This window comes from Miniopterus schreibersii (assembly GCF_964146895.1).
Source record: "Miniopterus schreibersii genome assembly, chromosome: 12".
Lineage (NCBI taxonomy): Eukaryota > Metazoa > Chordata > Mammalia > Chiroptera > Miniopteridae > Miniopterus > Miniopterus schreibersii.
The window spans coordinates 57,510,323-57,654,501 of NC_138112.1; the positions used below are offsets into that span (position 1 = coordinate 57,510,323).

The 144,179-nt window shown below is 42.1% G+C and overlaps 2 protein-coding genes across 4 annotated transcripts; both read left to right on the top strand.

Moving 5' to 3' along the window:
- Window positions 1-2,002: 2,002 nt before the first annotated feature.
- FJX1 (four-jointed box kinase 1) lies at window positions 2,003-4,665 on the top strand. Its single transcript, XM_081152993.1, has one exon. The coding sequence runs from the start codon at window positions 2,243-2,245 to the stop codon at window positions 3,554-3,556; it is 1,314 nt and encodes a 437-aa protein (XP_081009119.1). The 5' UTR covers window positions 2,003-2,242; the 3' UTR covers window positions 3,557-4,665.
- Window positions 4,666-34,575: 29,910 nt separating this feature from the next.
- On the top strand, window positions 34,576-118,231 carry TRIM44 (tripartite motif containing 44). 3 transcript variants are annotated; one of them, XM_081154564.1, is made up of 5 exons: window positions 34,576-35,850; window positions 50,618-50,695; window positions 69,570-69,809; window positions 73,247-73,266; window positions 84,445-90,559. In XM_081154564.1, the coding sequence occupies exons 1-5, from the start codon at window positions 35,191-35,193 to the stop codon at window positions 84,542-84,544; spliced, it is 1,098 nt and encodes a 365-aa protein (XP_081010690.1). In that variant the 5' UTR covers window positions 34,576-35,190; the 3' UTR covers window positions 84,545-90,559. The 3 variants fall into 3 exon arrangements, with proteins under 3 accessions (XP_081010690.1, XP_081010692.1, XP_081010691.1); XM_081154566.1 differs by lacking the exon at window positions 84,445-90,559 and adding an exon at window positions 81,513-82,535 and having other exon boundaries at window positions 34,584-35,850; XM_081154565.1 differs by lacking the exon at window positions 84,445-90,559 and adding an exon at window positions 113,660-118,231 and having other exon boundaries at window positions 34,591-35,850.
- Window positions 118,232-144,179: the final 25,948 nt, after the last annotated feature.

Sequence of the window (144,179 nt, forward strand, 5' to 3'; positions counted from 1 at the left end):
AGCCACCCAATATTCTCAAAATTTAACTTAAACGATTTATTGTTCATTAAAAATGTGCACCCTTTTCTCTAATTAGATGCTATTCTACTTCTACCCACAAGGTGGAGATCTTGCTTACAGTTTACCCAAGCTGAAAGCAATGCATTCAAAAAAAAAAAAAAAAAAAAGAAAAACAGTAAGAAAAACATTCTCAACGGAAGTTAAACACAGAGACAAAAAACTAAATTGATTTTATTGACCCCCCCCTTTAGTGTAATATACCCTGTTAGGTGTTAAGAGAAATAGAACGCTGATAAGACACAGTCCCTGCCCTCTAGGGAAAGTTAGGGGTAAGGAGCTTGCACAGAGCAGGAAGACAGTGCCCTTCAATGAATTAATATGCTTTGATGTGTCCATATGGGAGCAATAGTAATCTCATCATCAGATAAGATCTATAAGAGGCAATGATATAGCCACTGTGTGGTGCAGAACAGATGCAGCAAAGATCAATATGGAAACACTTGAGGGTGTCCTGGGTCAGTGCTGGAAGGCCCGCGGTGTGCTCTGATGCTTCTGCTCAGCCACAAAAATTAGGGTGTCTGCCCTCTAACTTCAGAGCACTCGTTCTTTGGCGAATAAAATATGCTCAGTGTCAGCTGATGACCTAATACAGTTGAAACCCCCATGTGCTGCTGATGGGGGATAAAAAAGAGAGGAAAAACCACATGTGAGGAGACGGATTTAAAACTCCTGCCTTCAGGAGGTGGATTCCATCCCCACCAGCAATGACGCGTCTTACCTGGGAACTGTGGATTGGATATGGGACACTGGTACAGAGAGGGAAGGAAGAGCGCCCAGTTTTACCCAAGAGCTTTCCTGGCGGATTGAAGAACCCAAAGGTGGCTGGAAGACAGTGTGGTTTGTTGTGTTACTTGTTTGTTTACTTTGTTTCTACTCTTCCACTCCCTCCCCCACCCATTTATTTTTTCCCCTTAAGCCATTATGCAATCAAGTAAAATGCAAGGGGAATAAAGTGACTGGCTACATCACAGTTAGAGAGAGAGGAGAGAGAATACTAGCAACTTGATATAATTATGGAACCTTCTGGATGGAGGGAAAATCAAGTGGCATGCTGCCAGGAGATGCGAGTTTGAATTTTAGTTTCTCCACTTGCTAACTGTGAGATCTTGAGCCAAATGCCATCCCTGCTCTGTGCCTGTTTCCTCATAGAATAGTATAATTTCTTTAGAGAAATCGTCCCTGACACCCCTCTTCCCCGCACTGGGTCGGATCCTGGGCTATAATGCTCTCATGATAACCTGAATATCCCCTAAGAATGGAAGCTCCATGAGCCCAGGGCCCCGGATCTGTGGATTTGACTCAGACCAGAGCCCAGGGCGGACGCTTTGTTGAATGAATGAGCGAATGAATGGGAGCTGACCCGGGTGCCCCGCTCGCACAGCGAAATTTAATTCCCCTTGAGTCCCTCGGGAAAGGCGGGGCGACCAACCTCAAAGCACAGCGGAGGTGAGCGCACTCGGGAAAGTGGGAGTCGGTTCGACGCTACCAATGGTTCCTCTACCCTCCAGAGCCACGGCCTCCGAGGCCCGGAGAAACTCCCGGAGATTTCCAAAAGGCTGAGCGAATCCCGCCGTCGGAAACGGAGAGGGCTCGGGGGCCGCCCTAACGCTCGTCCGGCGGCGCCGGCGGCGAGCTGGGGGTTAGCCCGAAGTTTGGAAGAGGGTAGGCGCTGCCCAGGCCACGGGACCCCGCGACCACTCCAGCTCCCGCAAAGGCCAGGGGCGCGTCCCTCCCGGCACCGCCCCCTCCGCGTCCCCGCGCGGGCGCCGCCAGCCGGCCCCTCCCCGCACCTAAGTCCGGGACCGGGTGTGGGGCCGCCTTTAGGGCTTGGAAGAAGCCATCGCCGCTTTAAGCGGAAGAGGAGGAGAAGGGGGAGGAGGAGTGGGGGGCGGGAGCTGTGGCGGAGGAGGGGGAGGGGGATCCCCCCTCGCTCCCACGTGGTCCGGACGCCTGTGAATCGCGCCCGCCGGAGGGTCTCACAGCGAAATACAAAAGCAGCTGGGAAGCAGCGGCGAAGCGAGTTCCCAGCGCCGAGGAGAGCTCCGCACCGCCTCGCGGCCGCGATGGGGCCGAGGCGCCCGGAGCCCCGGAGCCCGCAAGCTGCCGGGCCCGCCTCGCCGCCGGGACCCGGGCGCCCGGGCTCGGCTTGAAGCGGCGGCAGCACCGGCGCGGCGGGAGAAGCATGGGCAGGAGGATGCGGGGCGCCACCGCCGCCGCCGGGCTCTGGCTGCTGGTGCTGGGCTCGCTGCTGGCGCTGTGGGGCAGGCTCCTGCCACCGCGGACGGAGCTGCCCGCCTCCCGGCCACCCGAAGACCTAACCCCGCGGCGCCCGGCCGGGAGCGGTGGCCCAGAGTCCGCGCCTCACTTCCCCCAGCCCCCGTTCCGGGCGCGGGATCCCCGCGGCGCCTCCCTGAAAACTTTCAGGGCGCTGCTCACCTTGGCGGCCGGCGCAGATGGTCCGCCCCGGCAGCCCCCCGGTGAGCGCCCTCGGCACGTGCCAGATGGGCGGCCCTGGCCGGAGGAGCTCGCTGTGGTGCACGGGGGCGTCTTCTGGAGCCGCGGCCTGGAAGAGCAGGTGCCCCGGGGCTTCTCGGAGGCCCAGGCGGCGGCGTGGCTGGAGGCGGCGCGCAGTGCCCGGGTAGTGGCGCTGGAGCGCGGGGGCTGCGGACGCAGTTCCAACCGGTTGGCGCGCTTCGCCGACGGCACCCGTGCCTGCGTGCGCTATGGCATCAACCCCGAGCAGATACAGGGCGAGGCCCTGTCCTACTACCTGGCGTGTCTGCTGGGCCTCCAGCGCCACGTGCCGCCGCTGGCACTAGCCCGGGTGGAGGCTCGGGGTGCACAGTGGGCGCAGGTGCAGGAGGAGCTTCGCGCGGCGCACTGGACGGAGGGCAGCGTGGTTAGCCTGACGAGCTGGCTGCCCAACCTCACGGACGTGGTGGTACCCGCGCCCTGGCGCTCCGAGGACGGCCATCTGCGGCCCCTGCGCGCTGCCGGGGGCGAGCTGGCCAACCGCAGCCAGGCGGAGCTTGTGGACCTGGTGCAATGGACCGACTTGATCCTCTTTGACTACCTGACGGCCAACTTCGACCGGCTTGTCAGCAACCTCTTCAGCCTGCAGTGGGATCCGCGCGTCATGCAGCGCGCCACGAGCAACCTGCACCGCGGCCCCGGCGGGGCGCTCGTCTTTCTGGACAACGAGGCGGGCTTGGTGCACGGCTACCGGGTGGCGGGCATGTGGGACAAATACAATGAGCCGTTGCTGCAGTCAGTGTGCGTGTTCCGAGAGCGGACAGCGCGGCGCGTCCTGGAGCTGCACCGCGGCCAGGACGCAGCCGCCCGGCTGCTGCGCCTCTACCAGCGCCGGGAGCCGCGGTTCCCCGAGCTGGCCGAGCTCGCCGACCCCCACGCTCAGCTGCTACAGCGCCGCCTTGACTTCCTTGCCAAGCACATTTTGCACTGTAAGGCCAAGTACGGCCGCCGACCTGGGACTTAGCGTCACCCTGAGGACGGGAGAGAGACAGGGAGACCCCTGGCTGGGGGATGGGTGATGGGGGAAGGGCTGTCGCCTCTGCCACCTCCTGGGACCAGCCGGCCAACGCCCTGCCAGTGGTTTGAGCAGGAACTGGGCTAAGAACTTCAGTTTCACCTGCCTGCCCCTTTCTCCAATTTCGTGCTGTTTCCTTTCAAAGTTCTGGGAGAACTCACCGAGGTGAGAAGTGTACCATCCCCTCCACCCGGCCTATAAAAGGATTCTTCCCTGTGCCAGCAGGGAGTTTGGATGGGAAGGAACTGGCTGCCGGAGTTTGGCCTCCCGGTGGCTGTCTCTGTGGGAGATGCTTCCTACTGACCTCCTCCCCTTTCCCAAAAAGGAAAACTTCTATCAGAGCCTTGGAGCTAATTCTGCAGCTTCCTACCAAACGCTGTGCTGGCGGCTGGAAAGGGCTGTGACATTGGCTGGTGGAGCCCCCTTCCTGTGTTCTCCCTTTGTTCCAGCTGGTGATGGTGAGATCACTGTTAAGAGCTGGGGAACGGATCCGGATAGGACAAAGAGATCAGGACCTCCAGAACCTGGGGAGTCCTGCAGACCCTGACGATGTATCTGACTTGCTCTTTACCGCTTGTCATTTTGGCCTGAAGGCTACAGATGCCGATGGGCTGTGTGCACTGAATCACATAATGGATTTCTCCCCCTTCCCCCAATCGACCAAAATTTTGACAATGATGATGTTCACCAGAAGAAGAAAAAATCAGTTTCATGCACTTTACTTTGTTTTTATTTTAATTTTGTATTAAGAAAAAACTTTTTTATTTGACAAAATTTGCCTACTATGTATATATGTGCATAAAGTTTGGTGTAAATATACTAAACAAACTTATATTTCAATAAAAGGGAGTCTAAAATTTAGAATTTAATTCCTGTGGTTTTAACTGTTTGAAGTATCTGATGTCCTGCCTGGTTTGAGAATGACTTTTAGGGTTTCTCCCTTGTGGATGTGCTTTTAAAACAAAGGACCCATATAGACCCCAGTTGTGACTATGGAATTTGTAGAACTGAACAAAGACAAGAACAGATTCCCTGTTCTGCTAACTCAAATGAGCCCTAGTGCTGGAAATGTCAGAGTTTAGCATAGACTGTGGGGGAAGGTGGAGAGAGAGGGGGAAGGAAAGTATTCTATTTCCTGGCAAATAAAACTTTGATATAAAGGGATTTCACTGTAATATATTCCTATATTAATCATGTGGCAACTATGATAGAACCAGATGTGCAGACTAAAATGACAAATGCCCCCTTTTTAAACTTAACTACTGTGGTCACGTGTTGCACGTTATTTTCAGCATTGTAATTACCATGCATCCCAATGTGTGCAAGTAATAAGCTGAACACATTGCAAACAGGTAGAGAAAGTCATAAATTAACTCTTCTCTTTAATCCCCTGGCATAAATTCCATTGCATCCAGAAGATCATAATCTTCCAACATCTGGACTCATCACCCAGCTCTGTTAAGAGATTGTACTGTGTTTATTTTTCCAGGTAATAATTGCAGGGTCCCCTCAGAGCAGCCATTGTGAGACTGAAAGTGTGCAGTACTTTGTATTTGACATTTGGACTCTACTTCTTGGGGATTTCAAATTTTAAAAAGAAATTTGGGTTGTCTTAAACTTCTTCTGACCCATGGAGGAGGGCAAAGGTGGTTTTTGTTTTACAACCCATTGCTGTTTTATCTTGCCATTTTATTTGCTATCTGGGTCCAAGTGATCTCGCCTACTATCTTCTTTTTATTTAATGACCTTTAACTCAAAGCAACTTTTGTTTACTTTAAATTTTTTTATTTGACTAGCATTTATAAACCTAGAGTTTTATAGACTCCTGGAGATATTAAATCTCTGTGGGTTCCTGTCTCATTCTGCATTACAATGCAGCATGTAATTTAACTACTATTTAATGCCATCCTTATGTTTAGAGTCCATAAACTTTGTAATGATAGCGAAATTTTTTCCTAATACAGCCACAATGGACTGATAATGACAAATATACCCCTTTTCAAGACATTGCTAGTGTGAGACCTCTGATAATTACCTTTGAAAAAGAAACATTTCCAGTTCTGATAATCAGTTAATAACTATGAGATTTGCTGCCTAAGCCAATGGAGGCTGCTCCAAGAAAAAAGATAACTATTCAGTAACCTGCATTTTTCCGTGACATGTTCATCAAGGAGAATGATGAACAGAGGTAAGTTAGGAGTTTCACAGATTGTGCAGGAAATACACCCTGACTCCCATATCATATCTGCACTAGAGAGTTCTGGGCCAACAGCATTCTCTGCATTCCTCCTAAACTTCAGTTCCAAGCCCAGACTTGACCATGGTTAACCCAGAGCAAGAAACTGAGCATAATTAAAAAGACTTCTTAGATTCTTCAGTGAACCATATCTGCCTGTTGGAGAAATAAGTTTAATTACATGGTAGAGTTGTTAAGGGAACCAAGGCTTAATTATAGAGAACAGGTTTAAACTGTTGCTTGTTCGTCGTGGATAGCCAGTAGGCTGTGGCACGGAGAGATCAATTAAAGTTTTGCCATGGTCAGTGAATGCCACTGAGGCCAAATCATTCTTCAGGTGAAGAACAAAAGCCTTCCAGGCTGCAGCATGATGTGGAAAGAGTAATGGGTTCTGCAGATACTGTGTTCTGAATTCTGTCCCTCACCTATTTCAGCAAGTCATTTAACTTAGTTCCCTCATCTATGAAATGGAGATTCGATCAGGGTATTGTGGGAGTTAAATGTTAACATATAAAACATACGGGCACCTTGTAAGTATTTTTTTAAAAAAACACACACACTCATTTCCTATTCAACTTGAACAAAACAAACCCTTGCCCTTACACTTCAGTAAACTTCTACTAATTCTCATTATCAAAACCAAATCTAGCAGTTTTTCAAAGTCAGGTTCAGTTTTTGAAGTGTGGTAATAAATAAATTCAACATATTATTGAGGACCCTCCTCTAGTGCTATGCAAAGCCCTGGATCATAAGGCCAAGGGCACAGGTTTGACCTCTACATGGGCTTGAGTGGGTTGTTCCAGCCTCTAAGCAGACTCCCTGCACCAAGGGAGTTATACTACAAATATAAGAGGAGATTTAAATAAAATTTTAAAAGTAGATAGCTCCTTGCAAACTCATCACCACTTCTGGAAAGCATCAAAAAGCGATGAATCTTTGCAAGAAGAACAATCCTCTCCATTCCTTCTGCCAAGAGAAAGTAGGCAGTTGACCTTTTCTCCCTGGATTTGACTGTTGGTTAATTCACACTGTCAATGACATAGTTCTAAACTCTATTAAGAGTACTTGCCCTCCTGAATCAGGAGGAAAAACAAATGATTCTAACACATCTCGACACTTCTCACCCTTCTGCCTGGGACTGCAGCTAGCAGAGCTCTGTGAGGGCGAGAGGTTGATTATGTGGATTAAACGAGTAAATACTTGTGATAGTCTCAGAACAGCGCCTGGCACATCGTAAATGCAATATAAGTGTTCATTTATTAGTGGGGTACAGTAGATAATTTTCTCCTCTAAGTCAAAACCAGAGGCTCTTAGAGCCCCAGGCAGGATTCTCTTTCATAATCTTGCCATGTCTTTGCAGTCACAGACTTTCTACATGCTTCGATTTGGCCCAGGAAGACCAGCCAGAGTGCCTGAGTCTGGAAGGAATTACCCAAAGCCCACAGTTGTCAGCTGGTTGTCTCCTTCCTGAGAATGCCTTCGCTATGAGTCTTCACATGCACCCCCTCTTTTTCACAGGGAGGCTGTGATTCTATTTCTCGTGTATCTCATCAGCTCCAGAGAGCAATGAGCTGTGGAATTTTGCATCTTCTGAGCTACCCAATAGTCATGGATGATCCATGCCTGGGCACTCACTGTCTCCCCACACATCTGCCCCATCCCACAGAACTGCTGACCTCATATGATATAAGGTCTTCAGGAGTACTAGAGAAGGAGACAGGGGAGTCCAGTTGATCCAGAAACACAGGAATTGTTCCAGAAGGGAATAGAATGTAAGCTGCCAAGGTGGTATGGAAACCACAGGGCAGAGTTGACATCCAACTGGAAGCCTTTGATCATTAGGGGATATTGGGAGTCAAGAGACCTGGGCTACTTCTGGCTCATGTGTGACTTAGGAAAGTCATTTCCCCTCTCTGGCTCCAGGTGCCCAACCTGGAACAGGAGGTGTTTGATTTGATTGGTAACTTTCCAGTTTTGTTTTGTTTTTACCAGAACTCACAGTAAGTCACAGACTTTACATTGTGACCTAGCATGCATACACACGCGCATGTGCACACACACACACACACACTCGTACAACTGAAACCAAAGTTTCACAAAGCATATATGCAATGCACTTTTAATATTCAATTCAATTCCACTTCATTCTATTCCCCCTCTTCCTCTACTTCCCAATGCCAGTTGTGACTCTAAGCTGGTTTCAATTCATCAGTGTGGCACAGTGTGCACTGTGCAAAACACTAGGTTAGATGATTGGTGAGCTCCTTTCCAGATCTAAGATTCTAGAGAATTCCACTCATAACCAATTTACCACCTACTACAATTTTTCCCCCAAATGGGATACAGATTTCAATTTTGTATACTCTTCGAAAACAAAAGACCTAAGTGGTTTTTCAAAATGTAATTGGGACAACTGCTCAAAATCTTACAGGGTGTCTTCTTATGAACCCCTTTAAAATCGCCTTAAACATGAGACATAGCTTTCAGTCTGTCCTGACCATAAGGGAGCAAATAGTGCTATTGTGGGGCTTTGGAGGGGAAAAAATGTCTTTCCATCTCTCTCTCAACATGGCCCAAGGACGACTCAAGAGGGCAGTTCCTTATCTGTGCAGTCCTGAAGATCAGATGTAAGAGTCATGATTTTTTCATGCGATTGTTTTACCCATTTCTCTCTCTGTGTCCTGCTGTGGGAGAAACTACATTAATAAACTATGTCTCAGTGCTGCCTCGCTGGAATTTTTTTCTCCGCAGGACTCCACCAAATATAGTTAAAGGAATGCTCGTTTTATTTATCTTTTCAACTTGCTTTCCATTTTAAATATGTCTCCTTGACACTTTTGACATTTTCCTCTTAATGGCACCTTTATTTTATTTTATTTATTTATTTTTTTGGAAGATAGAGAACTAACTATTCATCAAGTAACAACAACAACAGAAAAAAACTCCTTGTTCCCCCTTTCTTTGGCGCCATATGGTATCTTTTATAGTTTTAGCAGTTGTTTTACACCCTGTCCAGAAAAATTAAATAGCTTATGTATAGAACTGGCCTTTTGCCAGTATCAGCTCACAGATTTTACTTTGCTGAGAAATCGCGGGTTAATAATAGAGAAGTGTCGCTTTCAATGTGACGGTCCTGCATCCTGCGTTTGTCTCCGCTTGTTTATACCTTCCCCTCGGTGTTTTGGGGTTTTTTTCTCATGCTCTTTAAAGTCTTTGTCCTCACTCTACATATGGCCTGGAGAAGCAAGGTGAGTGGGATTGACCACAGACATGATCTTATTCTCTTTTTTTTAATTGTGATTAAAATATACATGCCATAAATTTTGCCATTTGAGACAATTTTGTGTACAATTCAGAGATATTATACTATGAACCTTGTGCAACCACGCCATTATTTCCAAAACTTTTTCGTTGCCCCAAAGAAAAATTGTCATCATGAAGCAATGATGACAATTCCTCCCTCCCCCCAGGCCCTGGTAACTTCTAATTTACTTTCTGTCTGTATGAACTTGCCTATTCTACACATGTCACATAACTGGACTCATGCATTATTTGTCCTTCTGTGCCTGGGTTTTTTCACTTACACAGCCGTGACCTTGGTCCTGAAGGCAACACGACAGAATGTGAGCAGTGTCACTTGGGAACTGGCAAAACTGGGTTTGAGCCTGATTTCCACCGTTTAATAAATAGCCCTGGATTTTCAGACCAGTTGATGAGCTGCTCGTTTTCCTCATCTGGAAAAGCAATGGGAAGACTAGATGGTCTCTAGAATCCCTTCCAGCTCTAGAAAAGTGCCGTGTTTTTATTACAGTAACCCTGCAGCTGAGTCTCATCCCTAACTTGCAGTTTCTTTTCTCTACCTGAAATTCAACACTTTTTAGGTGCCTCCTAAGAAGTCCCAGGTCACGTGCTAGGTGGGCTCTGGGGATCCAACGGCGAGCAAGGTATGTAAGGACCTGCCTTCGTGGAGCTTAGTCTAATGAGGAAGATGGAAATTTTTAGGTTCATGGCAAAATTGAGCAAAACATACAGAGATTTCCCATATACTCTTTCCCCCAACACAAGCGTAGTCTCCCCATTATCAACATTCCCACCAGAGTGGTTCATTTCTTACAATCTCTAACAGGTCATCATCACCCAAAGTCCATACTTACCTTAAGGTTCATTCTTGGCGTTGTATGTTCTATGGATTTTGGAAAATGTATAAAGAAATGTATCTAGCAGTACAGTGTCATACAGGAAAGTTTCACTGCCTTGAAAATCATCTGTGTTCCACCTATTCATCCCTCCTTCGACCCTTACTCCTGGCAACCACTGATCATTTTATTGTGTCTATAGTTTTGCCTTTTCCAGAATGTTCTATAGTTGGAATCGTATATATGTAGCCTTTAAGATTGGCTTCTTTCGCTTAGCATTATGCATTTAAGATAGGTTATTCCATGTCTTTTCATGGCTTGATAGCTCATTTCTTTTTATTGCTGAATAATATTTCATTGTCTGAGTGTATTACAGCTGATTCATTCACCTACGAAAGAACATCTTGATGGGTTCCAGTTTGGGCAATTATAAATAAAGCTGCCATAAACATTTGTGTGCAGGCTTTTGTGTGGACGTAAGTTTTCATCTCCCTTGGATAAATACCAAGGAGTGCAATTTCTGCGTTGTATAGTAAGGGTATGCTTAATTTTGCAAGAAAGCTGTCAAACTGTCTTGTAAAGTCATATTTGGTTTTTCTTCAAACCTTCCAGTTATTTTTAAATATTTTCTTCTGTTCTTATGTTTTCAAGATGTATTCAATTATTTAATAGTGTACATCTGATTACTCTAGTATCTGAAGTTCTGGGTGGTCTAATTCTGCTGGTGTGTGTCTCATGACTTTTATATTTATGGGAGTTGCCCAGTAAAATACAGGACACCCACTTAACTTTAAATTTTAGATAAACGATGAATAATTTTTTAGTCTAAGTTACATGCAATATTTGGAATATGCTTATATTAAAAATTATTTGTTGCTTATCTGAAATTCAGTCACGTTGGTGTCTTGTTTTGTATGGTTTTCCTAAATCTGTCATCCTGACTTACCAGAGCTTTGTATTTTGTAATTTTGGATTATAAGCTCATTCACCCAGGTATCTGTGAGGCTCCTGTTTTGTTTATATTGAAGGTTTATCCTTCCCAAGAGGTTTTCATTTCCTTGTTTCAGGCCCTCCCTCTAGGGCTAAAGCCAAAACTGGCTCATTTTATATTAATTATTTTTCCAGGAAGTTGAGGTCCTAGCAGGTAGTATAAATTTAAATTATAAACATATATGGTGATAAGAATTTTCCCAGAGACTTCTTTTTCCCAACCAGAGTTCAGGCTAAGACAATCTCCTCTCACATCTCCCTTTGCTGGAAGGATTGAGTTTTCCTTTGAAGGTCCTACCTTTATTTCCAGGGACAGAACATTTGGCATGAAAAGATCTAATTTCCCCCAAATCATCTGAATACAAAGATATATCTCTCTCTCTCCCTCTCTCTCTCTCTCTCTCACACACACACACACACACACACATATAATCAGGGCAGCCCTAGTTTCAATTCACACCTATCAGTCTGATTTTTATTCTCTTTTTGTTTGGGACCCATGGGGATGTTCCTTACATTTTTATGAGCTTGGCTATGCATTTAAAAATATGTTTGTTATATTGTATAAATCTTTTATAGGTATTTTATGGAAGGAAGGTTTTTAGGTCATTTGCCTTATTGCTAGAAGCAGAGACCACCTGAGCTCTTTCTACACCTGCTATCAAATCCTGTTTGCAAGAAGGTGGCCCTTACTTAAGGGCTAGATGCCCTATTCAGAGAGAATTCTCCACAGTGGAGACATTTACTTTGATAGGATTTGACCTGAAATAATTCATGAAACAAGCGAGCCAGGAGTCAAGAACAAATTCTGTTCTGTTTGTCACTAGCAAGTTTCAGATATAAACCAGGAAAATGATTAAAAGGAAAGAAGAAAGGAAAATATTGGAAAAAAAGAGAAAAGGGAAATGAGGAGGGGTTGTTAAAAAGAATCCCATGTGGGAGAGCAGCCAGGGGGCAGACTTTGCCTCTGGAACATCTGGCCTTCAGCTTGACCTTCCTTCCTCATCAGAGCCAGCAAAAGCGATGCCACATTGCAGACAAAAGAGCTGGTGCTTCTGAGGGTTACCGTTAGGATTAAAGAAAGGTCAAGTCACTTCAGGGAAAATTACTTTCCATCTACAATCCGCTTCCTGCCTCCACAATAACTCCCAAATAGGCCAAGTTCAACCATCATCCCTTGACCGTTGGCCCCTTGACACTGATGACCAAACTCTGCCAACCTCATGAAGAAATCAAAGCCTTTGCCATCACATGTGAAGCTCAACCTTGCACTTCCAGGGGAAGCACATTTGGCTTCATCGTTCAGTGAATCCGTCTCTAGCGACCTATTAGCAACATCAAAAATGCTAATGACGGAAGAGGTTAAGCATCTCTGACTTCTCAAGACGTCAAGCTAATAAAAGGTGTCCAAAAAACATTGCTGCGTGGCTCCCTTCTCCTCCATCTGTTTGTAGTTGAGACCCATCCAAAGTCTCCCTCTAATATAGCATTTCTGACCCGATTCCACATAAAGTATGTATCTTTGATGCTATGATCCTGGGTGCATGATTCATACCACACAAATTACTGTAATGCTTCTACATTTAGCAACACAGAAGTTGGTGCTCCATGTGAAATCCCTGTTGGGTTATTTTCAAGTAATTACTCATGGCCCAGGTTATGTGGAGTTATATTGGTACAGTTATGCTGGTTATTAGACTATTGGAATACTTCCAGCTGAGTTGATAAATACCTACTGCCCTGAGTCCTCAGAGGGCCTCTCCCACTTCCCCAAGCATACCCCAGCCCTTCTCCTGAGCAAACCCCTACACCTTTCCCTGATCCAGCTACTAACAGGTTAACACCTGGACCATCAGGAAGCCTCTTGAACCAGTGCCCTAGCACTAAGGCCAGCAGTAAGTTCTGATTGCTCCTTGTAGAATTTGAATAGCATCCCCTGGGTATAAGGTGTAATGGTACAAACTCCTGAAAATAATGGATTTGTCATCCCAAGCCCTGTCTTTGGTTCCCCTGTTTCATTCGAAGCCTTCAAGTGTCTGGCAAGTAGACACTGAGCATCTTTTCATTCCATGAATATTTTCTGGCTGCTTGCTTTGGGTCAGGCACTGTGTTCAGTGGTGGGGACAGGTCAGTGACTAGGTCTCTGATTTTCTGGAGTATAGAGTCTGGTAGAGGAGATAGTCAACAAAGCATTACTGTAATAAATGTGATGATTGAAAAATACATGGACTTATGAACCTGTTAATAGGGGAGAGATGTGGTATTTAAACAGAGACCAGAGTATTAACTAGAAGTCAGCCAGCATAGAGGGGAAAAGTGGAGAGCATTTCAATCAGAAGGGATTGCATGTTTGAGGCCCTGAGAAAAGGAGCTTACTGTTCAAAAAATGGGAGAAGGCCAATGTTATTGGAGAGTGTGGTACCAGAAGGGGAATTGCAGGATTTGAGTCTTCAAAGGTAAGCAGACACCTGCAAGAGCCATTCATAGAGGGTGAGAGAGGGAAAACACAGCCCCTGCCCCTTGGGGAGACACTAGAGCGAGACTCTCTGGGTTCCCACCCTGGCTCCTCCAGTTTTTGCCTCTGTGACCTAGGGCAGTACTTAAGCTCTCTGACCCTCAGTTTCCTCATCAGAAGATAAGGATAATAATAAGACCTACCTTTCAAGAGTTAACACATGTAAAGCACTTAGAAAAATGCCTAGCACATATTAAGGAAACAGGAAATGTTTGGACAAAATAAAGACGCGAAGGCACAGATAGATAAGTGGCTTCTTTCCTACCCACCCCCAAAACAAAGGTGGCTGTAAAATAAAATATTCTGAGTTTAATAATTCCACTTGAAGACACCCAATGTTCTCTGAGTTAATAAAATAGTTCACGAGAAGCTTACTTTTTGACCCCCTTCCCATGACCCAGTCTATCAAAAGCAGGTTCCCTGTGTCTTTGGTGGTTCATTATTGATCTTTTCGGAACCAGTCTCTTAGCATATTTCTCAAAAGAAAAGCCACAGTGGTCTGCTGATAAAGGTAGATCATCCAGACAGTGTCAGAGAAATGAGGCCATCATCTACAGAGCTGTTAAAAAAAATGAGCTAAAGAAGATAAAACCACTTTTCTAAATCCATCACAATGAGGAATAGAAGGAAAAAGAAATTCAAACTAGAAAAGGCCCAGCAAGACCTAGCAGTACTTCTGACAGGTTTACAAAAGACTCTCCCCAATGCTTAGTTGGTGCCTGTAGAAATGTACGGAGGCCTGGAAGGAAACAAATGGACCTAGGATGCCATCCCAAGATTATAGACCCCTGGGGATTCTGTGAAGCTGTCGTCAAAGCCATCGTCGTCACATTAATCACCCTGGGCAGGAACAGGAGAAACTGGAAGTGAAAAGGTCCGATTAAGTTCTTAAGACCTTCCCCGGAGGATGCCACACAGACACCACTCTGTGAAGTGCACTCTCATGAACTCCATAAACTTTGGGATTATTCAGGCCAAAGGCAGGGCTCTCTTCCGTTGGGGGTATTCTTTTCTGTAGTCTGGTGGGCCTTGGGTTTGTTTTTTCCACTGATCTATGCTGCCACTACATCCTGTGAAAGGCCATGCATGTGAATGAAGTCCAGTTGGCATGACCATCCCCTTTGCAGAAAGGGACCACAAAATGTTTCCCATCAGGAAGACTAAGAAGTTAGACTGAGCATTTGTCATGGTTGTGGCCACCCATCACCATTTCTTTAAGAGCATGTGATTTACTTTGGGAAATTACACAGTTATGGGTAATTTTGTTGAGTCTTAAATCTGTATGCCCCAATACAGCCAAAAAGTGGGCATGTGATCTAAACTTGGTCAATTGATTTCTCCCTCCTAAGACTTGACATCTTCAGCAAGATATAAAAAAAGACTGAGGCTGATTTGTTCCAGCTGGTGAGACAGTCAAGTGGTTCCTGCTACCAGAACTTTCTGCAGCTGCCTGGGACCTGTCTGTTCCAAACCACCTACTTCAAACTTCCTTGCATGCCTTTAAGTGTACCATTTTCTACCATTTAATTCCCCTTTTGATTATGTTTGCCAGTTTGTTTCTGTTGCTTACAATTAAATATATCATCTAAAGAAAATATTCAAAAAGTAGGAGGGGTAGAAATTATGTCTGGAAAGTTGTCTCTGACTACAGATATTTCACCTAATGCATTGTCACAGAGATATAGGGTTGAAGACTACAGAGTCAGGGGAGGAAGAGTTTCTGCCTCTTCCCATCAGCTGGGCTGGGTAGTGGCCTTCAACCTGGCTGGCACCCCTGTTTTGACCTGACCCTGGGACTGTGGAAAGGCAGGCCTAGTGGTACCATGGGTTCCCTCGCACCAGCAGTGTGTTGGTGTTTGTTAATTGGGTTTGGGTAGGAAGAGAGGAGAAGAGGCGATTTGTAATGTTTGCCTATTTCCATGGTGTAAATATTCCCAATTGCAAGCTACCAATGTATGGTCACTGAATTCAGAGTCTGGAAGAGATATGCACCATCAGCTATCCTAAGCCAATGTGAGCCAGCTCCACTTCTATCCTTCTAACTATAGCAGCTGCACTGGAGACCTTCTGGGTAATAATAATGGCTAACATTTATTAAACACTGTACCTTGTGTGGGGTACCATTCTAGGTACTTCACATGTATCATCTTATTTAATTTAATTGTGACATCTGAGGCAGGTGCAGTTCTTATTCCTATTTTACAGATCAGGAAACTCAAATACAAAGAGAATAAAAAATTATCCAAAATCATAAGGCTTGGAAGCTGAGGTGCCATGATTTCATCCCTGGTCATTGACTCCAGAGGCAGCTTACTGTGCTGACAGAGAATCAGATCATAACAAGCTTCTGCCCTCTAGAGTGTGGGAGGTGGCATCAGACTCAAACATCCCCACAGAAATGGCAGTGACAACGTCCCCAGATAAATTCAACACAGATTAACTTTTTGAGTCCAAATTTTATTTTTTGTATGTACATTCTGATTACTTATGCCTCATCTACCATCAAAAGGATAAAAAGTAGCTTGAAATAATATCTAACAACTATTGAACCTTTTACTTGACCTACATTTTATCTCATCTCCACAACAATCTTTTAGAGATAGGAGTTATTCTACCCATTTTGCAGATCAGGAAACTAAGACATTAAAAGTTGGTCTACGAAAGCCCATATAACTAGTAAGTTGTCAAAGCAAGATAGATTTTTAAAAATTCTCTTTATTTTATTGCTGAGGAAACAGGCACATAGAGGCTAAGTACCTACTCATGTGACATGATTAGTCTGATGCAAACCCCAGTCATCTGCTGCCAAATCCCATGACAGTCACACCACCTCTGTGACTCCTCCCTCTAAGCAGACCCCTGATAATGCAGATACAAGTGATTTTCCTAGAAAACTCTGGCTGGGTGACTTAGGAAGGAGACTCTGCCAAGTACCCATTGAAGGAACAACTGTAATTCCACTGCTCAGAGGGCTCCCTCCTAACCATTTACTCATAATCCACTGACCTCTTGCCATTTGCACATGATCCACTAAGTCAACACTCTTTTCTCTGAAAAGCTCACCTGTCTGCTAAGATCAGCAACAGGTTAAAAAGTTAACATCCAAAGAATGAGTTTGGTTTCTGAATACTGGTGACTTCTGATCTTCTGCCACTTCCCGCTGGGGACTAGGTTGGATGAGGTACATCACCAGAGAGCAGGATTCTCCTTGTGTGTGATGCTGGAGATGGCTTTTTTGGGTATGCACACAGCCCAATTTGATGCCTTGACAGGTGTTATATGGATGAGGTACTCCCCTGATTGGTGATAATGAGACTTTTCAGTGTCTGTCAGTTAACGAAACAATTGAAGTCATCAAGTGAATTGACAGCTTCTCTTCGAAGGTACTGCTCAGAGGCAGGGCTGCTGAAATATCAAATGCCTTGAGGAAGTCATTGATGCTGGTTCAGGAAGGGTTAACACACCCCAGTGTGCCTGCCTTGCTTTTCCAGCCAAGAGAGGAGGAGGTAGGGTGGGGGTGGGATATGTGTCACATTCAGACACATATCCATAGCAAAATAGTGGAGAAACAGTTTTAAACCATATTGCTCCCTGCTCTGGTTTGCATACTAATATCTTTGGGATTACTTTCCCCTGCTCTGGCAATCTGTCACCTGTAACTGGGGAGGAAAAGGCAGGTAACAGAGAGCTTAAATAACTGAGTAGCATGCTTTTGATTTTACAGAGCGACCTTGTGGGTCCTTGAAGTAATTTGGGGACCGGTGGTGGGGAAGTCCTGCAGAACATCTGAGAATCTTCCAGGGTACCTCTCAACACCTCTTTAATTTCAAATTTTATATATATTTATATATATGACATTCAGCCTCAAAAAATTAAACATACAATTACCTTATGATCTAGCAATCCCACTTCTGGATATATACCTAAAGGAATTGAAAGCAGGGATTTGTACACCCATGTTCACAATAGCCAAAAGGTGGAAACAACCCAAATGTCTATTGACAGATGCATGGGAAGCCAAATGCGGTGTATACATCCAATGGAATATTATTTGGCCTTTAGAAGGAAGGAGAACCTGTCACATGCTATAACTTGATGAACCTTAAAGACATTATGCCCAGTGAAAGCATCAGACATAAAAAGACAAGAATTGTATGATTTCACTTACATGAGGTAGCTAGAATAGTCAAATTCATAGAGAAAGAAAGTAAAACAGTAATTGCCAGGGGCTGGAGGGAGGGGGAAGTGGGAAGTTCCATTTAATGGGTGCAGAGTTTCAGTTTGGGAAGATGAAAAAGTTCTGGAAATGGATGGTGGTGATGGTTACACAGCAACGTGAGTGAACTCAGTGCCCCTGAACTGTACACCTACGAGTGGGTAATAAAATGGTAAGTTTTATGTTATGTATATTTCACCACTAATTTTTTAAGAAGACAATCGGTACAGTGTACACAGAGTGCCTACGAAGCCTGAGCCGAATGAAAGAGCTTGGTATGCGTTGCCTAATCTGTCACGTGTGCTACAAATGTTAGCTGAATGTGCACACCTGCCTTCCCTTAGTTAATCTGCGGAGGGGTACCAGCAGCTTCTTTTCACAGAGGAGGAAATCAAAGTTCAGAGGGGTAAACGAAGTTGCCCAGGCACTGCAGCGATAGAGGGAGGATTTGAACCTTGGTCTGCCTTTCACCAAATGCAGCATGAATTCCATACTCCACAATGCCTGAAAAAGTACCCTGTTTCAGGATGTTCGCATGCCACACAGTCAGATGAAGCTGAATTTCCCTGCTCTCGGAAACACGTGAGACCCACACTCAGAGATACTTCAGAATTCATCAGTAGGAAGAGTCAGTTTATTATTCATAGAACTAAAATATATAGATGCTCTGATAATAGCTATGTGGAGAGGACCTGGAGAATTTCCCTACTGAAGATGCAACTATCTGTTATGTATGGGCTTGGTTGGCTTATAGAAATAGAATCACTGGATTCCAAGCATTTCACTGTAATCAAGAGAGCCACCCCTGAACTGCACTGGTAATAACCACAAACCACTGGTTATTTTTCTAAACCCAGTTGGAATAACTTATCCCTGGCCTGGTCTCTCTCGTGGTTTAAAATGGTAATGGTGTGTCATTCTCACGGTGTTTTTCTTATAGGTTTGAAGATCTTGGGGATGCATGCTTTTCCCAGGTATTGATCCCCTTCCCGTATTTATATTAGGTGGTACATTATAGTCTGTCTAAGCTAGCAGGATGTAGCACCGTGGTTAAGATCATGGGCTCTAGGTCTACTGCCGGGGCACAAATCCTGGCTCTTCCACTTACTGGTTATATGACCTTGAACAAGTTACTTCACTTCTTTGTGCCTCAGTTTCTTCATCTGTGATATGAGATAATAAATAGCACATACTTCCTTGGATCCCTGGAGCTTATATTTCTTTGAATAAATTGATGCATCTTATTTCCCAAAGACCAGAGAAAAGGTCTAAGATCATTTCTCTTTGGAAGTGCACCCATTACTATTTCTGGAGAGGGAGAGGCAGGCACTGGGAGGTGAAGAGAGGTGGCTTTGAACCAAGTATCGGCATCATACATTCTCTTCTGGTACCAATTACTGTGATAAATTGAAGGTGACAAGTTACTTTATGACATAAATGCAAATCAGCGTTCCCTTCACTGTTATTTTCCAATACCCTGGCACTTTAATGGTCCCCATAAGTTTGCTTCACTTGCAGCAAGTATCGGTATGTTCACAGTCAGCCAGAGAATTTATTTTTAGGTGGGGAGTGCAATGAACTGAGCCCACTGGCTGACTTAGAAAAATGATCACATTGCCATCCACAAATTATTCCCCAAGTTAGCATTTGAGCCTTTGTTGGTGAAATAACACAATAAATAGAGATTTGTCAAAAGGGCTCATTTCCACCTGTCAGACTTGACTCTCTAAATATTAAACATTCACACATTTGTGGGTAGGTGTTTGTTTATGTGTGTTCATTAGAAAAACAAAAACCTGCCCCAAAATGTAATATTCTCCGCAAGTGACAAGGAGTCGAGACCTGCTACTCCCGAGCCACATGGAGACAAGAGGATGGCTTCCCGTGGGCTGAGCCAGGAAAGTTCCCACACACCTGCAACGCGAATGCCAGTGGTGACTTCAACAGGAAAGGACACAAGCAGGACAGAACCCGATATTTGCTTGTTTTTCACCATTGGCATTGATTTCTTGTCCTGCCAGCTCCTCCAGCTGTTGTTGCTTCTCTAAAAAGGAGAAGAAAAAAGAGACAGGCAAGCAGCAGCGTCACTAGGCACAGGGCTGCACCTCCCCACCTGCCGCTCTCAGGCACGTGGGCATTAATAGGCAGTGGAAGCTGTTAAATACATTGCCTAATTAACTTAAAATACAACTTCTGAGAGACACCCTAAATTGTTAAAAGTGCTTTGATTAGGGCATAAAGCTAATCACAGAATTGAGTCATTAAGAGTCATAATAAGGAAACTGGTGCACGAAATGGAATGGGATCCCCAATGTCACCCTTTCCCCACTGAGGAGCTGCATTTATTCATTTATTGCTTAACCAAATATTTAATGAGCACCTACTACCCTACTCCTGCTTGTAAGGTCGAACATTCTGAATATAGGTGGCTTTATTTATTTATTTATTTTCATTTTTCTGCTTCATCCCAAAAATAACTGGTTATGTGCGTGTTTGTGTGTGTGTGTGTGTGTGTGTGTGTGTGTGTGTCTCTACACAAGTTGCATTCTGAGATGTAATCAGCATGCGAAGGCAGGGAAGACTGAAGGAAACAGGCAGGGAGAGACATTTTTTATGCATGACACAGAGCAAGGAGCCTTTCTATCAACACCTTTCCTTAAGTGCATTGCATTAGGCATTCCTTCTGACAAGTTGCCACTTGGAGACACGGCCTTACCCCCTCCCCCACCCCCAACCGGAAACCTGACCTTGCTTTGCATCCAGTGTTTAGTTTCCCATTGTTTGAAATAAAACGGTATGTAAAGCATGCGTTGCCATGGATGCAAAACCCAACCCTGCAGATGGAGGCTCCAGAAGCCCGCAACTTTGGATCTGCCCAGGTGGCAAGGTGCTGAATAAGGCGGAGGAAGAGCTGACCCTCCCAAAAGACACTTCCAGTGGCAAGGTCTCCACTTGCAGGCGCGCCAGCACATTCGCCAGCACCAGACTCTTTCTTCTGCCTGGAGAGAATGTATCTGCTCCATTTTTGACTTATCTGCTGTCGAGAAAGTCATTTTTTCCTCCATGGAATGTTTCTGGAGGTTCAAGTCCTTACCTGGCAGCTTCTCTGAAAAGGTTCTGGAGCTGTGATTCCTGAGGGATGAAACCCAAGAAGTGTAATTTGCACACAACACTTGAGGTTGGGCCATCTCTGCTGTCATATGCATTCAGGTCCCCTCCGAGGTCCCTACACAACAGAAATGCATACCCGTCTTTACAAAAGGTACACACCAGGATGTTGATGGCAGCACTGCTCATAGTAGCCCCGCACTGGAAACTGCCCCCATGCCCGACACTTCAGTGGAATGCCAGCTCAGTGGAATACTAAGCAGCAGTGAGGAAGCCCGAACCTGGCTGCACACAGCGCGACGACTCTCAGAAGCGAGGGTAGGGAGAGAAGCCGGACCCGCGAGAGGGCCTAGTGTACGATTCTACTTACACACAACTTCAAAGTCTGCGAAACAAACCTGTGGGGAGAGCAGTCAGGTGGTGGCTGCCTTTAGGAAAAAAAGAAGTGAACTTGATCGGCAGCGGATACAAGGAGTTCTGGGGGTGCTAGCAACATTCTGTTTTTTGACTAGGTGGTGGTTTTGTCCATTTTCTTTGTTTGTGTCATGTATTTCACAAAAAATAAAACATTAAAAACAACACCTGAAGGGTGGTTTGAGGCAAGCAAGGGCAATTACTCTCTTGGCTCTGTTTGAATCTGCAGTCTCCTCAGGATCACATCAGGGAAGCCTGAGAGATAAATCAAAGTGATCAGTGCAGGGCAGGAGCAAGGCAAGCCTTTCCGCTCCCACCCCAAGAGGCGCCTCAGTCCTGACATGAGTTAGGCCACAGCACTGCCCCGGTTTCCCTAAGATGCATGATCTTTTGGAAGATAAGCCTCCACAACAGCCAGTGGCTAACTTTTTTCTTAAATCATTTAAAAAATCAATTATAAGAGGCCCTTCACCCCAAATACATGCACACACACACACACACACACACACACATTTTGACATCTTTCAAATGGGGATGTGCCTAACTGTTGATGACAAGGAAGCAATGTGCCAGTGAAATTGGCAGCACTTTCCTGTTTTAGTGCTACATAAAATCATAGTGTGCCTTAGATTTGATAAAGCACAGTCCATCTCTTCTACAGGGAGGTGTTTGCCGATGCTCTCTGCCTCACAGAGGAGAAGCCAGGCACTAGATTTTGCAGACGCCCTTCCATGCATGGTTTCGGGCTCACTTGGAAGGCAGGAAAGGAGAAAACATTTTTCTTCTGAGTGAGTTGCAAGTCTGCTGTGGCTCCTGGGTGGACCTTCGAGAATCCCCTGCTTGGAGGCAACCAGACCAGACAGTCAGAGGCTGTGTAGGGGAGGAAACAGTTTTCCTCGACCTGCTTAGGATCCCTGGCTGGGTCTACACATTAAACTGGCAAAGATAGATTCACAGGAGGAGAGCATACAAATATCATTGAGTTTGTGCATGTCATGGGAGATTTCATAAGAGAGTGAAGACTTGGAGAAGTGAGCAGAGCAGGGAGCTTTTATGCTTTCAGACAAAGAAACAACACAGCCGTGAAGAACTGACCGATAGAGGGGTTTGGGCTAGGGGGAGCACAGGGAGGTAGTAATGGGAGGACAAGGGTGAGTTTAACGAGGTTGTTTGTACAGGTTTCTCGGCCCCCAGCTCCCCGGCTCTGGTAGTAGGAATGTCTTCCTTCCTCCTGGTTCAGGGAGGGCACCTGTCACATGGGAGATTTATGGCCGTTTCCCCCGAAGAAGGGGGTGGGGGTGGGAGGTCAGGCGATCTTTCTGCTTTGCTGTTTCCTCCAATTCCTTCAGCATAGATATTCACTAGGCCAAGGTGACATATGTTGAGGGTGGTGAGTCCTGAACCCCATCGGCTGCTTCTCTGACTTTTGCTCCACTGTCCCTTCTCCCTTCACCTCAGTTTTGTAAAACTACAATTTCCTGTGTTAGAACCCTCCGATCTTGGGATATATTGAGTGGCCTTTGTTTTCCTGACCGAACCCTAACTGGGTAGAAATATATAAAGTCACACACACAGGATTCTGCCATTCTGGGGCCCGATGTCACCTCTGGGCCTTGCCCGAGGAGCTAGCCTCAACAACAGGGCTGTAAGACCTCCACAGGCTCACCTCTGGTTCTTCCTATGACTTCACCTAACACACACCACCCCTCGCTCTCTGAGCCCCAGCCAAGCTGGACCATTTTGCCTTCTGGTTCTTTCACATGGCTCTCTCCACGCCAGCGCCGATTCTGAGACTTCATTCTCGCTCTTCCCCTTACCTGAAGCCTCTTACTCCTGGGTCCTCCCCACCCCGGTCACTTAACATGTATCCCTAAGGCATTAATTAGTCACTTCTTGGAGGAGGCTTACAGTCTGGTGGGAGTCATTGCAAGTAAGAAAGGGGCAGCACAGGGTAAATGTAGTATGGGGGGGCCCCACAATGTATTCTGGGAGTCAGAAAATGTGTTTTTGCAAAACCCAGGCCCACAGGAGCACTGTTGTATCTCCAGCACCCAGTGTCCTCCACTGTCCACCCAGAGGACAACTCAACAAATATCGGTTGGTATTCATAGTCAAACCCCCGTCTTCATGGGTAAATCATGTATTTCCTTCAAGACTGATGGGGCTCCGTTTTACAGCAGGGAGAACTGACGGGAGCGGAAGGGAGAACTCCCACAGTTTGGGCACTTTCTGCGCACTGTGCATGATGCCAGCACTGGGTCTACACTATCATCATTTAATCCTTGCAAGAACACTACGAGGTAGATGATTTTATATCTCCATTTTACAAATGAGGGAACTGAGAGGTTAACCTCAGAGAGGTTAACTAACTTGTCAAGGTCATATCATTGTCCCAAATCTCAATCCCTCTGCCCCTATTGCATCAGGAATTGTTCATGATGTCATATGTCCCTTACACAGCTGGCAAATATGTCTCAGAAATAGCAACAGTTAATTTCCATGATAATTATGTGAGGTTGTTTTGAATGTGTCCCGATATCCTATTTTGTCATTTTCGCAATGACAGGCTTGCATGACTGCATCGCTTAGCTACGGTGGCTTAGCTTTGACCTCTCACCTCCCCCTACTCTTTGAAATTGCTTCATTTCTCTCCCTTCAAAGGAAGGCAGCACTGCTTCAGTTGGGAGGCCCCACAACAATTTCCTTCCAAATCCCTCTTTTCCCTGACTGCATTGAGTTATTGGTTCTCTAAGAGGCTCCCCCACCCCCATTCCTAACTAGCTTCCAGGGTGTCTGGCCTGCTGGCAAAAGCAGGTGGGTGTTCAGCAGTGTTGTATCATGGCCAGTGCATGTATGGCCTCTAGAGTGAAAATATTGGTTCAAACCCTGGCTTCACCACTTACTGTGTGAACTTAGGTAAGTTACTCTTTGCTTCAGTTTCCACCATTGCAAAATGCAAATAATGCTAGTATCCACCTTATGGCATTGTTGAAGGAATTAAACAATATAACAAACGGATGGTGCTTAGGGCAAATAATACTAGTATCCACCTTATGGCATTGTTGAAGGAATTAAACACTATAACAAATAGATGGTGCTTAGGGCAGTGCCTGGCCCGTAGGAAATGTTTGAAATAAGTGAGTGTTTATCTTTATTGATGCTGCACACATAAGAATTTGAAACAGAACATAAGCAGCTTTATCTCCAGTCCAAACTGCAACCCCAGACCTCCTTTCTGTTTTGTTTATTTTCCCTCTCTCAGTGGACTAGAAGCTAAGTCCCCCTGGGATGTTTAGCATTGAATTCAGGAGAGCTGGCTCCTAGGGGAATGAAGAATAAACCCTGGTGGAGTGAGCCACTGGAGGCCATCCTTTCTTTGTTCAGGAGGTTTCTTCCCCCAATAGCACTACTGTCTTCCCTCATCTCTCACCAGGGCTCTCGTGGCAGAAAAATTTATTCCCCTTTCTAACTGAATCACATCTTTAATAAAGCTATTGTATTTGACCACAGGCTTAGGAAACGGTAATATAACATAATAAGAGGGGATCATTAAAGTTCTATAAAGCGAGCTTTCAGGGCCCTCATTTCCAGTGTCCCCGAGCCTTAGATAAGGGATAAACATTTTTAAATCAAAACCTAAATAACAGCAAACCTCACTTTTCATTTCAAGTATTTTTCCACTGAGGTATGTGGTGTTTTCTAATTTCCTGTGTAGATCAGATGGACTATAAAAGTGTGGGTTTTTTTGGTGTGTGTTTTTTTTTTGTTTTCAGGGCACTTTTCTGACTGCAATTCCAGCATATGTCTTTGGTAAGGTTGTTAGAGAAGTGAGCCAAGAATGATTAAGATTCTGGGGACTGATTTATAAGGGAACAGGAACAAATGAGTACTGGGAGGTAAAAGCACTTATTGGAGGGGTAACTGGGTAAGTAGCTCAGAAAGTCTGAGAAAAAACAGACATTAAATTATATGATGCAAAGAGTATGCGAGGAGAAATTTTTATAAAGGAAAATAGAGTCATTCTCTCCCCTTGTTTTGCTTATATGAGAAACAGCAGTTAAGGACATAAACACTGAAGTTGGAGGCAGAGACTCAAACCTTATCTCTGCCGTTTGCCAGCTGGGTGGCCTTGAACAAGGAACTGAATGTCTATGAGCCTCGATTATCTCATCTGCAAATGGCAATATTAAAAACCTAGGTATTTATAAGATGATCACAAGAAATCAAGAGTGATAATGTATTTAATGCACTTAGCACAGAATCCAGCACATTAAAAGTCGTATATATCACTATTAATGTTTGTGGAGCTACTTCTTAATAGTACTTCATCTTGAACAATGAAAAACGTTCAAAGCAACTGTTCAAAGGGAACTTACTGAGACATTTAAAAATAGTATGGGTTTAGATATGAGAAACCTAAATCATGGGTGAGTTTGGGAGTGAATCACAAATTGAGACTTGACAGTTCATCAAGGTCAGTATTTAAAACTATATATTTGGACTCCAAGATGCATATTTTTCCACATTTTGATATCTCTCAAATTGGGAAGTCTTACATCCTTAGCATTTTTTTCTTTCTTGGCGCTACATGGAATGAGGGTGCATATTCCAATTGGTGGCATCTAAGATTGGATGAAATATTGTCTTAAGCATTAAGCATCCTGGTGCTCTGTTCTGAATAAATAACCCCAGGCAGTTCTGGTCCTCAAATAATTTATAATGTGAAGGTGGACTGAACAAAGAACACTGAAACAACAGGGAGGATGGCAGCTGGGTTGTAACCAGGTCCCTGGAGAGAAGTTGAAAGTTTAGTTACCAAAAAGAGTCTGAGAAGATAATACTGGGTCAAAAAAAAAGATTTCTACTGGGGCTAAACTGATAGCAGAGAAGGTTTCGAGGCCTGGAGCACACTAAGCGTTCACTGGGGAATTCATAGAGTCCATAAGCCAAACTGAGAAGAAGTGGATTGCCTCTGAAATTTAGGTTAAATAAATATGAACTGTCAGAGCCAGCAAGTACCCTAGAGATTGTTGTGATTGATTTGAAAACTAGTCACAAAAACCTTTCCCATCATGTGTGCTCTTTCATAACATGACTTTGAAAGTCTTCAGGATATGGAGTCTTTTCCCCCCCAACCCTTGAGTCTTGGCTGGACTACTTGCCTTGACAAATATACTACAGTGGAAGTAATACTATGTTCCATCTGGCCTAGGACTTAAAAAACTCTGAAGCTTGCATTTTTGCCCCCTTAGAAGCTATCTGCCATGTAAAGCAGTCTCGGTTATCATGCTGTAAAGGCCAGGTAGAGAGAGAATGGTCCTCTGACAAATGCAGCTGCCAAACATGTGAGTGACACTCTTCTGGATGGTGCAGCTCCAGCTAAGCACCCAGCTGAAAGCAGCTGCATGAGTGACCCCAGCCAACACCACATGGAGCAGAAGAACCGTCCAGCTGAGCCCAGACAATTCATAAGACCCTGAAAAATGATGAATCATTATTGTTTTAAGCCACTGAGTTTTGGAGGGGTGTGTGGCATAGCAATAATTAAAACAGGAATCATCTCATTTCACAGCTTACTCATTTCACAGAGGAGACTAAAAAAACCAAAGGAGTTAAGTGACTCGCTCTGAGACAACATAGCCCAAAAGTGGCCAAGGCATGGCAAAAACTCAGATTTCTGCATTCTCAGTACACTGCTCTGATCATTAAACCTGGCAGAACTATTTTTATACAGGTAAAATGAGTGCATTTTTCAACTTTTGCTGACGTGCATTTATGTAATAGCTTGCACTGAGTGTTTATTATGTGCTTGGCTCAGTGATAAAAGCACTCTCACTTAATCCTCACAGTGAAACTACAAAATAGATGTGATACAACCCCCCCATTTTACAAATAACGTAACTGAGGTTAAAGAGGTTAAGTAACTTGCTCAGAGTCACCTAGCCAAGTAGGTGGTAGAGTCAGGATTCAAATCCAGATCAGTCAGATTCTGAACTGCTTGCTCTTTTAACTATCATGATACACAGTTTCCACTAACAAAAAAGACCTTTTCCCCCAAAATCAAGTTTTTCTTTCTTGCATGATTCTATTCAGCCCACCTCTGTATCTTCTGTCTTAAATGTGCCTCGTGGTCATTATGGATTTCGGGATAAAGCCAGAGTAGATATGTTTGGATTCATCTAAGAGTGTTTCCTCATTGGGCATTTGCTCAAAGTCACTAAGACTCTTTCTAAGGAGGGAAATTGAAAAGTTTTGAGTTTTTATCCCACATAAGAGCTATAAATAAGGCACTTCCCACCCTACCCCCACACACTGTACACACCGTCAGGATTCATGGTCTCTTCTCACCCTTACCCTGTGAAATGAAGGATGAGAATTGTAGCAGTTGTGATTTAGCAAGTTTATATGAGTCTTGCTGAGCAAGGAGAGAGGAAATAAGGAAGGGAGGCGTAATGAAAAAGAAGGGATAAATAGGAAAGAAGTTGAACAAATGAAGGGTAAAATATTGATACACTATTTTTGGACTAGGAACCTAACATTGCCTCCTTAGTCACTTTGTCAGGATGACTACATTCCAGCTTACCCAGGACAGTTATGGTCCATGCCTAGTGTCCTGGCATAATTGTCAATAGTGCTTCATTTCACTCTCAAGAGGTCCCAGTTTAGATGATAAATCATATGGTGACCTCCTTAATCATGGTTCACTCTCAGCCCACCACTTCAGATTTCATGGAGAAGAAATGGGTACTAGATGCTATGAAGTGTTCTGAGGACACTGGTATTAGCAGACACAGCTCCTACCTCAATGAGGCCACTGCACAGTACAGGAGATACAAAACAGCTTTCTGATGTATGAAACACAGTAGCAGAGGCACAGCTGGGAACACTGGTAGGCAGCAGCTGGGGGAAGAAATGAGGCCATGCATTACAGATAGAGGGAACAGCAAGTGCAAAGGCATGGAAGTGTTATTGTCATAATTAGCTAGTTATTAATATTAATAATAGGAAGAGAGCAAAGGGGAGGCCAGACATTATAAGCATGGTCATCTGGGCAGCTTCACCAGGAAGCTACAGCTTCTCGATTCCCAGGGAACCACTGGTCCATTCATTCCCTATAGATCACTGGGGGAAGGGATCAAACAAAAGGGGAGATGGACACATGCGCAGTGAAGTCCGGTGAAATAGGGAGGGTGCTTGCCTGTCAGTCTAGCCTGGGGAAAAGATCACTGACTAGGAGGGTGAAGTCACTGCAAGGGCATGAAATCTTGAAAGGGTCAAATCCCCAAAGAGTTTCCTATCTCTTGCTCTCTCTTTTTCTCTCTCTCTCACACTTTTTCCCTTCCTCTTTCTCTAAAATCAATAAAAACATATCCTCGGGTGAAGATAAAAGGAAAAAACCTCACTCTTGCCCAAAAGCCCTTGGGAATGCTGCACCACTGCTTGTGAGGTACTGACTCCCCCAATCCATGGATGGTTTCCCTTGAATAAAGGACATCAAACACATGACTTAAATTGTTTTAGTTTTGGCATTTGAGATCATGAAACTAGAATATAAAAAACCATTCATCTTCAAAAGTAACCTAAGAAATGCAAATAAGACCACAATAAGTTATCAAATTACAGCAATTTACCATTAGATTGACAAAAAAAGTAGAATTTCAAGTAATACCAAATGTCAAGAAATGAATATCCAAGATTTTAACAATCACAGCATTGGATTAAAAAAAAGAGAAAAAGAAACAGAAAGCAGTTTTGAGTGTCATATTTATGCAGACTTCAACACATACATAAACAAAACAATTGAGTACTTTTTAAAGATGCATATATATTCAAGGACGTTTATCAATCACATAGAGAGAATTTCTGTGGGAAGAAGTTGCAAGAATGGGAATGGAGTTTGGCAATAAAGGAAAATAAAACAAAGCTAAATCAAAATGAAATAAGAAAGCTGCCTTGCATGAACTGAAGTCAGGTTATGATCTGAGTAGTATGATTAACTAGCCTATCTGCACCCGAGTTCCAAAATAAATAAATAAATGGAGGGAACAAACCTCAGGGGAATTTTCCTTCATAATCCCTGGTTTACAAGGGCAGAGCACTAAGTGCTGAAATACAAAGTCTTTAATTAGTTCCTGTCCATCGGTGACTGCTTTTCCAACTGGAGTAATGGAAGGCAAATTTAGGGATTTTTCTCACTCCCCAAAATTATTGATTTTACAAATGATTAAGTGTCCTCCTTATTCCTTACAGCCCACTCAGATGAAAGCTAAGACCACCCCTAAGAAAGCATTTACAAGGAGAGAAGTTTGAAAAACATCATCTTGCCAAAAAGAATTAGCATCACCCAGGGATTAGGGAGCTAGCTGTAAAACCAGAGAGGAAGTCAGAGATTCACTCAAATTGACTGGATGTTCTTTTAAATAACTCTCTTGGCATTTAGTTTCCACCCTGTTAACATGGAGGCATGCACAGGCAGAGACTTTGTAAAAAGTAGCTGAAGAAAACAGAAACAAATATCAATGGAATTCTTGAGGTGAATGAAATGGTGTTTATGAAAATGAGGTATTTTTATTATTTGTTGTGGTTGTGGAATTGTTTAATACCATTCAGCAAGTAACATAGTAAATGAATGTGCTGAAATTAAAATACCTTGGTCAGAGCTTATCTGGGGTTATCTTTGCATATACTTATTTTTTAAGGGCTGGGGTTGTTTAGAGCATGATAATATTAACAGGCAGTGATCCATTCACTTGTAAGAACTGGATGAAATGAAAATGTTCAGAAGGGTGTTGGGCCAAGGAATCCTTTGGGTATCCATCTCCAATAAGCTTCTGAGGAACAAAAAGAGTCCGGCTCAGCCATAAAGGCTTCATCCTTTATATTTTGGCAGAGTTGGAATTGGCTAGGGGATATCATATTTCATGGCACTGGCTTTAATAGGATAAGATGTTGGCTAATATGATAATAGCTTTAGGTGACTTCAGGGGCTTGGGGTAGGCGGAATGAAATCAGTCATTGAAGTGACAGTCTAATTACATAAGAATGGGACCAGATCAAGGGGTACAAATACCTCCCCTAAAGCATGGACTTAGAAATTCTACCGTGTTCTCTTCTCAAGGTTTAGAGGGTTTTCTGAAATTAAATATACTATGTTATGAATCTTATGAAATCCAGTTTATCTCTTTGGAACAGGTGACAAGGATAGAAATTGATGTCAAAGCTGGAAAGAAAAGACAGGCAAGGGTACTGGGAAGCAGTTAGGCAATTTGGAGATATCACCTATTCCCACAGGCAAATATGGCAAGATGGAATCAGATAGATCTGAATTTGAATCCCAATTCAGCTGGTGAACATTTAACATGTTTTTTTCACCTCTCTGAAAGTAAGTTTTCTCATGTGTTGAGAGTTTAAATGTCTAGTAACTAAATAGCTATTACCTGCATAATTAGAAGACACCAGTTTATTTTAGTAATACACCTTTTATTTCTCAAAGTCCCACATGCACTCACAAAACAGTCTCAGATGCAAACTCCCCTGTCCTCTACACCTACTGCCTGTTGACCGTCTTGGAGATGCCTAAGAGCTGTTGCTAACTACAATGAGAAGACAATGCCAACATCAACTGTGGTAGTCTGTCCCCAAGGGGATTCAAAGTTTGGAGGTAATTTATTATTTATTAATAGACAACTAATACATATTTTACTATAAAGAGTAAGGTGCTTCCATCACAAAAACCTAAAATGTTGCAGTGGCTTTGGAACTCAGCAGCTGGAAGAGAATGTTAATGAGAACCTAGGGTCTTGAAGAAACTATTAGAAGAATCCTAATGGTTTTTGAGAAAACTGTAGATGAAGGCTTAAGAGGATATGAAAAAAAATGTTATTGGAAACTGGAGGAAAAGGGTCCTTGTAAATGTAGTGGCAGGAAGTTTAGCAACACTGTCGCCTGCAGTAATTTATAAAGTAGAAAATGTGCCAAATTAATTGGGTGTTCTAGCTAAGTACATCGCCAGGTAGAGTGCTGAAGGTGCTGACTGATGTGGTATTCCTGATTGCTGCAAAATGTGAGAAGAAAGCAATAACCTAAAGAGGGACTTTTTTAAAAAAAAAAAGGATTCAGAATTTGCTAAATTTGAATATTCCCATCTCCTCTAGATGGCAAATAATGTTAAAATGAAGAAATGTCTTCCAGTCAAAAATAATCTCCAGGACACTGCAAGGAAAACATCATCAAATGATGAAGCAGAGAGTATGGCTGTAAAAACCCTTTGTTCATCCCTCAAAAAGATCTACAGCAGTGATTAAGAGAATCATTCAGACAAACAATACATGGCTTCAAAGAAGCTTATTAGTGTTGTGCCTCAGCTGTTTTAGTAGAAGTGTGCTTCAGAGTAGATAAGAGCTTATTTTGAAGCGATCTGTAGGTATGATTTTTGTCCAATGAAGTGGTGCCCCAATTAGATTCATAGGAGACTCACAACATTGTAAAAGAAATTATATTGGCGGAAACATTGCCAGCATGAACTAAATGGAACAGAGACAGTACAAAATTAAAAGGGGTCTTTAGAGTGCCTAAATTCTACTGGCAGAAAGCAGACTGTCAAGTTACACAGCTGCAAACATCGGCTACTTTTCATAGAAAAAGAAGGGTGACTCAGAGTGTGGAATAAAGAGCTTAAAGGGTAAAGTCAAAAGTCATGGAGAGTCATTCCTAAGCATAAGTAGAATTGAGTTCTAATTAAGGAACTTCTAACATGTGTCCAACTGAATTTCAGGATTGCTGTGGACCAGTGGACTTCTCTGCGTCTTTCCTCTTTTTAAACAGGAGTGTCTGTACCAGTTATCCTAAGCCTGTCCCACCATCGTATGTTGGGAGTGTGGAGGAAATCAAGTGTTCAGATAGAGAGGAACTATTCTCTAGGAGCTGCATTTAAGACACTACACCTAGGATCCTCATTCACACCTGGACCTGATTTAGATAAGATTCTGGACTTTAAGCTGATGGTGTAATAGTTTAAGACTTTGGGGATCTTGGGAGGACATGGATGTATTTTACACTTAAGAGAGACCTGAATCACTGAGGGCAAAGGGTAAAATATGGCAGCCAGCCTCAAAGATGGTCCCAAAGATCCCCACCTCTTGGTATTCATGCCCCTGTGTAGTCCCCTTCCACAATAAATAGAGCTAATCTCTGTAACTAATAGGCTGTGCTGGAAATGATGATGTGTGACTTCTGAGCATAGGTTATAAAAGACATTGCATCTTCCAATTTGCCCTTTCTTGGATCAGTTGCTTTGGGAGAATTCAACTACCATGTCATGAGGACACTAAAGCAGCCCAATAGAAAGTGGTGAGTCTTCCTGCCAGCAGCCATGTGAGTGAGCCACCCTAGAAGCAAATCCTACAAGTCACACCTTCAAGTGCCTCTAGCTCCAGCCAACATCTTCACTGAAATCTTTTGAGAGACCCTGAGTCAGACCACCCAGCTAGGCCACTCCCATATTCCTGGCTCCTAGAAAGTGTGAGATAATAAATGTTTATTGTCTTACGCTGCTATGTTTTGAGGTAATTTTCTATGCAATAATAGATTAAGATAGCAAGGTTTCTATCTCTGGATGCTCCTAAAGATTCCTGGGGAATCAGACTGTTCTGATTTCCATGCAGAGGGTTATAGAAGGTTTGTTTCATTGAGTCTGCCATACCTCATTACCAGAACTTTATAAAGTCCCTTTTTAAAAGTTCCATCAAATTCTGCCTCTAAGACCCTCTTATCACAGGGGGCTCAAAAAGGATTGTGAAGTGTCAGATACTGAACTGCACGGTATGATATTTCAACTCTCTGTCAGGTAAAATTAAGAACAAACAATAAAAATAAAAACGACAACAAAAAGACACCCCTCTCTCCCCACCAAAGATCTTAGGCACACACAAAATATATTCTTTTAAGACATTACAAATTGTTTTCAGTTTAAAAATAATTTTTAAATGTGATAACATTATGTTTGTAAAAGCTATTTCCTTTAAGCCTGGAGAGGTGTATACCCACAGAATAGTCTTTCTCGCTCATTAGGAAGCAAGAAGTACTACTCTCTAAGTATACTAATGTTGATATTCGAGTTGACATTTGTTGTTGTTTTATTTTTCTCAGAATGGTGCATCAATCCCTGTTTTGAATGCAGACATAGAAGTAATTTCCAGAGAAATGAACTGAGGAAAAATAGAAATGTGTATTGAATTGGAAAAAAACAAACCTTCTGACTTTTCTCCGAGCATTCTATCGAATTGTTCTGAGGTTAAAAGAACAAATATTTCTTAAAAAAACAAACAAACAACTCTGACAAAAACTGTACAGAGAGTAAGCATACATTATATGTGGAGACATTAAAAATTATTTTAAAAGATTTTTACCCCACCCCATCCCCTGGCATTTTTGTGATGCTCATCTGGAAATTGGAGCTCAAAATTATCCAAGAAAGTCGATGGAAAACAGACCATTGCATTCCCCTCCACTGTTCTCAACCACACCTCAGCCTCTCCTGGGACTAGATCAAAATGTCCTTTTTCTCTCCCAAACACAAAACAAAAGCTCTTCAACGACTGCAGAGGCACAGATCCAGGGGAGAAGAGGGGCCTGATCACACTACCAGCAGCCAGGCAAAAATGCTCAGTGTGTTAAAAAATATGTTTAAAACCCCTTTCAAAGGGTCATTATGTCCATTAAATATAATTTGTGCCAATAATAATAGTTAAAACGTAGTGAATACTTCTACAAGGCAGCCCATTTCATCCACAAAACAGCCCCATGAGATAGGTATTACCGTTATTTCCACTTTACATGCACACGTTTTTAAAAGCGGAAAAGGGAAAGATGAATTAAATCCTCCACGGTCACAAAGCCAACAAGTTGTGGTATCAGGATTTGGGGGCCCTTGAGCAGTGGATCTTCCAAAACCGGCTTGTAAAGAGCCACAAAAAGATCTCACCCAATTCTTGGCACTGTAGCATTGGTTAATAAGTAACAGCCCCCTTCCTCCTGGGAACCCAGCCTGCGCACTGGACCTTTCTCAGGGAGCCAAGCCCAGGGCAGACCCTCGGCAAGAGGCACAAAGGTTGCCACCCTGGAGGTTCTGAGCCCCTGGGAGGCAGGAATGCAAACAGACTTTGCAAACAGACCAAGTATAGTCTTGCTTTGGATCAAAAATGTCTGTTTGCTGAGCCTGACTCCGAGCTTAGGAGAACAAACACGGCCCTTCCCGGACCGTCTGGAAGTCGCAGGCGGTCAGGTTCGTTCTGGTAAACAGCACCCTGAGCTGGCACCCTGAGAGCGCGCAGCGGCGGGGACCGGGAGGCGGGGACCCGGGAAGGAGAGAGGCTGGACGCGCGCACCGGCCCGGCGGCCGCGGCCACTCGGGCCGACACCCCCAGGGAGGCACCGGGGAGGCGGGGCCCAATTCCCGGCGCGGATCGCGAGGGCGGCCTCAGCCCGCCTCCCCCTCCTTCCGGGGATGCGGAGCCCCCGCGGGAACCGCAGAAAAGGGCCATTGCCACTTTAAGTGACTCAGGAAGTGAAAGGGGCCGCCTGACAGGGAAAGGGAAAGTGGAACCGGGGCGGCGCGGGGGCCGCGACGCGGGGATCTCGGCGGGGCAGCGAGCGGCCGGGGGGCAGCGCGGCGCGGGGGCCGACGGGGGCGCGGGGCCGCCGCGCCGGAAGTGCCCGGCGGCCCGGGGAAGCGCAGCGGGCGCCGGGCGGCGGAGCGGGCGGCAGGCCCTCTGCTCGTCGGCCGGCGGGGGCTGCCCGGAGCCGGCGGCAAAGGCGCCGCGGCCCCAGGTCTGCTCCGCGACACCGCGCGGCCCGGGCGGGCGGCGACTCCCTGGGACAGGACCCGGCGGGAGGAGGACGTGAGGCGGCCGCGAAGGCCAGGCGGCGAGCGCCGGGGCCCCGAGGCCTGCGCCTCGTCAGCGCACCCACATGGCCTCCGGAGTGGGCGCGGCCTTCGAGGAGCTGCCGCACGACGGCACGTGTGACCAGTGCGAGCCCGACGAGGCTCCCGGGGCCGAGGAAGTGTGCCGGGAGTGCGGCTTCTGCTACTGCCGCCGCCACGCCGAGGGCCACAGGCAGAAGTTCCCCGGGCACCACCTGGCCGACTACGTCCACGGCGCAGCCCAGGCCTGGCCCTCCCTAGGCCTGGGGGAAGGCGAGGGCAAGGAAGGCGCGGAGGCCAAGGTGGAGGAGGAGAGAGACCTGGAGAGCGAGGCGGGGGAGGAGAGCGAGGCCGAGGAAGACCGCGAGTCCGAAGCGGAGAGCGAGACGGAGGAGGAGAGCGACGAGGAGAGCGAAGAGGACAGTGAGGAGGAAATGGAGGATGACCAGGAGAGCGAGGCGGAGGAGGACAACCACGAAGATGGAGAATCCGAGGCGGAGGGAGAAACTGAGGCAGAAAGTGAATTTGACCCAGAAATAGAAATGGAAGCAGAGAGAGTGGCCCAGAGGAAGTGTCCGGACCATGGGCTCGATTTGAGCACCTATTGCCAGGAAGATAAGCAGCTCATCTGTGTCCTCTGTCCAGTCATTGGGGCTCACCAGGGCCACCAACTCTCCACCCTAGACGAAGCCTTCGAAGAACTAAGAGTAAGTATTGGGTATTCACAGGCCTAGAGGTCAGGACACCTGAGTTTCAACTCATTTGGCGTAGTTGCGGCCACACTCACTTCCATCACGTCCCCAAAAAGTTAGTCTGTTCAGCCTGTTGGGAGCAGTGCTATTCACCCTTTTGGTTGAACTCCTTAGAGAATCAGATGAAAGTTCTGAACTCTGACCCAAGAAAAATACATGTACACACAAAATCTAGTATACAGTTTCTGGAAAATTGCAAGCCTCTGGTCCCTGGATCCGAGGTAAAGCATTTTTTGGGAGGTTTTTGTTTTGTTGTTTTTTAAAAAATATATCTTTATTGATTTTAGAGAGAGGAAGGGAAAGGGAGAGAGGGAGATAGAAACATCAATGATGAGAGTAACATTGATGGGCTGCTTCCTGCACGCCCCCCACTGGGGATGCAGCTGCAGCCGGGCATATATGCCCTGAGGGGGAATCCAGGTGCAATCTCCTGCATCATACGTCGATGCTCAACTGCTGAGCCACGCTGGCCCGGCTTCTTGGGAGTTTTGACCCCACTTAAGCTGATTCCTACAGCATCACCATTGTTGAAACTAGTGCCTTGATTTAGGGCTCTTGAATTTTGCCAAATGAATCCAAGCAGATGAGTGTAAAGACTCCCCAAGGTTGGGGTTTTTATAATAACTTAATGTGTGCCCTGAGTTCCTTTTAGGTGCTTCATGTTTGATACTTGTTTGGAAGGCAGGATGAAAGGGTGGAAGCAAAATTGCTAGAGGACCTTACTGTTCCCCTAGAACAGTGTTGGAAAGTAGTAGACATTAATAAATATTTGTTGAATGAATGAATGTGCAAATGACTTTCCTTTTATTTGTACTCTGGGTGTGTACAATCAGTGAGAGAAACAGCATTCCAGGCAGGAACGTTTGAGTGGAGTGATCAGTTTATTTATTTATAATAGATTTGAGAGAGAGAGAGAGAGGAAGGGAGAGAGAGAGACAGAGCAGAAACATCATTTCATTCCATTTATTCATTGGTTGATTCTTGTATGTGGCCTGACTGGGGATTGAACCTGCAACCTTGGCGTATCTGGATGACACTAACCAACTGAGCTACCCTGCCAGGGCTGGAGTGATCAGTTTACTAAGTGATCAGTTCATTAGTAAATGTTGTCCTCTTATGATGACTTTTTATTCCAAAAGTCGCCTTGCAGTTGCTAGCACTGAAATAACAAAATACTCTGATGATGAAAATCCTTGTATTAAGATTTTCCTTTTTTTATTATAAAATACACACTCAGTGTGTAAAAATACATGCACAGTCTAACGAGTAATTATAAAGCAAATACTAGTGTAACTTCCACTAAGATTAAGAAATACAATATTAGCAGTATTAAAGCCCCATCCATGCCCTTTTTCAGGTATTATCATTTCCCTTCCATTTAAGCAATCATTATACTGACTTTTGCAGTGATAATTTCCTTACTTATCTTTTATCCTTTTACCACATATGTATGCATTCCTAAACTTACTTGAACTTGGCGCAGTTGGTATCATATTACTATCATGCATTCTTTGGGGTTTTGCTTAATTTTTTCAACATTGTATTTGTGAAATTCATCTTGTGGGTGGCTATGGTTTGTTCATTTTCATTGCTGTATAGAATTTCATTTTATGAATATGCCACAAGTTATCTAGTCTGGCAATAATGAACATTTGATTTCCAGCTTCTGGAACTTCTGGCCATTATAAAAAATATTTGTATAAAAAAATCTTGTTCCCAGTGCACATCTATGTACACTTAAATGAAATATAAACCTAAGAGTGCGATTGTTGGGTCATAGACTATATGTTTAATATTACTAGATGCTGCCAACTAGTTTCCAGGGTGGTTGTACCAATGTGCATTGCCATGAAGAGTGTTTGAGAGTTCTTGTTTGGTATCTTCAGTAACACTTGCTATTACAGAATTTTTAATTTTTGTCAATTTGTGAATAGGTAATATCTTTTTGTGGTTTAAATTTGCATTCTTCTGGTTAATGATGACTTTGAATATCTTGTATTTCTTTTTTTGAAGTGCCCTTTCAAGTCTTTTCTATTGGGTTGTCTATCTTTTTCTCATTAATTTCTAGGAGTGTTACATATTTATTTCTGACTTCCTTGTTGTTTATATGGGTTGCAAGTATCTTCTTATATATTCTGTTTTCTCTTTTTCTTTTCAAAAATTCATGCCTTGAATGCAGTTCTTCATTTTAAGGTAGTAGAATTTTTATCAATAATTTTCTTTATTAATGCTTTCTGTGTGTTGTTCAACTTACTGATTTTTGTGTGGTGGACTTAGGGGCTCAATTTCATTTTCCCCTCCATACAGATAGCCAGTTGCTCTAGCAGCATTTATTGTAAAACCTGTCCTTACTGATCTGCTGTGCCTCCTGTCATTTATCAAGTGCCCATATGTGTGCGAATGTATTTCTTGGCTTTTTTATTTTGTGTTATTGATCTATTAGTTATGTCCCTGTGTGAACAACATCTTTTCTCAGTTACCATAGCTTTGTAACATGTCTTAATATGTGGTAGAGCAAGTTCTTCCACTTTGTTTTTCTAGGAGAGTGTCTCAGCCAGTCTTGGCCATTTACATTTCTTAGGCTCATACTATAGTTATATAAAGCTTGCAGGACATTTTCAGTATGGTATTGAATTTATAAACCAATACATGAGGAATTAATATTATTATAACTTGAAGTTTTCTGATCCCTTTATTTAGGTCTTTTTATTGCCTTACAATAAAGTTTTATAATTTTTCTCTGAAAGATCTTGTACATCATTGCAAAATATATTTCTGGATACTTACAATGTTATAGTATTATAAAAAATGTTTTTAATTTTTCTTTTCTGATTGTGTATAGGAATATGATTATATATTGGTTTTTTGTATTAAGGTATCTTCTTAAATTCCCTTACATATTCTAATAATTAATCTATAGGTTCAGTCTGCATACATGATAATATTATTTGCAAAGAGGGGCAGTTTTTGTTCCTTCTAATCCTTATAACCTGTTACTTGTTTTTTTCTTACCTTACTGCCTCAGATAGGACCTTGAGTAAAATGTTTAATATAAGTGATAGTGGGTGTTTTGGCCTTGCTCCTAATTGAGGGATTATTTACAACATTTCACAAATAATGTGATGTTTGTTTACATATATATTTCATCAGATTAAGAAGGTTCCCTTCTAGTCCTAGTTTATTAAAGAGTTTAATATTGAATGGGTTTTAAATTTTATCAAATGCTTTTTCTGTATCTGTTAGGGTATTCAAGTGATTTTACCCTTACTATTTAATGGGTTTAATTACATTAATTGATTTACTTTTAAATTAATTTTAAAAATCAGTAATATGTTTACATGCCTCAAAAGCCTCTCACCTTTGCCCCTTTCACCTGATTTCCCACTTACATTAAAAGTTTTTTGCTTTATCCTTCAAGTGCTGCTTTTAGCAAATACAGGCAATGTCCATATATATCGTCTTATTTCCATCCCTTTGTGTCATTATTATTATATTGTACAATTAAAGCAACCTTTCATTTCTAGGGTAAACCCAACTTGGTCATGATGAAGTATCCTTATATTTTTGAATTTGGTTTATTAATAATTTGTGTAGGTTTTTAATTTATATTTATGGGAGAAATTAGCTCATAAATTTCCTTTCTTTTATTGTCCTTATGAGATTTTACTATCAAGGTTATATTGGCTTCATGATATGAGTCAAGTTGTTTGCTTCTCACATATTTTCTTTTTCTTTCTCTTTTAATGCTCTGGAAGTGTTTGTATAAGATCGGAATATTTCTTCCCAGAATGATTGGTAGAACTGACCAAGGAAGCCTTCTGGACTTGAAAAGAGAAAGGGTGGGGGTAGGGGGAGAGAGGGCTGGAAGGAGGACAGGAGGCATAATTTTATTTTGTTTTATATAGTATTTTTGGCTATGATTCAATTTAATGGCTATAGTTCTGTCCAAGTTGTCTATTTTCCTTGTCAATTTTGATGTTATTTTCCCAAAAGTTTATTTTGTCTAAATTTCCAAATGTATTAGTATAAATTTGTGAATTATATCCTCTTATTATCTTTCGTTCATACTGTAGCTATCCTCTTTATTCCTTTAAGAACAATAAGTGTGTTCATTTATAATGTGATGAGTCCAATAGGTGAAGACTTTGTGGATCTCTCTCTGCTGTTGTTTTTGATGATTTTTTCATGTTTCTTTATTTCCTTTTGTTCATTATGTTTGACTGCATAGCTTCTTATTGCCTTTAAAAAATTATTTGTGGGGATTTTCCCAAGTCTTGGTATGCAACTGTATTTGAAGGAGGATTTGAGTTTGCTTCTGCTAAAGCCTGAAAGTATAACTTGTTTAGAACCTCCTTAAACTAAATTGTTTGAGACCAAATTTTCAGGAGGTGTCTTCCCAAGTTTACAACCTCTTGAAGAATTTTCTTTCATCCCAACCCAAGCCACTCCCCTCAACCCATTTTGTTCAGCTCCAAGGCAAGACTCCCCACAGTCCCCTTTGGAGGGTGATATAGTGACAAGTTTACTTTAGTTTGCCTTTACTCTGGGATTTTACTCTTTGGAAGGGGTGGGAAGATTCCAAGTCTGCATGGAAAGGGTCTCCTTTAAATGTCTGAAATGCCACAGGCTTTGCTTTCTGTTACCTTCTCCTCCCCTGCCACCTAACTTGCAACCCCTAATCAAATAAATGTACAGCCCATTTTCTTTCAATCAGCAGATGTCCTGAGTTCTAAAGCTGCTTGGTGTAGTCTTCTTATCTTAACATTGGCACCATATTACTAACAAAGCTATAGACTTTATTAGAATTTCACGATTTTTTCCTCTGATGACTTCTGTACCAGGATCCTATGGCCACAAAGAATAGGTAGGACAAAAACTTTAGTTCTCATATGTGGAGTAGAGATGAGAATGGGGAGAGAAACACAGAACTCTGGCCTTGGGAGACTTAAGTCCTTTGTATATGTGTTTTTGTTTTTGGGATATGTGTATCAGTATGATAGGGATCAAGTCAGTATGGCATTGGGAACAAATTAGTACTGATGCCCTTTCCAGATGTCAAAAATGAATCAAGAATAAAATACAGCCAAACAAACAAACAAAGTTCTCCACATATACTAAAGGCTCAATTCATAATTTATGGCAAATAACCATATGGGCAGTGACTCTGATATAGATTTTAATGTGCTAGATTATTCTTGTTGAACATTTAATTATAAAACTCACTTCAGATGTGTTTAGCTAGTTTTTTGTCAGGTAGCAGAGTAATCTGCTTTTAACTTAAATAGAATATTAGAGAAAACATTCATTGTAATATGTTGAAGCTATAGCATATAGTTAACTTTAGTGTCAAAGACTGGCTTTTTTTAAGTTAATTTTATTTATTTGAATAATTTTTGAGTACTATGGTGAGCCTTGCAACCTGTCGAGAAGAACAACAAGTGGTTCCTGACATCAGGAAGCTTGTACATAGTCTAATAGGAAAGATAGAAGAGGTACAAACAGTATGTTATGGGGGCTCAGAGAAAAGAGAAATTAATTTCTGCTGAAGGCATGGAATAAGGAAAGATTTCTTGGAGTAGTGATGGTGGACTTTCAAAGATGGATAGAATTTAACTAGGTAGATACACACTGTTAGGTAACTTTCCTTGTGTTCCCATAACAACAGCTTGTGTACATTTATTGTAGCACTAAATGCAGTATACTATCAATGTTATTTCTTTCCATGTCTGTTTCTTGTGTGGGTTGTAAACTCTGCTAGGGTTAAGGGTATATGTTATTCATCTTTGTGTTCCCAGCACCTAGCACAAGGCCTGTTGGACAGTAGATACAAATGAAATATTTGGTATATTTATGCTATGAAGTATAATCTCATCTAGTTCCAGGGCATCAATGAAGAACTGAAAGAGACAGTATTGCTTTGTGATTTAGTATATCAATGTTTACATTAAGTTTAGCTGCATCTAAAATAATGAAATAATTTGGAAAAATCCAAAATAACAGCAACTCAAAAAAGATAGATGTTTATTTCTCTCATGTGTAAAAGAAGCTTGGATATAGGCAGTCTAAGGCTGGTATAGAGGAACCATGAATTTATCAAGAATCTAGGCTCTTTCCAGCTCCACTCTGCCGTCCTTAGGGTATAATCCTTGTCATGGATCAAGATGACTGCTGGAGGTCCAGCCAACACATTCGAGTTCAGGATAGCGGGCAGAAGAAAGTGAAAAAGGGCACACCCTCTATTTTAAGAGAATCCCCCAGAAGTTGCACACATTGCTGCTTATGTTTCATTGGCCAGAATTCGTACCATGGCCTTATCTAGTTGCAGAGGGAGTTAGGAAACAGTCTTCCTCCTGGCCACTAAAAGCTGGGGTCTTACTAAGGAAAAACGGGAGAATGAGTATGAATGACCCAGCAGTTTGCCTTAATTGGCTGCTTTGCAATCTATGAGTTTGAGTCCTGGTTTTGCTACTTATTAGCTGTGTCATGTTGGATAATTTACTCAGCCTCTCTGAGTCTTGGTTTCCTCATATGTAATGTGGGTATAATAATAATTGTTTCTCTTCATTAGGTTATAGTGAGGAACAAACAAGATCATACATGTGAGAAGCACAGTGCATGGGATATAGTAAGACCTCAGCAGTTGGTGGCTCTTATTAGCGTTATAGAGCCATCAGGTTCTATTCTGAGTTCAATGCCAGACCAGTTAGTCTGGCAGCAGTAGAAGTTCTGGATACCGAGTTTCTTTGCGTGAAAACTGTTCAGCCCCCTCTCCTTCTGCTCCTCCTGCCTTCTCTACTCTGGTGGGCAGATACACTGGTCAAAAACTTGTCTTCAGAGAAGAGGCTCCTGTATATTTCAGTGTCTTGCTGGTGCCTTACGCACTAGCTAACCAAAACACAGCTGGTATGCCTAATTTTAGGTTCACAAGTCATGCTGGTTGTCCTCTTTAAATTCTGTTTTACATTCTGAACTGTTGGAAATTTTTAAAGAAGCAGAGGGGACGCAGGGGCAATATTCCCTTTACTTTCTGGTTAGAAAATAGCCTCCATTTTCTTTCAGTAGGCAATCACGGAGAGAACTGTTACAGGCATTCCTACTATTCTCCACTCTGTACTTTGGGTCTGTGTGAACCCTGGCAGGGTATAACCTGTGTTGAATGGTAGACTCTGATTGCATGTGTGTCCCCTAACCTTCAACTGGGGTTATAAAACTCAGAGTCAGGAAACTCGTGTCTATTGTTGAAATTTGAGGTTCTTTCCAGAGATGAGAATAGCAATAACAGTTGAGTGGTTTTAGGTCAGGTGCTTTTCATTTTTTCAGTTGATCTCAATCCAACTCCCACAATCAGCACTTGTTATGATTCTCATTTTACAGCTGAGGAAACTGATACTCAAAGAGATTGAGATTTGCAGACAGTCACTTAGCTAATAAGTAGAAGGACTAGGATATGAATCTAGTTCAGATCCCAAAGTATAGGTTCTTTTCATCATCTCATTTTGCTTCGTCTTAATTATTCCCACTTACATTTAACCTCTCTAAGTTGTATACTCACTCTCCTGATTTCTACTATCTGTATGAAAGTATTTAATAGGTACATACTTTCTGAATATTCTAAAACTCTTCTTTCCTTTCTATCTGAAGTTTTCTTCCTGGATAGTTTGTACAGAGTATTTTGATTAGTACCAGATTGTTTTGTTCATTTTTTTTCCATTCAGCACTTCTCTAGCTCAGTACTTGATACGTAGTAGTCAGTAACTCAATATATTTTTAATTAATAACAATAAAATGATTACTCAGATTTATTGAGAACTTATGTGTCAGGTTCTATACTGTAAATTTCTGTGTATTATCTCATTAAATTTTTACCACAATTCTTTGAAGTATTTTTTAAAATTATTTTTATATATTGTTTGAAGTTAGTGGCATAATTGTTTTTACTTTGATCTATTTATTAAATTAGGTGAAGTATTTGGGGCAGTAGGGAATTTAACAATGAACAATTCTAAGTCCCTGGTCTCATGGAGCTTATATCGTATGAGCAAAAGAGACTTAACAAGTTTAAACAGTAAATAATATTTCAAATAAGGATAAGTATTATGAATAACAAACTAGATTAAGGAGAAAAAGAGTGACTAGGTTGGGGAAATGAGAGGGAGGCTGTTTAAGGATCTGAGAAGGACTTTTTTGAGGAAGTGACCTGGGCATAGTTAGAGCCAGTGATGGGAAGATGTGAGGGCATAGTGGTCTGGAGGGAGGAAATATTGAGTGTAGAGGCTCTGAGATGGAACAAGCTTACCGAGGGATGAAAAGGGTGGCTGAAATATAATGAGTAAGGGTGGGAGGTAGAGGAGTGGTAGATGGGGTCAGATTACCAAGTACGCCATGATAAGGATTTTGGATTTTATTTTGAATAGCCATAGACTGTTTAAGCAATATGTTCTTAAAATTTCACTCTTGATTCCTTTGTGGAGAATGGACGGTGGAGTAGCAAGAGTGGGAGCAGTGTTTCTGCTTTGGACTGGGCAGTAGTGGAGATAGTGAGGAGTAAATAGTTGGATTTGGCATTTGTTTTGGAGTTAGGTCTAAAAAGACTTGGTGATGAATTTGCTCAGGCCCAAAAATGATGTTGGATCTGAGCGATTATATAAAGATGGTTGCCTAACATATGAGTGGACTTGAAGTTGAAAAATCAAATAATGTGAAAAAGATGTTAAAGAATTTTTGTACATGATGTGGTGATACTAAACTTTAGGTCTGTTTCCTTTGGACAAGGTTTTGCTTTCTGATTTGATTCCTTAGGAGAACTTCTTATATATTGTCTCACAATCCTTTTCCACTGTTTCTTCCAAACAAAACCTGTTTGTAAAAATGACAGAAAGTTGAGTTGATTTTTTTTTTTTTTTTTTAAAGCATGGCACCAGCACAAGACTAGTGGGATAGAAAAAAACCAAACAGGCAGCCAATATTCTTTCTGAACTCTGCAGCCTCTGAATCTTTGTAATATAGAATTCAATACTTAGGAGCCATTTGAGGATATTTAAGTGACTTAACATTTACATTTCTACTGACACATGACTTTTCTTTTGGTGCCCAGATGGTTATTGGCACTAGACTGACTCTCATAAAAGTACAGAGACTGATTGTCAAGAAATAATTCTTGCCATGTTTACCTACCATATTGTTCCTTTGTTTCTGCCCGTTGCCCATTTTCAAAGGATGTTTACATTAGAATGAGGTATATTACTTCTGTATTTGGGTGTGAGTGGATAGATGTGTGTTTATGAGGTATTCTGAACTTCTATGAAGAAAGACCTCAATTTTCATAGTGTTCACACAAGGACTCTTAGAGGTAATACAAACAAACAAACAAAAAACCTTTCAGAGAGAGTTGCTTCCAGGGATAGTAACTTCAACTGTCTACAGGGAGGAGAAAGGTGATATAAAGGAGAGAAGCAAGCCAGGGTAACCATGACAAACTGGAGAGAGCTTGCCTTGCCTTCAGCTTCAGCTAATTGCTGCTATGTGGGAATGGGAGCCCAGTACAATCATACCTTCAGATTTTAAAAGGAAGCTAGAACGTTTTATTGTTATGTTGTATCTCCTGATTTTTAAATTAGCAACTAATTTAAACTTTGCCAGGATACTGTGTGGGACAACACTCTAAAGGCGTAAAAAGTTATGTAGGCTGCAGGCTGTGTATATGTAGGTTCTGATTTGTCCCTTTTTCCTCATTTACAGATAGGAGAAACAGAAACCCAGAGGTATAAAATGACTCATCCAAGCTCACACAGCAGTTAGTGGAGGAACTAGGAATAAAACCTGGGTCTCCTTTCTCTTTGTGCAATACTCTCTTCACTATAGATAGGAACGTTAAACTTTTGGGGGACTCTGAGGAAAGCCAAATCCCTTTCCCTAGAAAAGTGCATGTACATTTCACATTTTTGTACAGTTTAGGGCATTTTAAACTGCCTGAAATCCATACATGAACACCAAGTAAAGAACTCTCTTTTACCTGCTGGTTCATACGTTTGCAGTACAAAGGGAATGGTATCCCAGTATTTATACTTGGCCAAACTCGTGGAGAGAAGCACTCGAAGAAGTCCTAGGTCTGTCCTCCCTTTCTCCCTCCCTCCCTTTTGTATCTTAATTAGACAATACATTTAGATAAGTCTAAGACTCTTCCTACTACTGTTCCTGATAATGGTCCCTCAAATTATTGCTTTTCTAGTTTTTTTTACATACATGTATAGCCACACAATATTGATAGATGCTTAGGATGTTTTCAGTTTTTCAGTATTACAAACAGTGCTGCAATAAATATTTTTTGCATGCCTTCTGACACATGTGCTAGTGTTTCTAAAGAGGTGAAAGACACAAGTGGATTTGCTAGGCATGTGACTTCAAAGTAGCTTTATCATTTTATATCAGTACCATATGAAAGTCCCCAGTTTCCCCAGAGCCTCAAATCACTGGATTTTATCAAATCAAAACTTTTTTCAGTGTAGTGGATAAAACCTGATATGTTGATTAAATAAATTGAGCTCTTTAAAATATATTTTCATGTTTATTAGCCATTTTACTTTCTAATATCTTCGTTCCCTTTGTTGGGATTTCTTTTGGGCTTATTTGTCTTTTTCTTATGTATAGGAATCCTTTATGTATTTTTTTGTGTATTCTTGGTACCAACCTCTTCTGTTGTATGTTTTAATCTTTCTCATTTGGATCTTTCTGGTCCTGGTTTTGCTATTTACTAGCTCTGTAATTGGGGGACATAGTTTGACTTCCACAGAACCATTTTCCTCCATTATAAAGTGAGAATATACTACTTCTTAGTTATTTTGTTACTGTGAAATGCCAGTGAAAGACTGTATGAGCTCTGTGATTTTGGGGTTCCTCCAGGCATTTTTTATTTCCACCAACCATTTTCTCAAATATAAAGTGAGAATACACTACTCCAGGTTTGTTGTGAAATACCAATGGAAAAGCATATGAAAATGCTTTGGAGAGTAAAGAATATCTTTAAATGTTAGGCTTTTTTGTTTTTACTTGGCATTACTATGACTCATCCCTAGGACTTGGCTTTTGTGAAGCATCCCACATCTCCACAGAGTGATCAAAGTCAGGGGCGGGGTGGGTGTCACACATGTCATTTGTCTCTTTTTATTCTGAACTCTCTTAGGGGAGGAAAGAGATGCATAAACAAGATATGCTCACATTGAATTTCATGTTCTTGGAATGCATTGTGTGGGATGGAGATGGAGAAGAGCAGGATCAGGAGACTTTCATTTCTTCGCCTCTCACAGTACTTACCCCAAGGACATAGTAGATCTGCCCATTTATGGAACCAAAAGTCTACAAGGTTAGAATTAGCTTGTCTTTTGTTACTATTCTGGCTACTTCTCAATTTGAACACAGGTTTCGGAGCAGCTGTTCTGTTCCATGGTAGGGAGTATGAGGGTACAATCTCCTGTTCCCATTCCCCTTTGACGGATGACTCTCCTCTGCAAACAAATAATTACCTAAAGCACGATGCCACCCTAAGGTTTGCGGACACTCCGACCCAAATACCACCGTATACCTAGGCAACCCAGTGCCCGTGTCCTATGCCCCACACTTTGGAGGGCCCTCCTTTGGCCATACCCATCTCCTTCTAGACAATTCTCCAAGTACCCAGGACCCAAGAATTACCTGACATAGTGTTCTGAACCTACTTCCAGGACCTGCAGAGCCTCTTTCTGAGTCTGTCCTCCCAGGATGGACAAGCCATTAGACTCAACCCCTGATACAGGCTCTCCTAGGTCAGGGTGCCGAGGGCAACTACTTGAGAGGCATGTTCCCAGAACTTAAGTGTACTACCTTGAATGTGTGTGTATAAGGCTTCTTGAGGTGCAGGAAGGGACTGGAGTATGGAAAGAGAAAGGTGGATTAGGGGGCCAGGGTCCTCCATTGGTACTCTAGCCCAGCCCTGCAGCTGTCAGGGGCAGGTCTGCCCAGAGGAGCCTTCTGACCAACTGCTTATTTTATGGGTTAAAAAAAAAAAGCCATAGGGGAAAGGTTTTTTATCACAACCCAGTTAGAGACTGAGTTTAGCTGGCTCAATATAGACCCCAATTGATCTTTGAGAATAATCCTCAAAGAGAGAGGGGTGGGGATGTGGAATGGTGAATTTCCTGAAGGGAGAGTTTCTGTGCCTCCTCTCTGTCTGCCCCCTGGGTAGGCAGTGCTGCTGATGCTTTGTTAAAAGAAGAAAGGATTCTGCTGATACACTGTATTTTTGTGAAAGAAGGCTAAGGGTTCTCTTATCTCTCCACACAAGGCACATCTGCCTGCAAACAGGCTGTCTGCTTCTTAGGGATTCCCTTGTCGTTTTATTTCCTTTCTGAGTGTTTTAAGGCACAGTTTCGTGCATTCCTGCTTGTTCTCTAGAGCCAGGGGGAAAGTCATAATATATCAGGGCTCTTACTGAAGAGCTTAAAATGGGCGCTGGCAGCTGGGATGTGGGGGAAGAGAGCTTTCCAGGGACAAGTGACCTGCTTGTTCAGCCAATGAGAAGCAGGTTAGAGGAATGATATCACCAGACAGGCTTTATTGTCTGATCATCTCATAAAAGCAAGATTGTGTCTGGCAACTTAACCCTTTTTTAGGTACTTTGTGTCTCACCCACTCCCTGGTATGTGACCTTCAGATTTCTTTCCCAGTTGTCTATTGTGAGACCAGAGAAGTTAAAGATTTAAATGGGTGAAGAAATTTAGAGAGTTGTAAATTATCATTTAAAAAATACTAAAATTTAGAACCACAGCTAAAATGGGAATGTCAGCTGAGCTATGCTTGAAGGCCACATCTGAAGCGGATATTGGTCTTAGTCATGTTATATCAGACTGTTTCTATATAGGTTTGGGAGAGAAAGAAGCTTAAAGGGAAAAAAGATTTAGCCTTTAGTCTATTTTAATCTATATGATGGGATCTTACTAAGTACTTATTTCCTGTTTTGGAGGAGTTGGAGTTGGTTCTGCAGATTTGGAAAATATCACTGATCCCAAGGACAATTTCAAGTAATAGATATTTGTAGTGTCTGTTTATATTGTATTTCTTTATTGTCTGTCCCCCCTCCCTCTCTCCACCACCCCCTCACACACACACTCCATAAAAATGGTAAATTTTACTTCTTCATCCTTCCTTTTTTGTCACTGGTAAAATGAGGGTGATGATTCTACCCTATCCCATAAAGGAGTTGAGATTAGAAAAATAAAACTAATTTATGTGATTTTAGATTGTGCTATACACATGTATTATTATTAGGGTATTCATGTCTTACAAGCGTATGTTCATTCATTCCTGTGTTCAGCAGACTCTTTAAAAAAACACCTTCTTGATGCTGGGCATAGATACAGAGATAAAAGATATAGTCCTTACCCTTAAGGAATTTAAAACATTGTGAGGGAGACAGACAATAATAAAAAAAAGTCTCGTACATCTGTTGTGTTTACCATGCTCCAGGCCCTGTTCTAAGCACCTTGACATATATTAGCTCATTTAATCTTATAACAACCCTGTGAAATAGATCTTGTGTTTAGCTTCATATCACAGATAAAAGAAATCGATGCACAGAGAGGCTAAGTGACTTGCCTAAGGTCACACACTAGTGGTAGAATTGGGACTTGAATCCAGACACTGCAGCTCTTGAGTCTATGATCTCAATCTGTGCTGACCAGTACAGTAGTCACTAGCCATATATGGCTTTGGAACACTCAAAATATCGCTAGTACACATTGTATTGTGCTGTGCGAAATACACACTATATTTCAAAGACCTAGTCTGAAAAAAATATACAGAATACCTCATGTTGAAATTGCATGTTGCAGTGATAATATTTTGTACATACTGAGTTAAATTAAATATATTAAACTTAATTTCACTTTATTTTTGTGGTTACTAGAAAACTTAGAATTACATATGTGGCTTGCATTTGTAGCTTACATTACATTTTTATTGGACTGCGCTACTCTAAGTCATTACAAGGCAATAATAACAGTAATAATAGTAGGTGACATTTATTAAGCACTATGTGCCACATACTGTGCTAATACCTTTACAAGCACTACTTCAGTTAAGCCTCCAGATAACTCTGTTCATTACCTCCATTTTATGGAAAAAGGAGGTTTTGAGAAAGTAATTTGTCAGAGGTTAGTCAACTAGTTAATGACATACCCCAAATTTGAAACCATTTATCTCTGACTCAAAAACCTATATTCATTCAACATTCTGTAACATCATTTCCAATTATATCTCAGGGCATTTTCTTTGTGTTTATTTTATGAAGAATATTTAATATTACATACATCTGTATTTGGTGTGTAGAAGTTCAAAATAAAAATCACTAGGTCATTAATTAGACATCCCAGAAGGAAATCTCTTTTGCAGAGCCCTGGCCCTCAGTGAACACTGGCGCAATTGAGCACTGAAATGAAGCAGCAAGTCATCCTGTACAAATTACATTTAATTTTCATTCCAGTAGTTCTCTCAGGTCAGTGGGCAGTTTATGTGTCAACACTCTTTATCTGTAGAGAATAGGAAGAGGGGCATCGCAGCACTCCCTAGTTGTTTAGTTTTCTTGGCTGAGAAAAAAAAATGCTTTCCATTTCATTGTCCCATGAAATACTGTTTGTGTTTGAGAGAGCAACAAAATGCTGTCTAATGACTCCTGATTTTTCTTTTTTCCTAGAGCAAAGACTCGGGCGGATTAAAGGCGGCTATGATAGAGTTGGTGGAAAGGTTAAAGTTCAAGAGCTCAGACCCTAAAGTAAGTATTGTTTAGAATTTATTGGATATTGGTACCCCAAGTACAGGTATCCCCCACTTTTTGGAATTTCACTTTACACCACTTGGCTTTTATGAAGGACCTACATTAGTACCTGTTTTCACTAACTGAAAGAAATCCGAAGAGAATTTTCGCTTTTATGAAGAAAATTGAAAATAGCCTTCAGACTTTATTTTGCAATAAGCTGTTATAGAGGCAGCACAATCCGGAGGAGCAAGTGGCCCCACCAAGTTCCTTCCTAAAGAACTACACTCAGCATCTCAGTATCAACTGCTAGAGCTTTGAACTGCATGTGTGAGCATCTGTGTTTTATCTCCATTTATTTTGTGCATCCGTTAGCAAAATGTGTCCTAAGATATCAGAAAAACCTAAGAGAGCTCCTGAGGGTGTTCCACTTAGTGTAAAACTGGTAGTTAAGCATATTTGGTATGATTTGGTAGGTATTTTTGGGGTACTTGAAACACTGGAATTTTTTTCCAAATAAATTAATGGTAAATGCTCTTTGCTTTATGCCATTTCGGCTTACGAAAGTTTCATAGGAACAGAGAAACCTGCATTTCATTCTCCTTGAGCTAAGTTCAAGGCATGTTAACTAACAATCATCTGTCAGAACACTGCATCAAGATCTGATTAAGCCTGCCCATCAGAAGCAGCATTCTAATATGCCTAGAGATAAGTCATCTGTTTTCCCCTTTCTGTATTTTATGACTTACAACACATAATCATTAATTGTTTTCCCTGAACTGCAGACAAGTGCATTTTTAATCTTCCTTTACCGGGCCTTTGAGACTATTGTCCTCTGTGTCCATTAAACTCAGCCAAAGGCCTCTGAGATACTGATCAGCTTAATGCTGGGGATGGGAACATGCTCCAGACCCATCCAGTTGGTGTTCAGCATTAGCATTTTTGTCTCTTCCCAACTTACAGGAGCCAGCTGCTGTTGTGAATGCTTTTGTCCTCATGACCTGGAGTCTAGTCTGGGAAATAGTTTAAGCTTCTTAGCTCTCAGCTTTTTGCAAGATGCTGGGGCTGTCGGATTGATATTCTGGGAGATGCCATACCAGGGTGGGGGTCAACTGGGAACTGAACATGCTGAAGGGATTATGACTAACACAGCCTCCCTTCTCCTACCCTGATACTTATTGTGGTACTACCTGGTTGTGGTACCAGCTGGCTCTGCCTGAGAGTCAGAGCCTCTTATAGTTAAACTAGGAAAGAATCATGATTATTTGACTTTTTGTATCTTCTTTTTTTCTTTCATTTAAAGTTCTTTATAAGTGGAATAAAACTAGCATTTCTTGAGCCAGGCACTGTGGTAGGAGCCTTACATACTTTTAAAAATAATCATGGTAAAATATACTTAATCAAATTTACCTTTTTAACAGTTTTTAAATGTACAATTTAGTGGCTTTAAGTACATTCACGTTGTTGTGCAACCATCACTGTCATCCATCTCCAACACTTTATCTCAAACTGAAACTCTGTATCCCTTAAACACAAACTCCTTATTTCACCTCTCCTCTTGCATACTTGTGATTACTTTCACAACTCTATAAAGTAGCTTATTGTTCCCATATTATTGAAAAGGACACTGAGGCTCAGAGAGGTGGGGTCATTTGCCCCAAATCTAGTATAATTTAGAGCTGTATTTAAACTCTGACTCCAGTGCTTGTGCGCTATCTTTTATATCATGCTGCAGACCAAGCCCTGGGTTTCATCTCCTTTCTACCATATAATCATATTGTGCCTCTGTTTTCAAATCTGAAATACTGTATGAGGCAGAGCCACAGAAAATGACAGGCTCTTCAAAAGTTGGCTGCAGTCACCAATCACAGAATAACTTTCTTTTCATACAGCATTGAAAATATTGGGGCATTGGTAATTTTCTTGTCTTCTGATGTAGTTAGGGTTCCAAAGGTAGAGTGTATCTTGATAGAAAAAATTGGGGTAACCAGTCACCATAAAAAGACCCCTGGTATAAGTAGTTTTCCTTTAGTGAAGATGAATCAATTAATTATTAAAGATCACTGAAAGCTTTTATTTTTTAACCAAGTTTCTCTGGTTTCTGGACAACAGCTCTATTGTATGTTCTGTTTCTGCCATACTCACATGCTTTTAGGCAGTGAAGATGGAAGGGATATGTACAGATTACACTGAGTGGCTTCTGTGCATGATGAATACAGGTAAAGTGCTTCAGGATCCTTTATGAATGCACGTAGTACTTCTGATGGGAAGCTTGCCAGAGGTGAAAGAATTGAGTATTCCCATAAGATCATCCCAGGAAAGCCTCAGCATTGTCCCATGATACATTATAAGCTGAAGGATATTTGTTAGGACCTCGCCTGATCTTGGATATGTGTATACACACTCACCTCTCTTTTATCTTCTCTTTATCTTGCCCTGGATTATTTTCCACCAACCAGTTTTATTTTCAAACCTCTTTCTAGTCAATCATATGCATGTGCTGTATCTACCAGGAGCCAGCTTGAAGAAGGACCACTGTAATTATAGAATGACTGCCAGATCACAAAGTGGGGGGAGGAGAGGAATGGGACACCTAAATACATAATTTCTGCAACAAAGGCAATTTTCCCAGCAATAAATTGGTGTCTTCCAAGAAAACCCTTAAGTTTTGAGTCTGTTCTGTTTTCCCTCAGAACCCCACCATACCTTTTTAGAAGTTGGCCTGTTTAAGAAAGACACAATCTCTCAGGCTTCATGACCTGTCATTTCCTGGTACAGCAGCTACACATAGAAGCACTGATTGAGTCATGGAGCACTGAGCACTATCTCTACCTCACTTCCTCCGGAATTCCCTAAAGCATCACAAAGCTTGATTAGTCCAGACACTGAAGTCTTCTGGGAACAGTTAATTTTTACCTGCAGATTGTGCCAGAGGAGTGGAGGATGCCTAGATTAACCATTTTTTAAATTTAAAATAGTATATACTTATAGATTAAAAAAACAGATATCCATAAAGGAAAAGTAAAATGAATTTCCCCTGAGGTAACCACTTCAGCGGTTTATTGTGTAACCTTCTAGGCATTTCCGTGTGAAAATAACAGTTCTAAGATTTTTTTAAATTACACTCTACCTATAGTTTTATTACACAGAATATGTTAGACATTCTTCTTTGTCAACAATATAAACTTGATAAGATGCCTCATTTTGTCCAAAATATTTGTCAGACTCCTTCTTTGCTTTCATAGTATTAGTTCTTCAACTTGAGTTCATCAACTTTATTTATTTTTTTAAATATATCTTTATTGATTTCAGAGAGAGGACAAGAGAGGGAGAGAGAGACAGAAACATCAATGGTGAGAGAGTCATTGATCGAGCCCACAACCCGGGCATGTGCCCTGACCCGGAATTGAACCCCTATCGCCTGGATCCCAGGTTGTCGCTCAACTGCTGAGCCACGCTCGGCTGGGCGAGTTCATCAACTTTAGTGTACATGGAATCACCTGGAGGACTTATTAAAATACAGGGTTTCTGATTCAGTAGGCCTGGCATTACTAGAGGCTGTGCTGGACCTTGGCTATGTTCCTTCTCTCTTATTTTGATTCGTTTCATTCTTTTTAGCAAATAGCTGAAGACCCCTCGTAAATAATTTCAAGTGCCTTCAACTTTGAAAAAAATGAAATACATAAAATTCAGGCTTAGAAAATAAATAAATTGAGCCGAGGTAGCAAAGGAGTAGGGGAGGGGAGAGGGAGGTGGACTGAAGAGTCAGCTCAGGCTGCCTGAGAGGACAGGATTCCTTTAAACAGTTGCCCAACAGAGAAATAGCAAGGCCAGAAAGAGAAGGAGTCCTGGTCAGAATTTAAGAGGAAAACCAAGGCTGGTGCTGTGGTCCAGCAGTAGGCTGACTTCTAAAACCAGGGGAGCAGCAGGAGACATCAAATCCCAGGCAGGAGGGGTGAACTTGAGGACAGGAATCAAAGCCAGTGATGGTTGGTAAATAAGGCACAGGAGCAGAGGAAGTGGAATGCATGCATGTTGCCATGGTGAGCCCTGTTTCAAAGGGAGCATGCCTCCAGAAATCTAGAACTTTGTATACAGTAGAAAGAGATTGTTTTTAAAGCAATCAGTCTTAATTTGCTTAATTGGAAGTGGTCTTTTCAATAATAAGACAGCCTAATGTGTTTGACATGATCCAGTTTGCAAACACCTTTTTCAGCCAAACTTTTCAGAAACATTTATTGCACTAAACAGGATTTTGTCTGTAGATTTCTTGTATTTATGATAGGCTTTAGGAACATTAAAGGATATAATTAATCAGTGTGTGTGTGTGTGTGTGTGTGTATGTATACTTGGATTTTTAAGATAAAGTATTCTTGAGTTTTTACAGCTTTCCTTTGTAGTGGCTAGGCAGTTAGTTCTCTTTCATAGTTTACCCAGAGGAAACTGAAGGTTGGAAAACACATTGATTCCCTTCTCTTCCTTCTCCCTGCCCAGTCTCAGAAAGCATTGAGCCAAAAGCATAACATGTTAGGCTCATTTAAACTAACCTCTTCCTATGCAGTTAGTAACAGCCACGTTCTCTATTATATTCTGGTTGCTTTTCTTTCCATCTAAGATGTGCTGTTCACTGTTTCCTGTAGTTGGCATGCTTGAAACAGTTAAAAACACAGCTGTGTGTCGCAAATTCATACTTATAAGAAGTTACTCTAAAAAAAAGAAGTGTCTTCAAACTTGAACCAAAGGGGTTCACATTATTTTGTCCAACTGGAGTGGTATTAAATGTGGAATGTGGTCATACAAGGCTGCCTAAAATATATCAGCTTTTTTCCTTCTTATTTTCTCCAATTTCTAAAGGTGTTCATACCAAAGTATGAAACCAAAGAGTTGTCAAGCAGCATAGAATTAGTTAAATAGATCTGAGACTCGTTTTCTTATTTCCTTATTTTTATTTAGCATATACATAGCATTTTATAATTGCAAGGGAACTTTGCAATCCTTTTTAATAGCTGATAATCATTGAAGTGGAACACAGCTCAGTTCTTCACTCTCTTGTGCTAATCACTCTTGTTAAATAAGTTTTGTATGTACGAATGGTGATGGATATATGCAAAGCCTAACTTGAATCCTTATTATTAGTGGGCTGTTACTCACCAGGGTCAAGCCAGGCCTGGTGCTGCTGGTCCTTGCCCTGCCCCAGGACAGAAGCATTTACCGAGGCAGTGTTTATTCAACCAGCTGAAGCAGGGAATTGAAGTGCCTCAGTTACAAATTGATTCACTCAGAAGTGTTCCTTTGGTCAGAGGGTTACTATAATTATTGACCTATTTCAGCACTTTTCATAAAAGAGAAGTAAATAGTTATCTTGGAAGGTGTGAATTGTTTATTTTATCTCTGTGTATTCAGGCCCTTTTAGCATAGTACCTGGCACAAAGTAATAAGTATGCATTATCTCATTACAATAACCCTATAAAAAGAAATACAATTTTCCCTGTTTTATGGAAGAGCAATCAAGACTTACAGGGTTTAACTAGCTTGCTAGTAAGTGATGAGACCAGGATTTACTTTAGATTTTTCTTACTCCATGATCTTTACAACTCCACTATTGTTGAGCACATGGATGAGTATATATGTATACATATAGCCTGTCATCCCTAACAATATGACTCTTCATTGATTATTTTTCCCTCATGCCTTCTTCTGCCTCCCTTTACTGAATCCTGCAGCTGCAGTTTCCCGTAACCCTAGAGTCCCAGACCTGGAAAATAGCCTTTTCCAATGGAAAATGTGGGGCAGTTGCAAAGGAGCCATGACAGCCCCAGGGCATTTCACCTTGGCTACGTGAAAAACTGAGGCAGGTGCTCCAGTAGCTCCTTCTTATGGATGGAGCACACCAGGTGGGAAAGCCCTGTGCTTCCTCGGGTCCTGTCTAGGTGCTGAGACGTGGAATCCGCGCAGAAGCAAATGTGGCCCCTTTTGATCTTCTACAGACACGTGGGCAGCAGAAGGAAAGGCAGGCTCTGCTCCTCACCCTCTCACTGACTTCATCAAAACAAAACAACTTCCCTCTTTCCCCACCCCCAGTTACGAAAGTAGTACATGTTCACTGTAGAAAAATGTGGAAAATACAGGCCATTCTTCCACTACCTGCAATGGTTGTAAATGTTGAATACTTTTTTTTTTTTTTAGTGCAGATTCTTGAGCCTCACCCAGAGCATCTAGTTTGGTAGTTCTGAGATCTGCTTTCTTAATATGCAGCCTGGATTATTCTGATACACTTGGTAAATACATTACACTTTGAGACACACCTATGAAAAAACTAGTTAATATTATGGTGCTTTGTCTTTCAGAGAGAAAAATGTGCTTTGCTTTTCAGACAAATTGTTACATGTACACATGTAACTATAATTGTATCATACACATATAGTTTGTGTCCTACTTTTAGCACCTAATATGATTTCTTGTAAATGCATACATTTTTATTATTTGAATTTCCATTTTTGAGCCCCAATTTAGAAAACTAAAATCCTGAAGGCCAATCTGCCATTATTGCCAAGTGGAAATTTTACCTAATAAGGCATTTTTGTTTTCTTCCTCAAAAGCAGATTCTGTGAGGGTTTTGTTGTTTTTGCTTTTGTTTGTTTGTTTTTTAAGGCAGACATGATAGTGTCACAGTCTGAGGCATAGTGGTAACTGAGTTAATGCAAAATAAAATACAGTCCTGCAGTCAGCCCCAAGCTATCTGTTTTATAGTGTCTGTCTCCCCACTGGTCAGGGTGTCATGATGTGACTGAGTGAATAAATATAGGGCTCAGTGGGAAGTCTAAGGCCATCTGCTCCAATCCCCCCACTTTATAGATGAGGAACTGAGGTGCCAAGAGAGTGAGGGTTCTTGCCCGCGGTCACCCAGCAGAGTTTGAGCAGATTGACAGCTTTTAGGACTATAGCTCTGTAGTTTTCCCAAATTAAGAGAAGTTTTGTTCATTTGGCAAGGATGTGGGAACATTAGAACCTTCGTAGATTTTGGGGGGAATGTAAAATGGTGCAGTCACTTTGGAAAGCAGTTTGGCAGTTCCTCAAAAGGTTAAACAGAGGTGCCATATGATCCAGCAATTTTATTCTTGGGTATATATATGTTTATATGTCCACATAAAAACTGTACACTTATGAAAGAATAAAGTGTGGCATATCCATACAATGGAATACTATTTGGCAATAAAAAGAAATGAATTATTAATACATGCTACAGCAAGGATAACCCTCAAAAATATGCTAAGTGGAAAAAGCTATTCACACAAGACCAAATATTCATAATTTCGCTTATACGGAATGTCCAGAATAAGCAAATTTATAGAGATAGAAAGTAGACTCATTGTTGCCTGGGGCTGAGGGAGATGGAAGAATGGTGGTGCGGGGCGGGGAGGGGAGGATGACAGCTCATGGATAAGGAGCTTCTTTTTGGGTTGATGAAACTGTTCCAAAATTTATTGTGGTGATAATTACACAACTCTGTGAATATACTAAAAAAACCTGAATTTTATACTTTAAATGGGTGAGTTGTATAAATGTGAATTATATCTCGATAAATCTGTTGAGATATTTACTATCTGAATCACTTTTTTTAGCCCTTCACTTGAAATGTTAGCTGTGAATAGTGTTTTTCTTTGTCCTTTCCTCTTCTAGACAGGAATGAGGGTGAGCCTGGTGTTAGCCTCTGTCCAGGGGAGGCAGTATTGGACAGATTTTAAAGTTCAGGCTTTGAAATAGGACTGCACTGAGACAGGTCCCCTCCAGCGTTGATAGCTTTGAGATCTTGGGCAAATCCTTTGCTTAAACTCCCCATTTCTCAGGTTTTTTGTTTTTTCAACTGCAAAATAGGGGATAATAGTACATCCTTCATATGGTTGTTAGGAAGATTAAATGACATAATCCATTTAAAGTGCTTAGTACAATATCCTGTAAATGGTGGCTGCTTTTTCCTAGTCCTGAGAGCTACCACTGCTTCCAGAAGTACAAGAGTTCATGGGGGCAGCTCCCCTTTCCCCCCAACCCCATTGTTCAGCAGACCTTCTAATCCTTGCCGAGAAACATACTTGGATTAATTAACACTTCCCAGGATTAGCGACAGTTACAGATTGCAGGTTTCATTCATTCATTCATTTTTAAAGGGCCATTGCTACCTGTTTGAGTGATAAGGACATGAAAATTGAGTTAAATTTTCATAGTTGGGACCACTTGGTGGTGTTCCCTAGCAGACTGGCTGACTCCAGGCCTTGCATGGCTGCCTTGCCTAAAGTTAGTTCAGTGTAGTTCTATTGCCGGTTGGTGTCAAGGCAGTCTGCCTTGGGAGTGTACAGCTGTGTGTTTATATATTCCCAATAGAAACAAGAAATCAATGCAAAGAAGCAATTATGTTTATTATTTAGAGCAAACTCTCTAGTTAGCAAAACTGCCTAGTGCCAAATTAAAAGAAATTAAGAGTCATAATAGAAATTGTGTCCCATTTAAGAGACATGTTAGAAGATATATCCCCACTTTAAAGGCCTCTGAGATTCTTGTTCCCTTTTTACTTCCCCTGCATCTTTATCCTTTGGCTATTCTCTTTCTATTGGAGCCCCAGAGCTCCTAGTTGAAGCACTGTGGAAACCCACTCTAGGCAATGTAAAACTAGAGTGTACATGGTTTCTGAGCTGCCTGGTAGGCTGGAGCATTGTTAGAAAGCAAAGGGATTGAGTGTTAAATGGCTTAATAAAATTAACACATTGTGATGTCCTTCTCCCTCTGCTCCAGCTTCTCTCTGCATCGATAGGAGACTTGATAATTTACTCTCTGCCAAAGCTTGAAGGGATGATTACGTGACCACCGTGAAGAGGGGAGTGGAGCTGTCAGGATTCCCCGATAGCAGCAACGCTTCACATTTCCAGTGCAGGATTGTATTTGACATTTAATTTAGGAGCCTGGATACCTAGATGTAATACTCTACTGTGATAATAGTGATAAAAACCACCCAGACTTTTATTTAAGGGCCTACTTCTCCCCTGTCTCCCTCTTTCCCCTTTTCCTGTTAGTTCAACCCTTCATTCAGCTATGAAATAAATCTGAGGTTTGCTCAAGGAAAAAGGTGGTTTTTTTTATGTCTTAAGGCTAAAGCTATACTGTGCAATTCTCAGTCTACCTGAGGTCTGTATGTAGATGCTTGTATGTATATATACAGTCTTCCCTCTATATCCACAGGGAATTGGTTCTAGGACACCCATGGATACCAAAATTTGAGGATGCTCAAGTAAGTCCCTTGTATAAAATGGCGTAGTATTTGCATATAGCCTACTCACATCCTCTGGTGTACTTTAAACCAATTCTAGAGTATTTATAATACCTAATACAATGTAAATACTATGTAAATAGTTGTTATACTATACAGGCATACCTCGTTTATTGTACTTCTGCTTTATTGTGCTTCACAGATGTTATGTTTTTTACAAATCCAAGGCAAGACGCTCCACCAGCAAGAAGATACGACTTGCTTTATTGTAATACTTGTGTGGGGGAGGAACAAACTTTCCTCTACCCTCAGGGTTCTTCTGACTGGTCTAATAATCACATGAACATGAGAAAGATTAGCAAGAGAAAATAACTAAATTTAATACTACATACATATGTATGGGAACCCCATGACATGAAAGAGTCAGAGACCCCACATGCAGGAGAGGTTCAGAGATAGAAAAGGGAGATTGAGGTATATAAGACATTCTGAGCTAGGGATGAGGTAAGGCATCTTGGGAGCGTCAAAGGGTCTTTACAGGATGATTAGAAGAGCAGATGTTTAGTAACTAAAAGTTTGCCCTGCCATATAGGTGGATTGAAAATGTTATCACTGATAATCTCTTACTATGGGGAAGGCTCCCAATTCAAGCTCTTCTAGGTAGTTAAAAGGAGGGGCAGGAGTTTCTCTTGAGCCTGAAGCTAAAATTGCCTTTACCTCAAAACAATCTGCATACCACAGGAGGCACATCTTGGGGTGACTCTTTCTGGACCTCCCCACTCTTGCTTTATTGCAGTGGTCTGGAACTGAACCCACAGTATCTCCAAGGTATGCTTGTATTCTTTAGGGAATAATAAAAGAAGTCTGTACATATTCAGTATAGACACAGATATCATAGGCCTAAGTACATAGTACACAACAGCAGCAACATAACATTTTTTCCCAAATATTTTTGATTTCTGGTTGGTTGAATCTGCAGATGCAGAACCCTAGATACAGAGGGCCTACTGTGAACATAAAATTAGAGAACCATGCCTCTTACCTGATTGATTCTGCATTTAGCCAAATGGAAAAATCCGTCAGGTCTCTGTGGCTGTGTAGAGAACTTCCATTCAACCCAATGATACAATTGATGACCATCCCCTTGTTAAACAACTTTTGTTTACTTCTATAGTAGGTGCAATAGATTCTGTGATACCGCCTTAATTTCTAACTCAACCTGGTTAGTTAGACATTGTAGTCACTATTTTACAAGTGAAGAATCAACGATTTAAGAGATTGAATGACTTGTCCAAGGCCACAGGGCTAATGAAGCCAATAAATTGCCTTTCTATGATTGCCATATGGAATTATTAATAGTTATAGGAAGTTACTTTTTACCTATAGATGTGTTGGGAATAGAATACCAGCATGGAGTTTGTTCAGACTTTCAGCAGGGGGTGGGGGAGTACGGTATTTTGAGTGTGATATGGTTACCTTTACTTTTATGGTGAAAGAGCACAGACATTAGAGTCAGGTGCCGTGAGTCTATATAATGGCACTTATTAAATAGGACTAGTCATATTAGATTTTTATTAATGGGTACCCTGAAAACAGAAACTTTTGTAGAGGAGATAAAAAATGGTGGATGATAATTGGAATCATGGCCTTTGGGGGCCTGAAAAGTATTTTAGCAACTGTAGTTACTTAACAAACTCTATGGTTCTTAGGTAAGCAGATTTGTCAGCTTGTTTAAGGGGGTGTAATAGGGTTTCAGTCTTTCAAAGAGAGAAAATAAAGTCATCCACAAGTTCTTCAACTTTAAGCAAAATGATATATAATGAGACCAGTTTTGCCATAGGCTGTTAAATATAAACAAGAGTTAAGTTTGTATGGCATCTCAACAACGTTATGATGAAATGACATTGAACGGAATGACATTATTTGAGGACCTGCTGTATGATAGAGGCAAGTTATGAGGTTGAGGAGCTGACTATCTGCAGACTGTGTGTGTAGGTGCGAAGAGCAGAATGCAACCCAGACTTCCTGTGAAGTAGACCATATCTGATCTTGTCAAACTAGAAAAGGTAGCCATTTCTCCCTGACAACCTGTGGCCATTTACTGAAATTGAGGTTAGGAGCTTCTGATCGACATCCTCATTCTTCATTGCCTAGGATGTGTGAGAAAGTCCTTCCTGTGCTCCTTTGGAAAATTAGAATCTGCACTCCCAAGGGTGTAGGCTGTCTTTCTCCTAGAAGACTAATTGGGGCTCTGTCTGTGAGAGCTCAGTGGGTACCACATGAGAAGCACCCGGTAAATGTTCACGGCTACTGTATCTGTGTCAGTTCTGCTGATGTCCCTGTGTGCCCAGAGAGTACTAAGTTCTTTCCACATATTATTTTGTGTAAATGTCACAAAAATATCTATGAAAACAATATTATTACCCCGATTTTACAAATGAAGAAACTCTTTTCTGAGCTTCAGAAGCATAATTAGCAGAGGCAGTCAGTACTCAAACCTCTTTTCTCTACCACAGCAAACTATGAGCTTTACCATTTTCTCTGTAGCAAAAAAGATTCAGAAAACATGAGACCTACATCTCAGTGCCCTGTCCTGAGTATTCCTGGTGGTGGACAGTTGTTTGGGTTTTGTGGTTTCGGTAGTTTACAAATAGCTGTGGCTTTGCAGGGAAGTTGTTTGGGTAGAGAATGGATTGGAAGTGGAGGGGTGAGTCTTATTTTGAAATTACTTTAATCTCCAGTAGATAAAATAACTTTCTTTGTATATTCAAGTGTAAGATGCTTAAAAGTGCATAATTTCTGTTTATTCGCCCCCTGAAACTTTCAGTGTCAGTTTTCACCTCCCAGTTCCTACACAATGATTCCTGAAGCAAAAGCTGGCTTTCTAGTTTATGCCCAGGTTAAGATGAAAAGAGAGCAAGAAAACAAGGTAGATCAGACACTCTCTTATTCTTGTTTGCGACAGTTCCTGGGTTTCTCTGGAGACTCATTTTCCTACTTTCACATTTCTATAGGGGAATTACCCAGAATTTTTTTCTGTTCACGCAGGAAAAGTGATGCTCAGAAGTTTGTGATTGCTTTCTCTATTGCTACCCTGGGGTCAGGCAAAGAGAGAAGCATCTTAAGAGCAAGCAGTAGTATTGATTCAAAGTGAGCCTAGCATCTCGTTGAACTGTTCTCTGGTGCATCCAGTTCAGTGCCATGACACTGGGTTACACATCAAGTTGTCATGACAATAAAGTCATAGCAGCTGACAGCATGAACAAGCAGCCTTGGGAGGAGAGGGTGCTTGGCAATGACTCCATAGCCATAGTGGTTAGATTTCCATCTCTCACACTAAGGGCTGCTTGTCAGTCTGCTCCAACTACATCTCTCTCAGATGACTGGGGCCACACAGTTGCCTTCCACTTCACAGCTGATTAACAGATTCAATTCAAGTGTTTATTAGGATCTTTCAAGTACAGAGCCTCTAGGAAATATGGTTCTGAGCCTCTGAAGTTGTGTGTGTGCATGTATATTTATGTCTTGGGGTGGAGGGAACCACTAAAGAAGAAGAGATTCAGAAAAAGCATATTACAGAGCCATATGCATGAAGCTGTTAAAGAACAATAGAGTACTTAGACTCAAGTACCAAAATGTGTTGTCCTAGGAAGAAGCACTCTGGCAGAAATAGAGGAAGGCTGGAGTATTCTGACTGAAATATGGGGCTTCTACCTGAGAGAATGCTATTCTGGGAGTCAAAGCCAAGCCAAACACTAGATAAGACAAAGTGAGGTCTAAACACTAAGGAGGAGGGAGTGGGGCACATTTAGTTACTAAGTCTGAAAGGCAAAAGATGGGATTTGAGGTTAAGATTAGAAAGCCAAGAATTCAGGGCCAAGTGGAGATGAAAAGGGAGAGAAAACTGGGCTAGAACAAGTTGGAGGTAGGATGAAGATCCTAAACAGTTTCTTTAAATCACACAGAAGCTCTGTGACTTAGAATTTTGTTTCAGCAAGTTAGTGGTACAAGCGAGAGTGGGACTGGATTAAAGGGCCTACGTGGAGTGGGCAGGTGATATTGAGCATCTTTCCTATGCTTATTTGCCATTTGTGTATCTTTGGTGCGATGTCTGTTTAGGTCTCTTGCACATTTTTAAGTTTTGTTGTTTTCTTATTGTTGAGTTTTAAGAGTTCTTTGTATATTTTGGATAACAGTCCTTTATTAGATGTGTCTTTTGCACATATTTTCTCCTAGTCTGTGGTTTGTCATTTTAATTATCTTAACAGCTTCTTTCACAGAGAAATTTTTTAATTTTAATGAAGTCCAGCTTACCAATTATTTCTTTCATGGATAGTGCCTTTGGAATTATACCTAAAAAGTCATTGTCATACCCAAGGTCATCTAGATTTTCTTCTATGTTATCTTCTAGGAGTTTTAGAGTTTTGCATTGCATTTTACATTTAGGCCTGTGATCCATTTGGAGTTAATTTTTGTGAAAGATGTAAGGTCATTGTTTGGAGTGTGAATGTCCAGTTATTTCAGCACCATGTGTTAAAAAACTTCTTTTCTCCATTGTACTCCTGTGCTCCTTTGTTCAAGATCAGCTGACTGTGCTTATGTGGGTCTATTTCTAAGCTCTCTATTCTGTTCCACTGATATATTTATTTCACCAGTACCACACTGTCTTGATTACTGTAACTTTATAGTAAGTCTTGCTGTCAAGTAGTGTCAGTCCTTCTATTTTGTTCTTCTCCTTCAACATTATGTTGACTATTCTGGATCAATATCTACAAAATAAGTTACTGAGGTTTTGATAAAGATTGCATTGAATCTATAGATCAAGTTGGGAAGAATTGACATCTTGACAATATTTAGTCTTCCTATGTAGAATATCTTTACATTGACCTAGTTCTTTGATTTCTTTAATCAGCATTTTGTAATTTTCCTCATATAGATTTTGTACCTATTTTGTTAGATTTCTACCTAAGTATTTCATTTTTGTGTGTGCTAATGTAAATAGTATTGTGTTTTTAAATTCCAATTCCAGTTATTCATTGCTGATATATGGAAAGTTACTGAATTTTGTTTGCAGTATTCCCCCCTTATCTGCAGTTCCACTTTTCATGTATTTTAGTTACCTGTGGTCAACTGTAGTCTGGAAATATTAAATGGAAAATTCCAGAAATAAACAATTCATAAGTTTTAAATTGTCTGCTGTTCTGAGTAACATGATGAAGTTTTGGGCTACCCTACTAGGGACCTGAATCATCCCTGTGTTCAATGTATCCATGCTGTATTTGCTACTTACCTGATGGTCACTTAGTAGCCGTTTTCGTTATTGGATCAGTGATCAGAGATAGAGAGGGAAACCACATTCACATAACTTTTATTACAGTACATTGTTATAATTGTTCTATTTTATTAGTTATTGTTGTTAATTTCTTAATGAAATTTTATCGTAGGTATACATGTATAGGAAAAGACATAGAATATATAGAGTTCCGAACTGTCTCTGGTTTCAGGCATCCACTAGGAATTTGGAACATTTCCCCTGTGGATAAAGGGGGACTCCTGTATTAACTTTGTATGTTGCTATAATTGCTTATTAATTCCAGGATGGAGGGTTTTTTTGTCAGTTCTTTCAGATTTTCTGCAATAATCATATCATTGTGAACAAAGGCAACTTTAGTTCTCCCCAATCTATAAACCTTTTATTTTCTGTATTATTTCATTAGGTAGGACTTTCAGTACAATGTTGAAAAAAGAGTAGTGAGAAAATACATCCTTGCTTTATTTCTGATCTTAGCAGGAAAACTCTAGTTTCTCTCCATTAACTTTGATATTAGCTGTAGGTTATTTTGTAGATGTTTTTTATGAAGTTGAGAAAGTACTCCTTTATTCCTAGATGGCTGAAAGTTTTTATCATTAATAGATGTTAGATTTTGTCAAATGCGTCTGTTGATATGATCGTGGGATCTTTCTTCATTAGCCTGTTGATATGATAGATTATATGAACTTATTTTTAAATGTTGAACCAGCCTTGCATACCTGAAATAAATCTCACTTGGTTTAGTGTATAAATTATTTTTATACGTTGTTGAATTCGATTTGCTAATATTTTATTGAGGAATTAACTTTTTCTTTGAGTTACTTTTTTTTTTTAATCTTCACCCAAGGATATGTTTTTATTGATTTTTTTATTATTTTTTTATTCTTAGAGAGAGAGAAAAACATCGATATGGAAGAGAAACATTGATCAGTTGCTTCTTGTATGTACCCCAGCTGGGATCAAACCCGAAACCTCTTAAGTACTGGACAACACTCCAGCTAACTCAACCACCCGGCCAGGGCTGAGACACATTTTAAAAAACAATTATTGTTGAAGAAAAAATAAGTGTTATACATTATTCTGGAAAATTTAGACTGAAAAATAAAACGAGAAAAATACTATTAATCCCATCGCTCAGAGATAACCACTCTCCAACATTTTGTTGTATTTTTTTATAGTCTTTTATAATAGAAATAATAATAGCAGCAACTTCACTGAGTGGGTTCTTGAAGTAACTAAGTGATAACTGAGGTAGAAATCCCATGGTGCTCTCTTAACAGAATGGGGGTGATGAAAGGAGGAGAGAGGATATAAATGAGTGTTTCTGTCTAGGGCTTCTGATGAGGATAAGAAAAATGGTTTAAGGAGGAGAATAAATGTACACTTCAAAAACCTCTTCTCTGCCCTTCTCAACATCCCATTGTAAAACCCCAGCAGTTCTGTCTTTCAGCCAGGTTGTCAGGATAACGTTTGGCAGCACTGACAATGTTGGTAATGGAATGCAGTTCATAGTTCATGTCTGCTCTATTTCTAGGCTGCTGGGTAATTTTCCAACCCTTAGGAATAGGCAGTTGTTTTATTCACAAGTAGTGGCTTTTCCACTCATACGCAAGATACAGGAAATGGGAGATTTAGCCACCCTCCAAGAAAGGACTCTGTCTTCCTGCTTGTTGATGGAGTTCTTCCCTTGCCTGCCCTCACTGGAGCCTGACAGGGGTTTGGAAGGAGCTCTCTTGAAGTAAAATGCCAGAATAAATACTGAGTAAACCTTGCAGGAAATTTTGCTAATTAAACCAGTATTTTTGAAATTTTCATTCAATGTAGACTCTGATGCTTTACTTTTTGTGTAGATTCCTGCACCAGACCCTGGCTCATCTTTCTCAGTTTATGCCAGTACTTTTCTGGAACAAATCTTTCCTAAGCCGATGATGCTTTCTAGCTAGTATGCTTGTTGTTTTTGTAATCTGCCTGTATTAGAAAAGTAGATAAAACCTTGGTTTCGTATAGGCCAGCTAGCTAGGAGTTAATGGCTTCCAGCCATGTCAAGCACATTGAATAGTGTTGTTTTTAGGTACAAGCTCTTAATTTAAAGTTTTATGTGTTTAATTATGTATGTATATAGTGCCAGTCTGCATGCCTCTTGGGTCCAGCTTGGAAATACTAACTTCAAGAGCACAGAGAAAGTACCATGGGATGAGACTTAACTCTTCAGATATGCATCCTGTACTTGAAGATTCATGTGGTAGGGAATGACATCCTAGTGGGGAAGACAACAGAAGCAGCCTGTTAACTGAGGACACATCTCAGTTAAGAACTGTGATGTCAGCTTCCTAACTTCAAACTACATGTGTATGTGAGGTCTAGTAAAATAGGTTGTGAGTCAGTTTTTACTATGATCTTTATTTTTAGTCATTTGGAACTGTTAAGAGAGTTTCTTAGGCATGCAGAAAAATTCATCCCTTAGCTCAAACATCCTTGGTTTATTCTTTAAGAGAAGATTCTAAATCTTATAAGACTTAATTTATTTCAAGTCTAGAAATCCATTGATAAGTGATCACCATAAAGCTTAACAGTCTTGAAGTACACATGCTAAAAATAAAAAGAAATTAAAACACAAATCACAGTTCTCAATCTGATATAGAATTTGCAGGGACATTAATAACATTTAACACTCCCCTCCCTTTTTCTTTAGTGCTGTGGAGAGTACCCGTAGAGCGTATATGAGTTCCTGAGGGCTTATGTCAGTTAAGTCACTTGATGTGTGAGCAGATGCATGTCATACAGGCTTTATTTTGCTTTGACATTCTTACGGCACTGTTACATAAGCTGCTTAATGAATCAAGCCTCTTTCAGTTTTTAAGAGGCCAATTTAAAATGGCTTGATCTTCTCATTTAACCTTTCTCTTCCTCAGTCTCCTTTCTTCGGTTTTTCCAGTTTGACTTCCCTTCTGACAGACTGTTATAGAAGATTGGGAACAAGAAGATTGGAGTCCTCTGCATCTCCTGCAAGCTTGCAGCTGTGTCTTTTTCCTTATCTATGAAAGAAAGGGGTTCACATAGATGACAGCTACTTTCTTTTTCATCTCCTAAATTCTCTATTGGCCTTTCTCTTTTTGTCTACTGTCCCACCTCCTCCCTGTTCCCTCCCTCAGCTACTCAGGATGCATAGTTGTTTAAAAATACTCATAAAGTAAACATGGTTATGAGGAAACATCAATAAATGCAGTTCCTGGCAAGATACGGAGTTTAGAAGTTCTCATTTTGGTAGTTTCTCACTTTGTTTGCCTTTCTTATGCCCTAGTCAAATATAACCTACGGTTATAATTTATTTGGTCTGCACAATTGTTGTGGCAAAATAAAACAATAATATATTTTCACCCTTCAGAGAGTAAAAATTTAAAGGCTTGATATCCAATATTGGTGTAGCTATAAGGGAAATGCTTACTTTCGCACGTTGTAGGAGTGCAGTTGGTGCATTGTTTTTGGAGAGCAGTTTGGCAGTATCAATTAGTAATTTTAAGAGTACATATAAGTTGACTCAGTGGTTTCAAAGGTCTCTAAAGAAACTTATATGAAAATATTAAGAGGATATTCAAGGATCTTCACTGATATGCTGTTTGTAATAGCAAAAAATTGGAAATATCTTGTATTTCCATTAAGAATGGAATGTATATATGTGTTTATATATGTATTTAGTCATATGTTTAATGGAGAGATATATCCATATATATATTCTTATCATACAGATATTAAAAATAGTACAAAGAATGAAGTTGATCTGTAGGTTCTAACATACTTTAAATAGAAAAGCAAGACACAGAACCATATGTTCACTATGATCCATTTATATAAAAACATAATTATTTTTATATATAAATGATTACTGTGTGTGTGTGTCTATATTATATCTACAAAGAAAATGGCTGGAAGGATACATACCAAATTGTTAATAGTAATTTCCCTCTAAGGAGGGAAATGGTATAGGATGGAGAGAGAAGGAGAATTTCATGTTTTACCATATATACTCATCTATTGTGTTTGTAAAAAGTAATTATGTATTACTGATATAAAAATGAACAAAAGGAAAATCAAAAAGGAGGGTAAAGAATTACTTTCTTAAGAATGAAAGAGGAAAAAGATTAGGAGGAAATTTATTAGAAATATTAGGGAGCATTATTTAGAGGATATTCCCAAAACTTCAGGATTGGATAGGAACCATGATTCGTATTTTGACGTGGCTGCCTAACGCTTAATGTAATAGCTCTAACCTTTCGTCTCTTCATGTGTCCAATTCATTCTTCTTACTTCTCTGTGTGCTACAGGTAACTCGGGACCAGATGAAGGTGTTTATACAGCAGGAATTTAAGAAAGTTCAAAAAGTGATTGCTGATGAGGAGCAGAAGGCCCTTCATCTAGTGGACATCCAGGAAGCAATGGCCACAGCTCATGTGACTGAGATACTGGCAGATATCCAGTCCCACATGGACAGGTTGATGACTCAGATGGCCCAAGCCAAGGAACAACTTGATACCTCTAATGAATCAGCTGAGCCAAAGGCAGAGGTAAAGGAGAATGCCTACAGTTATTAGTAACAGGACAAATAGGAGAAAACTGACTGCTACGTTTGTTAGCTCTGGAAATGCTCTCTTTTAGTCCTTAAGTGTGAATGAATTGAAGGCTTAGATAGGGTATAAGTGTTAAGACTGGTATGTATACTGTGTGGAAATACTGGCCTCTGGAGCCTGCAGCCAGCACCTGGGCCTGGGAAATATTCTTCCACCATGACTTAAAGGAGTATAGTCACTGGGGGCAAATACTAGTCACAGTTAATAAGGAAAGCCTGAAATCAGAGCCAGAGAAGAGGGCTGTTGACAGATCCCACGTCATGAAAGGAGCCTATAAATAGAGTAATCATAGGCAGAGAACTGGGCTGAATGAGAATAAGTCAGGAAATGGAGCATAAAACAGGCCAGAATGAATGATTTTGGTCTGATTCTGTGAACAGTGAAAGGATTCCTCAGGCTGGTTTTCACATGGAGCCACCTGCATAAACTGGGGCATATCTGCTGGATTAAGAGAGGCATGTGGGTTAGGACATTGCGAGGATCTAAAAAAGACAGTGTGAAAGAAAGACACAATAAATGTTGAATCACTGTACAATGAATATAGTCATTATTTTCATTGTTATTTTCTAACCCGAATAAAGGGTCTCAGACATTTTACCAAACAACATGTGCAGACATTTAGAATCTTTCTAAAAATAATTTAAGGTAGCCATTTAAAAAATATTTAAAATTTATAACATTTTTCTGCCCTGGGGAGAGGCTGTTGTTCATCAGATTTCATAGCATTATGTTGAAAATTCTAGTCAAGCTTATGCCAGATGGATTTAGAGTGGGCTCTTCTAGAATAAAATCTAGGAGAGTCCTGTGGGCTTTTCAGGACTTACTCAGTTCAGCTTTAACTAGCAGTCTTGCCTGGGCCTAGAAGAGCCTAGCCACAGAATAAACAAGCCAATGGAGGAGCCAAGATATAGTCTAGGAGGCAGGTATTGTCCAAGCCATTTTGATGGGAAATGTAGGAGGCCATTGGACAGTTTATGCACTTCACTCATCCAGGGTTCTTAATTAATTTCATGACTCTGTGAAAGAGTAGAATTGTACTTCTTGTCTCACTTCCTCCTCCTCAGGAGTGACGCGGAGTTTGCCTAAATAAGTCTCTAGATAACAAGAGAGCACTTTATAGTTGTCATTCCATTTAATCCTTTTACCAGCACTCATCATCTCCATTTTACAAGTCAGATATTGAGATGCTGAGAGCTGCAGAGAAGCTGACACAACAGTGTTAGTAGAAAATAGAACCTTCCTCTCTCTCTCCCTTCCTCTTAGTAATTGTACCAAGATACACGATTATGAGGAGGACTTGCTCTAAATCATGGGAGAAAGTTTGGATACTTTTTTTCCATAAGGTTCCCCTAGACAGTAATATTTTAATATCCAAAAATAATTGAAAAATTTGTGTTGAGGTTTAATTGTATTGTTGATAGTTATGTAACTCATTATTAAATTCAAATTATATGATTTTTCCTTACTAGATTATAGTTCCCATAAGACATGCCAGTTGATCAAAATGCAAAGAAAGCTTCCACAACCCCTATACCCTCCTTCTACCACCCACCCCACTTTTCTCTCATTGGAGTACGGATGATTAGTGTCCCTTACAATATTGGAAACCTTAGCAGTGTTCTAAAAATGCCCTTCTTATCCAACCTCCAGTGTATAATCTGATTTAAATCACCTTTCTATCTGCAGCTGACCTGTATAACCTCAGCTGTACTCCCAGTCCCTGAGCCCCACACCATTGCTATCCCCACAGCCCCTGCCCAAGACATACACATGCACATCCCCATTCCCTAGTTCTCTAGTTTCACAAAACTCAGAATTCCTCAACCATACCTTTTTTTTTTAAACTGCTGTGCCTTTGCTCTTGCTCTCCAGTGCCCTTCCTACTTATCTTCTGTTGTCAGCCTGGGGAAATCCTGCTTATCCTTCAAGGGCCAATATAAATGGCGCTTTCTCTGTGAAGCCATACCCCCCGTCTCCAGGAGAGGCAGTGTTTCTCACTTCACTCTAGCTCTCGCTGCATTCTGCTATGTCTTTGATAGAGCCCTTAACACATTTAGTCATAGTTCATTTTCTCCTGTTTTTGTCTGTTTCTTCTCAATGGGAGCTACTAAGAGGTTAGATTATTATGGGTTATTTATCTTTTACCCTTAGCACCTATATGGAGTTGCTTCTTAATGAATGATACTGAATTGTTACTGATATTGATAAAATAACTTTTATTAAGTACATCCTATATCTTCAGCATTGTGTTTGATGTTTATACACATTATTTTATTTAATGCTCACATTCATTCTGTGATACAGGGACAATTATTATCCTCATTTTACAAATTAGGAAATAGATGTTAAGAGAAGCAAAATAATTTGACCAGGGTAACACAGCAAGCAAGTGATGGAGTCAAGATTTGAACCCAGAGTGTCTGACTTCAGAGCTCATTCTTATATATACCAATAGAAACAATCAATCAATCAATCAAATAAAAAAGTTCTCTGGGAAGTTAACAACTAGAAGATACATTCTCTATTGAGAACAACCCTGAATGGCTAAAGGGGAGGATTTAAAAGATACCCTGTTATCAAAATGATGAGTGAGGTCACTTGGAAAAGACTTGAGAGTCATGTGAAAAATCTGGTTTGGACAAGAGAGGCTCGTTGAAATGTTCTGTGATCACTGATAAAGCTAGGATCAGAGAATGCAATACCTGGAAAAATAACACTCACACATTGTTTTTGCAGAGTGAACAAGAAAAACAGAAAAGCCATTGTTTGGCTGAGAATGATCTGGATCATCAAATGCCAGAACTGCCCTTTTACAGAGAAGACCAAGGTCCAGATTAATTCGTTTTCCCCAGGGCACATCACTAATAAGTAACAACAGAGCATGGACTAGAATCCCAGTTTCCCAGAGTCCCAGTTAGTACCCTTTCCACCACAGTGTGCTATATATTAGAGTTGCTATGTTTCTCTTTGGAGAAAAAAATTCTAGACCAAGGCAGAAATGAGTCTTTGAGGGAAAAAGCTTGATACTTTGGGAGCTGGTCAGCTTTTGTCTAAGACCTATTTTGGGCTCTCAGTTGCTGAGAACTAAATATTGCCAACCATACAAGTAAAACAGCAAAGCTATTATTTAGGCCTCCTAGGTCTGTGCATTCACATCTCCGCTTGCAAGGCCAAATTATCAGTTCACCTTTGTTGGGCAGTTTGAACACAGGATTATATTAGCCCTTGTCTTAGCCCTTAGGTGTCTACTGGTTTGTCTCTTTTTATAATAAATGCACAAGCCCTGCTTTCAGGTTGGGAAAGGAGAAGGAAAAGAAGTCTAAATCCGTCTACCAATGTTGATTTCTAATGCTGTTTCTTTTTGTTTCTTTCAGGGTGATGAGGAAGGACCCAGGTAAGATCACATTATTGCTGCTTGTCTGTTCTCAGAATTGAAGTAGAGTGACATTGTGGCCTTTTAATGCCCTGTGAAATAAGGTCAGCCAAGGAACAGCACAGAAAAAAGGGATCTCCATCTTAAGCCAGGGCTTTGAAGATCTTATTTTGTAAGATTCCCATCTCCTTCCCCATCTATGCCATTTCCTGCCTGTAACCTTCAGATAAAGGTAGACTTTAAAGTATATAATGACAGTAACTTTGCTTTATTCTATAGCACATTCAGAATATCTGTTAAGAAGAGGGGCATGTATTTGAATGGTAATTAGGCTCTCAGGTGGACTGACTAGATAAACTTTGCATTGTTCTTGAATGGAATTGGGTAGGTTTTTTCTAATGGGCTCTGGATCCAATATTATTTATTTCTGACCTATAATATCTCTCTGTCCGACTCAAGACATCTATACAATGAATCCTAGATCATAGGTACACAAAATTTTATTTAGGTAAAAAAAATTGCTCCTTTGTGCTTCTGTATCATCAATGGAATTTAAAAGTGCATTTCATTTTGGCCTCAGCCTCTCAGTGAACCTAGACTTTGGTATACTTACCTTTCCTGTCATTCTGCTCAGACAGTGAGCACAGGATGTAGCTGGGCCATCAGCACAATTGAGGGGCATCTGTATAAAGTAAAATACAAGGTCCAGATGGGTCCTCTCTGTCACATAGAATCAAGGACTGCTAAGGCCGGGAGGCATTAGGAAGGTCATCAGACCACTGTTGTTCAGAACTTTAGTTATAGCAGAAACACCCTTTTTTTCAAGTGGGCTTTAAGTAGAACCCTAATGTATAAAAAACAATTTTTCTCTGGTTAAAGTTGGGGGCCACATCTGTTGGTGCACCTCCTCTCTTCATTACAATAGACCTCGAGGGACTTGTGCAGAAACCTAGGTTTCCTCAGAACTCAGTTTGAAAATCACTAATCTAGTTTAGATTTCTCATTAAAAGAAGCTAGATAAATTGTCCAAGGTTACTTGACTGTGGAGTCCGGATCCGGCCCTTCTTTGGTTTTATTTGCAAATGAACAAATACAGTCCTTTCCCTCCCTCCCTCCCTCCCTCCCTCCCTCCCTCCCTCCCTCCCTCCCTCCCTCCCTCCCTCCCTCCCTCCCTCCCTTCTTTCTCTCTTTCTTTCTTTCTCTCTTTCTTTCTCTCTCTTTCTCTTTCTTTATCCTGTCCCACATCTGGAGCCTCTTTCATAATTCCAAATGTTATCCTCACATCTGTATCTCGTGGTACTTCCCTCCCTTTGAGAACTGTGGTTCTCAGCCTAGACTAGCTCCTTGTCTACTGTGGTAAAGCCGCAGGTACCCTGCTTTAAGCCTACAGAGTCTCAGGGAATCCCTTCAGACTTCATCTTCCAGCCATTCTCAGAAACAAGCCCTCCCTCCCTTCCTTTTTTTTTCTCTCTTCCTCCTTCCCTTTCTTATGGCCCTACTATATGAGAGGCACTGTGCTATACACTGTATGTATAATGGTAACTAAAACAGACATGGTCCCTGACCCTATGGATCCTAAGTCTAGTGGGAGAGATGAGCATATGACCAGGCACTTATACGGTGGGGAATGTGCTATGATAAGGGAAGTTTTGGCTACTTTAAGAAGGGTTTCTAAGTCAGTCTTGGAGGATAAGGGGAGGCATACTGGAAAAGGTTATATATAAACAGAGTTCTGAAAAATGAGGAGGCAGACACAGGAGGAGCAGGGGTATGGGTTGTTCTAGGGATCAACTTATGGAAAAGCTCTAGACAAGAGAACAGTGGATGAAAGAAAGGAAGGAGTCTAGACCATTTAGGACCTTATAGGCCTCCTTAAGGTATTTGAACCCCGTCCTGCAGGCAGTGGGAAGACATTCAGGAATTTTAAACAGTAGAGCTTGGGAGACTAGTTAGACTAGGCTAGCGATGATAAAAGCCTAAATCAACAACTTCTCTAGTTATTGACTAAGTTTTCACCATTTTGCATAGACCTTTGGTTTAGACACACTCTTTAAATTATTTCATTGGCACTCCACCTCTTCTCTCAAGACTAGCTCTAGCTCCTTAAAATCCAGCTTAAGCAGAGCCCTAGACCTTTTTATTTTTCACCAGAAAAAGAGTTCAAACAAGACCAATATAAAGAAGACACCTTAGAGATGTAATGTGCAGACTCCACAGGGTAGAAGTGGCATTTCTGTCTTGGGAGAGCCTGATTAGGATGAACACTCTCATTTCGCCTGTATGGTCACATGCCAGTCTCGTTGATTAGAAGAATACAGGGACCTTATGAAGACTAACTCCCTTCAAAGGTACTATTCAGTGTGAGAGACGGGCTTTATAATTTAATTGCTGATAGCTTCTTGTCATTTTGAGAAGATAGTGGTTAAAGCATAGAATTTCTGTACTCGCAACCACGATATCAAGCTGTTTCCCCCAAACCAGGCTGCCATGGTGTCAGCAGGGATTCTATTAAACTGGGACTTGACAGAACCCTTTTTGGTATAACGAACACTTGAAAAATATGCTGCAATTTGGCAGCAAGAGGAGTCAAATTTTCTTTTTAACCTTTAAATTCATACTTGTTGGTTCCACTCAGTTTGCTTGTGTTGAACTACCATTTGGCTTCGTTTATTTCAATTAACACTTCAGGGCAGGTTGCCTTTGATCAGGAAGTTCTCTTATTTACGATAGACACTTTACCATCTCAGTAAGCCAAACAGAGTTTTCTTCCTGAGGCTTGTTTATTGCTGACAGTATTAAATGAGAGTTTGATGTGTATGGGAGACAGAAAGGAAATATGGGTCGTCTTGCACAGGCTATGGAAGAGAAATTAATCTAGAGAGCCTGAGTCCCAGGTCTGCTTGGATTATTATACCTGTGTCTCCCTTGCTAGCATTCCTTCCACACAGTCACTTCCCACAGTTTGCACAGAAGTTCAGGGAGAATTGGATTCCAACCACTGTCCATGGTGGCAGGAACAAAGAAAAATTCTGCCCTATTGAAATGTATTGGTCTGTATTACATCTGTGTTTTTGTTTCCTTCTTACTAGCTGGAGTCTCTCTGCCTTCTTTCTTCTTCAGTTTTGATTTCTCAAGCCGTTTGACATGAGGTGGCCAAATATTTGTACTTTTGGTCATATCTTTTTCTTGCCCTGAATTTTATTGTGTAGGTGTCCTGCTAATTAACAACAGTAATGATCATAGCTATTGAAAGTTTACTTTGAACAGTTTGCTTTATATGTATTCTCATTTAATCCTCACGTAAAGCTTTTATGTAGTGATTATCCTACTTGTAAAACAAGGAAATTAATGCTCAGAAATGTTAATGCCTTGGATCACATAGCTCATAAGTGGCAGAGCTAGGACTTTAACGTCATCTGGTTTGTCTGGTTTCAGGGCTTGGGCCCTAACCCACCATTCAGACAGTCTCCAAGAGGCCAGCACACTTCTCTCTGTGACCCCAAGTGAAAGCCAAGAGAATTCACCCACAGTCCTCAGAGGGTCACTTTGGTCTTGTCCCTTTAACTTGGTAGTTCTTACTTGCTTTGACATTGAATCACTGTGGCCTCTGTTTTCTACAAACTGCTTCTCCTCTCCTTTGCCTCTGTCATTATAAAGGGATATTTCTTTATTTGATCTTCACATAGTGTCCTCTGAGGGTCAGCAGCAAAAGAAGTGCTTATTGACATCTTGAGGAGCAGCCAACCAAGCCTTCCTTTGGCCCATAGAATAGCTGCCTGTTGCCCTCCCATCTGGTAGTAGTTTACTCTTCAAATCCAGGATACAGTCATATTGATGGCAAGGGTTCTTAGAGAGTGTGGAGAAGCAAAAGTCCTGATATGTAGAACATGGATATTAACTACTGTGAAGTCATCTATTAAGAGGGTGTCTTTGAAACCCAGAGTGATTCTTTTTTTTTTTTCAAGCAAAAGAAGTAATTTATACTTCGGGTAGCAATTTTCTGTCTTCTCTATGCTATAATTGGAGATCTTGTGTTTGCTCCCTCACAGATTGGCTCCTTCTCTACTCCTGCAGGGAGCCTGTTGAGAAGTAATATATATTCCAAGAGACGGGGTGGCAGTAGGATCTGCTGCCTAGAAAGCTGTTGTGTAGTGGGAGGAAGTGAGAGGGAAGGACCCATCAACTCTTGTGTCAGAGTAGAAAGGAGCAAGATCAATATTAAAGTTTGATTTGCTGGTGAGATTTTCTGTGATTTTTTTTTTTTTTTAGCTAAGAGGAAAATGGCTTTTTAATAGTGACAGCCATACTTGGGACTTCTGAAGAATTTTTCATCTTCAGAGCTGGCTCTTAATTCAGGCAAAAAGCTCCTGCTGAGATCAGTGTGAATCTGACCCATGCTGATTCTGTGATCAAACAGGCAGCAAGTTCTAGAGGAGGAGGGGCTCAGAAAGGCCAGCAGACCTACCTTCTATTCTTGGTCTGCCTACGACTGACAGTGACCTTGGGCAAATCATTCAGCCTCTTTGCTGCTTCATAGTCTGTTTTTATTTCCCTATAAATGCTAGTCTTTTTCCCCCTGCTTCCCACCCAGTTTTTTGGGATATAGTTGTGTGGAGGAATATAGTCTTATATCAAATATGGAATAGAAAGATTCTACTTACAGATTCTGTAACTTGGTAGGTTTTTTAAAATCTTAATTTTTTAAAAAAATTAGGGGGTTGTATAGCAGGTATTCTTTTTCCCCCCACTCTAAAATAATAACCATGTGTTCTTAGATATGGCATTTCTCTTCCAGATGACTTAGTTTGTAGAGATAAGAGGGAACTGAGTCAATGATACACTTAGGTTTCTTTTGCCCACTCATTGCAAATTCATGGTTTGGCTTTTGCATTATCTTCACTTCAGAAGACCTAGCTGGAAGCCAAAGAAAATGGCTTTGATACTTGTGACATGGACTGGAACCGTCAGGGCTGCTTAGTCTACAGAAGTGGAGTTCCCACATCTTAGTTGGCCTTCAGCATAGAGTCTCTTAACTACCATATTTCTCTGCTAGGGAGCCTGGGCTGGCTTTGTTTTCCACTGCTGATGTGGATTGCGTATCTTTATTCACCCAAATAAAGGAGGATACCATACTATGCATTGTGCTGCCTGTCTATAATAAAAGCAAGCCTCCTTGCTAAAGTAATTGGTTTTCAGATATTTGGCTGTGAGAATCACAACTTTATTTTGTGTGTGTGTGTATATAACCAGAGAATTATTCACAGCTGGAAAATTTGTCCAAGGAGCCTCTAGCTTATTCCATTTGCCTCACACAGGAAATGCTGACCAGGAGCAGCCTGTTATAATATACCCACCTGCCTTTTCTGGTTTCATAATGCTAAGGAAAAAGGCCTAGTAGGAAGGGGCCTGGATGTCACTTTGTATGCTGTGGTTTTACTCTAACCAACTTTTGTTTGTCATCCAGTACAGTAGTTATGATGTTTGACAGGCTAATCTTGTTTATATCTTTGGCCTCAGAGCTTATCAGGATACCATTCACTTCTAGGAGCTCTGTTTTCTAACTTCTTAAGCAGGAAAGATTGCAAAGGAATTCTTTCATTCATTTGCTCACAAACATTTTTTACTGTCAGCTGTGTTGTCAGGCCCCATGCTAGGCCTCAGAGATGTGAAGATGATAAAGACTGTTCCTGCCTTTAACGATCTCAAAGTTGAGTTTGAAAGAAAGAGAACTAATTAAATAGCTTTAATTTCACATGTAAGTGTAATATAATAATTATTATTACATGGTGTAATTATAAATTATTATAAAGAAGTATTTATTAAATGCCAACTATGTGCTAGAAGTATTTTAAACATTTACATATATCATTTCATTTATTTTTTACGGCAATCTTAGTAAGTGGTTAATATATTATCTTCATTTCTCATCTGAGGTTAGAAAACAATCACAGAGAGGCTATACATACATGAGGTTAGTACACCAAAAATGGTAGAGCCGGCCTTCAGGCTTGTGGGACACGATAATGTGGGCTCTTAATCACTGCACTATAATAAATAAGTTCAATATAGAGTAGGATATAACTAGCTCAGAATAGAGAATTAGAGCAGATCTCATTTGTGCTACTCTTTAAAGGATGGGCAGGAGTAGGCTTTTCCAGATAGAAAGTGTGGGAAGACCATTCAAACAGAGAGACCAGCATGTCTAAAGGCTCAGGAGTGAAAATGCATGTGCTGTGTGGGGAATGGTGAGTAACTACACAAGTGGACTCTGGCAGGAGATGAGGTGAAACGGTGGGTGAGTCCACGTTGAAGTACCAAAACGTGGTACATCAGGCATCTGTAACAGATGCTGGGAAGTCAGACCATTTCCTGTCAAACTTCACCTCTGGACTACAGCATTGTCCTGTCTATAGAAGAAATGGACAAACTTCTGAATCTGGTGAGTTTCTTCCTGTAGTCACGTCTCATGATTTGTCATGGGTAAATTTTTGCTTTTCCTTATGCCTCAGTTTCCCCATCAAAATAGCACATCTTCTACTTAAAGGACAAAGATGCATGAAGCATTGAGAGTATTCTCTTTTTGGTTTCCTCTTTTAGATGGAAAAACAAGCAGCTAAAATAAAGTAGTTGTAAAGGGAACTGTTTGTTTGATTTGTATCTTGTTTATTCCCCCATTTTTTGACAGTTCCTGCCTTCCTCTAACTTAAAATCAAGTTTGGAAAGTCATTATCTAGTTCCTTCTAGATTAATGGAGAGAAGGAATACTAAAGTACCAACATTTTCCAAATAGATTTAAGGCTATCGATGTGTTAAAAGCTAGTCAAAGAACTGAATTGATGTCACAGTTGTCCCTGAGTTAGATCCAGTGCTGAAGAGTCTGCTGGAGCCTAAGTTCTCTTCTTCCTTGTCTTCAGAGCCGTTTTGAACTGGCACTGAACATAATAGATTTTAGGAAGTCACAAAACTCCACTCTGTTTTTTAAGAATAAGTAAATTTGATGTCTTTGGTTATGCCCCTCTCACCTGTGGCGGCCACAGCAAAATTGTTGTTAGGGGCAACTTTTTTATTTTAGGAGGAACCTGCTGGTCTCTAGGATCTTCTTACTTCCAGTGAGAGGCATGCAACAGGGCAATAATTTCATTTTCCACATAGCTTCCAAGACTGCATTTATCTTTCTACCCAGAAACCTACATCAGGCATCTGTAACAGATGCTGGGAACAGAAGCTGGTGTGTTCTTTGTTTTGGTTTATTATTATTTTTCTTTTTTCCCCCCGAGTTGGAATGAAGTTTAGAGCCAGTGACTGGAGGGAGATAGCTTCCAACCTTTAAGGAAGGTGGCCAAAGGCTGAGATAAAACTGGGGAACCCTCAATCGGAAGGGGCTTGCCGAACACCAACATTCATGTGCTCGTGGTTGTTTGGACACAGGACCTAACTATGAGTGGTTATAGGTTCATAAAAGAAGTACTTTTTTTATCCATAAGCAGGGATTTCAGGGAAGAAAAACAGTTTCTTAGATAAATGCTTCATTCCTCCTACTCCTTACCACCACTACCAATTGTTCAACGTAGGTTGCAACGTGGTTGTAAAACAGAAAAGCATTTTGTTTCCTTGGTGAGTACATGTCTCCTTTCCCTCTAGTTCCATCAATTCTATTTAAAGGAAAGTGAGGTTGAGCATGAGAAAAACAGTACAGAGAAAGAGTTACTGACAGAATTGCAGTGAATGTGAGGAGAGAAGCATTTCTCAGCTGCCCCTGGCTGCTAGGTGCATCTTGGTCTAGATGCTATAGGGGCAGTGTGCTGTTTTATCCCTCAGACAAGGGCCAGTTAAAACTCACCCACCTTTGCCTTGACTTTCAGGATTGTCTAGGATTAACAGTAAGCAGCAGTAATAGTGATGTCTGCTTATGTGTTGGACATTAAATAGGAACTAGACCTACATATATTATTGTAAAGCTTTAAAATGATCCTGTGAGGTATAGTTATTTGAAGAAATTAATATTATAGGAGTTTAAGTGATTGAGCCATGGTCACATAGTTACAGAGTTACTCAACCAGGATTAGAACCCAGATCGATCAGGCTTAAAATTCTGTGCTTTCAGCTACTATACTATACAATATTGCCTTTCTTAGGAGATGGAAGATTCCTATCTTCTAACCTCTTGGCTGAAATAAGTAAAGCTAATGGACAGAATTGTGACAAGCCAACAGGGATTTGGCATTTTTATCAGGAAAAAAATTTTCATTTTCTTTGTTGAATGCCAGCAAGCAGTTTATCTGAGAAGGAAGAGGAGGTGGAGCTTGCCAGGAAAATGCCTAAGGTGGAATGAACAGGAACTTCTCTCTCAAACAGGTAAACATTAGTTTACTCCCTGGCTTTTGTGGAGCCAGCAACTGCCATCGCCTCTTCTGAAAGAGATACTGTTCACCCAGCGGCAGGTGCAGGCCAACTGTTGTCATGGCAACAGCAGGAGAGGCAAGCAGTTTAATTCCAGAACTGATAATTAACAGGGGAGTGGGAGATGTGAGGGGGAGAAATGGGGGTATGATTTTGTTTCAGTAGGAGAAACTTAGCAATTAGCGGCAAGCTGCATAGATGAAAAGGCCAGGCACAGATGCTCCAGCCCAGCATGCCCCTAGAATTGGGTGCTCATCCCCTATGGGTAGGAATTTTTGACAAACTAAAACGAAGGATCCAGTCCCCAGCCAGCCAAGACTCTTTAAGGAACCAAATGAGGTAAGGATGTTACATAGGCTGTAAAAAGAAATGCAGGGGGCCAGATGAATGACTATCCTAAATGACATTACCCAGCCAGAAGCAACCAGAAATGTTATCTAAACTCTGCAGGAAAAATGCATGCTTGGGGATAAAATAGGATCCACAGAGCATACCTGTTGTGAATTTCTACTCTGTGGATGGAGTCAGGGAGAGTGGCTTCTTAGAAAGAAAGTAAAAAGATGACTTGTAGTGGTGATGAATTTGTTTAGGTACTTGGTCATCATGGCTGTTAGTCTATCAGCCCCTCAGAGATTATAATAATGAAAGTAAACTAAGCCTTCCACATCTCATTTAATCCTTACAACCCAGGAGGAAGGTGCTATTATTATTCTCATATCAGACTTTATCTGATATGTTCAGTACCTTTCCCAAGGTTACAGAGCCTAGTAAGTCATTGTACTGAATTCAGTTATCCTATTGATTTGTATTTATAAAACAGAACCTAACTGTTCCATAGGGAAGTCACGGTTCCAATCTAGAACAAAATCAGACTTAAGTAGATATAAACAACTTACAATAAAAAGGAAAATAATATTTTTTCTAGTAGAAAAAGGTTAGCCACAAAATAAAAAGTATTGAATGAGCAATATTGGAGAATGTCCTATCATGCTTTTGCAATCCATCAGACTCACGGCTCATAGATTAGCCCTGTGTCCCAAGCCCTGATCAGGTGAATCTGTGGCACAGGGAAGGTTAAAGCTTAGACAGAGAGGTGACTTGATGATAATTACATAATATAAAAAGTCTGTCCAAAACTTCTCTTAATGGTACATTTTAACCAAACTTCCATGGTTTATGTATTTTTTCATGGGGAAAATGCCATAGTGTATAACAAGGCTTCTGTGTGTGTGTATGTCTGTGTATATATATATATGTGTGAGAGAGAGGGAGAGAAATAGATAAGATGGTTGGGGGAGAGGGAAAGAGATTTTACTTTAAAACAGTGAATCTCAGTAGGAGGAGAAACAGCATTTATTCACTGGTACTTTGTTCCAAGCATTGTCTTTGGTGCTGGGAATATAGTTTTCAACCAAGCATTTAAGGTCCAGGCCTTCAAAGAGTTTGCATTCTAGAGTTTGAAGTAAGGATTGAGGAGTGTAAGTGGTATATAATTTAAAATCACACTTTAAAGAAATCCATTAGTTCCTCTCTTAAAACCTATTATAGGAAATAAAACTTGCCCAGTCCTTCTGGCTGGTAGAAAATAAGCAGAAGATAGAATAAAAGAGAAGCATAGGTTGATAATCTCTAATTAAAACTATGAGCTTCCCCTCAATTTTCCAGAGGTTTGACAAACTAATATGTTGATGTTGCCTTTGCAAGTGAAACAATTAATATCAAAATTTGGGAGCTCAACTGACACAATAATTATGCTGGAAAATGTAATTTTGCCTGCATAATAAAGGTGGGATTGTGTCAAGGAGATCTCATTAATGTGCTGTTCACTAACAAAGAGCAGTGCAACCTTCCTCTGCAGGGTCATGATGCAAAAGGCTGTTGGAACAATTCTCTGTCTTTTGTTCTAAGAAAATAAATTAAGCACTGTCTGTAAGTCTAGATATAGAAGTTGAAATCATTGAAGACAGAAAAACAGTCTGGCCACTCATTCTGAAATCAATGTGACCTGTCATTTCTGGAACTTTCACTCCTTCATTTCTTTAACAAATTTTATCAGGTGTCCACTATGTATCAAGCAGTGCTAGATGTTGGAGCTATAGTAGAAATCCAAACCAAACACTGTCCTTGTTTTCATAGTGCTTACTATCTAGCGATTGGTCTCCTCCACATATCAGGGGCATATATCTGTTCTGTGTCAGCTCAACTCTCTGCAAGCTTAAAGATTCAGCAGCCTGCTAAAAGGATGCGTGTCATGCAGTTATGAATGGGAATCCTCCAGTGCAGGGCTTCCCAGTTATATTAGGGTGAACGCTAATTACTTGAATTGTTGATTGACTTTTCTAGGGTTCCATGGTCTAATAAGCTTGGCAAATGCTACTTATTTTCCCGCCTCTTACAGTTCCACAAGTGCGATGGTATAATAAAGGCTTTGAGTAGCTCTGTGATGTCAGGCCTTCAGAAGAACCTCTCTGTCCCTCAGTTTTCTCATCAGTCTGCTAGGGGCAATAGCACCCACTCTGTCTGTATCAATGATCAAGTGAGATGTGTATGATAGGATGTAGGAAATGCAAATAAGAACTGTAAATGATGCCCTATACCCTTCAGAAGTATAAAGCACTTAAACAAGTGAAGCAGGATTGGATGAGATAAAGTCACAAGTCTTTTTATAATGGTATTGGTTAGGATATAATTGTATTTACAACCTGAGGTTCATATGTAAGTCACTTAAACAATCATTTACCAGAAATAACAAAGGAAACAAGAAAATTGACCTTGATTCCGTATCTTTACAATGTACAGGTTGCACACAGACATCTCATTTCTTTATTCTAACAAACCTGAGAGGTGGTTTTGCTCTCTCTGTATTATGCTGATGAGGACATTGAATGAGAGGAAGTAACTTATCCAGGGTCGCCCAGCAAGAACCAGAAGTGGCAAGAATCAGGACTTAAAGTCCATCCTTCTTATTCTACATCCGGTACCTTTGCTCTCACAGCTGCTTTTGTTCAAAACATAACTCTTGTTTTCTCCTACCTCTCCAACATGCTTCTTACCCACGACTTATCCTTCTCAGTAAATGGCATCATCATGTCCTGTTTATAGGGTTTCTTCTCCCCAAGGTAGAGCAGGGCGGAAGGGTAAATTGGGAAAGATAGGCAAAATTGAATTATGTATTCCACTGTGCTTCCCCAGAAAGGCAAACTCTAGTGTATAATCTAGGATTATAATTTAGTTTTCTTAACACAGTTTTAATAGAGAACAGAGCTCCTCAAAGTGCCCATATCTAGTGTTCACCGAAGAACAAATTCCATTTCTTACACACCTAGCATTTTACAGATAAACAGAACAGTGATCATTCAATTAGCATATCGCTCCTAACAGCACCCCTGTTTCTCATTTGCTGTGTGTGACCTCTTACAGGCCAGGTATATGAGAAAAATATGAACTTGAGTCACCGGATTAGTTCCATCTCTTGCTAACTTGCTGGCTGTGAACTCATTCCAACTTCTTAGAACCTGTTTGTGGATTCACAAAATGGGGTTAACTTGTCCCTCACCAGCCCCGTGTGACAAACACATGATAAATGTGTGTTACAGATTTTGTGAATAGTAAAGCACTATGCAGATGAGTTCAGTTATTACCAAATTCTAGTAGAGATGAGAACAAAGATATAGTTTTTTATTTGACATTTAGCATGAGGTACTAAGAAATAGACCCTTTGGCATCTGTTCAACTAAGGCAGGTCATGGCTTTAGGCAAGACTCATAAACACACCAAATTCCTGGTTCTTCAGCTCATATCTCATGTTGTCATTAAGCACTTAGAGTTCTTGAATGAAAGCTGTTATGAAAGGTAATACAGGCGTGTCATCATGGCTCCCTGTCAGTGTACATATCATCATGGCTCCTATGCATGAAAGCAGATCTTTTGTTTTATCCATTTTTGAACTGGAGCTGTTGTAATTATTGTAATATTATTAAATATCATTAACTCTGGAGTGTTTTTTTAAAAAAAATATGTCTTTATTGATTTCAGAGAGAGAGGAAGGAAAAAGTAGAGAGAGAGATAAAAACATCAATGATGGGAGATTCATTGATCGGCTGCCTCCTGCCCGCCTCCCATTGGGGATCGAGCCTGCAACCCAGGCATATGCCCTGACTGGGAATTGAGCCACGTTTTTCTGGATTATAGGTAGATATTCAACTGCTGAGCCACTCCAGCCAGGCTGGTATGGTTTTTTGATTAGATGGTGATAGTGAGAGAAAAATATGGATCACAAATTATTCCCATTTTGTAGATGAGTAGATGTTGAAGTTCATTCAGTAAGTTGAAGAGCTAGGATTCAACCCAGTTCTCTCTGACTCCAAATCCCACATTTTTCCTACTGTGCCTCACTGCTGCCAGATTGTAGAGCCCACCTGTTTCATCCAGTAATGTCTAACTGGGGGTCTATGAAGACAGAAAAAAAAAGTCCATAAGGTATTTTCAGTATTTTAAAAATTATAATGGGAAATTTTACATTTAGCTTCAATAAGGGTAGAGTTATGTTAACTGCCCCCCCAATGGTGTCCTAATTTTTCAGTTATTTCATTCATTCAAGAAAACTAAATAATTAAACATTCATAAATGCTGTTTGTTAGACAAAGAGTTTCAAATTCTGAGGGTTATAGTCTAGCCTTATTTCTTTTTAATTCATTAAAGCATCTAGCACCCTGATAAGTACGAAGTGCATGTTCAAGACCTACCTGCTAGAATATAGTGATTAACAGAATGGTGATCGTTGGTGGTAAAAAGATTGTGAAAATATATTCTAATGCAAAGACCACAATCTGATAGGTCATCAGCTGAATCTGGCCTATGGATGTGTTTTGTTTGGCTCATAATGTGTTTCTTTAATCTGTGAATTACTAACCAGCCTTTAAAAATTTCATATCAAAAAGCAGATTTTTTTTTTATCTTTTGAAAATTCAAAAGTTCTTCCAGTATTGGATCCGCAGTTCCCCCTGACATTGACCAGCTGGCCCCTTAGACAGGGCAGTCCCTTTCAATTTACCAGTCTCCACCTGGCCAATTCAATTATTGTACTCATTCACATTACCTACTAGGTACCTATAAACATTTGAGTCTGTGAGGCCTGGGCTAATTTAGACTCCTCATTACATTGTTTGGTTATAGACTTAAACCCATTCCCTGGCTATAATCACTCACACCTTTTGTACCCTGTACAATTTTATGTCTTGGTCTTTTTATGTTGTTATTTTAAGTCTTTCATGCAAACTTGTCTTTTTGGCTCTGCTGTGTCTTTGAGAACTGGAGCCACATTCTCATCAGTTTAACAAACACCACTGGCATTGTTTGGGTGACTGGGAGTTCGAAGAAGTAAGACAGAGCTCCCACCCTGAGGAAGGTTGTAGTCTAGGCTTATTTCTTTTTAATTCATTAAAGCATCTAGCACCCTGATAAGTACAAAGTGCATGTTCAAGAACTGCTTATTAGAGTATAGTGATTAACAGAATGGGGTTTGGTGTTGCAGTAATCCTAGGTTAGGGTGGTGACACTCCATTTATTTCCCACTTAGGCAATTTGTGTAAACTCTTCAACTTCAGATTTTCTTGTCTGTGAAATGGGATGATCATAGTGCCTGTGGGGTAAAATAAGGATGAATGACCTGAAGCTCCTAAGGGGTTAGACATGGTGTTCAACATTTAATAACTAGTATAACTATGTGCCAGTATATGGTGACTCTTACTACTAGTGCTAGACATGCATGCAATGCAGTTGGTACTCAGTTGATGCTCCTTGAATGAGCAAATGAACAGGTAGAATGAGCTGAGTGTAAGGAATTAATTGTGTTCAAACAGGCAAATAGCTGTCAAGGATGATGGCACCAAAAGGGTCTCCAGCAGGCCTGGAGAACACATGGTTTTGATGGCTTGGAATGCTCTAGTTTTGATGAGACTAGAAGCACATGATGTGGTAGAATCAGCACCCAAAGTGCTTTAAAACAGACAAGTTCACCACTGTGGAAAAACAGCCCAAGTTTAATGTAAGTTAACATAAGATTGGGAAGCGAAGAAGTCTCTAATAGTCTTGCAAGGTAGACTCTTGCTCAGTGTCTTGAGAATATACTCAGAACTTCACAAATGGCCTGTGGGCTGGACTCCCTGATACAGCAGGTTGAGATTTCTCTGTGAAGAATCATTGCAGTTGCTAAGGTGACTGCTAGAATGGGAAAAGGCATTTTCCCAGGGCTTCTGGACCACTTCATCTTTTTACAGCCTTAAGGGACCGGCAGAGGGGAACTAATTTATTTACTTTCTGCCATCACTGTCTCATTTAATTGTTACACTGAGATGACAAAACTGAAGCTCAGAGAGATTAAGGGATATGTGCCAGTTCTTGTACATCTTGTAAATGACGGGACCCAGGGCTCCAGTTCTCTTCATACCTCCACATAGCCTCCCAAAACCAACCCACCACCTCTGAGCTTTCGTGGTGGCTATCAACCCCATCCTTATTCCCACTCTCAAAAGGAAACTCAGGTGAAAGCCAGCAAAATGCTGAGTGAATACACACTGCATTCACTTTCTTCTTACTCATTTTCAATAAATGTTTATTAAGCACCTACATTATGCCAAGCACAGTTCTTGTTGCTGAGAATGCAGGCTGAACAAGAGAGATGGGATCCTTCCTCTGGTGGAATTTAATTCTAGTAGGAAGAGATTGGTGGTGGTGGGGGGGGGGGGGAGGCAGTAAACCACTAAATGAACAAAATAATTTCAGATAGCAGTGTTGGAAAGGAAATGAAATAGGGTGATTTGACAGAAAGGGACTGGGAGAAGAAGGTACTATAGATAAGGCATTCAAGGAAGGGTGACGGAGGTCAGTTTTGAACTGAAACCTGACTGAACAAAGGAGCCAGCCAAGCAAAAATGGGCATGGGGAGCACTACAGGCAAAGGGAACAGGGAGTTCAGACTTGAGGCGTGACACCAGCAACTGTTAAGGGAAACCACTTCACCTTGTAGACTTTTCTTAATGTAATGCTCGTAACAGTGGAGCATGTTTCTGATTTGTAAGGTGAATGATGCTGCTACATTATTTGACATTTTTCTGGTAGTGGGGCTAGTAATCTTCATGGAGTCACAGAGACAAGCTGGCTTTAGAAAGAGGACACAAGTTTGCATGTATCCTGACAGAGAACCACAGCCTTAGGAGCTGCAAACTGCATTCAGGAATCACCGTGAGGACCCAGATGTGGCAGAGTGAGCAGGAAATTCCCAGAAGCCTAGTCACACAGACAGTGCTCAGACACCTAGGAAGGGAGCCACTTGGTGACATAAACATTTGTTTTGATGCTGAATGGGATTATTCCCAGGGTGTCTTTGGTTGTTACAAGGGGTAAATTCTAAAATAATGAAGAAGAAAATAATTTTTGTGTAGATAAGCATGAACTAAATGCACAGCATAAAATAATTTAGGGAGTAGGAGTAGAGGAATGTCATGAACTCAAACTAGGGTCAAGTGGGATAACTTTTAAAACAATAAAAAATCACTGCCTAGACCTGCACTTCCCAATCTAGAGTTCCTGAAAGTAGTAACAGGAATTAGAAAGCTATTTGCAGTGTTTTAAAAATATGAATGGATAATAAGGCCACCCAGGCTATTTATTATTTTGTGTCCTTTCAGATCATTTTCTTGTTGGTTTATTCAGTATTTCAACAAATACTTAATGAGTTATCTGCTCTGTGCCAGGTATATGCCAAGTGCTAGAAAAAAATTTTAATGGCTAAAGTAGGGATCCTTGTTGTTGAGACATTTTAACCAACTGGTAGGGCAAAGAGACAAGTAAATGAATAATTACAAAACAGGATAACATGTACAGATACAGGGGTTTATGGAGTACTTTGAGACGGCCCAAAGGTTGGGGAAATGCCAATCCAGCTGGGGACAGGGTCTTGGGAAACTTCCTAGAGGAGATACTACTAAATCTAAATTTGCAGGGCATATATAAATTAGCCAGATGGGTCTAAAGGAATGATAATCTTGGCAGAGAAATGATTCTGTACTTACATATAGGACTTTACTTCTCCAGAGTATTTATTCATTGCATCAGAATTGAGTTCGGCATGGAGTAGAAGAAAACTCTGGTATCAGTAGCTTAAGCAAACAAAGGTGTATTTGTTTCACACAATAAATTTGGAAGGAGGTAACTGACTGCTGGCTTAGGTTCAGTGGCTGGTGTCAGTACTGCCTTGTGTCTCTGAGACTCCGTGAGCTTTTCCTTCATGCTTATTGCCTTATGATTAAAAAGGAGCTGCAGCTTTGGGTATCATACATTTTCAGGAATGAAGAAGAGGTCAGAAGGAAGGGCACATCTCTGACACACTTTGCCACTAAATAATCCCCCCAAACCAGAAGACTTATCCTTCTGTGTCGTGGGTTTGAACTGAGCTGCATGCACCCCAGCTGTAGTATAGGCTTTGTACACAAATTTTTAACTCTTCCACCCTCCAGAGTAGAGCAAGGAGAGTAAGTTGGGAATGACTATGTCACCCAACCAATATCTGCAAAGCACATTTTATCTCACTTCATCCTCATAACAAGATCCTGCAGTAGGAAGAGCAGATATTATTAGCTGTACTTTATAAAAGGAGAAACTGAGATATGGAGATCTCGGTGGTGCCTAAAATCACAGAGCTGTACCTTTATTTAGTGATAACAAAAAGAAAAACAAAAGCTAATGTTCAGTCTCCAGTTTGACAAATACATTTTCTCCTGATAATAGACTTTAGGGTGAGGAGAGATTAATCAAAGAACTTACATGCATGAATGCATAACCCATGGACACAGACAATAGTATGAGGAAGGCCTGGGAGTGGGGCGGATGTGGGGGGGGGGGAGACATCTATAATACTTTCAACAATAAAGATAAATTTTAAAAAATAATATTAAAAAAATAGATTTTAACAGCTGTGCTTATGGGCTAGATTAAAATTACCATGATCTGGAAAGGACTTATTTGTATCCTCCTCCTGTATGAAATGGCTGAAGAGAAAAGAAAAGAAAGCTATTGTTCATTGTATGCTTATTACATACCAAAGCACTTTACATATGTCCTTTCATTTCCTTCGTGCACAGTCCTGCAAGGCATGCTGTCCTGATTTTACAGATGACCAACGTGAGGTGTAAGGAGATACTGACATAACTTGATGCAGGTCACAAAGCTAGCACATAGCAGAGCCAGGATCCAGTCCTCAGTTCTCCAGAATGCCTGCCTAATGCAAGAAGAGCACTTCTTGCCTCTTCTACCTTTAAACTATCCTAACTTCCTCCCTGTTGCTCCATCCAGTGACTGTGCCTTCTCACTGACATTGCCTAGAGCCCTTGAAGCCACCCCATGCCTGTTACTCCTTTTAATTTACTTGACACACTCCCATTTCTTCATTATTGCTTTTATGGGCACGGAATCCAGCAACACATTATTTCAAATGTCCTACTATTATGAATGCATTTCCTTTCATTGTAGTAGCGCTGACCATAATGAATACATTTGTATCCGTGCAGATGTCACTGGTATTTGCGATACTCCATTCTAATTTATGTTGGAAAATGAATACTTAAAGTATTGCCCAGGCTCCCATTACTCCAAAGGAAATGAGAGACACCCTGTGTGTGTGCATATGGTTTTGCATTTATGCAGCACATAGAATGTTTGGTCAGAATGAATTGAGTGCCTGAAGTGAGAATCTGGCCCTTTCCTGAAAGGGCACTTGGAGATAATTTGCTGTGCATATGAACAAACTTGTGCAAGCAGATTTCTTTGTGAATGAGTGTTTAGGTCAAGTTAATGGGCACAAATTATAGTCAGATTTCATTAGAGAGGGAAGAGGGAAAGCCTTGCTGAGAGGGGTCAGTTTTGGGGGTACCCAAGATGATCTTGCCTTCATGTGCAAAGCCAGCAAGGGTGCTGAAATGTTTGGTCCAGTAATCACCATCAGTCAGCCACACTGGCGTAGCCTTTTTAAGGTTGAAGGTGAATAGTTAGGCCTATTGGGGAGCAGAATGTGCTCAGTTTGGGATTAGTCACGTGAACGGATATTTCTGACAAGAGTCTGTCTGTGAAGTAGAGCGATGATAACCAAAGACTCTGAAATGCCTGACTGGGAGCATGCAGATTCTTTATGGAGACGCCGGGGTACTCAGCTTTCCAAGAAATGGCCTCCCTCCTGTTTGAAACAATATGTAGGCCATAATGCTCTAGACATTTAGCCTATCTGTCTACAGGGGATTCTTGGGGTGATAGCTTTTTAGGTATATCTGTGTATCTGTGCCAAACATATCCTCTTCAAGGCTTGGGATCTCAGCTGTTAAAGGGTACCTGGAAAATAACCTGTAAGACCCAATATTATGAATCTTCATTCAAGGATTCTGGAAATTAAAAAGGAAGTGACATGGTGGTTTATAGAATATAAGAGTATCCTACAAAGTTCCTATAAAATTCTACATTTTTATGCCACATCTATCTCAGCTAAATCTTTTAAATATGTAGGAGTTGCCCCTTAATAAAAATTGGCTACACAGATTAGGATTACTGACTCAGTAATTACAAGGCATATTAAAGAAGGAATAGAGGTTGCAAATTGAACTTAGAATGGGTGTATCTTTGTGTGTGTATAAATGTGTATATGTACGTGTGCATACACACATGTGCAATGTGCACATGTATCAATGAGTCTGGAATTGTTTTGTCTGTTTAACAAAAAAAGGCAAGACCCTTTCTAAAATTTGGCTTGGAAGAGAGCAAAATTTTTCTCTAGCTCTAAGTGATCTTAAATCTCAACAGCTTTTTTTATTGCTGAAAAACCTACAGTTAAAAAACTAGGCTGTGGAATTTCAGTATCTGTCCTTTTCTGTTTCATAGGGAATGTTTTCCCCTCTGAGTCTCTAGAGCCTTAATTTTTACACAATGCATCACCTGACTCTTCTGTCAGTATCTGAGAAACAGACTTGAAAGAACTAGTTTTCCAAAATCTACCTAGAAATATAAGCCCAGATAAGCCCAGTGCAATAACCTTAAAGAAGTTACTGTTCTTTGCTTCCTTCATGCCAAAACATTCCTAACGCTTGTCCTATACCGAAAAGCTTACTATTTTACAGGAAATTATGTAGAAACAACTATACTATTTGGGGGATTAGCTAAAACAAGTGAATCCAGCTCTTAGTTGAATCTCTGAGCTTCATCTTCTCTACTATTGCAAATTCAAATGGCAATAATGCTTGCTGTATTTGCTATAAAAAAAATAGCCCTCTGCATGCCTGGGCAGTTGTCCCACTGCTCGCCCCTTTCCCAGGGCCAGTCATTGGAAGCACATTTTACTTTCTCCCTGGGGCAGGGTTAGTCTTGCTTCGACATAAAAAGCCTTTCTGAAAAGGATGGAGAAATGAGGGTGGAGATAGAAGCTGCCTGTTGCAGTGTTTGCTGCGGGTTCCTATGGACAGAGAGCAGATGATGCGGTTACCACCAGAGCAGCTTTGAATCAGAAGTGCAGGAGACTAAAACCTGAGAAGAACCTCTAAGTCTCTGTGCCCCTGTTGGGGTCAGAATGAGTAGCACGGATGAGTACCCAGTATCAGCCTGATTCTCCTGTTCCCTGCTATCTGCTCCATTAAGCTGGCGGGCAAGCCTGGGAACCAGCCCAAACTGCCCTCCCGAGGAGCTGCCCATCTTAGAAGAGTTCTTCTAACAAATGTGCCTTCAGGAGACTATATAACAAGAAGCAAAGCCATTTGCATTAATTCATCCTATACTTGTCTCTCGATTTTTAAAATGCTCAAGGTTCCTACCATATGTATATATATTATAAGTTTCTGGTCTCCAAATAACTGTGCTTACAGTCTAAGATGATTGAACAGCAAGAGAAAGGACCAGCCAGAGAGAACATGGCTCTGTCTTTCCTAAACTCAAGCTGCCTATGTTTCCACTGCCATTCTTTTGTGGTACGTTCTTAGCCGTGAAACAAACTCAAGACTTAAAAAATTATTTTTAACAATAAATCACACCTACTGAATGAGAACAAGTTGGCGCTAAACCTGTGTAAACTGTTTCTTTGAGTTAGAACAGAAATTGCAATGATAGCTATCATTTATAAAGTATTTACATTGTGCCAAATACAATATTATAAGGACCTTAATAAGATATCTAGTGTCACAACTACTCTATTACATAGGTTTTATTGGACCCATTTTATAGATGAGGTTACTAAAAACTCGGAGAGTAAAGTGACTTTCCCAAGGTTACATTATCTACTTATCTCCGTTCCAAATCCTTCCCTTTTAAGATTGTTATTGATGGCTAGAAGACTAAAGAAAGATGCCATCAAAGAGATTCCATCAGCCCACTTAAGATAGGTTACTCTTTCTTTAATCAGGTGGACAGGAAGGGCCACTGTGCCCTACAGACCACCCATACTTGTACCTAATTAACCCAGGAGTAAAAGCCACGGACAGGTAGGTCAGAATGGTGCAGACTTGGCAAGGATTCACAACCCAGCTCAACATTCTTTTTGGTAGGAAGAACATTAGCTTTGCAGTTGGACAGACCTGCAAATGTGGTCAAGTGACTGACCTCTCTGAACCTTAGTTTCCACATCTAAACGAGGAATCTTAATGTCTTCCTCACAGGCATGCAGTACAAATTGGATGAGCGATTATATATAAGTACCGATTATAATGCATGCTCATTGAATACTTTTTTAAAAATATATAATTGCTTGGTGGAAATGCAGATTAGTGCAGCCACTGTGGAAAGCAGTATGGACTTACTTCAAAAATTGAAAATGGAACTGCATTATGACCCAATGATTCCACTTCTAGGAATATATCCAAAGAAACCCAAAACACTAACTCGAAAGAATATATGCACCCCTATGTTCATTGCAGCATTATTTAAAATAGCTAGGATTTGGAAGCAGCCCAAGTGCTCATCAGTAGATGAGTGAACAAAAAAGCTGTGGTACATTTACACAATGGACTACTCAGCCATAATAAAGAAGGAAATCTTACCTTTTGCTATAGCATGGATGAACCTGGAGAGTATTTTGCTAGTAACAGTATTTTGAAGTAAGTCAGAGAAAGACAAGTACCATATGATTTCACTCATTGTGGAACCTAATGAACAAAATAAACTAACAAAATAGAAACACGCTCATAGATATAGAGAACAGACTGACAGCTGTCAGAGAGGAGTGGGGTTGGGTGCTGCATGAAAAGGTGAAGGGGTTAAGCAAAAAACTCATAGATACAACAGGATGATGATTACCAGAGGGCAAGGTGGGTGGGGAAGATAGAAGAGGGTAAAGGGGAGGACAGATAGTGATAGAAGGAGACTTGACTCAGGGTAGTGAACACACAGTGCACTATACAGAATTGCACACCTGAAACGTATATAATTTTATTAACCAGTGTCACCTCAATAAAGTCAATAAAAGTAATAAAATGCAGAATTCCTTAAAATGTCATTTTACGCTGTAGCTGATTTGGCTCAGTGGCTAGAGCATTGGCCCACGAACTGAAGGATCCTGGGTTTGGTTCTAGCCAAGGGTACGTACCTCAGATGCAGGCTCAATCCCTAGCCCCAGTCCGGGTGTGTGGGGTGCATGGGGCTCTCTCACATTGATGTTTCTCCCCCTACCTGCCACTCTCTCTGAAAAACAATGGAAAAAATATTCTCAGGTGAGGATTACAAAACGAACAAACAAAAAAATATCATTTTACTCTGTTTGTGTTAGCAAAAGTTTTTCCAGGCACCCTGACGTGTTTTGGCCCCAGCAGGAGAGGGGTTGAAAGATACAGTGTTCTGCAGTTTCTGCAGGTCCATTCTTTAGAATCAACTTTGTTTTTATGACCTGTTTTTCCCTCTAAGATAGGAGGTGGGCTGATGCTTCCCCTTCTGCCCTCCTGGTCCTAGGGCTCTCCCCAGAGTATTCTCTCACCTCCCTTTTGTGATTTCCTTAAGTGCTTTTAATGGCTGCTTGACACTAGAAAGATATTCCTAGCAGGCACTCAATTTGTAATCGGGGCTTGTTGCTTGATGTGAACTTGTGGCTGACCTCTGGGAATGCCGTGGGGGCCTGAGGAGGGAGCCTGGGTCTGCTTCAGCAAAGCAAGACGATGGGTCTCTGAGCAGCTGGCTGGCAGCTGAAGGAGTGGCTCTTGCTACTTTTGTCCTGTGTGTCTGCAAGTGTAATAGGCAGAGGATTATTATATGGGTAAACTCCAGCATTCTTAAGCAACACCAACCAAAAGCAAAATACAAAGCAAAAGGCAGCTACATTTCAGCAGGGCCTGTTACACTGAGGAGAAATGGAATGCCCTTAGGAGCACCCTGCGTGCACTAGAGCGGAGTATCCATTATTCCATGGCCTGCTCCTGGGGGCCTAGACTGCCTCCGACTTTATTTAAACTTGTAATTGTCTTAATCAGGGGAAGGTGATTGAGGTACAAGAAATGGAGGTGGGGGTGTTCAAATCCCTTATACTTTCATTTCACTAATCTTAGACACATGGCTGCTAATCAGGGTTGTAAGTGATAAGTCACAGTACACTCCCTGGAGCAGCAGCAGCAGCTGGCTGGCCAGAGGAGAAGTCAAGTGTCACAGTGGGTTAATAGCACCACAGGAGACACCTTGGTGACTGGTGATCAATGCCAGGGAAATGGATTTCACATTAAGTGCTTCATGCCCAATCTTGTGTGACTCTCGTGAACATTATGGGCCTTTGCCCCAAACCATACAGCCAGGACGTGATAAAGAGGCTTCTAGTGCCCACCACTATTCACAGTCCCCATCCTAAACTCTTTATTCCTGCTCACCTTGCACTCCACTTCCCAGCCTTCCTGGATCTTCTGAAGTTCGGCCTCTATAATGAATTACCCTATTTGTGGACATGGCTTACTGCTCAAGGCTGCCGCTCTGCACCTCTTCACCAGTTCTGACTCCAACCCTGCCTCCCTGGCAGTTGTTCACACATGGTCTCCTAATCAGGTGGCTTCTAGCTCTCACCTGGTCTCCCCGGCCCTCAGTGTAACCTACCAAGAAGGATCCAACTCTATGAGTCTGACAAGTGAAGGATGAGTAGTCCGCCTTCATGGAAGTCATAGACTTGAAGGCTGTTTGTGATTCGGGTAGAAAAAGAGAAAGAAGATCTACATTCGAGGCTGGAACAGGAAAGGTTCTTGTTATGACTTGTTAGCAGCTGTTGAAACCATCAGTTTTGAAGGGGGAGTTTAGAATTGGAGATGCCACAGGGACTTAAGGGTTATCTGTGGATTTCAGTGCTGTAAACTGTTCTTACCAGAGGGGACTTGGAATGAGAGAGAACGTAAAGCCTCTGGTGTGGAGCTGTGTCAGAAGCATGGGCTCATTCTATTCTCCTCCTCCAGGCAATCTTTACATTTCTGTGCTAGGCCTAATTTGAGAGCCTCGTTTTGACCTCCAGTCAGAGTGCCCTTTACAGTCATAATTGTCACCATTCAGGCCGGTTTAAATGAATAAGAACTAAGTGGGTGATCCTCTTGCATTTCACATGAACCAGTGTTTCCAGTGATTGCCAGGCCACACACTCCATTTAACCCCCTCTCCAAAGCCTGGTCTTCCCATCCTTCAGTGGGCAAGGAGAGCTTAGGACTAGCTGTCAGAGCCCCTCCTCCCATCAGGGCTCAGAGCACTGTCCAAAATCAGACTTAGAGCAGAACAACAACACACTAGTGATTATGGGAGGTAAAGATGTGACATAAGTAACTTTATTGTGGAAATCATGTCACCATAAGTATATTAAATCATTGCATTGTACACCTTAAACTTACACAATGTTATATGTCAATTACATCTCAACACAGTGTTGGGGAAAAGAAATTAGACAGGAAAGACTGGAGAAGCAGTTTGGGAAAGAAATGAGTTTTTTCTTTCCAGCTGAACATAGAACAAGTAGTTCCATAGTCTTTTCTTAAACTTCTATAATAGAATTATCATCTTCAGAAATGGCTTTCTTGTCACAGCAAATATGTTTTCTAAAAAAACTTAAAAACAACCCCTAAAAGAATTTCCTCATCTTTTCCCCAATAAAATATTTATTTTGTTGTCATTCCCTCCGTCCTATGCTTCTGTGTTGGGCCAAGTGAACACTGCAGTGGGATGTCTTAAGTAGTCAGTGGGGAAAGCAAAAGGTCTGTACACTTTTATTAACTTCTTGTGCTAGTGTAGAAGAGCTATTCAGTATATTTATTATTCTGTATAAAATTTAATTCTGATTGGGACTCGGAATGTGAGAGCCTGAGATGCCATCTAGTCCGGGAAGGAAGGGACAGAACACCGTGCAGTGTAAGTGGTACATGCAGGCTCTGTCCCACACCTTTCCGTGAGGAAAGCAATCACTAATGAGCATTTGCCACATGCTGTATACTTTTACATTCATGAAGTTGTGAATCGTGGCCTCTGATTTACAAGTGAGGAAACTGAGGCCCAGTGGAGTGAGTTTTGCCCAGGGGAACTTAGTAAGTGGAAGGATTAGATTCAAGCCTTGGTCTTTCTGTGTTCTTCCTGCTCCTCTCAGTCTGAAAGCCAGGGCTGCAAGTCTGACAGCAGGGAGCCTACTAGATTGCTGACAGATGCCCCTCAGCTATGCAGCCTGAGAGGGTGACTGGGCCTCACTCAGTAATAAAGGAAACATTCTCTCAGTGCCCTTTGGGGCGTTTGGATTGTCTGCCCTGGCTAGGCCCTCTAATCGGGCCAGTGGAGAACAATTGGTTTCCAGGTACCATAAATAAGTCTTATGACATCTGATTTATGTTGTGACTGAGCCATAAACAGGTTCTTCTGCAGATGGATGAAACAGGTGTGAAGTGGTAGGATTATGTCATTTGAGTGTGGCAGCAGAGGTAGCTTTAGGAAAAAGTAGGAGGAAGGCAGAATGTGTCTTTAATGTGCCTTCAGCACCCTGTATTTATGTCCTAGTCCTGACCCTTTAAAGATTATCATTTCTTTTTCTCGGTAAAACTTAACCGTCCACCTCATCCCATCAGCTTCTAAGATTACAACTGGCTTCCCCCAAAACTCATCTATGCTCGGTGGTTTATGGTGATCGGATAGGCTACTCTTGTAATAGCTACTGATTTTTAACCCTGGGAGCTCAGCCAGAGAAGTGCATTACCTTAGACTAAAGGAACAACTTTGATAAGGTCTTCAGGCTTAACGACTTGTGGAACATCTTTTGAATGTGACAGAGGCCTTGGTTGCTTTTTACATAAAAACTGTTGGGTCTCTGTTACTTCTTCCAGTGCCTGGGGCAGCCCTTTGATTCAGAGCAGTGCGGTGCAGTGCACTTTGTTCAACTTTGATGATATGCAGAGGATGGAGACCTACAGTAACAATTCCTCTTTTCTCTTTGCTCCCGCTCTCCTGTTTGGTGTGTTCATCTTCCTGTGTGTTTTGGATCACTTCCTCTCTTCTGGCTAGACTAGTGCTCCCTCTGATCTGACAGCACTGACCTGGAACCCAGGGAGACCCTCTGGTAATGTTATCAGTGGAAGTGTTCTTGGGGTGCCTCAAGGAAAAGAATTTCCCAAGGCCCCCATGGGAGGATGGCTTTGTGGAAAGCTTTATTGATGACGCAAAATTAAGGGGCTTCCCCTTCAAGGTCCCATCCCTGTCCATCTTGCCATGGAAGAGGTCCAGTCTTATCTTCAGCAGGGCCAGAATTAAGGCCACTGCCTAGGATTTCTGCTCCATATTAAAGTACAGTCCAGACCAGCATCTGGCTAGCTTAGCTTGTGTTCCCAGCTGCACTCCATTGCATGTGGGGTCCACATGGCCATGGACCATGCAGCTTCTTAAGGCCACATAGCTATGGAGAGAGAACAACCAAGTGCACAGGCTAGTGCAGGTCATGGAGCAAGCAGAGTAAGAGCAAGCAAGCGGGAACTCTTTGGGGATTTTAACTTCCCACAATTCTGCGCGTTTCTGATGGGATCCACCCCCTAGCCAATCCGTTGTTTCCCAGGCTAGACTGACAGGCAAGCACCTTCTCTACATCACCCCGACTTCACTGCACATGTGCCTGTCTCTCCCTTCTCCTTGCAGTAACCCAGTACCAGATGGGGGAAGGGAGGGGTGTTAATCCTCTCGGAGGAGCAATGCTGTGTGAAGCTGTAGCTTCTCGGTGAAGCTTCCCAGGTGGCCACGCTTATACTGTCTGACTTCCCTTTGCTTTCTTCCCTGTATTAATATTAACTAGCTAATTACAGTGAGGACAGTAAGATTGGCTGAATGTAAATTGGATATGATGTTCAGACCTCAGTTGTCTGCTTCAAGCAGCCTTCTTCCTAGTCAGGGCAGATTCGTACAGTTTGGAACTGTTGGCTGTATCATGAACCTTTGGAATTTGGGAGGTAGGGATAGCTTTCTTACCTTTTTCTTTGTTTCCTAGGGAGACTCATAACAAGAATGTTTACTGCAAGGGCAGAGATAGGACAGAGTAATAAACAGGCAGGAAACCAGGCCCCAGTCCAAATGGTTCCCTTTCACAAATGACCAGTCTGTACTTACACTCATCTCAGAGAAAACATGCTGGCAGAGGTGCTTGAGGTATGAACTAGGCATAAGAAATCACCTTACAGCTTTCTGTTCCCGTATCAGAGCCCTCTCACCGTCCCTGACACGGTCCTTAGACTCTTAGACAAGCGAGTCTGGCTTTGGCAAAGACAGAGCCCTTGGCTGTGCTTGGGAGTAAGTGCTATTCACTCCAGACCACCAGTATCATGCATTGGCACCTGTGTTACTGCTCCAAGCTGAGTCCCAGACTTGTGCTGATGATATAATCACATTTGAGCAGCCTGATGCCTGGCTGCCCCACACACAGGCTTTATATTGAGTTACCACTGGGTGTTTGTTTTTCTTTTTTCCTTGAAACATCTGTTTGCGCTGCCTTGGGGAGTGTAACACAGAACCCAGTCTGAATATTTTAGGCAGAGCCCCTGTTCCCGTTTTGGAGCACTGGCAGCGTGGCAGACTCCATATGGAGCCCTGGCGCTCTTCTCATATATTCTCTCCATCCACATCCCCCATCTCCAGAGGCACTTCAAGCATGACCCGGGGAGATAAGCACTAGGAGCTGCTGAGGAGACACTCTTTCCGTCGGTGTACCCTCTCATACCATCTCTAGCCATTCTGAACTTTTCACAGCTCCTTGCACGCACCAAGCTGTTTTAGATCAAGTTGTCCAAGCTGTTCCCTCCACCTGGCTTGCCCTCCTTCCAGCCCCATAGTCTTCCTGGAAAATACCAACCCACCTGTAAACATTGAAGGGCTGTCTTTTCTGACTCTGCAGGTAGAATGTACACTTCTTCCTTCTCTCATACCACAGAGACTACTTTCTTTGCCAAACTGTAAGCCCCTTAAGGGTAGGGAGCCTATCTGATTCCCCACCGTATTCCCGGCATTGGCATATAATAGGGGCTGAGCCACTGTGAGGTGGAAGAGAAGCCACTGACTTGGGGATGGGAGTAATACAGTTGAATTTGGTTGAGTGCTCATTATTTGTAAGTATGTTATATACTTTACAGTTCATTGTCTCATTTAATACCCAACTCCTGATACTTTCCCCGTCCTGAGTTTACCCCAACACACACACATCCATCACTCTCTTTCCCAGCACCCTGGTTTACTTTCTTCATAGGACTTTCCACTATCTGAAAGTATTTCTCCGTTTACTGGTTTATTAGTTTTCTCCTTCACTAGAAATTAAGCTCCATGACAATAGGGACCTTGTCAGTTTTGCTCACTACTGTACTGCCAGCACTCATTACAGGGCCTAACATTATTGGTGCTCCATAAATATTTGTACACTGAAAGAGTGAATGAATGATGACTGTGTGTCACAGATTCGGAGACCAACTAAGGCTTTGAGAGGCTGAAAAGCTTTGCCAAAGTCACACAGCTCAGAAGGGCTTGGGTGGGAATCCTGGTCTTAACTCCGAATGTACAGTCCTAACCTGTTATACTGTCTCCTTTAGATGTTCTCCAAATAGAAAGATCTTAGTGCTCCTGGGACAAAAGTCTACTTTCCTACAAGACAGTTTCCCCCTTGAGAGCCAGCCTCCCCCACCTTTTACTTCACCCTCTAAACCCCTTCCCCTAGACCAAGGCAGTCTATGAGAGATACTTGTGTGCCAGCCACCAAATGTGTCCTAAGTAAGTGCTAGGCATGTTGCTAAACACTGGGGACAAAACAGTGTATAGGAGTCAGATTCAGCCTCCAAGGAGCTCAAGCAGCAGACTGGCATTTACATTGCAGTCACATTCAGGCTGCTGAATCTCTGAGCCCCTGGAGGCTGCAAGGGCAAGGCAGGGGTTCAGCAGACCACACTCATCACTGTTCCCTGAAGGCAGACAAGGGGCATCTTCTCAACTTAAGTCAGATTCTCTCCCCTCTAGTGGGCGGAGCGAAAATCAGATGAAACCCTGAAAGATATTTTCTATGCAACATAATTAAAAGAGCGAGACCTGGGTGCCCCTCACTCACAACAGAACAGATAGAAATTGAAACCCACGTCTGACCCAGAGAGACTCTGTCCTAAGTCCAGGGCAGGAGGCTTGGTAGCCGGCCCTTGTGTATTTGTGGGAACCCACAAGAACCAAGGTGAGAATCTGACAGAAATGGCTACTGCCCTGCTGCCAGGTCACTACACAAAAGTCACAGACTTTTGGGATCCCCCATAGCAGGGAGAAAGTTTTCTAGTATTTGGTGTCCAAATGGGAATTTGAATCTGCCAAGGCCTTGGAAAAATCTTTAGCAATCAGCAGAGGTTACCACCTGTGCTCCTGGTAATGAGGCGTTGCCAGCAACCTGGCTGGATAAATGCAGCCAACCTGACCTCACAAGCCCTCTCATAGGCTGCCTTCACTCATCATCAAGTCCAATGCCCAGGGTTAGAAACAAGGGCCCGCCTTGGTTGTAGTTCCAGCTCTGCCTGACTGTGGGACTGGGATGTCACTTCATCCCTCTGCTCCTCATTTTCTTTATCTGTAAAATGGAGTGTTAATGCTATTACACAGGATGATTATTACGAAAACTGAATGTGAAAATATTGGTGATGTGATTAGTTCAGGGATCACCAAATGATAATAGTAGCAGGCATTTAATGAGTATTGCTTCTATTCCTCAGCTGGCATTTCATCTAAGAGAAGGAGGGGAGCAACGACTAGGTGCCCCTTTACTTTCATCTTGGTCTGGATGACTTAATAGCATCCTCACCTCTCTCCCTTCATGGACCATTAGGGTGAGGGGTTGGATGGTTGACGTTTTGGAATCCTCTCATAGGTTGCCTTGAGCACAGCTCACAGCTGGATTGAGTGGGGGTGGAAGTTGCCAAAAGTGCAGCTGTTGTGTTAGGAAGCCAGATGAAAACATTCCTCATGGAGGTGAATTGGTCCTTCAGGTTTTCTTGCTTGGAGAGGGCTGGGCATGAACTTACTTCTGCTTTGCCCTCCGTGACACAGAACTCCTTGTTCATCAAACACACCCGCCCTTTACCAGTAAGGCTGTCATTTGTAAGAGTAATCATTGTTTATAAGATAGCATTTTAATCTATACCTGGTGCCCCCAGTGTTTCTATGTACCTGGTGATTGCAGTGACAATTAAAAAAGAAATGGAGCCAGGGTTCACCTGTAGAAGCAAGCTGTCCATAAGATTACTCAGCAGTATCTTTAAGACCAGCAAGCTGCCCACTGTTTGCCTGGGACACCTTGGGAGGTTTCTAGAACAATAATATGTTACAGGGTTGTTTTGATCATTCACTTGTTCATTCATTCAAAAAATATTTGTAGAGGTTTTACTGGTGCCAGTCACATTATCAGGTATTGGTGTTACAGTGGGGAACAAAATAGTTAAGGACCCTTACCATCTCCAAGTAACTGTAGATAGTGATCAGTGCTGTGAAGACAATACAGCCGCCTACTGTAGTGGAGGAGTGGGGTGGCTACTCTAGATTGCTTGGTCAGGGAAAGCCTCTGAGAAGGTGACATTGGAGCTGAGACCTGAATGTTAAGGAGTCAGTCACTCTAAGCTGTGAGGGAAAGAACTTTTAAGACGTAACAGCAAATACAAAAGCCTTAAGGCAAGAACTAGCTCTGCTTATTTGAGGGGCAGAAATAAAGCCATTGTGGCCAGCAGGTGGTACGAAATAGGATAGAAAGGCAGACAGGGGACAAATCATGTAGAAATTTGTGGGCCATGGGCTTTATTCTAAGGTTATAGGAAGCCATTGAAGGATTTTTTAAGTGGGGCAGTAACATAATCCACTGTAAATTTTAAAAGTATTACTCTGAATGCAGTTTGAAAACTAAACAGTAGTGAAATGAAAAGTAGAAGTAGGAAGTCACCAGTCAACAGGCAACTGCAGTAGTTCAAGCAAGAGATGGTGGCAGTGGAGGAGGGGAATGGACACGCAGGGATGGCTGTGCAGTGAGAGTCATGGACTTGCCAGTGGGCCCAATGGGAGAGGGAGGTGGTGGTCCCAAGGTTTTGAGCACAATAGTTGCGCATGTAAGCTACTTAATACAGTACTGCTTTTTACTGTCATTATTAACAAGTAGCCTATTATCAAATACCGAGGGAATAGGCTTGAGAAGGAATCTTAAATCCATTCAAATGACAGCATGATGCCCACAGTGCCTGTGTAACAACAATGTGAGCTCTTCTCTGTTGCTAATAAATGGCATTCTTGGAGAAATGGGGCTTGCAGGTATGATAGTGGATTCAGGAGCTAGAGATTCTGACTTCCAGTTCATCTCACTGTGCCATCAAACTAACTGTGTGACTTTCAGCCTCTCAGCTTTGATTTCTTCATGTGGTGTTACTAAATAACTATAAAATGTGCTGAGCATTTCTATGTGCCAGGTACCAAACCAAGCACTCTGTATACATTAATCCTCATTTACTCCTCCCAGCAACTCTTCTAGGTAAGTACTAAATTGTCCTCCATCTCCAGGCAGAAACACTGAACTCAGAATCCCACAGCTAGTAAATGGCAAAGCTGTGACATAAACCTAGGTGTTTCTAACTCTTAAGTCCACATTTATAACCCTGTGCGATATGAGAAGCAGCACTAGGTTTTGAAGAGTTGGTATGCTTCCAATTTCCAACTTTATACAACTTCTGGACCTCAATTCAAGGTCATCAGGGGACTCAAAGCTACCGAGAACTAATCTGGGACATGGTAAAATAAAGAAATAAAGACAGAAAGGCTTACCATTTGTAAAGAGATTAGCGATTAGTGACTAGAGTGTATTTATTGATCCTTTCTCCCTCTCCCTTTGGTATCATGTAAGAATAGCAGTTGAGGCAACAAGCAATTTGAAGTCCCGCATTTTATGAAATGTTTAAGATTTCTACAGGAGAAGACTGCTTGAGAGAGCTTTGGTTCCCATTCACCTGCCAAAAAAGATGAGGAAACCAGGTCGGTGGATTTCCTGAAGGTGTAGAAAGCAAGCAGGGAGGGTAAGCCCTTAGCTATTGTCTGTTTCCAAACCCCCATCCCCTGGAGCTGCCTGGGCCCCGATGGAGTTTTGGGAAGATTCTTTTCAGGCCGCACCACAGGAGGTCGTCAGTTATGAGAAATCTATCAGTGCTGGGAAGGGAAAGAATGGTGGGGAAGGCCAACAGAAAGAGAAAATGGGAAGCTTACTGCCTCCTCTTGAAATGCAACAGGAAACTGAATAACAACATGGAAATTATTTCAGAGAGGAGAAACACACATACACCCACAGTCTCATCCCCAGACACTTTGAAACTGCCCCAGTGTTGGCAGGGGTGTGGGGAAAATGGGCATTCTCATACCTATATGACCTATGTGAGCAGTGATCATAAATGAGGATAAGAGGATTCTGGAGGGCAGCTTAACAATTATATATCAAATGCCTTTAAAAGCACATGTCCTTTGATGGTTGGAGAACTATCTGATTCTAGTACTGGGGTAGGAAATATACAGGATGAGCCTGGAGCATTTTGTAGTGCCAGAAAGTAAGGAAGTACTAAAAAACAAAACACCAAACCCAACAGAACATTGGGGGAACATCAAGGGGCCACCCGAGCTGACCAAAAGACCTCCCAAAGTCCCAGCTGAACAATTTGAGCAGCAAAATAAATGAAGTACTGGCTTATAACCCAAAGTATAAAATAAATAAATATTAGTCCATATTGATATAGCTGATTGAATAAATAAATAAATGGAGACAAGACAAATCTCATGATCAGATGAATTTCAAATAATTATGTAGACACCCTACCCTCAACAATGAGGGGGGATGTAACTCCTTACTCCATAGGTATGGGTTGCTCATAGTGACTTCGGACAGTATGGGAAGGGGAAAAACAGTAACTTTACACAGGAAAAACCTTAACAAACATGACCTCAGCTGGGTGATCAAGGTCATCATCAAAAGTGCTAAGTCATATTGATAGTATGTACCTGCAATGTGACATGATGAGAATGTCACTTTACCTCTGTGGTTTTCTAAAGGCCCATAGCTATGGCCTAATCATGAGAGAAACATCAGACAAATCCCAGTTGCGGGACATTCTACAAAATACCTGACCAGTACTCGTCAAAACTGTCATCATAATAAAAAACAAGAAAGTCAGAAAAATTGAAACAGCCAAGAGGAACCATGAAGACTAAAAGCAGTGTGGTATCTTAGGTGAAAGCTGGAACAGAAAAAAGGACATTAGGGAAACACTAAGGAAATCTGAATAAAATATGAACTTCAGTTCATTGGTCCATTGTAACAAATGTTCTAAACTAATATGTTAATAACAGGAAAGTGGATATTAGAACCCTCTGTATTATCTTTGTGATTTTTCTGGAAACCTTAACCTATTCTAAAAAATAAGATTTGTTAAAAAAATACAGCCATACTCTTTCCCTCCTGGAAATATTTTGGGGAAAATAATTAAGGGTAAACCTAAAAATTCATTCACATGGATGTCTGTCACAAAGGTGTGGGTAAGAATGAAAAGGTAGAAATAATTTGTGCCTAGTATAGGTATAGTAAATCCATACAATTAAATCATGAATCATAATCTTATAGAAATATTATTCTTGATAAGGAAGGTATTCATCATTGCTAGTTGAGTGGGAAAGCATATTATGAAAGAACCTGTGAAATATAGGGTGTCCCAAAAAATGTATACACACACTTTGAATAATTATAAAGGCAGTGTTTATTAAAATACATTTCATTTTCAAAATTGAGCTATCAGCTGTTAGAGTGTGTATACATTTTTGGGGGCACCCGGTATGTATTTTTATATATGCATAGAGAGGTATAGATAGATATATTTCAGGGTGTTAATGTTGATTATCACTGGTGGATAACACCATAGGTGTGGTTTTTTTCTTTTTATAGAAGCGGTACTTGTTTATTACAGAAAGTACAGATCAGCAAAATGGAAAAACTTTTTGAATTAAAAAAAAAAAAGGCTGGAAATGATTTCATTATACATCCAACAACAGTAGCAACAGAAGACTCAGTCCTAAAGAAAGACGCTCTAAGAACAGATGGGACATAGGCAGGCAAATAAGCCTGCTGCCTGCTACTTCTGTTCAAGCATCTCCCTGTAGAAGGGTACTGCCTGAATTGGCCTGCTGGTGCCTCTCCATCCTCCAGAAAAACAGGCCACCACACACACAGTCCCTGTAGAGTGTGAGAAGGGTAGCCACCTATAAACACAGCAAACAAGTTGCAAGGTGCATGGAGATCAAATTTGGTACTGTGGTTAAAGTGTGGACCTGAGACAACACTAGATACCCAAGCTTCTCTTAGATGTATCTACACAGGTCTGCAGAGGCGGAAGCTGCTGTGAGGGCTAAGAGATAAGCCCAGTGTCTGTATTTCCTTTCTATAGTAATCCTAACCTTACCTAGCATTTTTCATCTTAAAAAAGAACTTGCATGTACCTTCCATCTCACTATAACCCTTAGAGGTAGGATGATATTACCTAATTTTTTAGGTGAAAAATTGGGTCTCACAGAACATAAGTGGCTGTCATTGGCTGGGTAACTGGGGGTTCAGAAGATACAGATTCACCTCTCTGTTTGGAAGATACAGATTCTGGAGTCTGCATAATCTAGATCTACTATTTACAAGCTGTGTACTTTGAGCAAGCAGTATAGCCTCTCTTGGCCTCAATTTTCTTATCTGTAAAATGGAGATGATAATACCTATCCAAAAGCTACTGTGAGGGTTGGCAAGACTGTGTATATATGAATTACTTAGCACAGTGTGTTAAACATTTAATCAGCCCTCCTCAAATAGTGATTATTATTGAAGGAGAGAAGGATCACAGGGTGACGCAGACATGATCTAGAGGGAAGAGGGCCCGTCTTTCTGTCTTTCCTGTGATCTGAGAAGGAAGACACAACAAAGTTAAAGCCACCTTAGACTTTTTTGAGAACCATGATGAATTGGGGGAATCATGGAGCTTTTGTTCGTACCAGAGCTTTCTCTTGGGTCTGTATGAGGTACTGATCAAGCAGCAATATATATCAACCTGGTGTTTGGGCCCAGCCAGAAAAAAAGGTGAAAGAACTTGGAACGTGTAGGCCACCCGTCAGATTGAATTGGAGAGGAATGGGAAAGAAATGCACAGGACGCAAGAGAAAGCAGCATGGATGAGAATGAATTAATTAGCTCGGCAACTGTGCGAGTCAGAAGGGAGCTTAGCTCTTGTCTGGTTTGGAATTGTCCTAAATGTCCCTTAGAATGCAAGGCATCCTAATGTTCCATTTGAGGAAACTGGGTCCCAGAGTCACCCAGGGAAGCCAGGACTGAAACTCTGAAGTCCTCTCATGTTTTCCTCAGTTAACCCAGGATAAACTGAGGACATTTTACTTTATATTTATATCTCACTTCGTTCCACAGGTGGCAGCTAAATATATAAGTTCTGATTTCCTGTAGCACAGTAACCCCTCACTTTCAGCCCAAGCTGCTGTGGCAGGTGACCTGGGAGACCAAAGCGGCAGCTCTATTCTGCCTAGCAGAGGAGTATTTCTGGATCTGAGTGTTTGGCCCACACCCCAAGTCGGACTGATCACATACTGGAACTGGGCACATAGCCTCATACGATGAATAGAGACTTTCCACCTAGCTCCTTGTACAAAACCTATGTGGCTTCCTTCTTGGAGAATATCAAATTTATCTTTTTAAATCCTAGCTGATGGTAGCCTTCCTCCCCTGTTGATACCCCTTAATTTCTCTATCCTCCTGAGTTGAATAATCCTTTCATAGCAATAATTAATAAATAGCCAAGGATTTAGCAGATACAAGTGATTCCAAATCAAATTAAGTTGTGTTATATTCTCAGGAAAAGAAACTATTAAACTTGCAAAGTCAGAGTGCCAACCACCTCATTTATTAACTTCCTCTTATAAGTCTCCATCTCTAGGGACAGAAGCTGAACATCTGAGCTGCTGTCTGTATGAACTTCCCAAAAAATCATCAGACAGTGAAACACTCCGTGATTATAATCACTTTATCAGCAGGTGTTAGGGGCTAAATGTGACTGGGATTGTGGCCTGTATATAACAACGCCTTCAGTTTCACAGGCTCCACAACAAGGCAAACAGGGTTCCTCATCAGTGTGCCCAGCTGGTAGAGCGGGCGCAGCGTTCTGCCACCAGGGCTCCTTAGTCCCATTCTGTCACTCCACCCTACTCCCAGCCAAGTGTCAGATGTCACACCATCCTCCCAGGCAGGATTTAGAAACTCTCCGAATAATTTAGAAAAAGTATGTGCCTCCTTGCCTGTTTTAAGTTAACTCCTGAAGTTGTCATCGTCAGAGAGGAAGAGGACGTGGTTTCTGACTTGTCAGTGTAGCCTGAGCTTTATGTTTTTGTCAAAACTTTGGCACTAAAGATTTAGCATATTAAATGTATAGATAAAACTCACTCTACGATACAGTTGGCAAAGATTGATTTTTATGGTTAAACTATCCAGCCAAATTAGCCTGGCTTTCTGTCAGATCCGAGTCTGATTTCATTTTTGTCTGTTCAAATAAACATATCGGTACACACCTCATGACAGCCATCTCACTTCTGAAGTGTGAATTTCCAGTCTGTGGGTAGACAGATAAGGACACACAGCCCTGCCAAGAGTCTGTTGCCTGGAGAAATAAGGGATTACCTCCATTACTATTTCTTCCCTGCTCTCATAGGCCTCCTCTTAGAAGCAAGGCATTCTGAAATGGCCCCGTGGTGAGGTTCAGGAGGGTGAAGTTCAGGAGGGTGAGGTGTGCATTTCTTATTCTGAAGTGGGAGTAAAGCGATTGTAAGAGTGGGAGTGGCTGAGAGAGAACCTACAGATCACAGGCAGTTCTTGGAAGGGTCAGCTTTAAGAAAGAGTATGTATGGAAGTTAAGCATCTGGACATTTATTTTCTTGGAATTGCCCATGCCCAAATACCCCTGGAAAGTCATGTCCCACAAGGGTATGTGTCGCCCAGTTTTAAAACCACTGCTTTAGATACAGCTATGTTCTCAACCTAGATTCGCCTGTGACAGAGGCCAGTTAGCCTAGGCTCCACTCAGTGTTTGTCCACACCAGTGTTCAACAGGGGCTGACTTTTCTAGAGACCTGTCATGTAGAGGGGTTAGAAACGTAGAACTCAGCCTTTCTTTCTATTCAATACCTGTATTTCATTATGTCTGGAGTTGTCATAGGAAAACAAGAAACTCTCCAAGCAAGCAAAGAAGGACACTGTGACTCTCCAGATATTTGAAGAGTACTTGGGGATAGGAACATACTTGCTCTAGAATGTAATGTTTCAGATGCCAAACTAGGAACAATGAGGAAAGTTAGAAGGAGGCAGGTGTTGATTTGAGACAAGAAGGAAGGTAGGTCAGAGAAGGTAGACAACATTTTTAATCATTTTTATTGGATAAAATACATAAAACTTTCACAGTAACTCTGTAAGATAGATAGTATTACCATGAGGAAACTGAGACTCAGAGAGGTTGAGCAACTCACTCAGGGTCCCACAGCTCAGTCATGCCAGAGCAGGGATTTAAACCTTGTTCAGTCTGGTGACTTCAAAGTGATTATATAATGCTGCCTCCCTCGGTGGTAAATACCTGCTGTAGAATGGGCTTTCTATCTAACACCCTTAGTTCATTCTCAAAACAGCAACAAAACAGACACTGAAAAGAATTTCAGTAACCTCTGAGTACCACTCCCATTATAAATCAAATTGTGACCTGTAGATGCTTCAGAGGAGGACGATAAATGGCTGAGGTAGAAGGCTGGTTTCTTCCCTTAGAGAAAGTAAAGACTTTCACAGACTATTTTAAGATAAAATCTCATGAACATAGACCAGCTCCCATACAGAGTGAAGAAGGCGCATTCAGGATGATATCTCACTAATTATATTGTTACCCTCCAGGAGAGACCACACACAAAGTAAGCAAAGCTCTGCGTTACAGATTCAGTTAAGATCCTTGTTCTTTTTCATTATTGTGAAAAACAGGTTATTAATTAATTACGGAAATAAATATGCTTTATTTGAAGATGCTGTTCTGGAAAAAAAATTCTCTCTCTCTGTCTCTATTTCTGTCCATCTCTGTCTCTCTCACTTAGCAGGCTGTAAAGTCCAGGAGGGCAACTGCTGTGTCTCTGTTATTCATGTTGTGCCTAGCATTGTGCCTAACACACAGTAGATGGTCAGTAAATATTTAGCAAGTGAAAGACTTAATCAGTGATATGCCAGGATCCCAAGATCTCATGCTTTTAAACTATGAGGTGAACTATATCTTTCAGACCCAAGAACAGATCTCTTAGGAGAATGAGAAAAGATTTTATCAGCCGAGGCTTCTAACCTTTTCCCCAAGCCAACTCTACAAGTCTTCTAGTAAAGAGCCTGGCAACTAAAAAAGAGCTCATTTATAATTTCATTATACTCATTTGGGGGGTGGGGAGGTTGTTGACCTCTTTGTAAATATGATGAAAATTATGGCCTCAGCCAAAGGAACACACAGAAAACATTTTGTATAGTTTCATTGTAGGTTCATGAACCCTTTAAACTGTGCATTTCAGGTTAAGAATGCTGAAAATGAACTGCAGCCTAAGGAGAGGGCAGGCACCTGCTAGAGCACTCATATTTGAAGGAAAATCGGCAAGAGGAAATAGAGCTTGCTTTGGATATAACACCAAGGGGGAGAACACGACGCCAGTTCCAGCTGTGCCTTGATTCTGGGAGAAGCTTTCATAAAAGACCTTTTGTTCCCTTTGGGACAGATGTCACCAAGCACGTGGCTCCTTAGTGATGGTTGGCTGTCCAGCCCTTCCTAGCTGCTCCCTTCAGTCCGTGATTGGACCAGTCAGGAAATGGGAGCGGTTTGGATAGTGAAGGTTGCTGAGTTGGTTCTTTCAGCTCCTATAGTATATTTACCTTCCTGTCAGGCTCTTTGTCTTGAAATATTATCGCCCTGAGCCGAAGCACTACAAGTTCGTTGCCTAGGATATTTTGCCTTAAAGTCTTTCCCAAACTGATGTAAAAGAGCACAGATTTTATATAGGCATAGCTAATCCCTTGTGAGATAACAATATCGAGGCTATAGCTGGGAGCTGGTTCACCCCAGGCCTCTCCTCTTCCTTACTTAGCTCCTGTCTCTACCAGAGGAAGATTTTGCCTCCCTTCCAACCACCCCATCTTGACTACTTCAGACTTTATCCAGAGGACACAGCCCTTACTGTGTGATCAAGGATTTATACCTCTCAGAGCTTCACTCTCTCCATCTGGAAAATGGGATAATAAAAATAACAGTCCCTCCGCCCTAGAATTATGTGGGGAGTGACAGGAATCTTTGGCTCAGTGCCCCTGGCACGCAGCAAACACCCATCAAGCTCGCCTCTAGAAGTGTAGGAGAAGCTGGGCGAGTTTGCTACTTTTGCCCTTTTCAATGTGCTTGCTCCTGTCCCCTTTTTCTGGCCCTGCCTTCTTGCCCCAGTCCCTGTATTAACAGTGTTCTCTCCCAGCACCAAGCCTGGAGGCTCTAAGCCTGAGCCACTGAGTTCCCAGTCATGCTCTGGGATGCAACTCATTTTTGGGCCACTAAAGTATCAGTGACACCTAGGATTACCTGGTCAGGACAGTAATGACTGACTGTTCCTTTCCACTCCCTCCCTCTATCCTCCCTTTCTTCCTGTTGCTTTTACTTCTCACCTACTTACTTAAAAACAACTGTTGATTGAACACTTCCATGTGCCTAGTACAGGATTAGTGCTAGAGAAACAGTAGTTAATAAATGGATTGTATTGCTCCTCTTTTATGCTCTAGCGGGCTGTAGAGAGAGGAGTAAATAGCAAGCACTTTATAGGGTGTGATAAGGGCTATGAAAGAAATGAGATGCAGATGAAGAAGAATCAGGGGGTCCTACTTAGATGCAGTGCCTTCTCTGAAGAGGTGACATTTGAACCCAGTGACTGTCCTGCAGCATGAATTGAACCCTTGGCATTATTCCAATGGGGACTGCAGAATGATAGCTTCCTTTTGTTTTTCTCTCCTAACAGCAGATGGCTTAAGGCTTAGGGGAAGTCAAACTCCTGATTTTTACCAGCAGTTTATTTTGTCGAGTAAATTAAAAAAAATATTCTGACCTATACCTGCTGGTTTAAATAGCTCTTCACTTCCTGTGTACCAGGCTCTGTATATTTTACATGTATTATCTTCCTGAATCCTCCCATAACCCAGGAAAGCAGGTTTTATGATCATCATTGTCCCTGTAGTCAGATAAATCAGAACACAGAGAGGCTAAGTAACTTGTCCGTGGCCACAGTGCAGTGCCCAGCAGTGGTAGGGTGAGGACTGGTATCCAGTGTCTGACAACAGAGCCTGTCCCTTCAACCAGCAGACTAGGTCGCCTCCCTTCCTGTGATGTCTTAACTCACCTGGTTCTCCTTTCCTTTGCAGTGGTGCCAGTGAGGAAGAGGACACGTGAAGGCTCGCCACCCCCAGTGGAAACCATTCCTCCCACTTGTGTGTATGTGACAGCGTGTATGTAATGGCTTCTGATTCCTGTGAAAGCTGCCCGGCAACAAACGTCCTTCCATCGAATACGTCCCCAGATCCACAGCAGGCACACGTCTCTCCAGGGGATGACCAGTTTCATGCTTGCTGACTGTGTACTTCTCATTCTTTTGTTGTGGTAGGTCAAGGAAAAGTGCCCCTTTGATCAGCCAGGAGCAATTAAGAAAGGTCCTTCAGGTAACCCCTCAATGGCTGCTTAGAACTTACTCAGGAAAGCCAGCCCCTGTACCCAAACATACCTCCTCATTAGGAAGGATCTGTAATAATCTTGAAGGGCAGTCGGAATATTTTTCCCTACCTGCCAGTGAAACCCCCACTTTATCCATACTGAAGCATGAAATAAATGAGGGCAGAGTAGGGATGAACCTACATAAATAGTCTCTAAAAGTCCAGTACATTTGTGAAAATGTGGTTTCATGAAATAAGATGGATGGCTTGAAAACAGGGTTGGAGAAAGAGTTAAAATTTAGAACTATATAAAGATATTTTTAGTACATGAGGTTATCCAGGACTTCAGATTCATAATTCAGTGCTGTGGAAATGAAAAAAAAAAAAAATGATTGAAGACTTAGAAAGGAAGTAACGTTAAAAAAAAAAGAAGAAAAAAAGAGGACCAAAGACCTGATTAAAAACTGAAATCGGTATTTCTGAACTCAAATTGCCTGAGTTTCCAAAAACAGTCACTAAAGGATCTGATGAACCTGAACAAATGGGTGAATTCTGAGGTTTTGTGAATCTTGTTCCATGAAAGGCTGGGGTGTGTATTACCAAATGGGAATTTTCAATGTAGGTTTCTGTTCCCCTCCTTCAACTTAGCCTAATTTGGCTTAAATGCAGTGTGGGGAGAATCCTTGTCACTCATGATGTGCTGAATGGAGCTCTGAGCTCTGTCTCTCAGCAGATACACCCTCCTGTACTCCCGTTGGAGCCCCTCTTCCCATGGCCCTCCCCATTAGCTCCCCTCCAGATCCTCTCCCTGCCAACTCTCCTCTCTAGTAACGTGAGCGGAGACACATCATGGTTGGACTCTGCCTTTCCCCAATCCCAAATCACATTTCCTTACAACCAGGTTTTATGGTCAAATGAGCAGTAATGTCCTAGGGAATACCAAACTGCAGGCTGAGAACCTGCATCTTCTGAAACATCAGTTTCACTTCAATAGTTTGGAATTGGGATGACCTTATTTTTAGATAAAACAGATATATTAAGAAATTGAATGTTCATACACATCATCGTGGTTAAGATAAAATGGTAGACTTCACAGGTAATTCTTATCTGCAAGTGGGGTACATGTTCCCTCTCCTCTGCCCTTAGTGGTATTTTGGTGTTCATTTCTGAGAAGTACAATCAGAGCTTTATCCAAACGTCCTTGGGTTGCTGCTGACTCAAGGCCTAGACTTCTAGTGCCTTTGAGGCAGAGCCAAGGGAGCCTGCCCTGGGGAAAATCCCTCCCTTCCCCCCTGCCTGCCTGCCCGTGACCCCGCACCTATCACAGAGCTTCAGGGCCAGCTGACTTTTGTGTGTGCAGTATGGTTTTGAGGCAGAAACAATACTTAGTGTAGGAATCCTATTTATATCATTGCTCAGTTCTGTGCATGCTAGTAAATGAGCATTCCTTTGATGCCAGGAAGCCACCAGGCATATATGCTTCTGGGTTAGGGTTATCCCAGCTCACTAAATATGGCAGGGCTTACTTATAAATTTGAGAGGAATTGGGGCTGTTAAGGAAAAAAAGGTATTTTTCTCTCAAACTAGTAGCCAACAAGTGGCCAAGACGGTTTTGGTGCTTTAACCTGTCTGCCCACAAAGTCCAGAGATCCAACATACCACTGATTACAGCCCCAACCCCAACCAACAAAATGCCCCTCAAAGAAGAGCCAGTGGTCTCTCCTCAAATAAGAGTTTAAAACAAGAAGATTAAGGAAATTAGGATTTAGAAGCTTGTGTTGTCTTTTCCAAATAATTATTTTTTAATCTCTAAATAGTAGCCTTACTGTAGCAATGGCCAGATCATTGGTTTCTCCATACCTGGTCATGTTACTTTAAATCAGTATTTGGGAAACCCAAGCATTTATGCAGTGGATATGAACAGAAATATTAAAATGCATGCCAACCTGTCTGGATAAATTACCATATCCCTGTAGACCTCAAGGAAAGCACTTTTGCTTTTACTTAGAAAGGACTTCAGACTTGCTTTATGGGTTCCTGCTGTCTTCAGCACCTGATAAAACTTTAAGCAGGGAAGCATTAAACTCAGTGCAGCAGCTTTTGCCAGGCTCCTGAGTTCCTGCCGGCAGCATTTGTCAATGTAAGAACTAGGATGCTTCCTGCAGTGGCACCAGCTTCCCCCTAGAGCTGCAGCTGCTGCTCAGTCCAGCATGATGAAGCTTCCCTCCCACCAGGTCAGTACAAGTTGTGCTCAAAGTCATGTTCTGACTGGTGGTAGGCTTTGCAGAAATCCACTCCTAGGGAGAAGTCATCAAGGGAGGCAGCTAATGAGTGTCTTTTGAATGAATTGGGTCCTAACACCAATCCCTGGCTGCCTTCCAAATACTAGGTGTCTGGAGGTCGAGAGGGGGTTTGTGTTTTTATTTGATGTCATTAAATTCAGGGCAGTTCCAAGAAATGCTTGGTGTCTCAGCTCTGACAGCCATGCAGGGAAAGGAGCTATACTGGGAATTAAGAACCAGGCCCTGTACTAGGCCCCCATTCTCAGGTGTTGAAACTGAGTGGGAGTGCAAGAGTCACTTGCCTTGACTTACACAGCTAGTAAACATTGCATCCAGCTTTTGAACCCAGCTCTCTGTAACTCTGGCCCATGGTACATCTAAATACAGAGGGAGAAAAAGGTGGCACATTCCCCCACTGCAGTCCCACCATCCCACCTCATGAATTCTTTTTCAAAATTACATTTCGTGTCTGTGGTTTGGACTCAGAAATGGCATCAAAGTAGCCTTATTCCATTTAGCAGCTGTCCACGTTGCTAATTGAAGCCTGCCCCAGGAGTCTAGGGGAGCCTTTCCTTTCCTGTGCCATCCTCCATGAATAAAGTGTTTCGGGGCCTTCATAAGTGTAGAACTTCTCAGAAGTAGTAAAGGTGGAGGGTGTCTGCTTTCAAACTTTATTTGAAAATGTCTGCTATTGCAGTGCTGCAGAAAAGGAAATTTTCATATTTTAGTCAACTTAGCCAGTTCTGTGCTTTGCGAAGATATGGTCTTTAGAGTCCAGTGAACCTAGACTTTCTTGCTGATACCTGCTATGTGTGTGTACATAAATGATATGTGTATATGTATGTATATACAGGTGCACACACATACATGCACACACAGAATTTAAGAACTAAGGGTAGTTTAAAGCATCCCCTCATTTTGCATACCACTGCAAAGGTGTCTGCCAGCCCTGATTACAAGTGTCACCAGATAATTGGAGCTTAGGGGCTTACCGGATGCTAACAAGAAGAGCAACTCCTTGGCAGAGGTGGTCAGGTCCTAAAGCACTGAGCCAAGGTGAGAGCCCTGAAGGAGATTGCGCTCTAGCCCTACTCCAGGTCATCTAGTAATATGGGAAGTTTGCATACCCAGTCATTTGGTGACATGAGAGCCTGACCACTGTCAGCCTGAGGGCACAGCTGATAGTAGTCGCAGGGCCTAGGACTACTATCCCCACCCAGAAAATCCTCTCCCGCCAGCACCTGAAATTCCACACTCACTTAATGGCTGTTCAGTACATACTTTTTGATAAGAAAATCAGTTGCAGTGTTTCCTGTGTGCCTAGCACATCTGGGATTTTCTGTTTAAAAAACAAATCTCATTATGGATGGACTCAGGCCAGCCCTCAGAGAAAAAGAAGGTCCATAGGAGAAACGTCTCATCTCATTGCCTTTACCCAGCAGTGTTTCTGAGGCCTCCCACCCCAGCCTATTCCAAGTGCCATAAGGTCCAGGCAGTACCTGCCCTCCTGGGCCTGCCAGGTAAAACAGTGTCATTCAGAACTGAGAACACACCAGAAACAGCAAAACAAGCATCAGAGCAAGAAAATAGAAATAAAGTAAGACCACTGTAAGTACACTGGTGTAAAAAATGCCACTGAGCCCATGCTGGGCTTGATATGACCTTGAGGGGACAATAGATTTATACTTAACAGGAGTTAAACCTGACCAGTCTTTCTGCAGTGACAGGCACACTGCATGGATGGGGAGAAACGATGATCCCATTGTCCTCTGCCTGTTTTCCTGTGCACAGTCACATTCCCTCCTCAATCATCTTCCCCTTTTACCCTTTACATTAAACAGGGGAACACTCAATCTTTCAAGGGAACTACGCATTTGAGTTAATGTTTCAGTATATCATCTTCATGCTGTAAATTATTTTGTAAGAGAGATTTACCGCTATCCCATGATGTTTGGACTCAGCGCCCCTGTGCATTTGGAAATCAATAAACTATTACTGGAAATACCATTTGTCTCTCAGAGTTGGGCACAAAGGACCCTACTAGGTGTAATATTCATGATAGTTGCATTCTTAGCTGTGGTCATGCTGGAGATGGTGGTGTTTTGGTCATTAATGTGGGAGTCTCATTTACTCCTGATTTTCTAGAGTCGCTTAGGAGAGCTCTGTGAAGTGGCAGAAGGACAGACTAAAAGTCATTATTTATCAATATGTTGATATGTCTTCTCAAAGTAAAACGATCCATGCCTAGGTTAAATTTTCTGTGCAAAACAGATTATAATCTAAAGAATACTTGGTCCTGAATGATGTTTTCAAATAATAAAGCTTTATAATTTGGATTAACCAGGGGTAGGTCAAACTTTAATTTTTATCATATTTTCTAGCAAAAAATCTTCACACAGGAAATGACAGGTCAGCAACGTCATTTTTGTGCAACCTTAGAAATACACATTTGATGTAATTGCTGAAAAGATAGGATTAAGTTGTAAATGAAGCAATTCCAGTCTAAGTTGTAATATTAGGACCAGAGGTTGCATTGAAACCAAGTCATATACTCAGAGGCAAGCTGTGAAACCTAAGATAGTGGATACTGTGTCAATCAGAAATTGCAAGTCCTGCCTAAAGTCATTAAAATTCGATTTTAAAAAATTCAACCTGAAATCCATCAGCAGGTGTGTCTGGAGGAGCTGCAGTTTATGAACCCAGCTCTAAATTTCCTTTTAACAAATCTGTGTCTATCAGACCTCTTTAGTCAGTTGGGGACTGTGTGAACTTTAGAGGAATTGTCCAACATAGGGAGATAGGTCTGTCACTCAAGGTCACCCATGAGCCACGCTTATAAAACCAGGACAGCAGACTCTCTGTCTCCTACAGTAATTACTGGGCCCTTCTTCCTCTCTCCCCAGCCGCTGAGGACACTTCTGCCTGGCAGGATGGGATTGCCAAGCCCCACAGCACTTGGGATTCTCAGGGTTTTAATCAACCACAATGTGTCTGGTGGTTTTCCTCCTTGCTTCCGGGTGCCAGGATCTCACCACCACATCCCATTGCCCCAGCCCTTTCTCATTTTATTGTCTTTCCCTCTGAAAGCTACAACTCTTTGTTTCATTGATCTTTGCTTGGTCCCTCGTACAGGTGGCCCCATCTCATTTACACTCATAAAAGGGCAAAATAGCTTGTCTGGAATATCTCCTGGCCTTAACAAGGCACCAGAAATACCCAGCAGGAAGTCAGGCTGTCCATCTTAATAAGAGAAGATGTCACAGAAAAGAAAAGAAAAAAAAGATTGCTTGAAGTTAATAACTGGCTCGTTGAGTGTCTGTACTTGATAAATATTAAAGTCTCCAGGTTAAAATCATTTATTTTTGTTGATAATAGCTACCATTTAGTGAGCTCTTTCTCTGGGCCAGGCACTATTCTAGTCACTTTTCACATTTTACTTAATTCTCACAGCACTAATATTATCACCCCCTATTTTATTGCTCAGGAATCAGATTTAGAAAATTAACTACTGTGCACAAGGTCACACCCTAATAAATGGGAAGCCGGGATTTAAAGCAAGGTCTAGCAGATTCCACAACCCCTGCTGTAATCCCTCCTAGCTGCACCTTGCAGTGGTAAATAACATCCCTGCCCCCCCCCCCAGGATAGTATGGCCTTGTGGTGAAGGAATTTACCCCTTTTTAGGCTTCGCTTTGCACAGTCTGCAAAGTCCAGTGTCCAGTGAGGGAAGGAGGGCTAAGGATAGCAATGAAACCCTCTTCTAACCTGAAACTGCACTTTTACAAAGAGGCAACTGTTAGACTTGCTTTACCTTCTTTATTCCAGGGCCATAAATAATGCAATCAGCAGGAAAGGCAGAGCCATGGTTTCTGTTGCCATAGACTTGGAATCCCGAAAGTCAGCCAACTCTGACACTCAGTCCGTAGTTTAACATCTCGAAGGCATCCTCAACAGCTTGACATTGGGCCAGCTTTGTATTGTTGGAAAGGGACCACAGAAGGAGCTTGTCGGTTTTATAGCTCATTTACTGAGTTCAGCCATCAGGGCCACAGCATACCGTTCACCGTACAAAAATGGCCCACAACCTTCACACCAACTCCTTTACATTGGGCTCAACGATCTGTCAGCTTCACCTGTCACTACTTCCTGAATGTGAAATCCAAACAAGTGGTTTGGCAATGAGTCACTGAGACAGAACCGGAAAAATCTAGAACCTCTGCTGGACCCATTCAGAAATGACAGACTAGGAACTAAGCAAACAAGGCTTCTGACAGTTAAAATAAATGTCATGAAGCAAACATATAAGAGAAAGGTCATCCATCTACCTACAAAGCACCCACTTAGAACCGATTCATTCCTACTTTACACATAATTCTAGATTTTGATGTCTGGTTTCCAAGCCTACAGCAGATTAAATTTAAGGGTGAGAAGCGGATTAAGTTTAAGGGTGAGAAGCAGATTTCTGGAGGAAACTTAGGTCGAGAAGGACAAAGGGCTGTAATCAAGAAGCCAAAATTTTAAGTAGGCTGAGGAGGTCAGAAAGCAGTGTTGGGCAGGCATTAAGTGTCAAACCAGCACTGTGCACACCTCAATTCCTAAAAGCCTCATCGTATCTTAGGACAGTATAATTATATTCAAATAATGACCCTGAGCATCGCACCTAAAGAAACTACATTATACTCAGAAGACAATATTTGCATGTCATACAGTTCAGAAATATTTATATCACCAACGGTAAAAAACAAACACATCTTAGGGGTTAAAAGGAATAAACTTTGACTATCCAGAACAGTTAGCTAAACAAAACAAAATTCCCCTACCTGAGGTTTTATTGTTCATGAGCCCCATGTGTTCAGAGAGTTTTTTGATAGCTTTCTAAGTGACTTTCATGCTACAGTGCTCCGCCTATGACGGCATGAACAGTGGGAGTGCCAGGTTTCCAATGCGATGAATAAAAGTAATAACCAGAATACAGGTCAGCTTCTGTTACAACAAGTACTGCCACTGTAAAAATCACTTAAGCATCCCAGTTATCTCTAAGCCCCCGTCAATTGCCCATTTATTTCAAGCAGTAGTGATTACAACAAAACTGGAGTGTAATAAAAAGAAGCTGGACCCTCACCACAAGTTGGGTGTAACACAGTTTAACCCATAACAACAGATTCTCACTTGTATTTCTCCAGTGCTTTGCTACAAGAAGAACGAACCTTATGTAGACATAATACCAGCCTGGGAAGCTTGGTGTTTAGTAGTTGTTGCTAGGAGAAGAAAGAATTCGGGAGCAAAGGACACATGGAGTTGTGTGGCAAACCCTCACTAGGGAATTTGGTCTCCAGGGCCACTTTTGACCTTAGTCGTGTTGGAGCCAACAACCACAGAGCTGCTTGCTTCTAATAGTGATGTAATGCATATATTAAGCCCTGGAATGAAGACATGATTCAGTTCCCATGGATCATTGAGCACTTTGTGGCATCCTGGCCCTGATCTGATGACCCTAAGATAAAGAAATCTGAACCATGAGACTGGAAGTGTCCTTTCTCCCAGTGCCCTGCTTCCAACACTGCATGATTGTGAAAGCACGTGCCACATTCATTATATACAGAAATGGTCCAAGTTAATCAACTACATCTCATTCTGCACACAGGCAAGGAGTTTTCCGTGCCTATTCATCTTTTGCTGGTGGTAATGGTGAGTTATGTCATTGGCCACATTTTCTTTCCCTCCCTCCCTCCCTCCCTCCCTCCCTCCCTCCCTCCCTCCCTCCCTCCCTCCCTCCCTCCCTCCCTCCCTTCCTTCCTTTTCTCTTTCTTTTCTACTTAATATTTTTAATAACTACACTGCAGTCAACATTTTATAACACCCTTAGCAGCAGAAGGGATTAAATCATAATTCGCTTCTGAACAGTATAATCAGCAATAGGAAAAGGAGGGTGGAGAGAGAGGGAAATTGTCACCTTTTCCTGATGATAACGCCTGGCTCAGATCCCAGGTTCACATCATAGTCGAAAGAAGTTCATAAATTCTGGGCACTGCTCAGCTTGAGGCAGGCAGTGTCCCTTCATACCTCTGGGTGAGACGAGTAATCTGTTGAAGTCACACCCTTGCAGAATATTTTTCCTATTTCTTCCCCAAGCCAGGGTGTAGTTAAACCTTTACATGTCCCAGACCAGGAGATCAGGTTAAGAAGAGCTGGAATGCTTGGCTTGGCTCTTGAAAACACTGAGTCTACCTGTGGTTCTCTGGCCATTTGCTGCCTCCCCATTTTTATTAGGACATCGGGAGATTGCAGGTGTTGATTGGAAGTAACCTTTCTGTATTGGGCTTCTCTCCACACATTGGGGCTTCTGGGACCTTTGGGGCCCAGCTGGATGGCTGTATCCTAGTATCGGATTCAGCCTATTCCACATGGAAATAACTACGATAGCGGAGCAAGATTACTCTTTGGCTTGGTGGTGGTGGTGGTGCTGGTGGTGGTGGTGAGAGTCCGTGGGGTAGTTGTGGGTAGAGATGATGATAGAGAAACCACTGATAACAATAAAAATGGGTATTTTCTCAGCACTTAAACCAGTTTCCCATTTGCTAACAGGTAGGTTCTGATCTCTTTTCCCCAAGCTTCCTATTTTTCCTAAAAGATACTGGCCTGTCTGATCAAACAAGGGCATTCTTTCTGAGCTCATACCTAGCCCACTTGTGGTCTTTTAATTTACCCAAAACTAGGTTGCCGGTTAAGCCCCCTTCCCCACCTCTGGCATAGGACAAGACGTGGGGAGGAAGAATTAGTTCACCTCGGGGTCCACTATTGCACGTGATTAAGTGGTGTGAAGAATCCAAGATTTCTAGAAGTGTCTGTCCTTTGGAGAGAAAATCCATCTGGAGTGTTTATGCCCCTCTTGATAGCCAAGCCACGGGCTTTGTTCGATACTGTGCTACTGAGGTGAGTCACTGCCCTCGGAAAAGACAATTTCACAACGACTTACTTCCTAACAATCACTGGAGGTCTCACGGGGACCTGCATAATTGCTGCATTTCTTCGGGCCTGGCACTTTGTCAAGTGGCAAACTCGCAGAGCAAATAAGAGACCTGGCCTAGTTCACAAGGCAGGCAGGAGTGATCCAGAGTTCAGCCCCCCCCCTTGCTTTTTCTCCTCCCACCTCCTTCCTCTGCTCCTCCACCTCCTCCTCCCCGTCTCTCCATCTGGAAACCATGAGCCTCATGGATTCCAGGCACAAATTCTCAGATTTCACATGTTTGGGAAATTTCTCTGCTTGGGTCATTCTTCAAGAGTAAGAGGATTCAATCTAGGCGGAAAAACAGCTGAGACCCTTCCACAGAAGAGAAAATAAATAAGGTGTGGTGTGTGTCCATTCCCTTGCCAACTCAGCTCCAAACCCACACACAATGTCTAACTTCAGAAAAAGTGTTGAGATCCCGCTGGGAGGGAACAGATTGGAAAAACAAAATCTCCACTCATAAAAAACATGCTCTTCTCCCTTGCGAGGTACAAACACAACTGGCATCAGATAATACAAACTTAATTGATTTTGTGTGTCTTACTGGGGAAGGAAGGTCTCTGGAGGACAGACCTAAGAGTTATGGAATGAGGTGAAAAGTAAAATTTAGCCTAAATTGTTAGGGAGAAGCTGTTAACATTGTGAACCACTTAACCCCAGTGTTGCGTCTCTAGGAAAAAGCAATGTGTGGTCTCTGTCTAGAAAATGGAATGACCTTGCTCCTGATAGTGGGCTTTAGAAGCAGACAGCCCTGGTTCTAGTACTGGCTCTGTCCTTAACTAACTCTGAGGAATTAAATGAGCAGCTGGATCCGCAGGGCTTAGTACAGTGCCTGCCACGTAGGGAGCACTTAATACGTGGTAGCTATGATTACTATTTACTGTGATAACCCTCACCCATCAAAAGGAGCCCTCTTAGGGGAGGTAGAGCCTTCCCTTATGTTGCTCCACACTGACTGGCTTCCCTGCTCAGGCTCTAGCTCCTCCCCAAGACTATATCATAGCCCTCTCTACCTCCACCACCCCATGGCACTTTTATATCAGTTATAATGATCTCAAATTATGTGTATTTATTTGTTCATATGGTCACTGTAATTCTTTGACGGTTGCATGGTTTGTTCCTTACTGTATTACCAATGCTGACAAAATTGCCTGACACAAAATACACGCTGAGAAAATACTCGTGAACTTGCTGACGACATCTTGATAGTATTTGTATCTGGAGTTACTCCAGATGTTACATCTTGATGCAGAAAACTAAGAAGACACCTTTAGCTACATCTACCCCAGCACGAGTGTCCAAAGCAAGTGGCACCACCAAAAAGAGAAGGAAGAGAGCTGGGAAGCCTAAGTGCCATCCCCGCTCTGCCGCTAACAAGCTGTGCAGCATTTGACAGGTCATACTCCTGAAACGAGGGGTGGAGTCAGCTAGGTGGCAGGATCTGCCTCCCTCTTCCAGCTCTAACATTGTAAGATCTTAGCAGTGAGTAGTGACAGCGGGAAAGAAGCTTCCTCAAAGAACCCAACTCTTCCTCTCCACGTGTGTGCATGTGTAGGCGTGCATGCATGCGCAAACGTGTGTGTGTGTCCATGGGTGAGTATGGATGTGCACAGACGTGTGTGTTGGGGCTATGCCAGAACTGAACTCAGATGAAGTCTGTATGGAGAGTATTTGTCCAAATGCTTTGGAATGAATATTTGTATTTTCCTAAAATTCGTATGTTGAAACCCTAACCCTTAGTGTGATGGCATGAGGAGATGGAGCCTTTGTGGAATACTTAGGCCATGGGTGGGGTTCTCATGATTGGATTAGTGCCCTTATAAAAGGGACCCCATGGAGCTCTCTCACCTTCTTTCTACCATGTGAGGCTACAAGGAGAAGTCAGCAGTCAGTAGCCCAGAAGAGTGTTCTCACCAGAACCTGACCATGATCTTGGACTTCCAGCCTCCAGAACTATGAGAAGTAAATTTTTGTTGATAAGCCATCCAGTTTATGGTGTTTTATTATACCAGCCTGAGTGGACTAAGGCACCAAATATGCATAAGCCGCAAAACACTGTACTGTAGTCAAGTAAATTGGGAAGTGAAACAAAGTTCAGGTTTCCTCCCTGTGGGACTTCTTGGACCTTTTAATATGTTCATGTACATTATGGAACGTCAAGAAGGGGATAAAAGTATGGTTTTCTGATGTGCCATGGAGAAATATTAGGAAACATGGATTTATAGATGAATCCAAATGACCTCATTTAACTGGTGGGAAAACTGAGGTCCAAAGAGATGAAATGATTTGCCTAAGGTCATACGGTTGTTGGGCAACCTGAGGAGTTAACCAGGTTTGTCCAGTGTCTCTCAGAAGACAAAGGCTGTTTAGTGACCCAAGAGCCCACATTACAACTTTCTGGGAGACACCCCAAGGTTCCTTCTTTGATACTGAAGAGAAACATTCCATCGGCTGGAATTCTTAGTCTGAGGGCCCACACAGACGTGAAGGAGGCACCATCTGGAACGTGGGGTGCAGCTCTGACAAACTGTGGTCTCTCCCTCTCCTCCCCTCCTTCCTCCCCACCCCTCCACCTGCCCCGGTTATCTCTCCAGGCTGCATTGGAGGACTACTGTGAGTGAAGGCAGCACTGGCCCGCTTGATTGAGTCCCTACCACAGCAAGACACCAAGCCCCCCGTCAAGGTGCTTAGGAAGCCGTCTGCACTGACAGGCCTGTTTATTCCAGCTTAACAGTTACATCATTTTCTGAACTAGCAAACACTAGGTGTGAGGTCATTAAAAAGGCAGCTTGTGTCTGGCCTTTAACAGAGATGAACACGGACCATTTTCAATTGCCTTCCCTGTCACTTTAGACTTGAACCTTTAGGTGCACTCATGTGTACCAGGCAAGCAGCACAGGGGTCGGAGGTGCCATTGCGAGTGAGTGTGTGTGTGTGCAACACCAGAGGGAAATATGGGCACATCAAGAAGAATGACTTGGCACCCCTCCAAACTGCTGTTCTTTACATATTAGGTCAACATTTATTTAGAGGAAAGGATGGCATGCACCTTCCTGTGTGCCCCAACCTGCATACCACGCTCATAGAGACAAAAGCCCTGACCCCTTTTTAGAAAGGACCATTTAGTGACCATCTGTTGTTATTCCAGCTTACCCTTTTGAGGTGCATCACCCCACCCACATCCAAATGTCTTTAAAAGTACTTCTTCCAACTCCACACAATTATTTGCCTGAAAGGAGCTCTTAGAACTACAGTTGTCCAACTCATTACAGTGTTAGTGAAGTTTTTACACCGCCACCCCTCCCTAGCAGGCTGGCCATGTGTCATGTGTTGTGTACATGTGTGTGTGTCATCAAGCTGGTAATTTAGTGATGACCCTGTTCCTTATATAGAAAGTGCATGATACCTTCCATGTGGTCACGAGCTATCTCACAGAGTTCATGCCCTTCCAAAAAGAAGAGATACAGGGTGGTATTTTCTTAGGAGATTGGGAGAGCCACTGGAATGTAGCAAGAGCATTTAGCAATGGTGAGGAATAAATATCCCCAGTTGCTAGAACAGCTGTCTTTCCTCTGCTTCCCCCTTAGCTGCTTCTGACCCTTTTTTCCCAGGGACAAAGGTGTATCATCAGGAGGAGCTCATGGACACAACCTGGAGAAAGCTATCACCTAAATGGCCCTCAGTTCTCACCTACTGAGGGGTTCTGTTTCTAGGAATGCACATCTGGCCTTGAATTGGATTTACCCACCACCCTATTTCATGTACTCTTATCCTGATGCAACAGAACACTACAACAGCCAGTTAATTTAATTGGGGGGGGTGGGGGTGGATCACTTCAACCAGTTGTTTGGCAGAGGTTAAACAGAACAATTACTAGGTTGATTGAATTATGCATTTTAAAAAGAGGTTTCATAGGCACAGCTGCATTGAAATACTCTTATGACCTTGAGCTTAAGGTTCTTGTATCAACATCAAGCTCAAAGATTTGTTCATGAATACTCAAGATGGTGACACTCCCAACAATAAGCTGCTGATTGACTTCCTTTTGTGGGGAATTGTGGTCAAGTTCACCACATCTTTTACCCACGCTCTTTCTTCCTAAAATAGAGGCAGTTCTCTTTATAGAGTCAATGAATCAGAATGCCTGGTTCTGGCATTTAAGTCACTTTACACAAGTAACTTGCATGCCTGGTATCTTTGTTTCCTCATCTCTAAAATGGGGATAATAGAACTTCCATCCCGGGTTGATGAAATGATCAAATAAGATCTTGCATGAGAAGTGCTTAATACAGTGCCTGGCACATAGTCCTCAAGAAATAAAAGAGTTATGATCAATATTACCACTATTATAATAAAGTGATTGATGTACAAAAAAATAGGTTTTTGAAAGGAAATTTGGTAGTGTTCAATCCCACTTCTAGAAGTATGACACATGTACAAAGCTTTTTGCATAAGAATGTTCATGTAACATTGTTTTTAATGACAAAAAAAGTGTGGTAATGACTTAAGTATCCATCAACAGGAGACCGACTCAGTATCTTAGAGTCCATCCTCAGTAAATGAACACTCTACAAAAAGTCAAGGGTGGGTTTCCCACTGCCTGCTCAACGCAGCCAGCAATGCTTTTGAAAATCACCAAGGCCTCCGTGTTTAGACTGGCAATCACAGCTCTCCTTCCTGCAATCACAGAACATTCTCTGGGATGCTAATAAGATGATTTTGTTATACTGGGAAGAGTGGATTCGCATCACTCGAGCCAAACTGAAGAGTCACAAGCCCTGTAGAGGAAGGGATGGAGGGGCTTGGCTGAGAGATACCCTGGTTTCTAATACAACTACATCTTCTTGTGACCTTCAAGTCATGGGGCCACTAGGGTGGACCAAGTAAGTTAAGGCCCTGACTTTTGGCCATTGGAAACCCTCCTTAGACCTTTTTACCGTGAGAGAAAGAAGAAAAGTTCATCTGCCAGGCCTTGTTATAGCAGAGAAAGTGGAATGATTTTCCCCACCCCTGATGGCTACCCAGTCCCAATCCCTTGGTCTGCTCCCTGGGGGCTACCTGTTCACTGTAGCCAAAAACACTAGGTTGGGAGTGGAGCCAGGTGCCTCAGCCACTTTGCCACCCTCCAACCTCTGCGCCTCTAAAATGAATTCCTCATTCTGCTCTGATTCCCACAGCCAAGAGCACTAATCAAGATCCTCTCCCTGAAAACAAGAGCCAGGCCAGGTAATGCTCTTCATCGGAGGCTCTTGTTTGATTGGGTGTCTTTTCTCTCTCCCTTGGCTACCCTGTGCTTTCTTTTCCCTAGAAACCCTTTTCCTTGCAGGGACAGGCCCCATTTCATTTGTTTCCTAAGAGACGAAACACAGACCACAGAAGGAAAAGAATTGCCATTCTGGGCGCTCCTCATACCTGCAAACTTCGCCTCCTACCATCGTGGCCCTATTGCATATATCCCTGAGCACTCTGTTTGGACCTTAACTATTCCTGATCTTCAGCCTTGCCTTTGAGAGGCAGAATGAAAAAGATGGGAGAAAGCCTCGGCCCCCCTAGAGGTTAGCGTATACAAGCAACCGTGAGCTTGAGAGCCAGCTGAAAAATAAGCGCTACACTACGTGCTGTAGCAATGAAAAGCGAGCTGGTGCAACAGGCCAATCCAAGGCCCAAACTGCCCCGGAGGGAGACCACGGTGCCCCGATGCCCCTCCAGTGCCATTGTTCTCATTGTAAGGTCAAGTCTGACCTTTCTTCTTGCCCCCATTTTGGCACACCTTTTGATGAATATTGACAACTAGGTAAAGTGAGGCAAGACTGAATCCTTGGCATGTCAGCGCTCTTGTCCCGGGAGCAAATTTCCCCGTCAATAGGAACTGGAGAGTGTTTCCCTCTGCAGTGCCCGGCTAGGCCAGCAGGGGTCTGACATTAGTTGCTTTTAACCCACAAGCGCTGACTCTCCACCTCAATGGCTCTGTGAGTGAACTTGAAGTGAGGAGCTAACAGCCATGGTTTGAGATTGCAGAGCTCTTAAATATAAATTGTGCATTCATTCTGCAGTCAGACTATCAACAGTTCAGCCCACAGGGCATCGATTTTCCTTATCCACAATGAAGTGCTTGATTTAATCCAGTTTTCATGTTTACCCAGAAAATACACTCATAAAGGGAGCTACCTTAATCCTGGAGCTTGGGCCGCTCAAATTTCTGTCTGAAACCGTTCTCAAATTGCTGTTCAGTCCCTAAACAAGACGCCACGAGGTCCAAATGTGTTGTTCAGCAAAAAGGATCTTAAAGCAAATTAAATGGCTCCTTATAGATGCCATTGTAAAGAAAAGCGGGTGTTTAGTGTTTCTGGATCACTTTTAAAGTTAGTATTTCAAACAATGAGTCTTGTTTTCCTTGTATACATTTTGCAGATGATTATTAATTACAATAATTATTAAATACCTAAGGAAACGCGTCATGATTTCCAGTTTTCAAAGCCCTTTGATGCATTACCTCACCTGGTTCTTTATTACAAGAAAGAGATTATTAGTCTCGTTTTATAGCCAATGAAATTGAGGCTCAGAAAGGTGACGGGAGTTGCTTGAGATCACACAACTAGTAGTGGCTGAGCAGGTAATTTTCCAGGCCAATGCAGCAATTAAAATCCATGTATATATTAAAGGAGTTTTACATGTGCAAACATTTATATAATGCAACCCTATTAATGAATCATACTGTTTCAGCAATTAACCTACTTTTACTTATTAGTATCTATTTATATCTTGTTGCTATGCTGGAAAGTAATAATACTGTAATTTCCTTAAATTATGGAATGCATGCTTTTCATTAAGTTGCACATCCCTTCGCTTCACAAAGCCCTATTCTATGCTCGGCTCTTTGACGAGATGGCAGGAAGTGGCAAGAAGCCAGTCTCCCAGGATTCCCAAATTCTCCCCATCATCAAGCCATCTCTTCCAAGCAAAGACCAAACTGTTCTTTTAAGCACCGTAACAACCCAAAGAGCTAGGTACTATTATTTTCCCAGATGAGGAAACAAGCAGAGAGAGGCCAGCTTGCCCACATTCGCACAGCCATGAGGTTGGACCTGGGATTTGTATCCAGATAGCCTGGGCCTCGCTAGATTCGCAGTCGCTACAGAAGCACCCCCAGATGGCACAGAGGTACCAGGAGGACTCCAACATCCCCACGGGAAGCCAGGGTGGCTGCAAGAACGCAGTGAAAGGGGGTATGTTGTCATACCTTGGAGAAGAGGGCAGAAATGGTAACAGAGTCTTTAAAAAGTCGTCCCAGGCAATGCTTCACTGAAAAGGTGGTTTTTGAGAGAAAAAAAAAAAAAATCACAAGATAGGGATTTTAGAAGAACTTTATAGCCAACATTACAATTATTACAACGCTGCACTGCTTGGATTCTTTCGGAATTTCACTTCCCTTTCTCCCCTCCCTTTTATTTAGAGGTTTAACGGCCTCAGACGCAATTGGGCAGGGTATCTGCGGCCTCCGCAGCCTGAGAGCCCTGCGGGGCACTTAGCAAACCGTCTGCAAACGTGCCCCACGGGCAGTCTAACCGCTGCGGGGCTGGTTCCAGGATTTTCAGCAGGCGCCTGGCCCCGCCTCCCAGCTGCAGAGCGGCCTGATTGGTCTACGGGAAGCCCCGCCCTCTGCCAGTGAGTGGTTCTAAAAGAGCACGTGACCTGCGGGGGCTTCTGGGAGATCTCCGCAGGCCTGCGGGAAGGCCGGGAGAAGGCTCCGTCCGTCTTCTTTCCCAGAATGGAGCGTGGATGTGACCCGGCTCCTGAGGAGGAAGCCAAGCTGGGGGAGCGCAGCGGAGGTAAGACGGCTTGGGGGGGACTCGCTAGGATTTGTGCCCACGGGCTCTCACTGACCGAAAGCTCTGACCCCACATCGGCCCCGCCGGGGAAACCGGGTGAGGCCTTTCTCCAGGTGAGGAAACCGAGGCCGAGGGAGGTACAGAGAGGTCCCTTAAAATGAGTCACCGACAGAGCTGGAGTCCCGCCCAACTCAGATTCGCCCGCCTCCAAACCTGGGCCACCCTTCATGACACCCTTGTCCAGAAGGGGAGGAAGGGAGAGAAGGGCCGCTCTGCGCCGGGCAAACCAGGCGACTCCCCACCCCAGGCAACCTCCTTTCCTCCTCGGCGCCGTCCTTCAGGCTCCTTCCTCTGCGCAGGGTGCCTGGCCCCGTCCCACCAAGGGAAGTGTTCCCATCCTCCAAAGCCCACTTCTAGTTTGAATTCCTGTCCTACCCTTAAAAAGTCCCGCACCGCCTCCAGCCGGCACAAGCTGACCCTCCGCTGCACTTCTGACCTTGTCATCTGCGCCCTAGGTTTGGCCATTCCCCAACTTTGATTTCTCAACGTTTAGCTCTTGTTGACCATCTGGCCTGCCTGGGTCCTATTTCTGGCCCTGTCTGCATCTCTGTATCTTCAGGAATGAGGTCTGACTACAGGGGGTATGTCTTCCCGGCCGAGAGCTGCACTCTCTGCTCTGTTGTAGCCCCTGCGGTCTGGGAGCAAAACTAGGCTCCTCTCCTGTCCCAACTATACTAGTTTTCCATCTTCTAGATCTAGGCTCAGGCCACTCCCCCTTCCTGGGATATTCTCCCTTTCTTTATTTCTACGATTTCTGTGTTTTATCTCTTTTAATGACCAGGGAACTTGGTGAAAGAAAGGTCCTAGTCACTGTCACCTTTATGTCCTCACAGCACCTAGCACGGGGCCTGGGCCATAGGAGACATTCAGTAAGTGTTTGTGAAATGAATAAATGAATGACTTTTGCTCAGATCTGAGAACATTGCAGCTACATGTATTCTCAGGACTAGGAAGAACCCCTTTGGAATATATCTCCCAAGGCGGTAGTGTTGGACAGTCAGTGCGGTCTCATACCTATTGCAGATGGAAGCAGAGGGCAGCGTGCTTATTTAAAGCTATTGAAATACCTGTCAGTCTCTCTCATGTATTTTAAATTAACACTTTAATTTTGGTGCTTGCCCTTAGGCAGTGTTGCAGAGCTTACCTTTTTTTTTTTTTTTTTTTTTACAATCAGTAACTGATAAACCCAGAGTGGGCACATATGTGGTGACACCTCCCCCACCACCACCACCACTGCACCCTAAAAGGCTCAGACAAAGCTCAAGCAGCCTCCTACCTTCTGTATCTTCTGGGATAAGTTCAGTCAAAGACTGTCTGGGTTTGTTGGAGCAGGTGGAGATGGGGTTTCTGGTGGTTAATTGAAATCCACACAGATCTTCAAGACCTCATTGGACTTAATAGCTTTGACTCTCTCTCTGGCCAGGGGTTAATAAGTAGGAAATATGAGTCCTGGCCAGTGCTGCTCAGTGGTCAGAGCGTTGGCCAGTACACCGAAGAGCCATGGGTTTGATTCCTGGTCAAGGACACATATCTGGGTTGCAGGCTCGAGGCACGTGTGGGAGGCAGCAAATCCATGTGTCTCTCTCAAATGGATGTTTCTCTTGCTCTTTTTCTCTCTCCCCCCACCTTCCCTTCTACTCTCTAAAAATCAGTGGGAAAAACATCCTCAGGTGAGGATTAACCAAAATAAATAAATAAGGAAATATGAGACACAAGTTTTGCTCACCCTCCCTGCCTTAACCCCAGCTAACCAATAGTGGAAAGTTGAGAATATTCAAAAGGCACAGAAGGATTGAACAAAGTTTTCACCCACCAACTTCCTACCCCTGCCAACTCCTAGTTTGAATAATAACATGAAATGATTCGATGTTTTAAGAAAGTCCTCCTGGAGAGACAGTGTGGCCTAATGGTCAAAAGTACAGGCACTAAAAGCAAGCAGACCTGAGGTCAAGTGCCAACTCTAACACTTTAATAGGAGGAGAAGAGGGGAGGCACGATGGTCTGAATGTGATAGTTTGTTATAGCAGACCAAAGGGACTAAGGCAGGCATTGAGCAGATTCCTGAGCCTCTCAAAGCTCTGGTTTCCTCATCTGTAAAAACCTATTCCATAGGGTTTGGTCTGAAGTTAAAAATGTAAAGATGCTTCATAAACAGCTCTTAGGATCTGCACAGTCTCTGGCTCTCTTCCTACTGGAATCTCATCTTGCAAACAGGATGGAGATGGAGCCACCCTCTGTACTCCACTCTCTCCTGCCCCATTCCAACACACAGAACACAGGGGCCTCGTCCCTATATTCAAGGCTCCTCTCTCCTCCACGTATTCACTGCCTGTCACATTGCAGAGACCCCAGTTGCTCTCACTGTCCTCACAAGGCACTGCAGAGGAGTGGTTTAACACGAAGGCTTTGGAGACAGATTGTAAAAGTTTGAGTTCTGCCTCCATCTGGGATGTCCAGCCTTGCTGGTTTGTCCTGAACTGCCCCAGTTTTCACGCTGTAGGTCCCATATTCCAGGAAGCTTCTTAGTTCCAGGCAAAGCAGGGCGTTTGATCATCCTCGCTCTACTCCTTAGTAGGCTGTGATCTTGGCTAACATTGACCTCTCTGTACCTTGGGGATGGGAAGGAAAAAAGTGAGTGCCTGGAGCATCCTGTCCCAGAGACTTAGTCAACATTCAGGGTCTGCCCACCTCCTGAGCCCACTAAAGGACCCACCTCCAGGAGGCCTAAGCCCCCATCCTCAGACTGAGCTGCCTTTGAGACGCTATGAAGTGCCTGATTTCAGGGTCATCTCTTCCCTTTGGGTGGGAGGGAGCTTTGTCATGGGTGCATGAGGTCCAGTACTCCACTGACACCCTCACCTGTGTTTCTGAGTCCCCCTTTAAATCTTGACTCTCCCCAAGTTGGACTGAACCCAAGGACAAAGAAGACAGGTGGGGTTTAAGGAAATGAGGAAAGTGCTCCCTGGGATATCAGGTGTAGGCTGGAGGTGAGGGGCAGGTGAACAGAAATGGGGCAGCTGCTTCTCTTTAATGAGAGCAGAGCAGTTGTCTTCCCCAGGAGCACGTCAACAACACTAATGAACCTGAAAATCAATCCTTGTTGCTGTGCAGGGGGTTGTACCAGGTCAGCCACAGCCCAGGCTTTATGACTCAACACCCTACAGGGAACCTTCCAATCTCCCTTCCAGGTCAACATTAACATAATGGGAGCGGCCACCACATGGCTGGCTGTGCAGCACGACTTCTTCCAGATGGCTTTCTGCTTTTATTGCTCAGCACTTCAGTTTTCTAGGTGTTTAGAATTTTGAAAAACTTTTCAATGTAGACAACATCAATATCTACATTTTCCAGATGAAAAAAAAGTCTATGCCTAGGAAGTCAAAGAAATTTTCCCACTGTCTCACAGCTAATGTAAAGGTAGTGAGTGATTAAGAACAGTGATCCTCAAACCTTTCTCAGAGCCCTATCAGAAAAATGATGCTGAGCAAATACCCCCAATGTAAATGCATAATTTAGGTATGAAATACAGCCATCACTATTGTATTACTATATTAAGTAATTATAGGACATGAAAATAAACATTAAAAATGAATGACGTCATACATATGAAGGGAAGTTCCAATATTTGCTTCTCTCACACAATCTTGAACCATCAATGAAGTGGGCATGTTGGAGACACAAACTCAAATTCCTACTGGAGGCAAGCAGGCAACATAAATAAGTGAAATGGTTTGAGTAAAAGAACCAGTGGCACAGCAAAAAAGAAATGGCAACTGATTCTCAGGCTCAGTTTGGGGCAGTAGGGAGTAGAGGGGACTGTGGCAAAAAAAAAAGAGTAAATTCCCTATTTAGGAAATTAAAGGAGGCAGCTGTTACTCAGCTTTAGTCAATCGTTGCCATACAAGAATGTGGGCCCAGGGTTTCCAGTCTTCCAGTTTTTCAATAGAAGTCCGAAATTCAGGTTTTGTGTGAAATTGCACAATTTTAAGGTGTTGACCATTGATTTCATTCTTTTTTACAAAATTCTTGTGGCCTAAGTGGGTCGAAAGCAGCTTGCAGGCCTCCAAAGGGCAACCACAGAGTAAAGGAAGGAGCTTGGCCTTGCAGCCAGACAGTCTTGATTTTTGAATCCTATTTCTACCTTTAACAAGTAATTTAACCTCTCTGTACTTCTGTTTTGGGGCCAGTAAAATGGAAACAATAGTAAGTTCCTTTGAAGGTTAACAATAATGTATGTGAAGCACAATGCTTGGCATATAACAGATGCTCAATAAATAATACCTATTGTTAGTGGGGCCCACCTACAACTCACCTTGCTGATTGCTGACCCAGTTCTCTTTCCACTAGAAAAAGGCTTAAACAGAAAACCCCCATCCTTGGCATCCAGATTCCAATCCTACACTTTGCAGAATTCACTCTCCTGCCCAGAAGGCAGTTCTTTCCCACATGGCCTCATTGTTCTCAAGAAGAATCTAGAAGCCAAAGGAACAAGCAGGCTGTCTCCATTCAAGGCTGGTGTGGGAGGTGGAATGGAACCAGGAACAGCACTGGAAGGGGAGCCAGATGATCTGAGCCCTAGTGCTGGCTTGGCCACTAATGAGCTGTATAAACTTGACAAATGGCTGAATTTCTCTGGGCCTCTGTGTTACTGTTTAGAAGTGGACTCAATAATATCCACCTCAAAGAGTAATCATGAGAATGTAAAATTATACATTGTGCCAGCTGTTCTCCACCTACTCCGCCCCAGATCCTTGCCCCACCTTTTCCTTCCTGCTTTGTGCCCAGGAGTTTGATCTCAGTAGACTGCATGTGTGGGGTCCTACTCTGGTCCCCAGTAGGGTTCACCAAAGAAGATGCACCAGATGCACCAACAGCTGAGCAGATGGAAGCAGAGGGCAGCATGCTTATTTCCCAGCTCCCTCTGTGCCAGGGCCCAGCCTGTGGCAGTGGGTGGTAGCAAGGCTCCTCTGTGGAAGGCCACAGCAACTTCTCGCCAGCCCACCCTACGACTTCAGCTCCATGTTCTTCCTCTGGGATCAGGTCCTCCCCTTCCTCTGTCAGCTCGGGAGCAGTAACAGCTCCCAGCATTGCTAGCCCTGGGGGACTCCACCGTTCCTTGTTTGTTTCCCTTAACCCTGCCACACCTTTATAAGTGGTCCCTCGTTAAGGTCTCCTGAGTTACCCTGATTGAGCCATTTCTCCTGCCAGGACTGACCATACAGGCATACCTCGGAGATGTCGCAGGCTTGGTTCCAGACAACCGCAGTGAAGCAAGCATCTCAATAAGGTGAGTTGTAATCTCTTTGCTGGGGAGGGTCTTGCCTTCAATTTGTAAAAAACATCTGTGAAGCACAGTAAAGCAAAGCACAATAAAACAAGATGTGCCTGTATATAACATGGGTGTGTTTTTTTATCTTGAAACCTTGGATGTGGAAGGTGTTCAGTGTTGCCAGAATTAATTTGAAATCATAAGCTTTTCTGCTTCACCCTCAGGCTGCCAAAAAATCCAATTACCTAGATCCTTCATTCCCTGAGTTCCTCAGTTCACTGAAATCTATACACTTTGATGGGCAGTTTGTTCATTCATAAACATTTGCCATGCAGCTATAATGAAGCAGGCCCTGAGCTAGGTCCTGAAGATCCACTTCAGATCAAATAAACAATGGCTTTATCTTTTTGTAATGTATAGTCCTATGGGATTACGTGGGAAATGTTACCAGAGGGACAGCTTCTTTGTAGGCCACGTGAAGCCAGCTGACTGTCCAGAGCTTCCTGTGTGGATGAGGGCCCAAGGGTGTTTCCTCAAGACTATATGGATTTGTAGTTAGTGTCTGTAGCCCACACCATAAGTGGCTAACCCAATTCCCATTCAGAACTCCTAACCACCTTCCAGTTCGGTAGCCACTAGGAGCAGGTCTAGCTAATAAGACATAATCACAAACCAGGATGGGGCTCCCTGGGATGCCCTTGCTTCCCTTATAAATAGGGACAGACTCTGCTGGTATAAACCTTTGTTCTGTTTCTGCCCCTTCTCTTTACCTGCTTAGAACAAAGGTGTGATGCTTGGACATATAGTCACCACCTTGGGACCATGAGACAGCAAGCTAACACTCTTAAGGGTGGCAGAGCAGAGAGAAGAAAAAGTCTTGTTTCTTATATCATTCAGCTGCCACATCAGTCTGGACTACATAACTCTGGATTTGTATAAGACAAATAACCCCCCATTGGTTTAAGCCACAGGTAGGTAGGTGGTGGTACATAGATTCAGGGTCATTCATATCTGGAGGAAACCCTCAAGATTGTCTGATCCAACTCCTTTCCTTATATATGAGGAAACTAAGGCAAAGTAAGGGAAGGAATTTGCCCCAAATCACACAGCCCGACTAGAACTCATGTCTCCCAGCCAGTCCTAGTCCATACTTCTGAGCTCCTATAATCTGTGCAAAGATTTGTGAGCTTTGAGTGTATGTTTTCACTGTTCACTTAGTTCACAGGCCCCTTGAAAAGAGTTCATCTCTTTAGGTCCTTGGCCCCCTGTGAGCAAGAATGCATGCTTCTTACTCTAAGCCGCTGGGTTTGGGGGAGGGGTGTTTACACAGCAAGAGCTACCTATACATAACCTTTATTGATCATTTACTACAGGCCAAATCTATGCTGAGAGCTTTATATAAATACTTCATTTAATTCTCAAAGCAGGCCCACAAAGGAGATATTGTCATCTTCATTTTGTAGGTAAAGAAAAAGATTTAGAAAATTTAAATGAGATAACCTGCCCTTAGTCACAGAGTAAGAAGTAGATCTCAGACTTAAACCCAAGTATTCTGACTCTAGAATCATACTAGGACCTTATTTCTTTCAGTCATCTTTTCCTTTTGCTCCTTCTGAAACTGGTTTGGCTCTAAAATCTTAGGACTTCTTTTTTTTTTTAAGATCTTGTCACAGTGCTCAGAATCTCCTAGGGCTCAGGGTATGAATGATTTTGGCCAGTGTCTGAGTGAACATTTTGAACAAGCCTGACCATGCCAGCCTTTCTGACTCCTCTCTTTGCCACAAATCCTGTTGGCTCTGCCTGCTTCCATCACCCTCATCACCTCTTTTACAACCAGTCTGGTCCAACTCACCATCCCCTTTTATCTGGATTGTTACAGCAGCCTCTTAACTGGTCTCTTTGGCTCTACTCTCCTCCACTATGGCCTTCTTTTCATATCAGCTGGAGTGATCACTTGAAAATCAAAGTCATATTATGGCAACCTACTCTTCAGCACCCTTTGTATTAGTTTGCAAGGGCTTCTTTCATAGTAAAGTACCACAGACTGGCAGGCTTAAACAATGGAAATTTGTTTTCTCAGTTTTGGAGGCTAGAAGTCCAAGAACAAGGTGTCAGCAGGTTTCGTTTCTTCTTAAGCCTTGCGGATGGCCATCTTCTTGCTGTGTCCTCACCTGGTCTTTTCTTTGTGCATGTGCATCTCTGGTATATCTGTGTGTGTCCAAACTTCCTTTTCTTATAGACACTAGTTAGATTGGATTAGGGCCCACCCTAATGGCCTTATTTTAACTTAATATCTCTAAAGGCCCTATCTCCAAATACAGTCACATTCTGAGGGCTTCAGCACATTAATTTGTGAGGTATACAACTCAGCCCTTTTATAATACCTTTTAATGATTTCCCAACAAACTCAATAGAATCCCAAGTTAGTACCACATCCTCTAAGACTTCATTTGATCAACTTTACCTCCCTTCACTCTTTCTTTCCCTTTGCTCATTGTGTTATGGTCACACTGGCCTCCTAGATCCTCTTATCCACAGAGCATAAAATGTAGGATTTGAACCTAGGACAGGCTGCTCCTAAACCCAGTGATCTCCCCAGTATTGAGCAAAGGGAATAAATCTTGCAAGTTCAACATATTTTACCCCACCTTGAATTTCCAGTCTGTGGAATCTGAACTTCCCTGCCAGTTATAATCTCATTAATTCAACAGCCTTTATTGATTGATCCTAGGTGCCAAGAATTGTGCTTTGCCCGGTGGCTTCCTGAGAATGATGAGCAAACAATGACCATGATATAGTTTAAGTGGTGAGAAAGCAGCTCCTAAGAGGTGTCAGCGCTCTCTCTCGAATTGAGTTACTTCACTGTTGAATAAATTGTCATTTGAAAAGCTGGTAAAAGTGCTCTCTGTTGGTGAGCCAAGCCAATCAATACATGCCATTTAAAATTTTCCTTCCTGCTCTTCTCCCATTCAGATAGACTGGAGAAAGAGGGAGCATTTGAGGGCTGAGATTACTGGGTTGAAATTCTTAATTGGGTGATTTTTTTTTTTTGGAGGAGTGATTTGTTTCTGAAGAATAGGCAATCTACGACGGGCTCCCTGGGTGCTTTCCTGGAGAGAGGGTAAGACAGGGCTGCCTGATGTTTGTCCACTGGCCATGGGGGGGGGGGGGCAGGCGAGGAGGAATAGCCCCTAGGAATCTGTTGGGAGAGGCCTTCACTAGCTGGCCCCAGGGTCCCATCTCTGACAGCTGTCATAAGTATTGATCAGCCACAAAAGCAGATTTCTAGAACAGTAGGTACCTGTTAAAGGACACACACTCACATACAAAACTTGGAAACTCTGGCTCCAAAATCTTAAATGGAATTATTTTTACCTAGTGTGATGAGGAGTGACTTTTTTCCTTTTTAAAAAAAATACATATATATTGATTTCAGAGAGAGAAAGGGAGAGGGGGAGAGAGAGAGAGAAACATCAATGATGAGAGTCATCATTGATCGGCTGCCTCCTGCACGCCCCCAACTGGGGATGGAGCCCACAATCCAGGCATGTGCCCTGACCGGAAATCGAATCGCAGTCTCCTGGATCCTAGGTCGATGCTCAACCACTAAGCCACACCGGCCGGGCTTTTTTCCCCCTATTTGCTCCTCTTAACTCTTTTTTCTTCTGTAGGCTTGTATCACAACTTATAGGTGTCATTGGCTCACTAGATTTAATAGAATAGATGTCATTTTACTCTCCATGTTCCCTCCACCTTCTCTTTCCCCTTTCATTTATTTCCTTTTTAAAGTAATGATTTTTAAATATAACATGTTTTTCTCTCCTCCATCTTGCCTCCACCTAGAGGAGGTAAGGAGAATCCCCCCTCTATTGCCCACTCTCTCCCCTCCCCTCCCCTTCTCCCTCCTCACAGCCTCACTGAGGATGGTCAATGAGGAATAGGAGGGAATTTCTCCTCTCCTCAGCCATATGCTGTCACTCAGATTCCCCCAGATGTTTTGTTTGGGGAGGAACTGCCCCTGGGCACAAGGGGAGGGAACATGGCCTCAGCATCAGGCACTGTTGCCTGTTGAAGCTCAATCATTAACAGTTTCAATCACGGTTTCCCTGTTGCTTAGTGTCACAGGACCAAAGCAACTCTGCAAACAGGAATAAGCAGATACACAGTCGGGTAGAGAGTCCATTAAGGGCTCCTGTGAGGAGCGATGGGCGCTCTGGAAGGAGCCAAGAATGGGAAGCTGCTGGGCAAGCAGTTCTTTAAATCATTTTAGCAATAGCTACTATTTACTGGGCACCTGTGTGCCAGGACAAGGCCCTTTTTAAAAATAGTTGATAAGAAAAACAACACTAAAATAACTACAAGATCTCAGATGAAAATGGCCTACATGCCAGTCAGCTAATTAAGACAATATTTTTCTTTTTCCACACACATATATAGTTCTTTCATATTCAATATAACATTATTGATATAACCTAGAATATTAATATCTACACTTTTACTTTTTATCATAAATATTATTTCCACCTTGTGAAAATCACAGTTTATCTCTCTCTTCCGACTTTCTCTTCCCCTATCACCAGTATTAAGTCTGCAAACATCTCTCAATATCTTTCTCTGTTTGTTTAAAATAATAATAGTAATCATAACAGCAAACACTTAATGCTTATTACAAGGTAGGCATCATTGTTGCCACATTACCTACTGTAGTTCATTTAATACTCATGACAAACCTTATGATGGAAATGCTAGTGTTACCTCAGTTTACACATGAGGAAATTGAGGCCCAACGTATACAGAATTTTCAAAAATATAAATAGATACAAAGGAAGTTTTTTTGCCTTTTAAAAAATGTACAGAAAAAGTGGAACTCACAATATTTGTTTTACTGTAGTAGCTTTCCAGGTACAGGGCATCACTGCCATCTCTGCAGGTCAATAGATCCAGCTCTAACTTTCTAGAAGCCATATAATGCCTCACTTCATGAATGGACCATCATTTATTGGCCCTATTGATAGGCATTTATGGTGTTGCCATTTTTCTTGGCCACTACAAGTGATGTAGTGATGAATAACCTAGAATATAAATCCTGAGGTACTAGTGCTTTTATTTCTATAGGGCAGAATCTATGTTAGTGCTAAACCTGGAATCCTCCATATGAAATAATAAGCTCAGCTGTAGCTGAGCCAAAGCATCAGACTCTTGAAATATGTGAGTTCCCCCAAGGTCAGAGAGAGAAGATACACCATTAATATGGCCAAAGGGAAGGTAGCCAGGCAGGACCCAGCCTCTGCATACATGCCAATCAATTCACAGTTTTCTTGGACATCTAGGCACACAGAGCAATGGCAGCCCTGAGTACTGAAGTATTCATCTTCTGGTCTCATTCCAAAGAAAGAAAGGAGAGAAAAAAATGAGACCACTCCCTTCCGCTTTCTGCTTCCCTGGGAACTCCTGTTGTGCCCTGGGAACCCTATTAGACTCTGCATCAGATCCTACCTTTTTATAGTTGCCATCACTAGGTAAGGATAACATCATGGTGGGGAAATGGAAGAAAATATGAGAGAAATGAGAGAGGTGACCAGTAGTGATTGGAGAGAAAGATGTTCTTGACCACCAGTGGAAGAGAAAAACATTTAAATATTTACAATAGTCTAATATGTAGAAAAATAGATGTACGTATTCAAGTAGGAAAGCATCTTCAAGTAACATTTTAAAAACTGAGGACAGTAACTTAAAGGGTTTATTTTTCTTGCATAGCAAGAAGCCCAGAGGTGGCCAGCTGCTGGATCAGCAGCAATGCTAAGTCCAGTGTCTCTGTGCAGTTGCTGGACCAAAGAGAAGATGCAGTAGTAATCTTGCTAGATGTTCCCAAGTTCCCCGTATAGGGGCCATACCATTATGTATTCTCTAAAATGCAACTTATACGTGAAAGATAAATATGTCTAATAGATAGCTGAAAAATAAGAAGAAAAACAACCACCCTATAGAAAATGGGCAGAGTATATGAACAGTTTACTAGGGGGAAATGCAAATGACCATTAAATATATGGTAAGAGGCCCAACTTCCTTAGAATATGAAAAATGCAGTTTAAAACTACAGAGATATTATTTCTCACCTATCAGATTGGTAAAAATACAAAGACTGACAACATACTCTTAAAACTTTCAGATATAAAGTTCTTTCATAAGCTGCTGGTGGAAATTCGAAAGGATTCAACGCCGTGGAGGGGAATTTGTACCATTTAGCAAAATTACAAATTCACCTAACCTTTGACACAGCCATCCCACTTCTAGGAATCTATCTCAAAAAATAAACTGGTAAAAATAGAAAATGACATGTTACAAGGATATCCATTGCCAATCATTGTAATAATAAAAGAAAGGAAAGCATTCAGATTTCCATCAGTAGGGAATGGTTGAATAAATTGTGGTATATCCATACAATAGAGTATTGTACAACTATAAAAACAAGAAGGATCTCTATATACTTATGTGAAACAGTTTTCAGGATATAAAGAAAAACAAGCTTCAGGACAGTGTTTATAGTGTGCTACCTTTCATTTAAAAATGAGGTATATAAATACAGAAACATTTGTTTATCTTATCAAAAGGAAATAATGGGAAAGTCTATGGATCCACCCTGTTTATTTCTCTGGCTCCCAATTATAACTCTGGCTAGAATGCATAAATAGGATGAATCTCCTTAACAGGTCCTTCACGTTGCTTTCCTGGCTGATTGGATAAAAATCATTTTGATAGGAATGGTCATGTGGAAACTATCCTTTGTCCTGGCCAAGACAGTAAATCCAAAACAGTATGTCATTTTGAAAGGAATTAGATTGGTGCTACTATTGAAGACTTAAAGGATGCAGGGATAGTAGCTACCATCACCTCTCTAGTTAATACACTTTTCTAGCCTTTGCAAGGGCTAGACACATCTTGGGGAATAGTGGTGGATTGCTGTAAACATAATCACGTGGTAGCCCCAATTTCAGCCAGCTGCTGCACCAACACTTGATTTATGGCTATTGATAGGTGAATTTTCTTCTTTATTCCTAATAATGGGGAAGTCAAAAGCAGTTCTCCTTTACATGGTGAGGAAAACAATAGATCCTCTCTGTTGTTCCTCTGTTGACAGATGTATTGGTGCAAAAGAGGTAGGTGGTGTGAGAGTCCAGACCACCTGTTTGTCATTTACTTGGTCAGGCCAAATCCTGAATGTATCATTTTTACCATACAGTGGATGACTTTTGTAGCCACCCAACCTTGTGACTCATTGGATCTGATCATACTCAGACCATAATGAACATTTGTGGTTACATAGTCACTTGGTATCCTATAGTCAGGCATGTAGTCTTCAACAGAACCCTGAATTAAGGCATGGCCTTGCTGCAGAGCACTTACTGAAATTTGTTAAAAAAAAAACCACACCAAAAAAACCCCACACCCAGCTGTGTAATCTGCCATAGATACCTCTAGTACTGTTGGATCTGCTGGGTCATGCAGCTCACGTGTCAGAGAGAAACACATCCCTCTGAGTCATCCAACAGGACTTGGACATGGCTCTAGAAGCAGCAATATAATGTTGACTCTAGGCAGAGATGTACTGCTGCCACCAAGCCCCACTTAGAGATGGCCCCCGAAATAGTGGCGGTGGCAATTTTCCAGGGGCAGAGCTGCCAGCAGTACATTGGCTGAATGTGTGGAAACGCTGACTCCTTGTCAGTAGCGAATGGCTCAGCTTTTAGGTCAGGGGCCTGCAAGGAAAAGGCTGCAGTCCATGTAC

Coding starts and splice junctions, on each gene's coding strand:
- FJX1 (XM_081152993.1), top strand. CDS start 2,243: ATGGGCAGGAGGATGCGGGGCGCCACCGCCGCCGCCGGGCTCTGGCTG.
- TRIM44 (XM_081154564.1), top strand. CDS start 35,191: ATGGCCTCCGGAGTGGGCGCGGCCTTCGAGGAGCTGCCGCACGACGGC. Junction 69,810..73,246: donor CAGCTGAGCCAAAGGCAGAG/GTAAAGGAGAAT, acceptor TGTTTCTTTCAG/GGTGATGAGGAAGGACCCAG. Junction 73,267..84,444: donor GGTGATGAGGAAGGACCCAG/GTAAGATCACAT, acceptor TACAATGTACAG/GTTGCACACAGACATCTCAT.